This window comes from Rutilus rutilus, assembly GCF_951802725.1.
Source record: "Rutilus rutilus genome assembly, chromosome: 13".
In the NCBI taxonomy this organism is placed as follows: Eukaryota; Metazoa; Chordata; class Actinopteri; order Cypriniformes; family Leuciscidae; genus Rutilus; species Rutilus rutilus.
Window position 1 is genome coordinate 29,299,602 of NC_140218.1, and position 144,179 is coordinate 29,443,780.

Consider the following 144,179-nt stretch of genomic DNA (forward strand, 5'->3'; position numbering starts at 1 on the left):
AGCACTGATCCATAATAAAGCAGCATATGTGATTTTCCAGGATCTATACAGTCTTATGCCTGCTACAGACTGTGTGATATCAGCAATCCTATAATAAGATCATTACAAATCACACTGTACGACATGGATCTAATAAACTTGGGTGCAACATGTATGTAGACTGTACGATGATGACAGCTATTGAATCGTAGGCTACGACGCAAGTTAGTATAGAAGAATAAAACGTCATCGTGCGCTAGTGGTAAACAAATAGAGCAACATGAATCACACTTTAGCAATTGTGGTTTTTATGTGCGCTGAAAAAAAGAGGAGGAATCGAAAGAGGAGAATATGGACTTGGACATTGCTAGGGAAAAGAGGCCAACTTGGCATGGCAATTTTGCAAATGGAGCTTGAGGAAAGTAGTTTTAAGATTTAGTGCCATGCCATGTTGACTAATATGCCATTTATTGGCCTTATTGATTTAAACAGTGTCTTTTAAGCATTATATTGCACTAGGGATTGGAACAAACCTCTAACCAAATGTTAAACCTGTCTTGTTGTGCTACCAACATTGTTGGGGTGTGGTATTACTTTTCTAACCAATCAGGTTGAAAAAAACAACAACATATATTTACATTGAAGGAACCCAGCAAACAACCCAGCAAGCAATTTTGTGTTTAAAAGAGGTCTAATAGCCGTCCGAACACAGCCCAGACGTCTAAAACAAGGCAAAAAGTCTATTCTTGGGCTATGGTTTAGACGTCTAATACATTTTTCACTGACAGCCCAAACTTTGCCTTGTTTTAGACGGCAAAATTGCTTGCTGGGAAGGACCACAATGTACTGTTAGAGACTTAGAAGGCTCCTTTATCCTAGACCATGTAAGCAACAGCCTAGCAACTCCCTGGCAACACCCTAGCAACCACCCAGATGGGACATTTTTATAGGATTGCTAATAGAAATACAGTTCGATAATTATCCAGTAAGAATTTTTTCGTTGCAGTTTCATTCTTAAAGTATTATTATTTGAGGTTCTGGTCCCAAATTCTGACAGAAATGCCATCACTCCTGTACACATTCCTTTAATATTTCTGACGTGTGAACGTACCTGACGGCGAATTGTCTTATCATATCAAAGTCAGAGACAAACATATCCACCCACAACAGCTGCGCAAATATACAAACAGTAAACCTATTCTATGCTGATGCACTGAAAGTGAAGTCTTTTCATTTAAGATCTTTTAAACGGATCACTGCAACAACAAAAAAAGCAGGCAAATCTTTTTTCTTTTTTTTTACTTTCTCTTCCCCTGATGTCAGCGTAGATGCTGTGTGAACTGCGATGACACAGTAAGAGGGTATTAAGACCAACAACAGGCCAACGGAACGAGAATTAAAACCCAAACGTACGTACAGCAGCATAAAAACATAATGCACCCTCATAGATGTGCAAACACACACACACACAGATCAAACATTCCATACAGACACACACACAAAATCCATTTTAGCAAAATCCTTTGTCTGCTTGAAAGATATGATACAAAAGAATAGGGGGGATAAAGGGACGGATGGACGGATGGTTTAAGGTGGAGATAATGCCTTCGAGGACACAAGGATGCTGGCCTAAACACACAAACACATACATTCCACACCATTTGAGCCAGGATCACATTTCAAAAGCTCTCCAAAGGCAACTTTTGGGCAGGACACCAAATAGCTGTTAAGAGCCCCTCCTTAACCAACATGTGAGAGAAGGCTAATAAAGACCATGTTTATGTGGCTAAAGAAAACAGTAGCTTCCTTTCATTTCACCTCCTTTTCTTCTTTTATTCATGCGCTCATGTGAGAATCGGTTCACAGGGACGTAACTTCGGTCATGTGGTTTGGGTGCGATTCGTTTAATCTGACCCACAATGCACTGTGAGTACAAACAAGATCAAGAGGCTTTAGCACAAAAGCTCTTAAAGAACAGATTTGGGACCATTGTTGAAGGAATGTTCTGGGGTTCAGCACTAATTAAGCTCTATCAACAGCATCTGTGACATACTGTCGATTACCACAGACAATAATTGTGACCCTTTTTTTAAGTTAAAAGGGTGTATTTCACTTCTAAGCAAAGTCTATGGAGCGAGGCGATAAAGTGGTGCAGGGATGACGTCAAATCCTGGAAGTCTAATTCGGCCGCTGGTTCCTTGGAGATTTTCCTATTGGGTTTTCTAATGGGGTTTTTCAATTTATGAGTAAAATAAGGTCTGTGGTGAACATAACCTGATACTTTGACGTTTTGTTCTACAACATACACTGCACACACTCACACCCCAAGCTTTCTTATCTAGTTACTTATTAGAAATACACGTTTTCAAAGATGAACATAACTGCTTAAATTCACGTTTTACGTTGTAGAACAAAACGTCAAAGTATCACTCTCAGAAAAAAAGGTACAAAAGCTGTCACTGGGACAGTACCCTTCAAAAGGGTTCTAATATGTACACGTCTGGTACCTTTGAGGGACTTAAATGCACTCTTTAGGTACAAAGGTGTACCTTTTGAAAAGGTACCGCCACAGTGACAGCTTTTGTACCTTTTTTTCTGAGAGTGTATAGTCAAGTTATCTTTACCACAGGCTTTATTTTACGCATAAATTAAACCCCATTATAAAATCCCATAGGAAAATCTCAAAGAAACCAGTGGAAAATTCTGACATCATCCCTGCACCACTCTATAATGCTTTGGATAAAATGTAAATCAGCCATAAAATTTGAACTTTACACATTTTAAAATGAGTCTAGCGAGATAAAATGCGATCTAACCTTTTGTATTCAATAATGATGCATTGAAATGTTAAAATATTGGGGGAGGGGGGGACTAAATGGTTTTTTGAGGGCCGAAATATTGACTGTGTCAGCATCTATTTTTTGCCCACAACATGGATAAGCTACAGTGTTACATTGCTGACAATGTGCAAATTCAGTGTCATGTCAAAATATCAAGTGCAAAATCGGTTAAGACATTAATGGTGTGTAAAATAATGGCGTGTAAATACCAGTAAACCGACAATCGCAAACCTTAGTAAGGGTGTGTTCACACTTGTAGTTCGCTTGGTTCGTTTGGTCCGGACCAAAAAAAACAAAAAACATTTAGTCCTGGTCCGCTTAGCATTCACATTGGCATTTTAGCACCGAACATAAAGACCCTATGGTCCCTAAAGGCATAGGGATACATTCACAACCTGATTGCTCAGCTTTTATGACATATATTTCGCAACAGAACTTACCGAACATCCAAACCGATGCTGTGCTCTGGGATAAATATGCTTGTTATGTGTGCGTATCCTACATATGACCAGCTGAGAACTCCTGAAAAGCTTAAAGATGTGTAAAGGAGTGAAAACAGTGTAAGGAATCCCTCCGTCACACACACAAACACAGATCTGCTGCGAGGAGACGCGGTTCTGATGCCCGTACCGAACTGTGATGAGCAGCATCACGACTATAACGAGAAAAAACAGGAGCATTATGTCCTTTTTAGGGTCGCTCAATTTTGTGTTGTGGGCCAAATTGCCATAATTATAACTTAAATAACACACACTGTATGTCAGAATTAAAGTAAGGATTATAGCTTCACATTTCTACTTTTAAACCCTCCAGACTGCATTTCCCCACAGACTCCCATTATAAGTGCACTGAGTTTTTACATGCTTTATAAAACTGGTGGACCAAGTGAAACCTATGATGAAATGCGATGGAAAAGCCGCTCATTTCTCAGCAATTAGAGGTAAAAGAATAGAAAGAAAGAATAAAAGTCAATGGTGTTGACAGGCTGGTCAAGCATGGAAACACACGTTGAGACAAAATACACACTCCCTTCAACCACTGCATGTCAATCCGAGCGAAACAGAACCAGATATGACTCTCTTTTTATCGCTTCTGCCCTTTCACGCTCTCCCTTTCTATTTTTTCAGACATGTGCGTGTGGTGTGGTTAGAAACCGCGAGTGAGGCTTGTGGGTCTAGCATTTCTAATCCATCTGTATGCATGAATGAGTGACACGCATTTGTCCATGCACTTAATGCATTGGTGCTCCCTTAGGTAGCAGGAAAACAGCCCAGTCCTCCTGCTGCATGCTGGGATTGGTTGAGAGCTGTAGGGTGTGCGAAACAGGGTGAGAGGGGGTTAACCCAACATCTGTGCCTCTCCAGATCTAATGAAGCTTTATATGAGCAGTGACACAAACATGCTTTATGTGAATCAGAGACCAAACGTTTTTATTACAGCCAGCATGAAATGAAACCTTGCCAAGTAATAACTGTACTGTAACAGGAGAATGATACGGCAATATCTGTGCAATAGAAGATATTAAAGCAAACAATCAGTTCTCTCAAGAGTAATTCAGTTGTCTAATCAAACGCCTCGGATGCAAATATAAGCTGCCTCTGTATAAACCGCTTGTGTACTCACTCACGTATCAGACTTTCTCTTAGGGTGGCTGAGAAAAACGGTCTTAAATAATATTCTGAATACAGAATACAACACGGATTAAAACAAGCCATTTTAATTGGATAAAAAAACAACACGTTTGAATAAACAATGATCTAACTTTCCTTGAGGGGGGCTTTATGATTATGCAATTTGTTTCTACGTACAGAACATCCTATTTTGGGCACAAATTGCACTTTTAAGTTACTGAATCACACGTGTGGCAGGAGAGAGAATTAGGAAAAGGACGTTTAATACGAAGAAGCGCAGGTTAAAGTGAGGCATGCTGTCCGTTTCAGCACCACGCTGAGCGCTGCAGATATAGCTGCTATATGATTATGTAAAATTGTCTGGGGCCAAGGGAAAACATATATATGCGATTGCATAAATGCCTTCGAGATCACTGAGAGCATGTGTGTGAATGCTTTCATTTGTCATGCAAGTTGTCAGGTAGACTTTATGTTTATGTCCAGCTGTGAACCCATGAACTCTGTCTGACATTCCCTTCAGCGATTTGAGCGCAATGTCATTGTCAACATGATGGGCACAAATACATCTGGAAAAAATTAATTAAAAAACATCAGTGCACCAATTAGCAACTTTCTGACCTTGCACATGGCATTCAGAAAAAAATATAAACAGCATCACAGGATACAGCAAAAAAAAAAAAAAAATCTTTGTAGTACAGTGTAGTGTAGGATATTATAATACCCTGTAGCAGAATAAAAGCATGTACTATAGTAAATACGGCTTTTTACACGTTACTGTAGTAATAACTATAAATTAAATCAAACCCTAATCCTAACCCTATAGTAAGTATAGGCTACATGTATTATTTGTTATTACTCAGTACTTAAATGTATTATTACACTGTAACATGGACACCTTAAAATAAAGTGTAATCATAAATAGCTACTACAGTAAGAAAATATAGTCTAAAGTTGAAAAAGTTTTAACAACTCTTTGCAAATTGCAGAAAAAAAAAATCTTAAATAAAAGACAATGTTAAAATATTATTTTATTATATACTTTAAAGTTTTAGTCCTATACTTTAGTACACGACATTAGTAAATAGCACTGTAAATGTTGTGTAAACAGTGTAATGTAAAGAGTTAATTTATAGTATAGTAGGAATTAGGCTATGGTACACAAAAATATTAGTCTCCGGTCCTGTATAGTCTAGAATAATACAGTAAACATCAAAAGTCATAAATATTGTTTGTATAACGACACCCTGTAAATAAACGGATCATAGTGCATGTGGCTGCAGTGTGAATCAAATAATAATTGAACTGGTTTACATAGTAAATAACAAGCAGCGAGCTTACCGTCCACAGCCATAGTCGGTATATACGCGTATCTCTCCGTGATGGCTTTAGTGGGTGTCTGCCATACTCATGCTCACGGGTGTCCTGTCCGGTAGAAGAGAGAGCCGGGGCTCCTGAACGACACCTCCAGTCCGAGCGCAAAGATCTGCTGTGGAGCAGGAGAAATCCACATATAAACCCGAGAGAGAGAGAGAGAGAGAGAGAGAGAGAGAGAGAGAGAGAGAGAGAGAGAGAGAGAGAGAGAGATGACAGTCAATCAGCTCCCAGCGCATCGGGCAAGTTTAAACCCCTCCCTCTGCTTCTCACCTTAGTGCTGAACGCACTCACACACAGCGCGGGATTCACTGAAACACAAGTGGCTGTGGAGATGAATGGCAGAACGCAGCCAGTGCAATAAAACACGCGTGTCATTTAAACTACATTAGACCCGCGCGTGCACGAGGGAGTGGGGAACATATGGGCAAACGCGTGAGAGGGCGCTTGACAAAATAAACTTATGCAAAGCACACCATTATGTATGAGACAGCGTTTGCTCCGCGCGCCAGCAGGGGGTAATTAATTATCACTTTCATTAGTAATGTGGTATAGCCTAACAAATCGGCCTATTGCTTAATGATACATGTGATACATATATATATATAAAATATATATGAAAGACTGCAAAGAATCCAAGCCGTTACCAAAAAACAATTTGTAGCCTATACCTATAATGGCATTTTAAAGCTGTCGGGACGGATTTCGCGGGAAATTGCACACGTGTCATTCACTCGTGAATCACTTCCTTATGCAGAGTAGCTCCAGGTAGTGTAAAGCTTAACGTTTTTTTGTCACAACGAACAAGAAAAATGATGTGAAATCGCAGTTTGTAAAAACAAACCAGTCCTTATTTATTTGTCAATCTGCTCTGATAAGATACATGTACAGTAGCCTAACTACATTCATCCGCGCAGAGGAGCAGAGCCGAAGCACATCCAAAAAAAAATGTGGTCGTCCGCTAAAGGGTCAAAAGTTAGTGTAACTTTAACGTCTTACCGATTAGTTAATGTATATTTAAAATGTAAACCTTAACAGACCCAGGAACCCCAAACCATTCTCAAGAAATCAGTCAGCAATTTAAAAAGGTTACATTTTTATCAATAACACTTTATAAAAACATAATGTAGGCCTAATTATGTTAATATTTTAATTCACGTTTATAATATAATCATTCATTTAGTAGGCTATAGAAGTACTTAATCCATTTCCATCCTTGGATAAAACTAAACATCTGCTATATCTATCTATCTATCTATCTATCTATCTATCTATCTATCTATCTATCTATCTATCTATCTGTCTGTCTGTCTGTCTGTCTATCCATCCATCCATCGAGATTATACATTAATAAATCATATTTAAATATTATATCATGACTGATAGGCCTATTGTTCACTCAAAAATTCTGTCATCATTTTCTAATCTTCATGCCATTCAAAATCTGAATGACTTTCTTTCTTTTTTTGGAACACAAAAGAAATGTAATAATAGCATTCATCTAATACTTAAGTTAGTCATTTCATTAACAACCAAATACATATTATTTTTATTCAAACTCTGTGCACAGTGCATTTAAATTATTAAATAAATTATCATCATATAATTTATTTCAAATAATTATGTTAATACATCCACTGTATTTATGGATCATGAAACAACACAGAAAAACAAGTTACTTAAACAGTTAAAACGTAGAGAAGTGCTGACTCCACTTAAAGCTTTACAACTTGTCCACAGCGTGACTGTCGTCTGGGTCACTACACACTCTTGTGCACTCTGACTCCCCCATTCTTGCAGTTTCACTAGGATAAGTGCCATATCTGTTCTTTAGAAAAGGAAGAAAAGCCTGTTAAGTGCTACCGTCACGCCTCAGGGCAACACTTGCTTGTCGTGAAGCTGTGGAGGAGGGAGGATCTGAGGAGAGCGTGTAGTCAAGAACATCAGCGCGTCGGAGAGGTCTGCAGTCGCCCGTTCTACAAAGAAATCTTCCCGACGATCAACAGAACAAGAGATGCCACTGCACCAAACGCCAGAGAAAATGTCTGCTTAAATGAGCTGTATTCATTTACTGTCATAATTAACACTGATTGCCTTCACAGTATGAGCAGATGAGAAGGTGTTTGGTGAGGTGGGTTTCTGAAGTTTAAAGAGGTGTGGGAGAGAGTCTCTCTCTGTAGGGCAAACATGCAACGCTACAAAGCAGCAGCTACAGCTCTTCTTTACTTCACAAGACTGGTGTTACTGATGTTGCACAGATTAAATTGAAAGTTTTAAGCTTTTTGACAGATTTTAGATTTCAGATCTTTGTTGAGTTTTAGCAAAAGCACGTTTTTGAAATGTGTTTAATTGTGGAGTGACGCTGTTTGCAAAGACAACGTCACAATTAAAATTGCTTGTATATTAAGATTAGCCTATAGTGTTTTGAAGAAACCACTAACTCTGAATATGAAACTGTCTGGTTTGTTCTACAGGTGTGAATCATACCAAAGTCCTTTTAGGCAAGTCGTGCCACTCGGCCGCCATCTTGGCAACGCCTCCGGGCAGCAATTTCGGACTAACAAGACCAGGCTCCTATCTAAATGAATGGGCAGAGAGTCAGAACTGCACTTTCACTGGTCAACGGGACATAAAAACTGCATGTATAGTAACAGTAGTAAAATATGATAAAAAGTTTGATGACTTTGCCCAAAAATAAGGTTTAAAACGCCTTTTTCCCCACAGGTTATACTTTTACTACGCATGCGCAAGGGTTCCTGAAACCAACTTCATTTACGTCTCTATTCAAAATGCCGGTGTTGTGCAATATTCAATGTCAATATTGTTCTCCATTATTTAAATATAAGCAGGTTTGCACTTTATCAGTAATAACAATGTATTGTATAGATCAGTTGTTTTAACTATTCATTAAAATGAATCGGTTCAAAGGAGTCAATAGTTTGCGAATTGGACGTGTCATACGGTTGTGTGATTATCCCAGCAGTTAGGACATGGACATCCCACAAGGTTAGTGTCAACACAGAAAACATTACATCACTGGATAGTGTCACGAAACTGCTCCAAGACACGAGAATAGAGGATCCAAATGCAGCTTTTAATAAGGAAGGTCGTACAGGTGGGGTCAAACAGGGCAGACAGAGCAATGTAGATCAAACAGCAAGGGTAATCCAGATAACAGGCAGAATTCAGGGCAGGCAGCAATAATCAAAAGTCCAAGAACAGTCCAAGTCAGGCCAGGCAGATAACAATCATACAAATGAGGAAACAGTCCAAGATCAAAAACCAGATAAACAAAACATAGGATAAACGCTCAGAAATGCAGTGTGACACAAACAAGACTTCGCAGGGAATGATGAGGTGAACCAGGCTTATATGGGGTGAACTAAACAATATAATGAGACACAGGTGAATGTGATAATCAGGGATGATGAGTCCGGGCAGTGAATTATGGGAAATGTAGTTGTGAGTGATTAATGATAGTCTGATGTGGAGTGCCCTCTGGTGGCACTCAAGGGCACTCCAGCTGGTGACCGTTACAGATAGGTTTTTTCGTTTATTTAGAGAGTAATTTTATGTCAGCTGAATGTGCGGAACGCATTTCAGAGAAGATAAAGCAACGTATTTTAGCACAATTCACACCCAGCGGTAATTCAGGAAAAAAAAAATCTCCGAATGCTCCACATGAAACTTTGGTCTTCCGACCTTTTACCATCATGTCGTTTTATTTTGATTAATATGTGTGCGGGAGAGAGAGCAAGACAGCGCTTAATTTGGAGACGGTGAAGTCTTGTTTACACTTTCGCCAGGCTCCGAAGAGAGAGAGAGAAACATATTTGTGGTTGATATAAAATGCTTTAACTAACGTTACCTTGGTAGTCTGGTGCCTTCGCGTTGTTATCACTCTCTTCCATGTGGATTCCATCCAGGGGGGCAGGGTTTCATATTATTTTGAAGCTTCCCCGGGCGCCGCCATTGGCTAGCGGACCATCACCTGCTGTTAGCGTTCCATTGACTCCCATTCATTTTGGCGTCACTTTGACAGAGAATAACTTTACATCTGAGGCGTTTAAAGACTCCATTTGTCCATTATTTATTTCTAAAGAAACACGAAAATGTATAAAAGGCTCCATTACCTTGTATCTTACGTTATGGCCCCGTAGATGCAGTTTTTGTAAAAATAGGCTAACAATTGCGTCATAACCACGCGACTCTCTGTCGCACAGTAGAGAGATTACCGTATGGACAGGAGGAGAAGCTTGCGCGCAATCGGGGGACGTGGAGGCAAAATGACAAAATAATTAATCAGAATACTTAGCAAAAGTTGCTCCTGCTCCTAGCTCATGGACAGCTCCTACTCACACTCTCTGTCTCTGCAAGATTCGGAAGGGTCAGATTTCTCTTGGCACAGCTACTAGAAGACAGACGGGTTGCTCACGTCACATCTACGTCGTCAAGCTCAGTTTGAGTCTGCGCAGTACGCTCAGCCATCAGGAAGTTAGTGCTTCTAATTGACTTCACTTGTCTCCGTTGAATCCAATGGGGTCGCTGTGTCCAGTTTATATACTGTCTCTGATTCCATCTGATCTTGCACACACCACAACTCGCTGTCGCAAAACCTCAACTGTGCGCATTTCAGTGGAGCCAGACGATAGGCTTAAATGTTTCCCGGCTTGACTGTTAAAAGCAGATGATTGGCTTTCCAGCAGGAGGGGCGGGACAATGTGCATACAACCGCCATCTTTGCCGTTACGGGTTTTCCTTATATAGTTGTTGTATTGAGGATTGAGGAAGTGGCATGTCTCTTATATAAATTGTCTCTGATCATACCTAAAATCATGTGAATTGTCTGTCTGTCTATAGCTATCTAGCTATATTAAATTATACATTAACAAATTATCTGTTAACCCTCTGGGCTTCTTCGTAAAATAGTCACACTTAGCTTCCTCCCGCCCGAAAACGGGCGAAGCCTTAAAATTTTACTTTACTTTTTCCCAGGATAACCAATCAAATACATTTTTGTTCTATAATGTTTTCTGATTATTATTTAGAATTTTTAGAATTTTTTATGATACTTTGCATTAATTATATAATTTTTATGAGCTATTTTTTCCATTAGAATTAATATATATATATTTTTATTTTATTTTATTTTATTTTATTTTTCAATAAATGCAACATTTCACATCAAAATAGAGTGCAGGCCTAAAAAAAAAAAAAAAATTCAAGTGAGAAGAGCGCCATCTAGTGGCTTCAAAATGTATAAATATGTGTCATGTCCTATAACCGCCTATAGGCGGCCTATAGCTTTTTTATTTATTTATTTGATTTATTCCCATTCGGAAAGAAAAAAATTGATTACTAAGCAACCACTGAATGGAACAACACAAATTATATATCATTTTAAAGCTTAGGATCTCAGCTTTTTAATGCATCTAATTACATTTATTAACTCCTAAAGAGTGCTGAGTAATCCCTCTAAAACCGAGTGTACCGCCAGCAGGCGCCACCTAGCTGCGAAAATATTCTTTACCATATTTTTTTAAAATCTTGCCTTGATTAACACAAAGTTGATGTCATTTGAAAGCTTAGAGTCTGAACTTTACAGTGAATGTATCCACTTTGAAAAACTCTTAAGTATTGCTGAGTTATTTGCTGATAAATAGAATTTCTTTTTTTTCATAATCTATAAAATAATGTACTGCAACGTGTCAAAAACATCATACAGCTCATGAAACATTCTCAGATAATTCAAAATGGCACTTCATTTTTTACAGCATATTATTACAACATACATGAATTTTCCTCCTACCTTATTTCCTTCCTGAGTTATTCCATGACAAATAAGAAAGATATGCAAAATCATAATAAAAATTATATATATATATATATATATATATATATATATATATATATATATATATATATATATTGTATTTTATCCGCTGTTTCTTGGCAGGACAATGTCCAAATGTCAATGTCTATAGTTTTGGAGTTATGATTATATAATTTTTATATAGTTTGGGGCAAAATTTGCTGTTTCAGTCTTACCAATTCATTTCTCTCTGTGTGTGTGTGTGTGTGTGTTTGTGTGTGTGGGTGTGTGTGTGGGGGGCGGAGGGTGTCTTATTTGCACTCCTGATGTTTTAGAGTGTCACCCCTTCATTGCTGAACACTTTTTTTCAGCACAGTGGCTGATCTGTAGCTTGTACCACCAAAAGTTTCTCTGAGTTTTCCTATTTTTTCGTATTTCCCATTCATTTCCTATGTCGCCCGTTTTCGGGCGGGAGGAAGCTAAGTGTGACTTTTTTTTTTACGACCCTTTAACATATCAGAATCATCTCCTGATTTTTTTGTGTGTTCATATAGGTAATAAAACAAAAGTCACCAAGTTTCACCCCCATCCGATGAAGCAAAAAAATTAAACAATTCGAAACGTTCAAGTTTTCGGGCGAAGAAGCCCAGAGGGTTAAGCATTAATGTCTGTGACTTTAAAGTTATTAATGGGATAGTTTGTTCAAAAATTCATAATTTACTCACCTTCTGGTCATCAAATACAGGTCACATGTTAATACCAAGTGTAAATGAGCCCTGAAGGCTGATTTATACTTCTGCGTCGAACCTACAGCATAGCTGCGTCGTACGTGTAGCACACGTAGCCTGACGTTCACCTCTCCAAAAATGTAACAACGGTGCAACAAAAGTTGCTGTCTATTTGCTGCCATCACTGCTGCTGCTTCTCCTACAACATACACAACAAGCTGCTTCTTTGGCTTCTTTGGCTTTTGCCTTGATACTGTGGGTAACAACATCACTATGCCCGTGGACACTGCCTCCTAGCGGTCTGCATGTGTAATTGCACGTCGATACGACAACTACGCAGAAGTATAAATAAAACCCGACGCAGAAGTACAAATCAGCCTTTAAGGCTTTTTACGTGAGGGTCTGCGCATAGTGCGCGTGATGCAAATTTTGTCCCCAGAATAATGCGCACCACCCAATTTTTGTAAGTGTGCGTACTTTGTACATTGACATGCACATTGAATTTTTTTTTTACTAATCAGTTGATCCACAATGTGGCAACTCTGGTCTGGGCCGTTGTTTTAAAGTAGAAAACGAAACTAGAGACAGAAAAACAACAACAACAACAAAATACCAAAATATGGTAGGCAGCTGGGGGGGCAAGGCGCTAGAGTGCCCCCCTGTAGATCCGCCCATGATTCCTAATAAATTTCTACTTCAACTTCCTGTGGTGTGTGATCAATTCGATTCAATTTCATCCTCACGAACTGAAAGGGAGCCAGTTCTTGATTTCTGAATTTTGCACAGCCCTGACCCTAACTACCACTCAAAACACCCTAGCAATGTTTTAGCAACCACCAGAAGACCTTAGCATTGTCATGATAAGCTTTGCACAAGATCTTTCAGAATTTTTTTTATATGTGTAGCATTATTATGATAGCCATCCATCAAATGCCATCAAAGCTTGTAAATCTGAAGAGATGGTTTTGGCCTTCTTTCTTTTTCCAGATATTGAGCATCAAGACTGATGGTCTCAAGATCCAAACAGCAATCGCAGTGTTCACTGACCCCTGGCAGAGAGGTTGCGTTTCCAGTGTGCCGTTAGTACTTTCATTACTGTGTTTCAGACAGGCGGCAAGCTGAGAGAGAGAAGTTTTCAGCCCCTGCCGATAAGATTGACAGTCTGCGTTTAAACACATACTGAACAATCCTCAGATGGTGGTTTTGTGTCTAAACATTGATGGACAGTGCGGGTGTAATTGTGGACCAATGCCCCCCTTGTACGGCCACCGGTTTTTCAGAACCAAGCTGTCAGCTGGCACGGTTTCCAACAATGCCCAGCCTCAGACAGGAAAACAGGATCGGTCATGGTTCTGGTGGTCAGACAGATGCACCACAGAGTTCCTTGTCTATTTAATGGGAAGAACAGAGTGAGTTCAGACTAGATTCCAGTCGAAGTCCAATAACAGGCTGTGGACTGCATCCCATATCAGACGACTAACATTCTGTATTCTGTCACGCTCTCTCATATGGTCTTGGTTAGTGTCAGGGCCAGGCATTGCCTGGGAAACAGGGTGCCACAAAAGAGTAAAGTTTGGGGGTTGAACATACTGGGGCACTTGATTTTCATACTATAATGGTGTCATGGTGTTGGCATTTTGAATGGCTGGCATGAAAACTCAATGACACTCCAGGGACTCTCCCAATCCTAAGCTTGTGGCCAAAGTCCAAAAGTGCAGAACCTGAAAACATCTTTGCAAACAGAGCTTTAAACACATACTGTTGTATGGCTGCTACACTGGGATTCAGTTGGATTTCTAGCGCAAAATAAAGCAATAATCCATGAGAGGTTGTGCATTATCAACCTGATCTCATGAAAGGCGTCTCTATAGCACGCATTGTATTTATCGTGCAATTGTAAAAAATCATTTTCGTGTATAAATTGCACAATAAATACAATGCGTGCTATAGAGACGCCTTTCATGAGATCAGGCTGGCATTATAGTGGTTCTTAGGCACAACCTACTGAGGACCAACCTTTACCATGGTTAAAATCTATGTAATGTACGGCAATCAAGTATCCTAAACAATTAAGTGCAAACTGTTGCCAACAACATAGTAACTTCAATTTAATAACAGACAATTGGATGGATGGATGGATGGATGGATAGATGGATGGATAGATAGATGGATGGATGGATAGATAGATGGATGGATGCTGAGCACAGATCAACAGCGCTCTTGCTCTTTGTGATATTGCTGAAATACTTGTGTTTCTGTGCAAAGATTAGGCATTTCGCCATCAATGGTGAAGTCATGTGAGTGTGTGTTCAAAGCTTCAAAAGTCTTTGCCATTCCACTCACACCAAAAAGCCGGCCTGTCTTATGCAAATCAGATGCTGTTGAAGCAGACTAGTGCATTCAGACTAGATTCTCTGTTTATCTGACACGACCATTTTAGACAACACAGCATGGGTCAGTGTGTCGCTGCCTCCTTTTCCCACTCATCTCTCCCTCTCTGGTAACATATGTACAGTTTCTCTTTATCTTCCTCTTTGGGGCACAGATCGCATGATAGAGGATTCATTCATTTTTCCCATTAGGCCACCTTGCCTCTGTTCCCCCCAGTCAAGCTGAAAATATGCCCTACATACTCTCATGACGAATACAGCTCCGGAAGATCGCCTGTTGATGGATATTCCCTCGCTACTAGCCTGAGAGAGTGTTGACTCACTTGGAATTATTCTTCGCGAAAGGGTCGGATCCTCAAGTTTAGCTCCTTAAAGTCACCATGAAATCAAAATGGACTATTCTTATTTTTTTATGGAATATTGAAGTGTTTATTAAAAATGATTTATCCGTGCACATCATTACTGTTTTAAATTCATGTTCCCTCGTAATCTTTAATCAAAATAACTTCCCCTCCCTCTTGCAGCGACATCTCTTCTCTTCTCTGATGATGTGTTTACTGGCGTGAGGGCGGGGCTATCCACCAATAGCAAACCATAACCATCCAATCAATTCCCTATGGACAAAATCAAGCCCCGCCCTTTTTTCTTTTTCTTTCTTGTTTGAGAAGCCGTTTCACTAGGATATATCCTAGACAGCAACATAGTGTCAGCCCAGATCCGGGCCACATCTGATACATGTGGATTCCACGTGTACCAGATGTGGGCCGGATCTGGTTGTAATTAAAGCTACACTGTGTCATTTTTTAAGTTGATTCTTAGCAAAAAACACTTTGTTCTTTCAAAATGATATGTGCTCATTAATGTGTAAATACTTCTACCAACTAATCAAGTATTCTCGTAAGCGTAGAATCTGCCATTTAGAATACATACGAGCGAGTCGCTCGAATGGCGGAAGCCATGTTGCGCCTCCATCTTGAAAATACATTAGCCAAAGAGGGACATACCTGGAAATTCAAGCTTCGCCTTTTGCGTTTTGACACTCAGTGGAACCGTGACGAATGCGAGGGGGAGATTACTCGCGACTGCCGGCAGATTTGAAATAATACGGCCACCGTATGAGTTAAAAAGCCCCTGGAATGGGAGGGGCTAGAAAGTAATATTCAGATAATATTTAATGAATGCTTTGGAATACAGACCTAAAGCCATATGTCTAACCAAGTTGTGTTCCAAATTTTAAGTTGATATCACAAAAAAGGACACCACTATAAAGTTCTCACAGGATGAATCATCCGTCACCCACCAAGCGAAGCCTTATTGATCTTTGCTGCTGTTATATTTCCACACACACACACAAAAAAAAAATGGTCTCTGACTATTATTTCCTGTCAGGCTTTACAGGGTTAAAAGTGATGCTTGCCTCAGTAATCAGCACTAATTACAAATATTCCATAGAATGAAAACCAGAATGAAACACATTCCCAGTAGCTCACATGATCCATTATTTGATCTCTTCACGATCATTCTCTTTGTCTTTCTCTCTTCTTTCTTCTCTGGTCCAATTCCCTCTAATCTGTCAGTGTCATTTCCAAGGCCTGGTTACAGGCACTGTTTTTACGCATCTGTCAAACACTATCTGATGAAAGCACAGAACCTTCACACCAAGATAGGACCAGGAAATAAGATCCAGGGCTCCATGCATCATTGCAAATACCTATCAGTTCGGAAATTATGTTCAGAGGCTCCTCAAGGCATTACTCGCTGAAAATGCATTTGTCAATAGACTCATTTGATAGCCTCTGTGGTTCTCACCCACCAAAATCAGACTAGAACTTGATAGAAAACACGAAAGGGATCAGAATATAACTCAGTTTCAAACTTAAAATCAATACTATTCTGAAGTCTGTTTACTAGAAATGAAAGAAGCCATTAATCTTTGAATTGATGCATAATGTAATCTAGCATTCATTCATGCACTGAATGCTCAGAGGACGCCAAGACTTGTGTGTCATGCCTCATTCAGACACCGAACTATAATCTCACCCACACACAAACCTGCAGGCGATGGACTTTTTTACCTGTCTTACTCTTACTCTTACTCTTACTCTCACTGTCACTTCAAATATTGAATGGCTCATTCACCGTCTGAATGCTGAACTGTGTTTTCATACTGTTCTGACATCAGTCGTGTCAGTTTTTCTCTGCGTGCACAAGCTGTTTCAGGATCAGTGCTTGCTATTGCCCTCTTAAATGTCTCCAGACTATTTCATTTTCCCAGGAGTTTGTGCCAGTGATAAAGACAGCTTGTCATTCGGCTGGCACGGTTGTTGGTTTGCCCAAGGCCTAGCCATTATTAGAACGATGTCACCAGTATTTACAGTTGCCTTCGGAGCTCTCGGTTTTACAAGACTGACCTCAATGCTTTCTTCATAAAATAAAATGTTATTCAAAAGCCTTCAGACACGTTATGACCTTTTCCCTATTTTATTGTAAGTGATTTGTCTAACTACTTGTCAGAAGTAGTTAACATAAACCTGTTTTTTTTTTTTTAAAGCAGTTGACCAATCAGAACAGAGTAGACCAATCACAACAGACTGGACCATCTGACCAATCAGAGCAGAGTAGACCAATCACAACAGACTGGGCCATCTGACCAATCAGAACAGAGTAGACCAATCACAACAGACTGGCCATCTGACCAATCAGAACAGAGTAGACCAATCACAACAGACTGGCCATCTGACCAATCAGAGCAGAGTAGACCAATCACAACAGACTGGACCATCTGACCAATCAGAGCAGAGTAGACCAATCACAACAGACTGGGCCATCTGACCAATCAGAGCAAAGTAGACCAATCACAACAGACTGCCATCTGACCAATCAGAGCAGAGTAGACCAATCACAACAGACTAGGCCATCTGACCAATCAGAGCAAAGTAGACCAATCACAACAGACGGGGTCATCTGACCAATCAGAGTAGAGTAGGCTCACGGAAAGGAGGGGTTTAGAGAGACCAAATCCTTTATCGGACAATTTCAAACAAACAAAAATCGACATTAAAAATGACGGTGTAAAAGTGCCAAAAAGACTAGGCCTGTATAAATGTTTTCCTTCCTGTATAGAGAACAACAGTATGGTTCCAGAGATAACATTAATTTCCTCTATAGAGAAAATGATTTTAATTAAGATTAGTAATGTATATTACATACAGAACAATGTGACTTTAACTTAATAAATTTTTTTGTATATGTTTAACACACAACTTCTCGTTGCAGAACTACATTACCCATGATTCTCATAAATAGATCCACCAATCAGAGAAGTTGCTTCTACCATGGAACAGGAAACATGGCAAAAGAGCTCTGCAGTCACTGCCCTATGAAGCACTGCAAATAACAATCATAGTCTAAATAAAATTGTATATGTTTGAATATTGTGCAATAAACTTCAAATACATGTTCATTTACACTGGCTATAAATAAATTGTACAAATAAAATAGTTATATAGTTTGTATAGTTATACTTTTATTTCTTGAAGCTGGTTGGTTCAAGAAAATGAACAGGAAAAAATTCAGGGATCAAAGCTTCTGAAAAAAAAAACGGCCAGTTACTGTTGCACTCTATTGCAATATATCCGGTCTTGGGGAGAAAAAAAATCACAACCTCTCTACCCGAAGATTTACTCTACGCTACACTTGCACCCGGCACAAAAGCACGGGCCACTCACAGCAAGGGTGACTTCCATAAGTGAAGAAGAGCTGGGAAGATGGGAAGAAATGTCCTCCAGCTACAGATGAAGAGTGAAGGAGGGAAACTCATTATCCAGGCAGAGGACAAAAGTCCTGCCGTAAGGAGTGCTGCCGCACTGGTGACAACACAGGAACAGGAACTGGCACACACTGTCACACACTTACATCAGTCTGATTATTCATGGCTGACATCATTTCCTAGAGTGCCCAAGGAAATTCGGTTTCTGTGTATAATCGCTTAACCACAATATTTTATCGCAATGAGAATAACTGAACTCAAAATGAACGTGTCTGGATACAGTAAAGATATCATGAATATGCAAATGATAATAATTTAAACTTTATATTTTATTTATAATTCTGTCCCAGTCACATTCATGAAAAGACTAAATATATTCCAGCAAACAGGAAACAATTTCCATGTACTCACTGATGAGGTTATTGATCGAGTCTTTTCATATTTAATCAGCTTGTCCTTCTTCTTTGTTCTTATCTGCCACAAACAAAGGATTCTCTATCGATCGCCCTTTCTTCACCTCTCTGATGCTTTTCTCGGGTCGTCTAGGTCAACTAATTGCTATTTTGTCCTTATTTGAACCTCTGGATATATGCCATCATTTTGTAAATCAATGAAACTTCAATTGGCAGTTTGTTACCTGGGAAGGATCTCTGCGGCTGCTTAAATGGAGAAGCTGTAATGGCATTTGCCGCCGTCCCCTGCGAGGACAAAGCACATTTTCTGAGAGTACAAACTCAAATCATTTTGAAAAGTACTTTTATGTAGTAATGTTCTGCATATTTTTTTATTAATCTAAACTATAATGGATGGTTACATTTCAATGTCAGTTTGAAGTACAATGTCCTGGCATGCTCTCTCTCTCTCTCTCTCTCTCTCTCTCTGCCTTAGGTTAGAACATGAGCTGTTTTCATTGTGAGGATGAGCTGGTGGGGTGGAGGAGAGCTGTGCATCTGCAACCTATCATTCACATGTATGAATATCTATATCTGCAATAGACATTAGCAGATGATTTATAAAGCATCAAAGACTTTATATACAAAAAGACTGTTCATTCCTATTATTTATGAATGGGAGAAAGTGCAAAGTGCAATATGGCGGAATAAGTCCCGCCTTCTAAAGAAAAGAGCCAATCGCCGATTGGTAAAGTCATCGCAACACTGCAGCAGCCTGAAAAATTATGTTTTTTTTTTCATTATTCGAGGATTTAGATACAAAATTTATGAGACAGCTGTTGTCAGATTTTATTGGTGATTTCAAATATGAAATTTAATCATAAGCTTGATGAACAGTTTTGGAGAATTTGATGTTTCCCCATTCAGTGGCATCAGTTCACCAAAAGCCAAGGTATGGAGACGTCATCCAATCTTACTCCCTCAACGTGACCGGAAATTTTTTTATTTTAAAATTAAACAAATAACCAGTAGATGGCGTCAGAGGAGCACTTATTGGCAAATTTATTTTTAGATATTATCAAATCACTTTTATAACATTTAAAAATCTTTTCTTTTTTTTTAAGCCACAGTCTCATGAAAAACAAAACCTTTTCTTTTCTAAACGTCACAATTCATTTTTTATTTGCATTGTGTCTCCGCTTTGTTGATTATAATGAGGATTTGTACATGTGTAAGTAACCTTTTGCTAAACTAACTCATTCAGCATTTTGAGCGATACTCGGTAGGTTCTCACTACCGGTAACTTAAAGCTACACTGTGTAGGATTTTCTCCCATCTAGTGGTGAAATTGTATATGACTACCAACTGAATATTACTTTCTAACCCCTCCCATTCCGAGGGCGTTTTAACTCCTACGGTGGCCGTATTATTTCAAATCTGCCGGCAGTCGCGAGTAATCTCCCCCTCGCATTCGTCACGGTGCCACTGAGTGTCAAAACGCGAAAGGCGAAGCTTGAATTTCCAAGTATGTCCCTCTTTGGCTAATGTATTTTCAAGATGGAGGCGCAACATGGCTTCCGCCATTCGAGCGACTCGCTCGTATGTATTCTAAATGGCAGATTCTACGCTTACGAGAATACTTGATTAGTTGAAGTAATTACACATTAAGTAATTATCATTTTGAAAGAACAAAGTGTTTTTTGCTAAGAATCAACTTTAAAAAAAATACACAGTGTAGCTTTAAACACTTGATTGGTCATTATTTTCAACAGAAATGCCTGTGATTGGCTACAATACTCAGTGCTGCAAAAATCACATTGTAAATAGACACATTTGCAATACCGTTGAACTCACGACACAAATATAACAACCGGATCGCTTTAATTTACTGGCTTTTCTCTTTTATTAAACAATTACAAATTATAATGTTAATATAACTCCATTAAACCTGCAATAAAAATATATAACTTCGCATTGACCTGACCAGGCAGCCATGGCAGCCGCCATTCCCTGCCATTCCCAATTGAATGTCCCCATCCAAAGAGACTGGCACTTTCACTCCTGAGAGACGTTTCAAAGTAAAATGACTTGTCTTAACGTGTCTTTGGTTATACATAAAAACACAAACCAGCACATTTTCACTTCTGAAAGGTTATCCCAGCTCTGTGGTTTTTACAGCCATGGGCTCCTTTGAACAAACCACAACATATTCATGAACTTTCACTTCAGGTTTTCGCCATACCATGGAAATTTGGATTTCACACACTAAACCTCTCTCAGGTATAATCTGCTTCTGACCCTCATTCACCCATTTCTTTCCCCCCACCGCTACATGTCCTCTCCCTCTTCCTCCCAGGAGTTCTTTCCATTCTCTTCCTGCTTCATTGTTCAAGGTTATGTGTGGAGGAAAACCAAAGCCAACTGCTCCATGGGAACAGATCAAAGAGAATAATTCCTTTCCTGTTCCTCTCCCCTGTACCTCCTCCAGTGGTTCAATCCTTGGGCTCCACACACGTGATGTGTTCTCAGTCCTGTTCACAATACTACAAAAGCGATGATAACGGGATTATGTTTTAGCCCTGATTATCACAGCGGGGCATACAAAGGACACAAGTCTGAAAGAATCCCAGGCAGAAATCTTCATGTCTCAATATTGAAAGACACAAACTCAACTATAGTTTTTCTAGATGTAAAACATGGCATTTGACTCCAGTGGATTCATGTATCAACATAACACTACTATATCATGTGTATGGTGGTCAGTCTAGAAAATGAAGAGAATTAGAGTACTCCGAACCTTAAACTCAGCATGAAATCCCAGTTGCATCCCAGATTGTACGTTAAAAAGTAAATAGGGTCAGTTTTTATTTCAAGTTCTGGACAGAGCTTATGCAAAACCGATTATACGTTTTCTCAAACATGGAAACATCCAAGGATATCATGGGCTGAGAAAGTAAACAGGGTCATGTAAAGAAGTTCAGAAAGTTTGTACCAGTAACACTTTATTTTACAGTGCCCTTGTTACATATGTTACATGTACTTATAGCAATAACAGTAAATTATGCATAATTACATGCAACTAACCCTCAACCAAATCCTAATCCTACCCTAACCCTACATGTAGTTAATTAATGTTACTCAGTACTTAAATGTAGCTATAATTAAACTGTAACAATGACACCTTAAAATAAAGTGTAGCTGTACCGGTAACACTTACAGTCAGCGCTAGTGGTATAAAAATATCCTGACGTTTCTGTAGTTTTACGTAAATTGAGTCTGGCAGCTGAGCTTTATGTTGGCCAATACTTCTGACATTAACATCACATCAGTGAGGGCAATATAAAAGATCGGAGAGAACTTCAATTCATTTTCCAGTCGATTAGCCAATATCAGGCCACTGAAAGTAAGGGATTTTATTGTATTTGAATAAGTTGTGTTAAACACAGTCTGGTTCAGCAAGCATTTTTACTTGAATCTATAAGCTTTCAAGAACTGTCTTCTCAGCCCAGCTTAATTTTCTGAAGGTGCATTTATTAAATTGACCTGCCGAAAGCCCTTGAGTCTGATGTGACAGTGTCTGTTTTCATTAGTGTCTGTTCAGAGAAATCCATAGCAGGAGCATTGAGGTAAAGCGAAGATGGTTGATGGATCCCAACTGATAAAATATGAACTTAAAATGAGCTATTTACTTCCACTGGCATGCACAGATTGATTTTATTTAACATTATAAGCACAGACTGAACTTTACAAATATGAACTATAGCGTGCAACGTAGCCTATATGGCACTCACCAAGAATGGATTCTTGAAGCTCCATTAAAAAATCCAATAAAACTGCTTACTCATTCAAAGTTTTAACATCAAAGTGTCAGTGTCTTACTTTAGTATTTCAAATTAAAGTCACATGAAACGGAAGTTGCGGTAGTCATTTCTTCCCTATTGAGACGTGAAAGTAGGGCGGGGCTTGATTTTGTCATGGGGAATTAATTGGATGGTTGTGGTTTGCTATTGGTGGATCTCCTGTGAGTGACAGGTTGCCCCGCCCTCACGCCAGTAAACACATCATCAGAGAAGAGAAGAGATGTCGCTGCAAGAGGGAGGGGAAGTTATTTTGATTAAACATGAATTTAAAACAGTATTATGTACACTGATTAATCATTAATATTGCAATATTCCATAAAAAATTTAAATTGTCAATTTTGATTTTATGGTGACTTGAAAATGACTTTTTTTAACATATGAAACAGAATTGCAGGTTTCCAAACTCTCCCATTGTCTTCTATTGGTCAGACTCAGAACAACAGAAAGTCCCGCCCCAAACTCACTCCATTGGTTGAGCCGGTGTTGCTGCAATGGGCAGGGACAGAGTCACAGTGTTTACACTTTTCAGGGGTTTCGGGCTACAAACGATTTACTTTTAATTGTCTCTGCATATTAAGCTGGAATAAAAGTAAGTATTAAAGTACTAAAATACAAACTCTTCACCTTTAAGTGCTGTTCTGAAATATAAATCAAGCCTCTGCTGCCCTCTGTAGATGACACTCACACTGATGATCTCATAAGTAGCCTAAGCTAGGCTATCTCTGACAATAAACATTAAGTGACACAAAGCTTTATTAATATAGTTGTATAATTTTAGTCCAAAAGGTCTATTTTTCTGTTGAAAGAACTAACTCAATCAAATAAATGTGTAAAGATCAGGATAGCTAATTTAGTCTTAATCATAATTTGAAATCAAAAGGATAGATGCATAAAATAAAACTTCAAATCAAATTCAACAAACAATATGATTTTCAATTTATCTTTTCAAAGATGATTATTTGATCATATGATATAAATTATAAATCAGACACATGCTTTAAGATGTAAGGGAAGGTTGAGGTCATAGCCTACATAATATGTTTAGGTTTTTATTTTTATTTTTCGTCTCATATCAACTTATTTAATTTATTTTGGAAACATTTACTGTCCTCCAAAAACAGGTGAATTTAGGTCAAGCTACTTCACACCGCCCGTCTTATGGTGGCGATAGTGACACTAAAATCTGATCACACGTTAAAAACACGCTTTAACGTCACCGGAAACGCGACTGTTGTTGTTCCGGAAGTGAAGCGTGTTGTCGGTAGCGCAACGATGGCGAGCGCCACAGCGAAGCAACCTGCGAAAACTGGGAGCAAAACCCCGGCCGGAGGAGCCGGAGGCGCCGCGAATGGAGCTCCTGCGATGCCGCTCGCGTCTCCGCTCATGGGGGGCTTGAACAAGAAGAAGAAGCCGTTCCTCGGCATGCCTGCGCCGCTGGGTTACGTGCCCGGTCTGGGCAGAGGGTGAGACACCCGTGCAAATAATCACCTCAGTCTGATCCTAATGTAGTTAACGTTACTCATTTGACTGAATAACACTGCCTGTTGTTTTTTTTTTACATTTATTTTAGACACCTAAGTTATATAAAGTTATGAACGTTAGGCTGTGCTATTTTGTGTATTATAACGTTTCGTTGATGTGTTACTGTTAAAGTCGTTTTGATGTTATCTTAATGTTATGTTGTAATGTTTTGTTACTTTGTGATTACTTAGGGATACATTATATATATATGAAGAGTTCAGATGCAAAAGCCTCTAAGTGCCATTTGAAATTTTCTTCTAGAATGATCATTTTTATCAAGCTCGGTTATTCAGTAATTTCACTTAAATGGCAATTAATAGTAATTTTCATTGCTATTTAAGTGAAATTACTGAACTTAAATATACGAGCTTGATAAAAAATGATCATTCCAGAAGAAAATTTCAGATGGCACTTAGAGGCTTTTGCATCTGAACTCTTCATATATATATATAAAATGTAATATATTTTATACATATATTTTATACATATATACATATATATAATTTGGTTTGAATCATTTTTCTGAACTTTTTTTCTGTGAAAACGGCTGTTGTAATGCATTGTGCTCTGCAGTGCCACGGGTTTCACAACGCGGTCTGACATTGGTCCCGCTCGTGATGCCAATGACCCGGTGGACGATCGGCACGCACCCCCTGGGAAGAGGACGGTGGGCGATCAGATGAAGAAGAACCAGGAGGATGATGAAGAGGATCTGAACGACACTAACTATGATGAGGTACATCGTTCTGAAGGGAGTCATGTTGACTTGATGTGGGATTGCATGCAAAAATGCAACTTAATAAGTATACAAAATTATGTTTATTTATTAGTGGCTTTGTAAGATGTGTTGTTCTGTATCCTCTAGTTCAACGGCTATGCAGGCAGTCTGTTCTCCAGTGGGCCGTATGAGAAAGACGACGAGGAGGCCGACGCCATCTACGCCGCGCTGGATAAACGGATGGATGAGAGGCGCAAGGAAAGACGGTGAGTGTGGACTTTCTTCTCTCATCAACGCTTGTTGGTTGTTGAGTAGCATCTCTTGCCTCATTTTATTGCTGTATCTGCAGGGAGCTGCGAGAGAAAGACGAGATTGAGAAATACCGTATGGAGCGGCCCAAGATTCAGCAGCAGTTCTCAGATCTGAAGGTGTGTGTGTGGAACGTGGTTGTTATTGAGCTGCTGAATTATGATTATGTAAATTTGAATATTTCACACTTTTTACTGTATTTTTTAATCACTAAAAAAGCAGCCTTGTTTCAAAAACATTTTTAAAAAATCTATGGAATTTTGAACCATAGCGTAGCTGTCAACGATAACCCTGTTGCATTATCTGTGCCTTCCAGAGGAAGCTCTCTGAGGTCACAGAGGATGAATGGTTGAGTATTCCTGAGGTGGGCGATGCCAGGAACAAACGTCAGAGGAATCCCCGCTATGAGAAGCTCACGCCTGTGCCGGACAGCTTCTTTGCCAAGCACCTCCAGACCGGAGAGAACCACACCTCTGTTGACCCACTGCAAGCAGTGAGTAACGTTATGACACCGGTCACATTGTCTTTAAAGTCCCCCTGTAGTCAATAATTATTAGGGGTGTAACGATTCGTTTTAACAACGATTCGATTCGTATCGCGATTCGTGGTTGTCGATGCGATTCAAGGACGATATTGGTTCATTTAGAACGATAAGATCCGAAACGATTCAGTGACTTTTTAGCCAAAAATTCTTGTAAGGGAATCAGGTATCAATTAATTATGGATATAAACAAACAAGTAAACAACAATTAATGTCAAATGCATTCACATTTTATTTGAATAAAGTAGGACTGCACGATTATGACAAAAATCATAATTGTCAATTATTCCCTTGAAATTGTAATTGCGATTATTAATTACGATTATCACAACATTGAATGATGTTTTGAATAGTTTGGCCATGGGACCCACATTTCCCCATGGTCATCAAGCTGCCGCCCACCTTTTTAGGAATTATATAGGCCTATTATAATACATTTGTTTACACAAAAATTGTTGACACACAAGTTCTGTCCCCCTTTACTTAACATACAAAAAAAATTGAAAGAATATGACAAATACTGATAAACAGTAGGCACTGCGAGGTTAAGCTATTAAATTTCAGTCCCAAACTAGTTTTTGTTAATACAATCTTCAGTGTTTCCCCTACCATTATATAAGGGGGGCGCCCCGCCCTCCTAACGGCTCCCCCCGCCCCCCTTGGAGGTCAAGTAAATTTGATTTGATTTTCTTTATAGCGACAGATTACAATTTGTTATTTTATAAAAAAAATAAAATAAATGGCCCTTAAGTAATATGTTATTTATCTCATTTCCACGATGGCATGTCTTTTCTGTCTGTTTACAATTATCCCAATGAGTGCGCACACTCACACACAAACAAACACTTGCGTCACATACAGTTGAGCACTAGCGGACAGAGAGCGCGCGGCTGGAAATGTGTCGCTGAACTGAAGATGGAAACACTCGCTCTACTGCGAGTAGCAGCCGAAGTAGCTCTCCTGCTCCAAGTCTAACGCCCGTTTCACATATATTTCGTTTGCGGTGAGTATTTTTTTTCCGTACCCATGTTAACAGCTTTCACACTGCACGAGGATGCAGTCCGTCGATGATCGATCTGTTCCAGTTGCGGTGCGTATACAGCAGTGCAGAGCTCGTTTCTGCACCGAGTCTATTTCTGCTGTGCTGCAAACGCTGAATTAAAGTGACAGCGCATGTTTCGTGGTCAAAATGAACACCGATTGACCTGAAAATGTAGTAATTTCACCATAAGTGCGATTAATTAAATAAAATGTAGTAATCTCACCATAAATTTATTTAATTAATTACTACTTTTTTCACTTTAAGACTGAGTTAAAGCAAAGAAAACTACAATTTACCTCAACAAGGCGACATAATGAACAACACTCGTCTTATTCGTGGAGGTGGAAAAACAAGTTCTTTGTGACATGCAAGATTTATTGTATTAAAATTTAAATACAAAAGATTTTAATATAAGTACATGGTTAAATATTTTACCACTTGCTTGAGCAACTTAATATATAATTATATAGAAGTAATGTATTGAAATGAATAATACATTGTTTAAATTGTGTTTACGTGAACGCGCGTTCACAGCAGTGGTGCGTCTGACAGGATTATTCTCTCCAATAAATGCATCAGAAATAAAAACTTCTCATAAAAAAAGCCCATTTAAAATTTATATATATATTGGTTAGTATTTATAAATCTTTTTTTAGTTGTTAGTTAAAAAATAAAACTATTTAAGCTCTGGTCCATTAATATTAACAAATACTTCTATAAATTTAACAAAGGTTATTTGCAAAAGTCAATTTTAAAAAGATTTAAATATGTTTATTTATTTTTTTAAAGAGATATTTTATGTTACATTTTTTTTAACTTTTACAAACCATTACCCTCCCAGACAACCAATTTATGTGACAGATAGATAGATAGAGATAGATAGATAGATAGATAGATAGATAGATATAGATAGATAGATAGATAGATAGATATAGATAGATAGATAGCGTCTGTGTCAATTTTCCCCAAACCAACCAACCCCCCCCCCCCCCCCAAACCTGTAAACCTAGGGGAAACACTGATCTTGGTATGAGCAAGTCATATGTCTTATGAGTCTCATAAGATGTCTCATAAGTCACAGTCATATAAAAATATACAAAATAACCAGTAAGTGGCATTTTGTTATGGAAACAAACAACAATTAGGCTACCATGGTGATACACAATACTTAGAAGAACTGGTAAAAAAACATGGAAACTGCTCCTGATAAATAGCAACACACATGATGTACCAATAACATAATTTATTGGTGTTTTACTTTTATTTCGTAACTTACTAATTTACGACGTTGCATTCTCGTATTTCTTTTGCGCTTTAGTGAAGTGATACAGCGCGCTCCGGCGCATTTGCGCGTGCAATTGAAGAGTGCGCGCTACTGCAGTAGCCTATAGCGGCTGAGAGACAGGAAAGTCAGTTTTTCTGATGTGAGAGACTTTGCGCTGCTTGTTGTCTTTGCGATGCTGCTGGCGCGTCACGCATGGCGATGACGTCACAGATAGGCAGACTGAATCGAGTAAGAAAAAACATCCATATAAAGTTTAACGTGCTTAAATCCAATGCATTATTTCCTAGTATCGATACAATCGATTCATTACCTTTTAAAAAGATGTTAGATCGATATATGTCGTCCGGAAGGCCAACTTGCCGAGCACAGATCGATGTAGTTGGATCATAGGAATATAAATCGATACATAGATGTAGTTGATGAATCGTTACACCCCTAATAATTATATGCCTTAAAACCCATATTTAAACGTTTTTTTCCTCGCGAAAAAAAAAAATTCTCCATACCTTAAAATAGTTTGAATGTAACCTTGCCTCATTTGGAATGCGTGGTACTATGAATATGCAAATTAGAGATCCTCTCGTTGATGATCACACGTTAACCTGATCGGTTACAAGGCAGTTTGTGACATCAGAAACACCAGTGATTTCTAACCTTTGATTCACTGCAGTTTTAAGGAGAAAATACTCAGCATTGGTGTTGAGTTACGAATTTGCACACGGTTTGTCTTAAAGCATATTAAAAACACCACATAGACATATTAACAACATTAAAAACTTGATTTTCATCACAGAGGGGCCTTTAAGGAAAATTTGAGGAGTAAACCAGAGACAGACTTAGTGCATTGTGCACTGTATGCAAATTTGTGTTTGTATGAGAAAATAAAATGACCTCTCACTGTGTAAGGCATATGAATATAACCAGAGCACAATGCATTGCAGTGTGGGAGACAGGATTCAATGCACTTGACCGTTTCATTGCAAAATACAAAACAAAAATTCAATTTCTAATTGAGATGCTTCCTTTTTTTTAGCAATTTGGTGGGCTGAACACACCCTTCCCAGGGGGCTTGAACACGCCCTACCCAGGAGGCATGACACCCGGTGCTGGAGAGCTGGACATGAGGAAGATCGGACAGGCCAGGAACACACTGATGGACATGAGGCTCAGTCAGGTGACGCACCACAGCATTTTAATATACTTTCCATACTTAATTAGTTTGACTTGAAGAAAGCCAAAAGTTTCTTAAGTGACTACATTTACATGCACCCTCATAATGCGATTATAATTAAATTTAGGGGAGTATTGTGATTAAACATTACCTTATGTAAACAATACTTCAATCAAATTGATGTGATTTAGCTCATAGTCGTAGCAACCATAATCGTTGTAAACTTGCTTGTGACGTACACAAATGGCATGTCACGCTCCTGCAGTTATGCGCAGATTCGTAAAAACGGCGGTAAAGAAGGCATCGCATTTTTGGGCTGCTGAATGTTGAATGTTGAACATGTTATCTAATGCAGTGCATTAATGGTTGAAAGCACATTTTTAGGTGCATCCCTAAAACAAATGACTGAGGCCACAGACCAAAGAACCGGCAACGTTATCTGTGTGACCAGAGTTCATCATTTATGCTGTTCATTGGGATATTACGTGAATAATTGTGGTAAAATTAACCACAGTTCTTAGCGAAGCCAGAAATAAGTTGTCTGTGTTATAGTGTAACTGTTCATTTATAATGAACTACATGTACTTACTGTAGGTTTAGGGTTAGTTGCATGTAATTATGCATAATTTACTTTAGTAACATGTAACAAAGACAATGTAAAATAAAGTGTCACCATCCTTACTCTGGTTATTGTAAATAATCACTTTATGGGTGAACATGTAAACACAGTCGATGTCTTTGTGTCTCCAGGTGTCTGACTCCGTGAGCGGTCAGACGGTTGTCGATCCTAAAGGATATCTCACCGATCTCAACTCCATGATCCCCACACACGGAGGAGACATCAGGTACTTAGCGTTTTACAATTGACCCTCATATCTCGGCTGTTTGTATTGCATTTGGTAAATGTCATTCTGTGTGTGCGCAGTGATATTAAGAAGGCCCGTCTCCTCTTGAAGTCAGTGAGAGAAACAAACCCCCACCACCCCCCCGCCTGGATCGCTTCTGCCCGTCTGGAAGAGGTGACCGGGAAGCTGCAGGTGGCCAGAAACCTGATCATGAAAGGCACTGAGATGTGTCCGAAGGTGAGAGACAAGAGGAGGAAAGAAATAGTCATGTGCGGCTAAATTAAGGCCTTGATATACTCAAGGTGAAGTTCTTTTTCATTCTTTGCTTGTGGGTAAAAAGAACTTGGACAAACCTTTTGCAGCGATAAACTGTTAGCGAACATCCTGATGCTGAAAGCCACGTTTAGATATGTAAATATGTGACCCTGGATCACAAAACCAGTCTCGAGTCGCACGGGTTTATTTGTGGCAATAGCCAACAATACATTGTATGGGTCAATTTTTTCTTTTATGCCAAAAATCATTAGGATATTAAGTAAAGATCATGTTCCATGAAGATATTTTGTAAATTTCTTACCTTAAATATATCAAAAATGTATTTTTGTGAGTGAATGCAGCACAATCGTGAACTTAAATGCACAACTTTAAAGGAGATTTTCTCAGTGTTTACATTTTTTTGCACCCTCAGAATCCAGATTTTCAATAGTTGTATCTCGGCCAAATATTGTCATATCCTAACAAACCATACATCAATGGAAAGCTTATTTATTCAGCTTTCGGGTGATGTATAAATCTCAATTTCAAAAAATGTACCCATATGACTGGTTTTGTGGTCGAGGGTCACATATATGCTACACACTTTCAAGTGAATCTTTTGAATGAATGATTCAGTGACTAGTACATTTAATTCACTCACTTGTCGCCACCTACTGGTGTAACGATGTAATCGATACAATCGTTATTTTGAAGCGTCAAGTTACTTTCGGCTTTGATCGCTACCGCACACAAGTCTTTATTTCCGAACTATAAACTCCGTACTTCTGTGATAATTAGAATTTTTGCAACGCATAAATAATGATACTGTGTGGTTGAAAAGACTGTTTCATACATGACAACTGTTCTGAACGTCTGAACTGCAGATCTGAATGTTCGCTGTTGTGATCGTTTGTCAAAGGTTTAATAGGCATTGAATCGAGATTGTGATCTTTTAACGATTAATCATGCTGCTCTACAATAAAGCGGCTCTCCAGTGTATTCAAGTTTTTATTCATGGACGTCTGACCTCAATAAACTGAACAGAAGCAATGAACCAGAGTAGATATCAAAGTCAAAGAAGGTGGCGCCTCAGAGCCGCACCTTACTGTTAAATAATGGTGGTTTGAAGGCGTTTACCAGGCAGAGCAAATTTTTCAGAAAGTTTGCATTGGCGAGCTGTTTCAAACTCTTAAAGGCCCCCTGAAATAAAAATGTATGTGGTTTAGCTTTTAGTATGAATATGTTAGCCTTTCGGTTATGAATAAGCTGGTGTGTTCCAAAACAATGACAAAATTTGCATTTAGGAGATATAAGCATTCAAAACTTAGTCTCTCACTTACGCTAAAACGGATCACAGATTTGTATGACATCACCGCGGACTTCAGCTTCTAATCACATCTTCTGTCCAATCAAATGCTCTCTAGAATCTAAAGCTCCACCCCCGGTGCCATAAATACCACCTGGCGAAAGCGACCGTTGACACGTCACGAAGCATGGGTGAGAGATGTGAGTTCGGTTGCTCAAACGCTCAAGATTTATTCAGTTTTCCTACTTTACGTTGGTTAAGAATGCAGTTTGTGAGGTAAACTAAACGCTATTGGCTATTTGAAAAGGGGGAGGAGCCATTCAATATGTCCCGCCTTAGCTCCTTCCTGTTTCAGTGGAATTGACGTCAACGCATCATACAAAGCTGCGCGTTCCAAGGCACTTCAGTGGGCCTTTGAAATTAATTTCTTCTAAGTATTTAGAGGCCTTTATAATAATTTAGGTGCTAGAAAACTTGATTAAATTTACAAACGGGTCTATGGTAATAAAATATAAAAGGGATAATTCACCTAAAAGATGATTGAATTACTTCTGTGGAAGATTGTCAGAATTTTTCAATCTTAATTTTCGATGGAGGATCATCGAAACGACATCAGGTTGAGTAATTGATGACCGAATTGTTATATTTGGTTAAACTATCCTTTTAAAGTAAAACAGGATAGCCTGACTCTGTGTGTCCTGTAGGGGGCGGTGTGTGTGTGTGTGTGTGTGTGTGTGTGTGTGTGCAAACCATTGAAGGTTTACAGCTTTAGGAATGTTGACAGTGTTGACAGGTTGTTATAGCGATGGATTTAGCTTGCAAAATCCACTTCCTAAAATGTTAAATATGGTTCAAGAACAACATAAAAATGTCATGGTAAATGAATTAGGCCTTGTTTATGTAAGCTGTGCCTTCAATTTGTCTACTGGTGCTGACTTTGGACTCGGAGAGAATGGCCTGGAAATGAAACCGTGTCAGGCCCTTTTGCTCTCAGTGTGTGCACAGCTTCATTTATGTGTTGGGAAATTCCTGCAGGCTCATTAATCAAAGTTAATAGTTCAGCTTCACATTTCAGCAGAAGAACAGTGACACCCTGGCTGTCCCACTTTGACGAGATCTCTGGGCACGATCAGTACGTTCAGTCGTCAAACACGCCCGTGATGAACAAACATGCTGATTTGGCAGCTGATTCATTTTGAGTGCTCATCTCCAGCTTCCTCCAGCATTCTCCAGCTCCTTCTCATTTACTCCTTACGTGCGTGTGAACTTTTTACAAGTTTGTTCTTTGATTTCTCTTAAAGGCCATGTACGCACTGTAGAGTTTCAGGAGTGACAACCGCGTTTAAATGCAAGATTGAGTCCCATAAATGATCCGTCCATGTGTGTGTACGTGACTCACTCCCGAAACTGTGATGATTGACGCCGTGGTAACTATAGCAACGTGTTTTGGTATCTGCAATTCCGAACAAAGTAATATTGCAGTGACAAAAGACCTGTTGTGTTTAGCAATTTGGCAAAATTCACCCAAATATGAAAATGATCCCATGATTTACTCGCCCTCAAGCCATCCTAGGTGTATTTGACTATCTTCTTTCAGGCAAACACAATCAGAGTTGTATTATAAAATATTCTGGGATTGAATGGCGCTCTTGATTTTGAAGCCCAAAAAAACGCATCCATCATAAAAAGTCATCCATACGGCTCCAGGGGGTTAATAAAGGCCTGTTCTCACACTGTGTAGATTGTTTTTGTTATAGCGGTTGTCACTATCTGCATTTTTCGGGAGTTAATGCGGTTGTCATTTCCGTAAATTACTGATGACGTGTGTGTGTGTACAGACCTGGATAAAGCAGTAAAAGGGGAATTGACAACCGAGTTAAACTTCAGTGTGTATTTGGCCAAAGTGTGTTGGGGCCTTTACGATGTTTTAGGTGCAAGAAACCTTGATTAGCTCTATAAATGGGTTGCTGATAATAAAAATAAAAAATAAAGTAGAATATGGCCCCTCAAATAGGGATATTTCACCCAAAATATGAAACGATATTTTGAAGAAAGTTGGTAAACAAACCATTTCGGTGATTTCCAATTATGTGGACAGAAACTATTTATATTTGAGCTATTTTATACTTCGTACAGAGCAGGGCTCCAGTCTGCTACTAAATGCATGAGGAAACTAAATGAACTTTTCTGCAACTGTAACCCTGGTTTCACACTGCAAGCGTCAGCGGCGCGTGAGCAGCGCGTATTTTTTTCGGCGTCCATGTTAATCAATGAGTGCATTCACACCGGGAGCAGGAGCAGCGCGTGAGCATCAAGCAGGAGCGTCGCGTGAACAGCAGTGCAGCGGGGGTTTCGGCGTCCGGTCTATTTTTTGCTGTGCTGCTCACGCTCAATTAAAGTGAAAGAACGCTTTTGATGGACAAAATAAATGTGATTTAACACAAAACGTGCTCAAAATGCACAGAATAAGCATGTCAAGAGTTTTAACAACAATGCCAATGTCTAGTGTTTTAACAATTATGCCAGAAAAGAAAATTAAGTATAACAAATATGTATTTACCCATTTAAACTTTTTAATTATTCGTTTTGGGTGAAAGTAAGGTGTATTATTATAAAAACAAAAATGTTGAAAGAACTGACCCATTGTTTGAAATGGTTATATTGTCTGCCAAACACGGTTTGCAGCCGCTGCTGTGACGCTGTACTACGCTTCCAGTGTGAATACTAGCGGGAGTCTGCTGCTGCAGTGATGATGTAGTTGCGCAGATGCGCCGCTCACACTTGCGGTGTGAAAGAGGGGTAAGGCACAGCATGGGATGCAATTTTTGAAAAGTCAAACTGTTTGTTTGCCAACATTCTTCAACATATCTTCTTTTGTGTTCAACAGGAGAAAGAAAGTCATACAGGTTTAGAATGGCGTGAGGGTGAGAAAATGACCATTGGGGGGAAATATCCCTGTGAATTGGAACTGATGTATACTAAATACAAAAACAACGTGGTTTAATTCAACAAAATATTATTGAAACTTTCTTTTATTTTTATGAATCTCTAGGGAGCATTTTGGAAACTAAAGTCATTTTTTGGCTCCCTCATCATTTTTTTATTACTTTTTTTTGTCCGGAAACCTGCTGAGGATGTTATTTGTTCTGAGATTTTGTCTGTTTTTAATTCTTTCCCCGCCAGCTTTTTATTTTTATTTTTTAATTTTTTTTATACAGCATTTGATAATTTTCACAAAACCTTCTTGTTGTAGGTTTTATGTTGTATGAATATCTGAACATGCAATATATCATTATTTGTCTTTTTTTTTTACCATTTTATTCTTCATGCGTTGTATTTATCAACACTTGCATGTGGGTATGTTTCATACAAAACATCATTTGGAACAAAAAGCTGAGAAAAATCTAAATTTTTCAAAGACTACTGTATGTCTGGATTCAGATTCAGAACGATGATCGAAACGTAGATGGAGTCCCTCAACATCCCCAAAGCTTCACAGTCGTTTCCTCTTCATGGGTCGACATTTCAGCCAGTTTTGATTTATAAGCTGTTTAATGTCGGATGATCATAAGCAATGCTTCTATCTCTTGTTTCTGCTCCTTTTTCGCCTGGAGATTCAAGTACTCTCTCAGAAGATGTGTTATAGAGCCCCCTACCATATAACAGTGAAAACACGGAAAGCCGGAAATGACCTTCAGTGGCTGGAAAGGGTTAATATAGAGTGCATTTGTTGTATGTGTTATCTTCATAGAGTGTGGATGTATGTGTATAATCTGTGTGTTGTCTGTTCAGAGTGAGGATGTTTGGCTGGAAGCCGCCCGGCTGCAGCCTGGAGACACGGCGAAGGCAGTGGTTGCCCAGGCGGTGCGTCACCTCCCTCAGTCTGTGCGCATCTATATCAGAGCGGCTGAGCTAGAGACGGACATCAGGGCCAAGAAACGAGTGCTCAGGAAAGGTCAGTGTCTCTCTCTTCTATTCCTCTTCAGTTTTCTGTTTACACAGTCGCCTCCTTTTTTTTTTTTTTGCCTGCATACCTGTGTGACAGAGATGGATGAATTGTTAGTTATGTTTGAAAGCTCTATCAGTCTCAGCTTGTTAAAACATCCTGAATCTCCCCCTTATAATAAAAGGTATCTCTAAACAGGCTGGCGGTTCTACTTCATCAATGTCTCTAGCGTGATTATCATGTTAACTCTGTAAAGTAATGTGCTTTAAGTGAAGTAATTAGTGTCATTAAAAATCCGATGCGCTGTCATTTTAGTTCCAGTTTGATGATTATTCATGATGTGGTTTACATAGTGTTTGCAAAGTAATGGATTTTGTGCTTTCTGGAGAAAATTTCTGAGGTTTTGTTTGCTCATGCAGGTGCCAGGGGGTTATGGGATACTTTCATTACAGGGGTAACCGGTGTATTTCTGCTTTTCCATAAACACCACCTACTGTCAGAGGGTGGATTTGCATTTCCATTCACCCCGTTTTCTTTTTTCTTGTTCAGACCAATAATATAACATATACACTCACCTAAAGGATTATTAGGAACACCTGTTCAATTTCTCATTAATGCAATTATCTAATCAACCAATCACATGGCAGTTGCTTCAATGCATTTAGGGGTGTGGTCCTGGTCAAGACAATCTCCTGAACTCCAAACTGAATGTCAGAATGGGAAAGAAAGGTGATTTAAGCAATTTTGAGCGTGGCATGGTTGTTGGTGCCAGACGGGCCGGTCTGAGTATTTCAAAATCTGCTCAGTTACTGGGATTTTCACGCACAACCATTTCTAGGGTTTACAAAGAATGGTGTGAAAAGGGAAAAACATCCAGTATGCGGCAGTCCTGTGGGCGAAAATGCCTTGTTGATGCTAGAGGTCAGAGGAGAATGGGCCGACTGATTCAAGCTGATAGAAGAGCAACTTTGACTGAAATAACCACTCGTTACAACCGAGGTATGCAGCAAAGCATTTGTGAAGCCACAACACGCACAACCTTGAGGCGGATGGGCTACAACAGCAGAAGACCCCACCGGGTACCACTCATCTCCACTACAAATAGGAAAAAGAGGCTACAATTTGCACAAGCTCACCAAAATTGGACAGTTGAAGACTGGAAAAATGTTGCCTGGTCTGATGAGTCTCGATTTCTGTTGAGACATTCAGATGGTAGAGTCAGAATTTGGCGTAAACAGAATGAGAACATGGATCCATCATGCCTTGTTACCACTGTGCAGGCTGGTGGTGGTGGTGTAATGGTGTGGGGGATGTTTTCTTTGGCACACTTTAGGCCCCTTAGTGCCAATTGGGCATCGTTTAAATGCCACGGCCTACCTGAGCATTGTTTCTGACCATGTCCATCCCTTTATGACCACCATGTACCCATCCTCTGATGGCTACTTCCAGCAGGATAATGCACCATGTCACAAAGCTCGAATCATTTCAAATTGGTTTCTTGAACATGACAATGAGTTCACTGTACTAAAATGGCCCCCACAGTCACCAGATCTCAACCCAATAGAGCATCTTTGGGATGTGGTGGAACGGGAGCTTCGTGCCCTGGATGTGCATCCCACAAATCTTCATCAACTGCAAGATGCTATCCTCTCAATATGGGCCAACATTTCTAAAGAATGCTTTCAGCACCTTGTTGAATCAATGCCACGTAGAATTAAGGCAGTTCTGAAGGCGAAAGGGGGTCAAACACAGTATTAGTATGGTGTTCCTAATAATCCTTTAGGTGAGTGTATAATTTATAACATTTATGTTATAACATTTTATAAGTAATTTTGTCAACTTATTATTTGAACTCTAACGTTGTTTAAATAATAGTTTTTAAGGACATTTTACAGGTTGGGATGTTACCGTAGAGGTCAGTGCTGTTTCAAAACATTGCTTTTCTGTTGTTTTTCTCTGTATGCACCAGACAGATGTTCTTGACAGTTGTGCTCGCAATTTGTGTTTGCAGCATCTTGTGCATCATCGCTGCATTTTAATTACACTGCAAGCTCTCAAGGCAAATATTTTAAAAGCTGGACTTATTTTAGCTTGACACTTTTTTTTTTTTTTTTTCACTGCCTTATTTCTTGTGTTTCTGATCCTTATCTATATAAAAGCCAATGGTATTATGCTCATTTTGTTGGTCAGCTCTTTTTACTCATTTATGCATTATTAAAAATGCATTAATTCAATTCATGCATATTACAGACAATGATCTGAATTATATCTCTTCTATGATGAAATTGTTTTTAATTTTTGTATTAATTTAAAAAAAAATTTAGGGCCATAAAATCAAACAAGTCAAAGTGAACAGTCCTGATATCACAATTAAGAAATAAATCCACATTTAAAGAATGAAAAAAGAAGAATTTAAGAGGAGTTGTTATTATTATTATTTTTAGTATTATTATTATTATTATTATTATTATTATTATTATATCTATTATTGGTCCTAGTTAAAATTCTATCTGCAGAATTTTGAACGTACTGTAGCTTATTTAAAGTACTCATAGAAACCCCAGTGTGTAGCGTATTACAATCTTCAATGCAGGATTTAAAAAAACTAAGAAATGTACTTTTCTGCAGCTGTAAGGCATAGCATGGGATGCAATTTTCTAAAGAAAAAGTCTTTACAACATTGTGTACAAATGTCAATGAAGAATCAAAGATCACTTCTAGATTCCTAAATTTTTTCTGAAACTCAGGTACAGAACCATCAGTGATAAGCGATGTTTGGCCAGCTGATGAAGAGAACCAATAACCATAACCTCAGTTTTACCACCTTTCAAACTAAGAAAGTTACATTTAGTGAGCAATGACACCGCCTCACTTCTTCCATGTTTACAATGAATCTAGATCTGTGTGTCGTCAGCATAAAAATTATACTTAATACCTAGAGTTTGTAAAAGTTGGCCAAGCAGGAATAAAGACTAAAAAGTAAGGGTCCTAAAATTGAGCCCTGAGGGATGCCAGTAGAAACTGGTCCATTATCAGACCTGTATTCGCCTAAAGCAACAAACTGTCTGCGTCCGGTCTAATAAGATCTAAATCAGTTTAAAACGGTGCCAGAAATACCAAAAGTTTCAAGACGATTAAGTAAAAGATTGTGGTCTACAGTGTCAAATGCGGCACTAATGTCGAAGAAAATAAGAATAGTAGGAGATTTATTAGTTTATTTCGTAGAGGGAAAAGCAGTGAAACGGTTTTGGTGAATAAAACAGGAAATTATATCATACTTGGGAAAGGTCAGTTCAGATTTCCAAAAATTATGATGATGTTTATGAATTATTTCATCAGAAGAAAAAAGAAAATAAAGAAAAGATTAAGTGGAAGGAGACTTACATTGGTAAACCTTAGCACTACTAGCGGCACTTTTTGTTTAATAAAAAAAAAAAATCATATCTATGTACTGTTTTTATTTAATATCTGCATGTCTCCACAGCTCTGGAAAATGTGTCGAAGTCGGTGCGATTGTGGAAGACCGCTGTTGAGCTGGAGGAGCCAGAGGATGCAAGAATTATGTTGAGCAGAGCAGTCGAGTGCTGTCCTACCAGTGTCGAGGTACACACACACACACACACACACACACACTCTTGTACATCTTTCCTTGAGGACATTCATTGACACAATGCAATCTCTAGCTCCTTACCCCAACCCTACCCATCACCACTAGGTGCCTAACCTGAACCCTTACCCTAAACCGACCCTAATTATAACCTTATCCCTAAAACCAAGTCTTGACCCTCAAACTGGCCTTTAAAAGATTCTCAGAAAGTGAGGACCATCCAAAATGTGTCAATAATAGCTAATGTTAATGCAACCGGCCCCTGTTCCTCACAAACATGATTATACAAGTACACACACACCAACACACACTCGAACGGTCCTAATCAGCCAAAACCCATAAACCTGTTTATGGGCCATAAATCAGATTGCTCTAACAGCGTTGTCCTTGTCTCCCGTAGCTCTGGCTGGCTCTGGCCCGATTAGAAACGTATGAGAATGCCCGTCGCGTTCTGAACAAGGCCCGTGAAAACATTCCCACTGACCGGCACATCTGGATCACCGCTGCCAAGCTGGAGGAGGCCAACGGCAACACACAGATGGTGGAGAAGATCATCGACAGAGCCATCACATCTCTGAGAGCCAACGGCGTGGAGATAAACCGTGAACAATGGATTCAGGTCTGACGAGCTAGATTTCATGTTTAAGAGGTTCTCTGGCTTTACTATGTCATGTATATTTTTCAATTAAAGCTATTATCTGAGGATTTTAATCAAAATAAAAAAAATAAAAAAGTGCAAAATGCAACAGACGTTCCAGTCTGGATTGAGTTAAATTTCTCAGTTAAGCTGCTTTGCCAGATTCAGAGAAAAATATTCAAATGCTTCTGCGCGCAGGCAATATCAGGCTGTTGATTTGTAACTGATGTCTGTTTTGTGATCCCGTCTCAGGATGCAGAGGAGTGTGATAAGGCTGGCAGCGTGGCCACATGTCAGGCTGTGATCAGAGCTGTGATTGGAATTGGCATTGAAGAGGAGGACTGCAAACACACATGGATGGAGGACGCAGACAGTGTAAACATCCTCTCACCTTCACGCGCCCACGTTCTGTTTTCAATCAGCACCACATATTTGTTTATTACAACCGTTTCCAATCATTTATGATGCTATATTACAAGATTTAATGTATTTTTCAGCATTACTATGGCTAAATTCCACAGCTGGATCTGATTACTGTGATATATGATGCTGATTGGCTGTTGTTTTTGCTGTAGTGTGTGTCTCATGGGGCTCTAGAGTGTGCTCGTGCCATCTACGCTCATGCGCTCCAGGTCTTCCCCAGCAAGAAGAGCGTCTGGCTGAGGGCCGCTTACTTTGAGAAGAACAACGGTACACGGTGAGAAACACTCACTTCCTCTTCAAGCCTCACTGAATTAACTGAATTTCAATCAGCATTCATTGGTTCTGTCCGGGCGTTCGCACGCAGGCACTATGGAGACAGGAAGACAACAAGGCCTATATGTGTTTGCCCACTTGTATTTGTTCTAGACCATTAGACTTTGATTTAAACTGATTTGAATCTCTTTCTCTCAGAGAGTCGTTGGAGGCTCTGTTGCAGAGGGCCGTTGCTCACTGTCCCAAGGCTGAGGTGTTATGGCTCATGGGTGCTAAATCTAAATGGTTGGCCGGAGACGTTCCTGCAGCCAGAAGTATCCTTGCTTTGGCTTTCCAGGTAAGTGCCGCCCCCGCCATGACTACATAATTAGTGGCAAGCGTTACTATTTTTATTATATGTAATTAACACCATAGCATTGTAATCATGAAGCAACTGCACAACATGCACTTATTTGTACAAAAGTAATTCACTAAATACTTGTAAAGAATAGTGGTGACTCTTGTCTTCACACCTAACTGTCTTTATGTATTTTAATTCATTTTTAATTGACAACAAATAAATAGAAATATTACCGTTATTAGATTTAAAAAAAGTTCCCGGGATATATATATATATATATATATATATACAGTGAGGAAAATAAGTATTTGAACACCCTGCTATTTTGCAAGGTCTCCCACTTAGAAATCATGGAGGGGTCTGAAATTGTCATCGTAGGTGCATGTCCACTGTGAGAGACATAATCTAAAAAAAAAAAACCAGAAATCACAATGTATGATTTTTTTAACTATTTATTTGTATGATACAGCTGCAAATAAGTATTTGAACACCTGAGAAAATCAATGTTAATATTTGGTACAGTAGCCTTTGTTTGCAATTACAGAGGTCAAACGTTTCCTGTAGTTTTTCACCAGGTTTGCACACACTGCAGGAGGGATTTTGGCCCACTCCTCCACACAGATCTTCTCTAGATCAGTCAGGTTTCTGGGCTGTCGCTGAGAAACACGGAGTTTGAGCTCCCTCCAAAGATTCTCTATTGGGTTTAGGTCTGGAGACTGGCTAGGCCACGCCAGAACCTTGATATGCTTCTTACAGAGCCACTCCTTGGTTATCCTGGCTGTGTGCTTCGGGTCATTGTCATGTTGGAAGACCCAGCCTCGACCCATCTTCAATGTTCTAACTGAGGGAAGGAGGTTGTTCCCCAAAATCTCGCAATACATGGCCCCGGTCATCCTCTCCTTAATACAGTGCAGTCGCCCTGTCCCATGTGCAGAAAAACACCCCCAAAGCATGATGCTACCACCCCCATGCTTCACAGTAGGGATGGTGTTCTTGGGATGGTACTCATCATTCTTCTTCCTCCAAACACGTTTAGTGGAATTATGACCAAAAAGTTCTATTTTGGTCTCATCTGACCACATGACTTTCTCCCATGACTCCTCTGGATCATCCAAATGGTCATTGGCAAACTTAAGACGGACCTTGACATGTGCTGGTTTAAGCAGGGGAACCTTCCGTGCCATGCATGATTTCAAACCATGACGTCTTAGTGTATTACCAACAGTAACCTTGGAAACGGTGGTCCCAGCTCTTTTCAGGTCATTGACCAGCTCCTCCCGTGTAGTTCTGGGCTGATTTCTCACCTTTCTTAGGATCATTGAGACCCCACGAGGTGAGATCTTGCATGGAGCCCCAGTCCGAGGGAGATTGACAGTCATGTTTAGCTTCTTCCATTTTCTAATGATTGCTCCAACAGTGGACCTTTTTTCACCAAGCTGCTTGGCAATTTCCCCGTAGCCCTTTCCAGCCTTGTGGAGGTGTACAATTTTGTCTCTAGTGTCTTTGGACAGCTCTTTGGTCTTGGCCATGTTAGTAGTTGGTGGACAGGTGTCTTTATGCAGCTAACGACCTCAAACACGTGCATCTAATTTAGGATAATAAATGGAGTGGAGGTGGACATTTTAAAGGCAGACTAACAGGTCTTTGAGGGTCAGAATTCTAGCTGATAGACAGGTGTTCAAATACTTATTTGCAGCTGTATCATACAAATAAATAGTTAAAAAATCATATATTGTGATTTCTGGTTTTTTTTTTTTTAGATTATGTCTCTCACAGTGGACATGCACCTACGATGACAATTTCAGACCCCTCCATGATTTCCAAGTGGGAGAACTTGCAAAATAGCAGGGTGTTCAAATACTTATTTTCCTCACTGTATATATATATATATATATATATATATATATTATTATATATTATTATATATTATTATTATTTTATAATTATTATATATATTTTTTTTAAATAAAACAGCCTTGGTGAGCATTTGAGAATTCGATAGTAAAAACTGTAATTTTGTGAAATAATATTACAATTTAAAAGAGCTGTTTTCTATTTTAACATATTTTAAAATGTAATTTATTCCTGTGATCAAAGCTGAATTTTCAGCATCATTACTCCAGTCTTCAGTGTCACATGATCCTTCAGAAATCATTCTAATATGATGATCTGATGCTCAAGAAACATTTGTTATTATTATCAATGTTGAAAACAATTATGCAGCTTAATATTTTTGTGGAAACTGTGACTTATTTTCATTGTTCTTTAATGAATATAACGTGTAAAAGAACAGCATTTATTTGACATTTAAGTAATTTCTAACATTATAAATGTCTGCACTGTCACTTTTGATCAATTTAATGTGTCCTTGCTGAATTAAAGTATTATTTTCTTTTTAAAAAGATACTATTTCAATTGTTTGACAATCAGTGTGGAAAGCGTGGGAGGAAAACATTGCAGATTCAGTGTCATAACTGGTCTAGTCATAACTGAAAGAACACTTCAACCAAACAAAACTTCAAATTAAAGAAGCAGAACAACAACAAAAAAAGCTAAAGCTAAACTGCGTATCAGTGCTCTGAGTGCACACTCATTTCCTGAAACTAATCGTTCCACTTTTGTCAGTATTGAAGTGTTCACTGGGATGAAGGCCAGTAAAAACTCATCCCTCCTCTTTCTGTCACTCTCTTTGTGTTAGGCTAACCCCAACAGTGAAGAGATCTGGCTGGCTGCCGTGAAGCTGGAATCGGAGAATAACGAGTACGAGAGAGCGCGCAGGCTGCTGGCCAAGGCCCGAAGCAGCGCCCCCACTGCCAGGGTGAGCGGCCCAGTGTTCAGACCAGCCCACTGAGTGTCAGATAGATGTAACTGCTGCTGTGTCATGCTGGGGACACCCATCTGCCGGGAACACACAGTTTCGGTTCTGCAAGTTGTTGTGATTTCTCTTTTATTTTGATTTAAAGAGATAAGCGATGAGATGTAGATGAAGGGTGAGTCACCCTGTAAACGTGCTTGTGCAACAGGGTTTTGAATGTGACACTAGCAGGAAGACGATTTACAAAGGCATGGCTAATGAAAAGAGATTTTTCTGTTTTGCTTGTTTTGTAAGCGTACCGTGGCATGACGGGTTGGTGCGCGGAAAGTAGGCTACATTTTTGTGAATCTGTGAGGCAGCACATGCACATGCACATACACATGTCAGCCGAGATGAGGTTAAACTTAATAAACCTAGATATTAATCTAGCAACTTAATATACCTAAAAAGAACCAGTGATACCTTGCCTCATGTTAGGCATCATGTAAAGGGTTGATTTGAATCTTTGCCGAATGTGTGACTGATTTACATTTCAATTAAACTTAAAATAGAAGAAAACAATTTTATATATATATATATATATATATATATATATATATATATATATATAAAAATAATAATAATAATAAAAAATAAAAAATTTGGTATATATCATCACATGCAGTTTGCTAGATTAAGGGGCTGACACAGCTTACCCACTGACTCATTTTACCCCACTCTCATAAAAAAATATATACCAAAATATACCAAAAAAAACATTATATACCAAAAATAAATAAATAAATTACAAAAAATTTACCAAATAAAATAAATAAATAAGATTTATTTAAAATAAATAAATTTACCAAAAAAAAGTTGTTTTTTAAATGCAAAAAAAAAATTACCAAATAAAATATACCAAATATACCCAAAATTTTTTTTTATATTTATATATAAAAAAAAAAATAAAAAAAATTGGTATATATCATCACATGCAGTTTGCTAGATTAAGGGGGCTGACACAGCTTACCCACTGACTCATTTTACCCCACTCTCATAAAAAATATATACCAAATATACCCCCCAAAAAATGTATATACCAAAAATAAATAAATAAATTACAAAAAATGTACCAAATAAAATAAATAAATTTACCAAAAAAAAGTTGTTGTTTTTAAAATGCAAAAAAAAATTACCAAATAAAATATACCAAATATACCCAAAACATTTTTTTATATTATATTTATATATAAATAAATAAAAAATAAAAAATTTGGTTTATATCATCACATGCAGTTTGCTAGATTAAGGGGGCTGACACAGCTTACCCAATGACTCATTTTACCCCACTCTCATAAAAAAAAAAAGCTGTTTTAGACTTGACTTGAACTTGCCATAAAAGATTAAGTGTTCAGACATGACTTCAACTTGGACTTGAAAAATATGGACTCCGCGTCGGAGAGTTATGAACATGTCTGAGTGTCACTGTGTTCGACACGAGACAGATGCGCAACAACAAGCATGAAGCCAGTAATATCTACAGATGTTTACTGATTCAGTGTTGGTGACTTTGCACAGTATTGTTTTTACACGGTAACTACACAAATGTTGCCAGGGATTATGTCAAATGAGTTCTTTAAGTGGATTGGTAAGCAGCTCACAGCAGATGTGACAGAAGTACTGTGGGATTTTTGGGAGGAAATAGAGAATAGAAGGTGCTAGAATAGCCTCCTGCCTGGGCTTGTTTAACTTTTGGCTCCAGTAAAGAGTGTCAGCATCTATACAAATATCAAAGGATCAAATGTACCTCGAGCACTTGGCAGGATTCCTCATAAGTGCTAATGTTATCAAAAAAAACAAACAACCTGCAATTTATGATTTCCTGCACCTATGGAAACTATAGCCATGTGAGCTTCATACGGGAAAGGCATCATGAAAATCTCCCTGGCTATTTTTTCACACTTACAGACACTATGCGTTTCACACACCCTCAAAAGTCATGTTCAAAATGACATCTACATCAGAGAGACTTTAAAGACTGTTAAAAAGCATTATATGAGTTGTCATAACTGCTCTCTGTGTTATTTGTAGGTGTTTATGAAGTCTGTGAAGCTGGAGTGGGTGCTGGGTAATATTGAAGCAGCACAGGAGCTGTGTACGGAGGCCCTAAAGCACTACGAGGATTTCCCCAAACTTTGGATGATGAGAGGACAGATCGAGGAACAGTCAGAGAGCATCGACAAAGCAAGGGAGGCCTACAACCAGGGAGTACGTTTTGGGGATGCTTTACCATAATTTAACCTTGTAGAGTGAAGGTTTTCAAGTAATGCAAAACCAAAGTCCAAATAATATTAAGAATAAACTTGTTTTTCAGTGAAAATGTGTAAAAAAAAGAAAAAAAGGTGTCATTGTCATAATGTTCTTCTAATGTATCCGTTCAGCTGAAGAAGTGCCCTCATTCCATGTCATTATGGGTCCTCCTGTCTCGGCTGGAGGAGAGAGTTGGGCAGCTCACGCGTGCTCGAGCCATCTTGGAGAAAGCACGCCTCAAGAATCCACAAAGCCCTGAACTTTGGTAAGAAAACATGCCAGAGAATCAGTACAAAGCCCATATCAGAATGTAAAAAAGGAGTCTACAGATTCGTTACGGACTAAATTCATAAGCAGGTAGCAAAATTATGTATTCTACTATGGCAAAGGCTCAGCTCATGAATATTAATTCAGTTGGTCTGATGTTGCCACATAAAGGCCAGAGTGACACCAAACCAATAGTCTGACAATTTCGGGCCATTGTTCAGCGTCTTGTCAGCTCAGTTTTTTTGGCAATAGTTGGACCCCTGTCTTGCTTTTGTGTATGAGTAAGCATGTCAGCAGCGAAGCCCGTTGGTGAGAGAGGTCACTGACTGGCTGTTCAGGTAGCGAATCAGTGCTCAAGAAAAACACAAGTGACAAAGGCAAGCAAATGACTTCATCTCATCTGAGCATTAACCAATATGCAAATATTTTCACAATGACATGGTTGTCTGGAATGAAAAAAGTGATGACCAACTGATCAATATGATTAATTGCTGCTTTGTTTGTATATCCCCAGTCTTAGCTCTTCCGTTTTCCCCTTTTCGAATTCCAGATATGGACTACTGCCACCTGCTGGCAAGGAGAGTTATTTATCTCTCGCAGGCTCAAAACGTATAGCCTGGTTCTACCAGACTCTCGTACATTTCATTTGTACAGAGAGTCTGGCCTCTCTCCATTGACAAGCGTTAACTTCCTTGTAGGCGGGTACTCTGTTGAAGTTTAAAACTATTGGATCTGACCAGAGTCATTCTGGATCTGCCATAACCAATTGCTAACGTTTGGTCGTGACGTATGTCAACTCAAACTAGCGCACGATCTCAACGTCATCGTTCTCAGCCACTCCCTCTGTTCGCTGATTGGACCGGTTAAAAATTTATCGGAGAAAACCAAAGAATACACCACAATCCCAGACGGAGTTACAGAAGGAAAATGAAATTGAGCGGAAGTACGTAGGAGGGCGGAGCCAGGCTACAAAACGTAAGCGCTGAATAACGAATATAGACTACTGCCACCTGCTGGCAAGGAGAGTTATTTATCTCTCGCAGGCTCAAAACGTAAGCGCTGAATAACAAATATAGACTACTGCCACCTGCTGGTATGGAGAGTTATTTCCTCTCATGCTGGTGTAAAACATGGCTAGTTGGACGTTGACTTTGCAGTGTGTTCAAACGCAACTTTTGATTCAGATACAATTTGACACCAGTCTTTAATTGGTGTGTCTGGGCCTTAAAATTCTATGAGCATCTTGTCACAGAACCTATTTAATATTTACAAGAAATGCCTTTGCTGTAGCGGGATTCATCAGTTTAACAGCTGCCCAGCAACTAATTACTAATCCCGGCCTTTCAGTTTTCAAACTTAATTGGTGAATATCATGTTACCTAATTGATGTTCATAAGCTGCTGAGTTCTCATCACAGTACCATGTGAGGCATGAACTTGGATCCAATGAGGACTCATCGAACTACTTTTTGTTCAAGGCTACATTCATTTTAATTTCTTAATAGTTTTATGACTCACCAAAATAATAGTAGTTGATTTTAATCTCAATTTCTCTAGGCTGGAGTCTGTCCGACTTGAATACAGAGCGGGATTGAAAAACATCGCCAACACACTCATGGCCAAAGCCCTTCAGGAGTGTCCTAACTCTGGTAAGCCAAGCCTTTTTCACCCATGAACAGATTCTTCAAGAGCCACTGCACAATATCACACCTCAACACTCACTTCTTCCTGTTAGGTATCCTCTGGGCCGAAGCAGTGTTTTTGGAGGCCAGACCTCAGCGCAAGACCAAGAGTGTTGACGCTCTGAAAAAGTGTGAACATGATCCTCACGTACTTCTGGCTGTGGCCAAGTAAGGCTTCTAACCAAACTCTTGCCAAAATCCTCCCAACCCTAAATTCCAGTTTGCCCACCCACATTCCTCTTGGTTTTTTTTCTTTTATCTGCAAGAACAGGCTGACCTTTTCAGTTGCATTTATGCTATATCTGTGTTTGTGTACTGTGTGCAGATTGTTCTGGAGTGAGAGAAAGATAACGAAGGCGAGAGAGTGGTTCCTACGGACGGTAAAGATTGAACCAGACTTGGGTGACACCTGGGGATTCTTCTACAAGTTTGAGCTTCAGCATGGGACAGAAGTAAGCATTCAGTTAACATTAATGTGTTCTTCAGGACCTGTTTTATTCTCAGATCTTTTTGTGTGTGTGTGATGCAGTGATTGTAAATTACAATTTTTAAAGAAATAGTTCATGCAAAAATAAAAATTCTATTGTCATGTACTCACCCGTTCCACACCTGTACCTGTACCTGTAACTTTCTTTCTTCTGTGGAACATAACGGAAGAAATTTTGAAGGGTGTGCTGCTTGTTGTTCCCTTTTGAGGTAAGGACACTTTGGGCAGCGTAACGCGTCTGAAGTACGTCTGGAACTAATGTCATGACATAGCGTGTGACGGCATACGGAAGCTACAAAGGGATGCCGCCACACAACAGAGTTAGCTTTCGCTCTTCAGCAAGTGCTCTGTGTTATTTGTTTCAAAAGAAAAATAATGGCGAGTGGCACAGTTACAGTGGTGTGCATCCCTGCTCGAGATACATTACAGGTGGGAACACACACAAGCTTTGTGTGCACTGTTTGGGAGCACAGCATGCCCAGGCAGCCCTCGAGGGGGTGTCAGGATCCTGACCTGGGAAGGGCTGTCAATGGCCCCTTTCGAACCTTTGGAGGCAGCTTCCGATAAGAACCTAAAGCTCAAGGTTGCTTTTCTCCTGGCTATTACATCTCTCAAAAGAGTGGGGGACCTCCGGGCCCTTTCTATCTCTCCAACGTGCCTGGAGTTTGCCCCTGGAGGAGTTAAAGCTATCTTGCATCCCAGACCTGGCTATGTGCATATGGTCCCTTCTAGCATGGCACAGTTCTGCAGGCTTTTTATCCCCCACCTCATGAGCCGGTGGAAGAAGAGAGACTGCATCTGCTCTGCCCTGTCAGTGCATTGAGTATCTACATTCGGAAGTCATCTCAATAAAGTCAGATCAGTTGTTGGTGTGTTTCGGGTCACCCAGGAAAGAGTTTCCCGCCTCTAAGCAGACCATTAGTAACTTGATAGTTCAGGCAATTGATGCCTTGATAGTTCATGCATGGTTTACCTTCACCTTTGGCCTTGAGGGCTCATTCTACGAGAAGCATGGCATCTTCTAGAGCCCTCCTCTCAGGGGCCCCCATTCAGGAGATCTGATATGTGGCTGTCTGGGCTACCCCACATACCTTCACTAGGTTCAACAGTCTGCACCTTCCTTCTAGGCCGGGCACACGAGTCCTCTCATCCTAAGTTGAGCTTGATACAGCTTCACACTAACACAGGCAGGGTTCGTTGTGGCATAGAGGGTATTCGTTCCCCAAATTGTTGTTACCGACGCAGTGCAAGTACCCTCGAAAGGGACGCTGCGTCCCTTTGCCATGCCTCCCCTGCCTGGGAGCGGCTTGCTTCAATCGCAGAAGCTAACTCTGTTGTGTGGCGGCATTCCTTCGTAGCTTCCGTGTATGCAGTCACACGCTGCGTCTTGACACAACACCAATCAGGACTGGATTAGTTCCATACGTACTTGAGACGCGTTACACTGAGAGGTGCTCCCCAAAGTGTCGTTACCGACACAGTGTCTCGTTCCCTTCTCAGGGAACAAGGGTTACAGTCGTAACCCGAGACGTGTCCAAGCAGTTGGACCGGTGAATCCAGGTCTTGTGTGAGATCTCATCTCCTTACTCTGGTGTTCTCTCCCTCAGGAGCAACAGCAGGAGGTAAAGAAACGCTGTGAGAATGCAGAACCGCGGCACGGCGAGCTGTGGTGTGCCGAATCCAAGCACATTCTCAACTGGCAGAAGAACATCGGCGAGATCCTGGTCCTCGTGGCTGCAAAGATCAAAAACACCTTCTAAACTGTGGGACTAATATCAGATACACAAATCTGAGTATGTTTGGTTTAGCAAATAATGTTGTTTTTAAGTCTGTGGATGTTTTTTTTTTTTTTTTTTTTTTTTAATGCCTATTTTTCCACTTTTAGTGTGTTTGTCTTTCTGGAACAGTGATGATTCAGGGCTGTTTTCATTACACATGCTGTTATGTTCAGGGTGTTGTAAAGTCTAGTCACACCCAGAGATTGATAGAGAGTACATTTTGAACATTAATTGCCAGAACAATGTCATACCCTCTTATTCTGCTTCTCATTATGCATATGTGTAAATGTGCTGCTTGATTATCAGAAAATAAATGAAGTCTGATTTGTTTCAGATATCAGTTCTGTTGATTTAGGTTACTTGTGTTAAGGTTTTTTTGTTTTGAAATATCTAAACTCTTTCTAATTGTAACTTCTAGAGTTTTTCAATTTACAGCTACCAAACTCGGCACAGTCCTTCAGTATTGTTGATATCACAAAATTTGAGGTTGCGACGATTTTGTTTAGGCTCTATATCAAAAATAGCCACTGCGTGACACTGTTGATGCATTCTCCTGTCACAAATTAATACATTTGTCACAATATAACTTCTAATATATTTCACCAAATATGAATCCCCGTTGAAGTCTAGGACCTTTCCAACGATGTGTTTTGTCAAGATTAGAAAAATATTTGATTATAAAATAGTACAGATTATAAGGGGGGGAGGCAAAAAAAAAAAAAAGAAAGAAAGTGTGCCCTTCCTGCTAGCAGGGCAGTTAACAGGTCAAAGATACATTTTTTTTATGTTTTAGAAGTGACTGTTATGATGCTATAGCAATTTTTCGATACTGAATAATGATTAGTTTTGTTTCTTGCATTTATTTTGCATAGCCTACTGAATTGTGATTGGTCTATTCTTCCATCTGTATTCACATCTGAGTGTAGGCCTACTGTACATTGAAAACAATATTCACGTTGAGCATTATGGCTACAGCAATGCAACTCTGATGTGAAATTTTTATGAATTTACTATTGAGCTGAGCTGATGATATACTACGAGTAAGGTTCAGAAACACTTCCATAGAGCTGGACCTGAGTTGTCGACCCCTTCTTTACAACATTCCCCTCAAGATGACCCTGCCCTGCCATTATCACTATTATTTCTCTGCCTTTTAATTACTGGAATTTCCTTCAGGGAAAAAAATCGAATCAATGTAAAAAACATGTGGGGATTTTATCAGCCTGACACAAACCACACTACTCTCTGCATATTTGAAACCTCACACAAATGTTTGGACTATAAAAAAGATGAAGGTTTTCGTCTGTCCATGAATCAGTGTAGAAATAAAGAGTCATTTCCTGATCGCAGCCAGGTCCAGTGAAGATTCAAACCCTTCAGTGCACCAGGTTTATAAAGTAATCTCCCGCCGAAACCGAAACAAAGCGCAAAGTTGATTGATCGCGGAATTTTTCTCGACTTGATCAGACTAGAGACCTGGTGAAATCAGAAGCGCGATGGCAGCAGCAGCCCGTGACGGCGGAGACACATGAGAGCCTCGACACTTTTCTTTCACCAATGCTGGAATGGACGCGGTTAAGCCTCATCAACGCGCCCTCTCGCCAGACCACCGACTCTAACTAGACCAAAAACGCGTTTTTAAGGTTGATTTTCTTTTCCGGTCGGACCGTTGTTGAAGTGCTCGGTGAGAAACATGTAACAGGCGTTGGACGCCGCTGGACCATGTCCACATTTCCAAGCCCTGACTGGTGCGCGCAAGAGTCCCTCTTCATCCCATGGTCAATGGTAAGATCCCTCATCACTGCGCACTACGACTGTATTCTGTCTTGTGTTTCTTGAAAAATCAGTAACTTGCAAAACTATTACTAATACTAATAGATAGGCTAAGTATCGTTATCAGATTCTAAATTAACCCATTTAATCCCAGAATGAATAAGTTAACAGTTACACTGCATGCTTTTCTAAAAAGTTATATAAAACGTGTCTAAGAGTAGGCTACACTCTAAAAAATGCAGGGTTGTTTCAAGCCATGTGTGGGTCAAATATGAACAGACCCATGCGGGTTTAAAAAATAATAATAAACCATATTTGACCCAAAGATGTGTCGAAACAACCCAGCATTTTTTACTTTTCTATTATAGGTGGAAAACGTAAAAACAAAATCTAATTCTTTAGTGAGACCAAATAGAAAGTCGGAAACAACTGATAAAGTAGTATATTGGCAGTACTGAGGGGGGAAGGAATGATAATCTTTGCGTTTACTTTTAGGCCTACTTTGATTTAATGTAACAATGCTTTGAAATGGATAATTATAATGTGAATCAGTCTGTTTATTCAAAATGTGACTCAATGTGATATGTTTATGCTTTGATCAGAGCAGAAGTCTCTAAATATGATATAGTATAGTTGCAGGCCTATTGCCTATATGCATTATGACATGTTTTATGGATCTTTGACAGACATTCTGGTCATTTGACTTTATAGCAGCCATGTAAAAATCAAGAGATCAAGAGTCTGCACTATATATGGTTTGTTCTGTGTAAAACACTTAAAGGGATAGTTCACTCAAAATTGAAAATTCTGTCATCATTTACTCACCCTCGGGTTATTCCAAACTTATTCCAATATTTTGAAGAAAGTTTGTAACCAGGCCACTTTGGGGCACCATTGACTTCCATAGTAGTGATGCATAGTTCAATGGTGCCCCAGAACTGTTCAGGGTGAGTAAATGATGACAGAATTAAAATGTTTGTGTGAACTATCCCTTTAAGACTTAAAGTTACCACAGTTATCAGTGAGATTAAATGAATTGGGAACTATATTTTGAATATATTTTCAAATCTAAGGAAATGATAGGCTACTGGTGCATCAGGTTCTGCACAAAGTAAAATGAGAAATGATGAGATGCTTTAGGATAATGTGATTGTTTTGCTCAGTGTGTGAACAGGCCTGCTGTCTGTGTGGCTGTAATGCTGCTGCTCGCAGTGGCCCACGGTAAACGCGCATGTGATTATTCTGTGATCATCAGCACCTACAGGGCCGTCACCCTGGTCGAGCTCCAAAACCTGGTGAGTGTCATATCAGATAACCCAGAATCCACGTCAAACAGACTTTTTATGTAACAAATCTGACTCGCTGTTCTCGTTTGATCTTTTAACAAATTGCATAAGCATTCTCTCATACTACTGGAAGATTAGTCATGAATATGTGTTCACTTGTTGCCCTCTTCTGGTTATCTGTAGAAGGTGAACTGATTGTGTTTGCTCTTTTCACTCTTGGCCCAGAATCTGACTGGTTCATTTGACATATCAAAAGAAAAGGACCACTGTCCTTCTGAGAAGGTACAGCCACCTGTACATAGACACATGTATGTTTCCTTAATACACTGTATTTTGTCTTTGATGTTTTTTAGAGACTGTTGATATACCGAGCGCTTCTCTTTTTGGTGGCGTCTTAATAATCGCTCGTCTGTTTTGCGATAGGTTCACCGTATCCTGCGAGACATCTATAATATGACCCAAATCTTCAGATGCTTGAGTGAAAGCAAGAGGCAGCAGCGGGGCAGAGTGGACAGAGGCGGGGACATGGCGAAGGTGGTGGGACAGATGGCACAGCTCATCCGAAAAAACTGCTGCAGACCCCAAAGCTTGGTATAGTGCTTGTTTGTTTGTTTGTTTGCTGATTGAATGATCAAAAAGTGAATCTTAATAATAATAATGTGAAATAAACAGGGGATTACATCATCTAGAAATGTATTTATTTGTTTGTTTGTTTATCAAACTAAAGTTCATCCGAATAAATGTAATGTGAAATAAACAGAAGATTACATGATCAAGAAATTAATTAATTTATTTATTTATCAAAATAAAGTTAATCTGAATAATTAAAATGTGAGATAAACAGAGGATTACGTCATCTAGAAATGTATTTGTTTGTTTGTTTGTTTATTTATCAAACTAAAGTTCATCTGAATAACTATAATGTAAAAATAAACGGAAGATCTAAAACAAACAAAAGGTAACAATCTAGAAATTAAATAATTTGTTGATTTGTTTGTTGATTGAATAATTAAAAACAATAATATGATCAATGATCATTCGAAATAAATATATTTATTTGTTTGTTTGTTTATCAAAAAGTTAATATGAATAATTATAATCTTAAATAAACAGAGGATTACATCATCTACAAATTGATTGATTTATTTATCAAAATAAAGTTAACCTGAATAATTAATTATAATCTAAAACAAACAGAAGGTAAGAATCTAGTAATTAATTAGTTTGTTTGTTTGTTTATTTGTTGATTAAATCATTAAAAACATTAATCTGAATATTTATATTCTGAAATAAATTTATTTACTCATTTATTTATCAAAAATTAATTGAATCATTATTTTTTACTGAATAATCGTAATCTGAAATAAACAGAGGATAACATCATCTAGAAATGTTTGTATTTAGAAATGTATTTTATTTATTTACTAGATATTGATTGATTGATTGATTGATTGATTGATTGATTGTGCCTCGAATAATCCAAATAAAATTAATCTGAATAGTAATAATCTGAAATAAAAAGATGATGATTTAGGAAAAAATGTATCACTTTGCAGGCAAACCGATGCAAGAAAGCCTCTTGCGAGCCGGGGAAGAAGCGTAAAGGAAGACAGCAGTGGAGAATGAAAATGATGGGAAGACTCATAAACTGCTGGCAGAGGCTGCTGAGTGTGACGGCGTATTAAATCACACTTCAGCTCCGTCCACACCACATTATTTAAAACAGTATGCACATTCATTTTCCCTTTATCATTATTTATTCACTTTCACTTAAAGAAAAAAGAACACCAAGTGTTTTGTATAATACTCCTTCAGTGAAATGATACACTGAGATTGTGTCAAGCTCATAAGAAATCGTATGATTATCTTTCTTCTGGTTGTATATGTTTCATTTGATAGCTCTATATATGGTTTATGCATAGCAAGTTCAAAAGATATTCATGTTAAACAGTTACAGTTAGATGCACATATATATGGACACTCACATCTGGTGCTGCAAATTGAGCCAAAATTACAGCTGTAATAATTTAACGCTGACTACGTTATTCATGTTCTCATTGGTTCAACTAACGCTATACACAATACACTCAGTAACTTATCTCATGTTATTTCAGTGGATTCATCTGTTAAAATGTGTTGGGTAGAAGAAGGTGTTTATTTCTCTGAATTACAGTGTTTGAAGTTTTATTGGATGGTGTAATGTTTGGAAACCGTCAGGCATTTCATCATATAAACACTTCCAATGTTCAGAAACTCATTATGGACATCAGTTTATCCATAATTTTGCTGCAATGGTGCTGCTGATTTATGTATTGTTTTGTTGATTCTTTCCATTAGTCCACTTTTACTGTAAGTAGGTTTAAAAATGAATAAATAAAAGCTTTTTTAAAAGACATTTTATTCACAATCGTTTTTTGTTTTGTTTTTTTACCAATGACTTTTATATTTTCTCTGTATCATTCGCAGGGCTTTTATTTTAAAATACAGCGCGTGCTACCTGCACGTCAGCATTCACCCATGCGCATGCGCACTATGTGCACTTCCTATTGTCACTGTTTGTAGTATTAGTGCATATCCATGTCGCTTGAAATTATAGTATTGTTTATGTCTGCTCACATCTCGTTACTTGATGCTTACTTTCCTTTTCTCCGCCGTTTTTTGCGCCACGTACCTGTCTCCCATCATCAGTCATGTTAAAGGCAGAGATTTTACTGAGCAGGAAATGTCTCATTACAGGTGAGATTCATTTATGATGCGCTACATTCATCTTTAATTATTGATGTGTAATAAGAGGGCCAGATGATCGGGGTGCCGTATAGAGTCAATAAGTAGTTACAAGTATGAATCTCTGTCCTTTATGGTCAGGAAGGGGTATTTGCTGTCAGTCAATCGGCTTTGCCAGATGGTCATGTGTAAATACAGCAGTCAGCTGAAACTAGGCACCTGTCATAATGCCTTATACTGCTTTGAGGAATATTGACAATCATTCCTGGTTAAAGCGGTTTGATATTTGCTGTCTGTTTTATTTGTCTTAACAGGGACAGAATAAAGTCGATGTTTTATCATGCTTACAACAGCTACTTAGAAAACGCATATCCTTATGATGAGTTGAGACCTCTGACGTGTGATGGACAGGACACATGGGGAAGGTATGAGTTTACAGCAGAAACATTTCTGTTCTTCAATAACAAGGAAAACAAAAGGACAGCACACACTGCCACAATGCTGTATTTAATGAGAAGTAAACTACATTTCGACAATTTCGCTCTTCAGAAGTTAGTCACAAATATTAAAATGTATACATGCGCCTGAATAGATGTGGCCAGCAAACAAGACAGCAATTAACCAATGAAAACACATTATATAGATTAGGGATGTACGATATATCGGCCACCATATCGGTATCGGCCGATATACCGTATGTTCATTTTTAATGTTATCGTTATCGGCCCAATAAGAAAAATTGGCCGATATATTAAAGCCGATAAATAATGGATTATTTCCTTCAGCTGAGACACTTCAGACTGCGCACTGTTCGACATGATGGTTTTGAATTTCTTGAAATATGATTGGAATCTCTTAAAAAATATGGTTCAGTGCAACATGTGTCATATTGGCTATATAAAATTATAATGAGAACATTATAATTGTGTGCTTGGGACATTGCTTTTAATGGTGAGACTTTTGTTTTTGTAATCAGGTTAAAATTATATAAACATTTGGATTTAGATTTATCGGCCAATATATCGGTTATCGGCTTTAAAATGTAGAGAATTATCGGCTGTCGGTATCGGCCAAAATTGTAATATTGGTTCATCCCTAAAATAAATAAACTAACAGATCTGCCAAATTTAGGTTATATAGAAATCACCAAAAGGTGTTTTTTTCTGTCAAAATGAATTCCTTTTGGAAACAGTATTTATAAATATTAAGACACACACACGCACATCATATATATATATATATATATATTCGATAACAAGAAAGCAGATGTCGCCGCAAAGGAGGCTTTCGGCTTGTCAAATTCCACCTTAGACTAGTAATTATCTCCTATATTACCATCAAGTGACAGACCCAATGGGATGAAAGCTGTGACAATAAGTTAAATTAACTAAATCCTTGAATAATGAGAAGGTTTTATAGTCATTTTAAATCTAGGCATGATCAAGTTTTTAACTTGGGGACGTTTAGGTCATAAAAGATTTGCACATGGTTATTTCTTGAAAGGTGAAGAACTATGCCTTCTTTGTCAAACATATTTTACTGGACTGCACAGTTTTTAATCCAAAAAGACATTTGACCTATTTTTAAATGATGTACTTTAAAATGAGAATATTTGTCTTGTATTAATCTTAAATGTTTAATGGGGTTCCCAGTAATGGGGTTCTTTTCGTTGGACTTTGTCAGAGTAAAATTCTCACTTGCATTCAGTGACAAAATACTTATTGAAAAGTTGCTGCAGTTTTTTTTTCAGTGGAATTGAGTCTGTAATATATTATCTTTCATAGTGGAACACATAATTCAGAAGATTCAGAAATCATATTCTATCATTATGACCTCTCTATTTGTCCCTTTTTCCTTCAAGTTTTTCCCTCACACTCATTGATGCTCTGGACACATTGCTGGTATGAAATTACATTCAACATCTTCTATGCCATTCAGTGGTTTTCTGTATGTGTTTGAATGTTTTTCCTTCTTGATCACAGGTATTGGGAAACCACACAGAGTTCCAGCGCGTGGCCACTCTGCTCCAGGACACGGTTGATTTTGACACGGATGTAAATGCATCTGTGTTTGAGACGAATATACGAGGTAAGGCATGTATTTATGTATGTATATATATGTATGTGTATGAAAACTTGAAAACTACTTTCTTCATGCAGAACAGATCTGATATTTTTCTTTTGATTTTGGGGGGACATATGACCCGGACATGTTTTTGGCAAACTCATTTATCTCTATTTATCCTGTAATACAGGGCTGTGATCATTGGCATTCAGTGAGTTTCACCAGTGCATCTGTTTATAATCTGGTGACTTGATGTGTTTCTCTGCAGTGGTTGGTGGGCTTCTCTCGGCCCATCTGCTCTCCAAGCGTGCTGGGATGGAGGTGGAGGAGGGTTGGCCCTGCTCTGGACCCCTCCTGCGCATGGCAGAGGACGCCGCACGCAAACTGCTGCCTGGTGAGGGAGCTCGTGGATACTTCAAAACCATATTCAAATTACATCGGAAATGATATTTAGCATGAATCATTTGTTGCATTTGTCATTGAACCACAGAAAATGAGCCAAGCATTTTGTTAAAGATGGCATGGAAAGGAAGTTGCAATAGGGTTTGCTTCACTATTGTGATGTATATCTGAGTGAAACATCTTCTAGAACAAGAAGAAATGTTGGGCGGGGCTTGATTTTGTCCATGGGGAATTGATTGGATGGTTGTGGTTTGCTATTGGTGGATCTCATGTGAGTGAAAGGTTGCCCCGCCCTCACTCCACTAAACACATCATCAGAGAAGAGATGTCGCTTCAAGAGGGAGGGGATGTTATTTTGATAAAAGATTACAAGGACACATATATTTAAAGTAAAAAATAATGATGTGCACGGATAAATGATTTATAATAATTACTGCAATGCTAAAAAAAAAAAAAAAAAAAAAGAATTGTCAAATTTGATTTCATGGGGACTTAAAAAAAAAAAAAACGCAAATAAAATAAGTTCTAAATGATTAGTACTAAATTACCAAAAAAAAGAAAAAAAAGAAAGAAATATATATATACAAAAAACAGCAAAATGACTCAAAAATGAAAACTAAAATACAAAATAAAAGGTCACTCAAAATATTAATAAATACTATAACAGTATATGATTAATATAAAAATAACACAGATTAATGAGTGCATATAGTGTTTTTTATGTAATGATTGTCTTAACTCTCCATTTATCATTTTGTTCATTTTAGTTTTTTTGTATATATATATATATATATATATATATATATATATATAGTATTTCCTGCCATTAAATCAAAAAGTCATAATTTGAAAATCCTACATCATACATTCATCACTAGTTTACCGTGCTAATATTTTTCATACAAATCAAGACTGAATTTGCATACTCCTAATAATTTAGAAAAAACATGTAGTTGTAAGCATTAGCTAAGCTAGTATCCCAGTATTGGGACATAAAATTGCATCTTTCATAATTGTGTAAGGATATGTGAGCAATCTTTGCCCAAAAGGCATGCATGGATTTATCCAAAACTTGAAATTCTATTGTCACCTTCAATGTAATGCACTAATCCTAATCTGGCATTTAAACATATTAGAATCATGATAATATTTGATCATGATAATTGAATAATGCTGTCAGTTTTTCTCCATTCTGTCCCTTCTCAGCTTTCCAGACTCCCACAGGGATGCCGTATGGCACGGTGAACCTGCTGCGGGGGGTGGACCCCGCTGAGACCCCCGTCACCTGCACCGCTGGAGTGGGCACCTTCATCCTGGAGTTCTCCACCCTCAGCCGACTGACTGGAGACCCTGTGTTTGAGAACGTGGCTCGCAAAGCTCTCAGGGCCTTATGGAGAAAACGCTCAGAAATTGGCCTGGTAAAATCTTTTTTTTTTGAGATCTAGCTGTTTGTAGTACAGCCATGATGTTCTACAGGGATAGTTCACCCAGACATGAAAATTATCTAGAGCTTTCACACCCGGTGGTTACAGGAACTCGGTTATCGGAGCTAGCCGCCTGTGCTAAGAAAATAACACAACGCCTCAGACGAAGGCTTTCCGTTAACATTAGCTTTCTGCATGTTTGTCGTATCGCTGTTTTCCATGTTCGTGGAGTAAGCGTATGTAAACTGTGTGTTTACATGGCTTTTTAAAGTCCCCATGAAATCAAAATGAATGTGAATATGTTAGCCTTACTGTTATCTATAAGCTAGTGTGCTCCAAAACAATGACAAAATTCACATTTAGAAGATATAAGCATTCAAAACTTACAGTCTCACTTCCTCCAGTATGGGTTAATGATTTTGGTGACATCACTCTGCACTTCAGCTTCTCATCAGATTTACTGTCCAATCAAATGCTCTCTAGAATCTGAAGCTCCGCCCCCAACATTATAAATAGACACTGAAATCTGTCACTTATTCACAAGTCAGGTGACTGTAAATGCGCAAAAACTGTTTCCATTGCAGTTTTGCAAAATATTCCTTTTTCGAATTGCCCGAAAAACCTCCTCATGCGAGCGTAAAAACTTTTTTGCGATAAATGGGAGTTTTTGCGAAATTGACGTGTTTCCATTGGGCGTATTTTCAATTCGCAATTTAAATTTGCGCAATTTGAAGGGTAACGGAAACGCGGCTATTGTTTGTATTTATCTGAAGAAAGAAAGTCATGCATTGGGGATGGTGTGAGGATGAGTAAATGAAGAGAGAATTCTAATTTTGGGGTGAACTATCCCTTTAACTCCACATACAATATTAACAGTACATTTTACTTCATACTACAACACATGAGTGAATGACCTGCCCGTGCAGCCCTACTGACCGCACTCACTTAAACCACCCAGAAATGTCTCGTCTGAAAAGCTTTGACCAAATGCCTCTAATAACATTAATATTTATGTTTTAGCCCCTGCTTTCTTACCAGAATGTTAATCGCTTTAACAGCAACTACTAGCACAGGGTGGCTGGCTGATTAAAAAGGCTAAATCTATGTTTATGTTGTTTCTCCTTGTGATTCAAGGATAATTGGTTGTATACAACAGAATTTGAGATCACAGAATACAGATTATTTCCCCAATCCCTGTTTTCTTTATTGGGATTAAGTGCAATAGAACCATAAAGCTTTCAGAGATCCATATCTGATTTAAATGACCAGTTTAGCATTTTGCATAGCTCGACATGGTTTAAAAGGGTCATACGTGTTTTATTATTATTTGATTGAACTTTTAATCATTTAGTTTATAATGTTAGCACCAAAACTACATTTTTTTGTGATCAGTTTCCACCCTCTCTCTGACCCTTGAGAATTAAGTGGGGCTTTAGGGCCGCAATGTAAACCCTCTTTGCATGTGAAATGAGTATCAATGTCTTTTGCTGAGCTCACACACGTGCACTCAGTTCCACTACATAGTGGAATTTAAATTGAATGAATGAATGAGCGATTGAACTCGTCTGGGTTTGGTGTTAATTGAAGAGTATGAGCTACTGTACCTAACCACAATATTCCAGCAATTAATTAGCATTAATAGCATACATGGTCAGAATGTTGGCTTTTAAAATCATTTATCAGTTGTTAAATATGGTCTGTAAAATTGATAGAGAAGTCTGGAAAAATATAGATTTTTGTGACTCCGTTATTGGCTCCAGCATTCACTGTTCTTGTTAACATCATCACGTAACCATCTCATCTTTTCAGGTGGGCAATCATATAGATGTCATAACTTCTAAGTGGGTGGCTCAGGACGCAGGGATCGGGGCGGGAGTGGACTCGTACTTCGAGTATCTCGTAAAGGGGGCCATCCTGCTGCAAGATGAGGAGATGCTGGCAATGTTTCAAGGTAAACATTAAATAATTAATAAAGCAGCTGTATTACACGAGCATTGTACAATAGTTTTACTATTTCAGTCTTTCTACTTCAAAATTCCATGTTTAATTCAATGTGTCACTTGCCAATTATTCGTGAAGTTTACTTGCAATTTCCAAGTGAAAATGGTTTCAAAGTAAATCCTGCACCGGATTTGTTTGTGTATGTGCAATTAAATTGCTATTCATTTAGATAGCATTAGATAATCATCATAACACCAACTCATTTCCACTAATTGCTGTATATCTTTCCTTATCTTGCTTGCGTGAAAGCATTATCAACTTTCAAATGTGTGTTGCAGAATTTGATAAGTCCATAAAGAACTACACTAAGTTTGATGATTGGTATCTGTGGGTGCAGATGCATAAAGGGACCGTATCAATGCCAGTGTTTCAGTCTCTGGAGGCGTTCTGGCCTGGACTGCAGGTGAGAAAGCAGATCTTTCTCCATTCACCGGTCCAGTACGTCACAAGACAATGGAAAAAACACCATTGCGTCTGAGAGCAGATTCCTGTGACTCCTAGTAATGCACGTGTGTTTATTTAATCTCAGAGTTTGATAGGTGATATTTCCAGTGCCACAAAGACCTTTCATAACTACTACAGTGTTTGGCGTCAGTTCGGCGGCCTCCCAGAGTTCTACAGCATTCCTCAAGGCTACACAGTGGACAAACGCGAGGGCTACCCTCTGCGGCCAGGTATCTATAAAACACACGGCACAGGAGAGCAATACATGCATGAAAAGTCCTCAAACCATAGATTAGTTGTCTTTTAAACCATTATATCACATTCCTGAGCTTTTCTTAAAAACATAAAATACATATTTATTTATTTATTTTTAGATATTTTTAAAACGAGTTATGTATATATACTATGTATATGTGTGTATATACACTACCGTTCAAAAGTTTGGGATCAGTAAGATTTTTTTATGTTTTTAAAAGAAGTCTCTTCTGCTCACCAAGGCTGCATTTATTTGATAAAAAAACAATAAAAAAAGCAGTAATATTGTGAAATATTATGACAATTTAAAAAGACTGTTTTCTATTTTAATATATTTTAAACTGTAATTTATTCCTGTGATCAAAGCTGAATTTTGAGCATCATTACTCCAGTCTTCAGTGTCACATGATCCTTCAGAAATCATTCTGATATGATGATTTGATGCTCAAGAAACATTTCATTATTATTATCAATGTTGAAAACAGTTGTGTACAATTTTTTTTCTAAATTCTTTGATGAATAGAAAGTTCAAAAGAACAGCATTTATTTAAAGCAGAATATTTTCTAACATTATAAATGTCTTTACTGTAACTTTTGATCAGTTTAACTCATCCTTGATGAATAAATGTATTGATTTATTTTTTTTCTTTCCCCCAAAAATAAAATAGAAATTCTTACTGACCCCAAACTTCTGAACGGTAGTGTTTAATGTTACAAAAGCTTTAGATTTCAGATAAATGCTGTTCTTTTGAACTTTCTATTCATCATAGCATCATGAAATAAAAATGTAAATAACTGTTTTCAACATTGATAATAATCAGAAATGTTTCTTGAGCATCAAATCATCATATTAGAATGATTTCTGAAGGATCATGTGACACTGAAGACTGTATATATATATATAGTCCTTTTTGCATTCTGGTTCAATATCAACTGTGGCTTTAGAAGTGATTTGATGCCTTTTTTTCCATCTCTGAATTTTATTTTACAAAAGTATTTTTGAGACAAAAGTTGATAAACTTGAAAATGCATGCTTAGACACTATACACCAAACGTAAGTGATATAAATAAAGAATATCATAATGAGCTACAGTCTGGAAGGTGCACAGAGCAAAAGTTCAAAAACCAAATAGTCTACATTTTAAAGAAGCCGATATTTCACTCTGCTGACACCAATTGATAAATCATTGCATGAACATTTGATCATCTTTTTCATCATAAAAGTTAGTTTAATGGAGTAAAATAAATGTATTTCGTTAGAAAACATTCTAAAGTAATATTTACACTACCGTTTGAATGTTTAGGGTTGGTAAGATTTTTAATGTTCTTGAAAGAAGGCTGCATTTATTTGATCAAAAATACAGTAAAAATAGTAATGTTATAAAATATTACAATTCAAAATATCTGTTTTCTATTGTAATATATTGTAAAATGTTATTTATTCCAGTGATCAAAGCTGAATTTGCAGCATCATTACTCCAGTCTTCAGTGTCACATGATCCTTCAGAAATCATTCTGATATGATGATTTGATGCTCAAGAAACATTTCTGATTATTATCAGTGTTGAAAACAGTTGTGCTGCTGAATATTTTTGTGGAAACCCTAACACATTTTTTTAGGATCCTATGAAAAACAAAAGTTAACAGAAAGAACATACATTTTTGTAAAATTATAAATGTCTTTACTGTCACTATTGATCAATTTAATGCATCCTTGCTGAATAAAAAAAAAATCTTAGTGACCCCAAACTTTTGTTTGTATGTTGTTTTGATCTTGTTTTGTTCGAGAAGGATTTTGTAGGTTTCATAAATGTGGATTGTTTTGTGCCGAGTTAAAAGTTCAAGGAATAAACAAATTCTGGTTATTCTCATATAACAATATATTCAAATAAAATGTCTCTATATTGATAAAAATACTCTTTCTTGCATCACACTTAAGTTCATATACAGTATAATATGAAATTTCAGAGATTTTCACAACAGCCCTGGAATGTGAGTCTTTTTTGTAATGCTTTATAAGGGTTAAGATTACTTTAGGGCCGGAATACATTTCGCACAGATTTTTGCCTGATTTAAAATTTGGACTGGTTCTAGTTGTCGGAAGTCAAAGCCAGTTTTCAGATTTGAGTTGACAGATTTCACAGAAAATCTCACAGTTTATGATGGGCACAAATTGCTAATTATTATTTAGTTTTTTAAACTTCTAACTATTGATTCCATCCAGTCGTCGCGATCAAACATTGATTTAAGAACACGCGTTGTTTTCATTTGTCATGCGTCAACTCAACTAGTTTCTGCGTGAGTTTGTTGTGTTCGTATTTGTAACAACTTGAAAATCTAGTAGTGTATGATCCTCAATCTTTTAGTGTATGATGCCGTGTTTTACAATCTGTTGTTAAAAGTCATGAATTTAGCAACCGCTGAGAACACTTTAGCAATCAATGGCTTTGCAAATAACAGGCATGTTGGCAGCAAGTTTTGCATTCACATTTAGCTGTAAAATCTGTATTGATTAATTTACATTGAAGTAACTAATTGTGTTGTGCAGAGTTGATCGAGAGCGCCATGTATCTGTACAAGGCCACCGGCGACCCGACATTCATGCAGCTTGGCCGGGACGCAATCGAGTCGATCGACAAAATCAGCCGGGTGAACTGTGGTTTCGCCACTGTGAGTGTCTCAAAATGAGTCTCAAACATTGAGTCCGAATCCAGCAGTCTCTAAACGTACTCGTCTTTTTTTATTTCCGCCAAAGGTGAAGGACGTAAGGGACCACAAGTTGGACAACCGCATGGAGTCCTTCTTCCTGGCCGAGACCATTAAATACCTCTACCTCCTCTTCGATCCTGAAAACTTCCTTCATAACACGGGCACTGAGTTTGAGCTCGGCGGCCTGCACGGGGACTGCGTTCTCAGCGCGGGGGGGTACATATTTAACACGGAGGCTCACCCGCTCGACCCCGCCGCGCTCCACTGCTGCAGCCGATACCAGGACGAGCGCAGGGAACTACAGGACATACTCCTCAGCTTCTCAAAACCACTCAGGCCTCCCACGGACCAATCAGAGGAGACGTCAGGGGACCGGAGCGCCCCGGAGAGCATCGCACTGAAGCCAGGAGAGAAACGGAAACCTCCTGCGCTCTCCTGCCCCGTGCAGCCGTTCAGCGCCAAGCTGGCCGTCATGGGTCAAGTCTTCTCGGACAACTCTTGAACAGACTGCTAACAATCTGTAAAGATGTAGATTATCTTTGTAATTTAACTTTGGAGAGATTAAATGTTTTCTAAAAATGTGTGGATTTTTTCCCCCACCCTTTTTATTAAAAAGTTTTAGATAACAAAAAGTGTTGGTGTCCAGTACAGTTCTTGAAATCAAATCCACAAAAAATGTACCTACAGTCATACAATATGATGAATAAAGGAGAAAAATGATCCACTTAAAGGAATAGGTCATTTACAAATGAAAATGTTGTCATCATTTACTCACTCTCAAGTTGTTTCAAACCTGTATGAATTTCTTTCTTCTGCTGAACACAAAGGAATATATTTTGAAGAAAGTCGGTAACCAAACAGTTTTTGGACCCCATTGACTTCCATAGTATTTTTTTTTCCTACTATGGAAGTCAATGGGGTCCAAAAACTGTTTGGTTACCAACATTCTTCAAAATATCTTCTATTGAGTTCAACAAAAACAAAAGAAATTCATACAGGTTTGAAACAACAACAGAGTGAGTAAATGATGACAGAATTTTCATTTGTAAGTGAACTATTCCTTTAATAGGCCACACAAGACTAAACACTGCTGCTTAACTGAGATTTGAATACTAATGCTACTGTGTCATGCTAATCAGTCTGGCGTCGAGTCTAAAAAGCGTGTTTTCTCTTCACGTGAGAAAGCCAACTAGAGCCAGAGAGCATAAAGTTTATAATGAACATGCCCTCAAACTCTTGCCAGTTTTGTATGCCAGCACAAACTGAGAATGGCACGACTGCAGTTCTGGACAAAGCCCTCTGTTCTTTTGGGCTGGGATTAGTGGATTCATGGCCGCTTTAACTTCCTTTGAGGCAGATCAACTAATTAGCAATTACACAGTACACATAGGCTATCTTAGCAATGCCTCAGGTATTCCCGAGTTATTCTGCTAAAAGTTCAAAAGAACAGCATTCATTTGAAATAGAAATGTTTTTTTACTGTCAGTTTAATTCCTCCTTGCTGAATAAACATATTCATTTTCTTTAAAAAAAGAACAAACTTTACCCCAAACTTTTGAATGTTGATATACTGTATACACTCACCTAAAGGATTATTAGGAACACCTGTTCAATTTCTCATTAATGCAATTATCTAATCAACCAATCACATGGCAGTTGCTTCAATGCATTTAGGGGTGTGGTCCTGGTCAAGACAATCTCCTGAACTCCAAACTGAATGTCAGAATGGGAAAGAAAGGTGATTTAAGCAATTTTGAGCGTGGCATGGTTGTTGGTACCAGACGGGCCGGTCTGAGTATTTCACAATCTGCTCAGTTACTGGGATTTTCACGCACAACCATTTCTAGGGTTTACAAAGAATGGTGTGAAAAGGGAAAAACATCCAGTATGCGGCAGTCCTGTGGGCGAAAATGCCTTGTTGATGCTAGAGGTCAGAGGAGAATGGGCCGACTGATTCAAGCTGATAGAAGAGCAACTTTGACTGAAATAACCACTCGTTACAACCGAGGTATGCAGCAAAGCATTTGTGAAGCCACAACACGCACAACCTTGAGGCGGATGGGCTACAACAGCAGAAGACCCCACCGGGTACCACTCATCTCCACTACAAATAGGAAAAAGAGGCTACAATTTGCACGAGCTCACCAAAATTGGACAGTTGAAGACTGGAAAAATGTTGCCTGGTCTGATGAGTCTCGATTTCTGTTGAGACATTCAGATGGTAGAGTCAGAATTTGGCGTAAACAGAATGAGAACATGGATCCATCATGCCTTGTTACCACTGTGCAGGCTGGTGGTGGTGGTGTAATGGTGTGGGGGATGTTTTCTTGGCACACTTTAGGCCCCTTAGTGCCAATTGGGCATCGTTTAAATGCCACGGCCTACCTGAGCATTGTTTTTGACCATGTCCATCCCTTTATGACCACCATGTACCCATCCTCTGATGACTACTTCCAGCAGGATAATGCACCATGTCACAAAGCTCGAATCATTTCAAATTGGTTTCTTGAACATGACAATGAGTTCACTGTACTAAAATGGCCCCCACAGTCACCAGATCTCAACCCAATAGAGCATCTTTGGGATGTGGTGGAACGGGAGCTTCGTGCCCTGGATGTGCATCCCACAAATCTCCATCAACTGCAAGATGCTATCCTATCAATATGGGCCAACATTTCTAAAGAATGCTTTCAGCACCTTGTTGAATCAATGCCACGTAGAATTAAGGCAGTTCTGAAGGCGAAAGGGGGTGTTAGTATGGTGTTCCTAATAATCCTTTAGGTGAGTGTATATGGCAAGACTTTACAGTAAGTTTTTATTCATTAACAATAGATAAATGTTAGTAACAAAGATGAATTACAATTAGCAATAGTATGTTTATTAATGAACATTAACTCAGATTAATATTTATACATTTAGCATTAACTCAGATTAATAATTAGACTGTTCACTGTTAGTTCATGATACTTAAAGGAATAGTTCACTTCAAAATGAAAACTCCGTCATCATTTACTCTCCCTCAAGTTGTTTCAAACCTTTGTGAATTTCTTTCTTCTGCTGAACACAGAAGAAGATATTTTATAGTTTTGTTTAGTATTTTATTGCATAGTATTTTTTTTTCCTACTATGGAAGTCAATGGGGTCCAAAAACTGTTTGGTTACTGACATTCTTCAAAATATCTTCTTTTGTGCTGAATATGTTCAAGAAATATGTTGAATTAATACATTTATAGTCAGTGTGAATGATCAAAATAGCTATTCTGGGGAAACTGTAGTCCTGTAGACTCGTGTGTTTTCCACAGGGAGATCTTGATCTCAAACTGCATCTCCTGCCGTCCACCTCCATCACACTCTCGGCTGGTTTTGCTGAAACTGTGTGACCATGTAGGAGCCGATGTGATTGGAGAAACACCGGAGAACTTTCCGTTACACTTAAGAATGCCCTTCCTGTTTCTCCCGGTATCTGTCCCATTTCTTTCCACATCTTGGCTAGTGTCTGCCTTACTGTTCCCAGCAGTCCCAGACCCGTCCGAGTGCTCAGAGAGAGATGTGTATTCAACCTGATGGTAGAGCTTCTTCAGGATGCCCTTCTTTGGCAGTTTCATGTGCTGGTTGTGGGAAGAAGCTTCAAGAGGTGACAGCAGAAAAGAGCTGCTGAATGTTCTTTCCTTATGTTTCCTTCTCGGTAGGGTAGAAGCACGTGGTTTACTCTCTGTAACTCCTGAGAATGGAGCATCTGGGAAGCTGGGACAGTTTCGGTTTAGCCACCAATGGTTGGTTATGTCCTCCACAGTGGCTCTGTCCTCGACTTTCACTGTGAGCATCCATCCGATCAATGAACAGGCCTCTGTAAGAAGAATGGAAAGAGTCACGGTAAATTCTCACTCATGATGGAGAGCAGATATATGGAAGTGTATGAGTCTCACCCGATGGGATATCAGGGGTCTTGTATCGTCCCTGGCTGATCTGCTCTTTAAGGATGCTGTAACTTGTGCCATCAAAAGGCATGGAGCCGTAAACCAGAGCATATAACAGCACACCAAGAGACCAACAGTCCACCTGGGACAGAAGAAGAGCACATGCAGAATCGTTTATGACGTGTTTGCTGTACAAACAGTGGGATTTCAAGTATTAAATGCCCTTGTGAATAAGAAGCACGTTGGAGATTATTATTTTCTAAGTAAATTATGTTTTTTTAAGCAAACAAACTTCACTTCAACACTTCATAAAATTAAGGTTAAAACACTGAAGTCATACTTTCATGATGTCTTTACTACCTTTCTGGGGCTTGAAATGGTAGTTGCGTAGTATCTCTCATACTTTCATATCTAAAATATCGACTTCATTTGTCTTCTGAAGATGAACGAAAGTCTTACGGGTTTGGAACGACATGAGGGTGAGTAAATGATGACAGAATTTTCACTTATATTTTTATAAGTATATTTTAAATCATTATGTTTTAATAATCTTTTGTTGTGTTTTACTTATTTTGATGGGTCGACTAACAAACTAAAGCACGTGTAAAGTACTTGATTATAATTTAACTGTAGTGTGTTATTTGATATTACGTTTAAAGTAAATATATTAAAATGCAACTTTGTCATTACAAATCTGCAATTACAAATATATTTAAATACATAACATAATACATTTCAATAGAAATTACATTAAAATAAATGTACCATAAATGCTTGTCAGAACACTTTAAACCATATTTTAAAGACAACAGAAGTAATTATGAAATTACATATAAATATGTACTTAAGTAGGTCAAAAAAAGCATTCTTAATTTTAAATAATTGCGTTTAATATAAATTTCTATAATACATTTTCATTTCACTGCAATTAACAGTATTCTCTTAAAGTATATTATTTCCGTAATAAGTACTCTTTTTATAAGTATACTAGAATACGTCTTTTCACAAGGGTGAGCAAACTGTGGAGACTGATCAACACCTCAGGGCCGTGGTATGGAAGTCCGTTGACAATCTCTGGTGAAGCATACAGAGGACTCCCGCAGAAAGTGTCCAGACGTCGGGCTCTCGTGAAGCGGTTGGACAAGCCAAAGTCAGCCAGCTACAAACAAACAGAGCAATTAGAGATAAATCAACTCTGTATTAAAATGGGTCTGAATCACACAGGGTGGATACAAATAGCAGACGTCCATATGAAAGGTGGTTGATTTTGAAGCAGAATTAAAATGATAAATGCAGCTGCAGAGATGAATAATATTACACTGGCCATCAAAAACTGTTCATGGCAGACTCTATATAACGAATAATGAATAAAAGTCATCTTTCATCATATTTCCTACATCCAGTTAACATGCGGAGACAAAGGATACCTTCAAACCTGTCTGTTACCAACTATGAATCATGGTGAGGTTTAAGCATTTTGCAAGAGTCATCTGATTCAATGACTACTCTGTATGGTTTGTAATGACCAAGGAATGAAGCTGTTCTATTGTTCAAAATAATGCAAACATTGTTCCCTTATAATGTTCCCATATTCCAGGATGATGATGCTCCAGTAAACAGTGCTAAAGTAATTGAAGCGTGATTTCGTAAACACCAGGATGAAGTCAAATGCATTCCATGGCATCTGCACATCCTTAAACCTTCATGGGGATGTTTGGGGTTCAAGTCGATTAATACTTCATCATCCCTCAGAAATAAAATTCCAAAAAATAGGCGAAAGAACCAATGTCCAATAAAAGAGTTCAAGGCATGTTTGACAGATTCCAGGAAGAAAATGAAGATGATTACGCATAATTCTACCTGATCCTATAGGGTCTTTATTTTATATAGTGTTTCTGTTATTTTGTCCACCGTACTTATGATTTAAACATTTCTAAGTCCATTAAGTTTGAATTGCTTTTCTCAAAGGATCCATCAGTTTCTGTAATGTGATGATAACATGAATGAAAAATGAAAATGCATGAAACATAATGTCAGTTCTTCATTAATCAGTTTGGGCTTGAATGGTTTACCTTCACATTTAAGTCCTTGTCCAGAAGCACATTCTCGAGTTTGAGGTCACGATGAACCACACCATTCTGAGGGATAACAAGAGATTTTTTTTCTTTTTTTTATAAATGTAAAAAAAATCATATTTACAATTTTTTTTGTCAAATGTAACATGTTTACAGTGTAGTCCTAATATTGAAAAATCTTTGATTTCAAGGCTGATTTTAATGTACAGACTGCGTTGAGATAGAAATTCTTACTAATTATAAATACAAAATATACTATAGATATAAATATATAATTTGTATACATTACTAATTTTTTTAAACTGCTGAGGCAAAGTCTGTTACTGTATTTTGAGTGTTATTCAGTTTCATAATATTACTAAGATTGCCAAACGTTTCTCATTGGCAGCACTGTTATCTAGGTGATGAATACAATAATAATCAGGACGTTGTATTGTTTAGGGTGTATTTAGGAGAAATAAAAGTTACTAATAACAAATTTGTCAACTTAACTGAACTAAACTTCCATATATAATTTGACTGTTGTTTATTAAAAGATATTACATTCAGGTGCATTCGGCTAGTAAAGTGTTGATCATGCACATTTGATACATTTAGTAGCATTTGTAGGTGAAATACATATTTAACTCTTCTGAGCAGCTGATTGGTTCTCCTAAAGCCAACTGCATGGCCAATCGTCTTTTTGTTCAGTCTACGTAACCTGTTTATTTCCTGACCTGGGTCAACTCTGTGCAGTGCTGCATGGGAATTTCCCTCGCCCCTCTCCATCCCCAGCACCACCTGTCTAAATCTGCTAGGGGGTTCTCCCTACTTTCCTTGAAGCAGCTCATATCCTAGTGCCTGTATTTGTGTGCATGTTTTAGCATTAGCCTTCACTCAATCCAGCAGCAGCCGCAATGTAGCAGATCTAGTCCGCCAAGACAAAGCCTATCTACATCCCATTCATATCAATAAAATGCTGTTTAAATCTGTTCTGAGAATTGTCATGATTGAAATGCCTATTCAAGAAAACCTGCTCATATGTAGAATGAATGCCATGAGAATGTGTTTACTTTATGGCAGTAGTGCACAGCAGAGGTGATCTGTCCAAAGAAGTGTCTGGCCTCGTCCTCTGACAGTCTCTGTTTCTCCTGAATGTACTCATAAAGCTCTCCTCCACTCGCATACTCCATCACCATCACAATCCTCTCCCTGCTCTCAAACACTGAAAACATATTCACACACATTTCATGAATCATTTGTTGGCTTAATGGAAAGAGAAAGTATCTTAATTTCTATGATACAGCATTTTGCATTAGGAAATGTGTCAAACAAATTCGTAGTGTGAGACTGTTGTGTTTATACCTTCGTATAGACGGATGATATTTGGGTGCGTAAGAGAGGCGGTGATTTCAATCTCTCTCTGGATGTGAGCCCTATCCAGATCATCCCTTAATCTCTCCTTTCTAATGGATTTAATAGCCACCTGAAGCACACAAACAGACACATTGTAATCAAACACATCATTGAAGAAAACGCGAATGTCTGTAAGAATATGGGTCAATGATGTGATGCTCATTTATTAAGTTATTAAAAAATACATGGAAAATGCAATTAATATTGACTTGAATACATTTCTTCTTAGCGCTCCTCTTGAGACCAGGGGAGTGAGGTTTACACACACAGCTCTTACTGGCTTACGTCCGTTACACTCTCCCCCCTAAACCTCACTCCCATCCGGGTCACGGCACCAAATATAACAGTCCTACTCGACCCGTTCTGGGGAGCATTTCCCAAAAGCATCGTAAGCCAACTATGGTTGCAAGTTCTGTCGCTATCAGCATAGTTTAACGAGTCTGTGTTTCCTAAAAACCATCGTTCTAACGAACATTCGCAAACAGCACTGCAAAGTTGTGTGGTCTGAACGACAGCTCTCGACCTGTGGTTAGAAGCAGAGTTTCTTGTTTGCATGACATGTGGACTTAATAAATCCTTATCTTGAGCCAAATAAGCAAGCTGACATTCAGTACAATCTATATCTTTTATTTTGAATACATGTCATGTCTGTAATTTAAAGCAAAACATCTAGCATCTAGCACAGATTAATTAAAAGAAGTTATTACTCCAATACCTGTGTGAGGTCATTAACCAACGTGGTTGAACGACCAATTAGTGAAAATATGGTGTCGGGAAACAGTTGTGACTAGCTAGTTGATTTCTTCAATGATGCATCGTACTATGGTAGTTAAACAGCGAGTTACGCCGTTGTTTGGCTATGTCTCCAGCGTGGAATACCGCAATTAATATCAGCTTGAATACATTTCTTCTTAGCGCGCCTCTTAAGGTTAGGGGAGTGAGGTTTACATACATAGCTACACTCACCCCCCTAAACCTCACTCCCATCCGGGTCACGGCACCAAAAGTAATCGGTCCTACATGACCCGCTCTGAGCTGGTCTCTTGCGTGGAATATCAAAACTTTATCGCTAAAAAAACTCTAACGGAGGTGGCCGAAACCTGCTGTCTGTATTACGGCACTGGCAGTGGCATCTGGGAATCTGCCAAGCACCTCTGACCCCAATCTGGAGATGTGGAGAGACGCCTCGCTCCCCTGTCACACATGCACACAGCACCCGGCTCCCTCTGAATGCTGTTAGTGTTTGTCTGCAGGAATCCCAGCTATGCGAAGGCTCCTGGATTCCGGAATACTTCACCTCTGAGTCCAGATGAGTGACAGAGTGAGAGAGAGGCTCAGCTGCTGCTCTAATCTGATTGGACAGTTTTTTCCATTAACGCTCTCATATGTTTTCAGGCTGTGAAAGAGTGCAGACAGCAGGCTAGGGGAAATATCTCCTTTGTTTTTGTTAAATGACAGACTGAGTGATAAGTATTTAATTAAGTGTGCTAACATGAGGTCTAACTACAGTAGACACACGCGCACACGCACACATCCACACACACAAAGCACCTATTGGATGACCCCAAAAGTAAGACCCCAAGAGTAATTAACTGAGGTGAATTGCTAAGTAAAGTTGTGTTGAATGACAGACAGGCTGTCAGAATTGACGTCAGAGGACATCCTGGTATTACTCTTTTAAAATATAAAAATTAAGTCATTATACAATTTTTATTAAATAAATCAATAAAATGTAGCCATTATTAGGAACTATAATAAGAAAAAAATATTTTTTGGGAATACTCAAGCGTTTCAAGTTAAATAATTTATTGATTTTATTTATTTATGCATACTTGTGAATTTACTTCAGTTAAATTTAAAATGTAATACTTTAGTGTTTTTGTCGGAACTTTTGTCAATACATTTCCATAACTCTTCATTTTCACTGCATAATACTTTTTTTGTCAAATCATTAGAATTTTATAGAAAGGCATAATTTATACTTTATATATTATCTCAGCAACAGGCTCAAGTATGCCTTCATCAACAACGCTTTATTATTATGATTCACTTTTAAATTAAAAACAATCAGTACTGTGGATGAAAATCAATTATGAAGTCTCCTCTCCCTTTATTGAGACACCTGAGACACTTGTTTTAACACGTCATATTGAAATTATCTCAAATAAATACCTTCTTGTAACAGTGAACTTATTTACAAATTCACAAAAACAGATCAGATGCTTAACAAAAGTGCTCACCGTTTTTCCACACTGTCTCGCCACCGCGCGCTTGACTTTGCCGTACGTGCCCGTGCCCAGCGTCTCCAGCACTTCATACCGGCGCTTGAGCCTGTGTGTGTGATGGTGTTTCTTCACTCCGCATGAAGTCTGGCGCTCCGCTCGCTCCTCCGGTGTGTGTGTGGAGGCCGCGTCAGTGACCCGCTGCCGCTCCATGGCAACCGCGCACGGAGGCTCCGTTCACCTGGGAAGTGAGTCGTGTGTTGAACGGACTTAAAAATAGTTTTTCTGACATTTATTTACGGGGATAAAATAATAGGAAAGACACTAGCATGTTGTGTTATGTTGAACGTCTCAAACATCTTCTGCCAATATTTGCGGTGGGATGGTGAGACTCGGAGTGGGAGGGGTGGAGTCCTGCTGTCAATCATCAGCGGTGACGCGCATCAGTGCCAGCCAGACTCTGATGGATGTGGGACTACTGACCTCAATCCTACCTTACAGAAAACACTACAAAATCCAGTGTGACTGCAACTCAATGGCTTTTACATCCATGGTTTGCTGTTCAGAGAGAACGTTATTTTTATTCTCGCTTAAGAATTTTTCTATACTGTGGCCAAATAAAATTAATTGGACACTTAAGCCACACCGAAGATTAATGTTTTTGCATTGGATTATAAAATATCAAACAAATTGTATTTATTTTGAAGACAAAATTCCATCAAAACATTGCACAGAAAAGTAGCAAAAATGTCTCAGAAAAGTGTGAGAAAATGTCTAGCATAATGATGCTAGAAACAGATAGCAATTTCTTAGAGATATTGTACTCAATATAATGTAAATCTGACATAGGCTATTTATACTATATGTGTCTAAAGTCTCCACTTTCAGTGCATTTCTGTTACGAACAGTTTGGAGCTGAAGCTATTAGGGAAAAAATGTGTAAATGTCAAAGATCATTTAGTGACTGACATTATGATTATTTACAAATACAACTGAACATAATATTTACATATTAGTTGCTGAGCTTGTATTAGTATTGTTGTGATTAGAAATGAGACCAAACTGAGATACTCACGGCTGAGTTAAACTTTTGAATGTAACTTATAGGGTTACGTAAGTAATCTGGTTCCCAAGGGAACGAGACGCATTGTCAGTAGCTGACCCAATCCTGTGGAACCTGGTGTCTAAAGCATGTGTGAATTCACACCAATCTTATTGGCTGACGGCAGGCCGATGACGTCACATGGAGTGCCCAGGCGTATAAAAGGTGCTTGCCTTACACGTCATCAGATTTTAATTGTCTGAAGGAAAACGCGCAGGCATACCCTAAGCATGGGACCTCAACCCAGCATCAATATGCTTCTCAGGGAACCAGGTTACATTCATAACCCTAAGACATTCCCTTTCAAGGGAACTCAACGCTGTGTCAGGAGCTGACTCTATGGGGACGTAATACCCACTGTGCCATGCTGACCAATGCCTGCCTGTGCACTGTGAAAGTCAACAGCAGCAACCACAACCTTGTCAGACTTAAGCACTGTGCCTCAATGGGACTCAATGGGCCTCGACCCGGAGAAACCTAAATGCATTAGCAACCAATTCGGACGCATCCTGTGACACCACAGCCTTGCTAGAAGCTCAGTGTTATAGGCGCTAGGAAGCCTCTCAGCCGTTTATGAAACAGACTCTTGCATTAGACCAGTCCGAGGCACAGCTACAGGACAGCCCAGAGTCCCTATGAGCAGAGCTAAGAGGAAGACTATATAGCCTCTGCCAAGTCCATAGCACTACATCTAGCAGCCAAACCAGGCCATAGATGAAATACGAAGTCTCTCGCACCAACTTAGCACCGGTACTGACAATTTCTGACACATTTGCTGAGGGAGGTTCTCCAGTTTTGTTTTTGTCCGAGTGTCTGTAGCGCTACGAGCTGTAAAGAGACTCATGCTCATTTGCATTTAAATTTTTTTTTGCTTCCACCCAAATAAAGGGCATTTAGGGCATGTTATAATAAATTATCTGTTGGGTATTTTGAGCTGAAACCTCACAGAAACATTCTGGGGACACCTGAGACTTATATTACATCTTGTAAAAAGGGTCATAATAGGTCCCCTGATAGATCTGATTGATTGGGGAGGGTGACAGATGAGAGAGTGGACCACTTCATGTGGCTTAGTCCACCTCATCTAGCATCTGTTCAGCTCTAAACCATGAGTGTACTAACCAAGCCTTGAGAGGTGAGCCTATGAAAGAATGAACAGAGACCACATTCAGTTTCACCTATCTGGACTCATAAGAATATCTGTCAGTGAGCACAATCATGCTTTAATCCCAGACACTGAACTGGGGAGGGTCAATCTCAACCCTACAGACGCTATTATCACCGCAAGTGATCACTGCACTATCACCTCCTATTCTGGAGAGGGATACAGATAGTAAGTGGGACTTTTACAAAAGTCCTCTACATTTTATTAATCTGCCCATTCCTTGATAACTTTTAGGAAGCATGCCAACATAGAGACAATGCTTACACTAACAGCTCTCTGCTGATTATGAGCTGATGGAAATGCTTTAAAATACCAGGTTTTAATCCATCAAACCTCCTCTTCCTCGAGGCCACATTCTGCCTTACACCCCCAGATATGCTGGAGGTAGGGCATCTTATAAAAGTGAAGAGGTCGCATCTTTTCACCGCGACTAACAGATGCCTTCAGCATCCCTCAGAAGCCTTACATCAGAGGAGCATGCTAAACAACAGCATTGCTCTGGACCAGATAAGAAAGCAGATCACCTCATCTCACCGCAACTTCACACTTTCAGTTAACATCAGTCTATCCTATGGACCTCAGCCCCAGAGGAAAATGCTGAACAACAGCATAAAATAAGATAGCGGATCGCATAATCTCACCGCAACTTCACACTCTTGACATTTGTCCATACTTTGTGCTTAAGCCCCTCCAAAAGCAGGATGTAAGCATTAAACAGTGTTCTCCTAGAGAAGCGAGCAGACATTAACTGTGTTCACACTCTCCAAGCCTAAAAGCTGGAGAACTCTTCCGTAGAAAAAGAGGAGAGGAGCTGAGAGGAGATTGGGCAGATTGGGCAGATCCCATGGTGTGCAGAGAGTGAGACCAAATGGCCTGACCTGCCGCCACATTTGCCTTATCACAAGCCGCAAGGAGGTAAAGCAGAGGAGGCGGACTCATTTGATAACACCTGCCTCGACTCTACCAACCTGCAACACCATGATCGAAGGGCCTGAACTGAGAGGTGCTAACACTTGACTCTCATCCCACAAGAAAAGAGTCAAGCGAGAGGGGAGCTCCCTCACCGTGCTTGCTCTACTCCAATTAGCAAGGCAGGAGCCTCCAAAGAGGATGCAGCACCAGGGAGAGAGAGCAGCAGAGCTAGCAGGAGAAGCCCAAGAAGGGAAAAACTCCTGGCAGACTCCTTCCCACGCTCTGCCTACAATCCCTATGATCGATCCCGCTCTGCATCCAGTGTCTGGTGGCTCTGTTCCATACAGAACTTACAAAGTAGCTTTAAGGCAAGTCATTTCACTCTGCGTCCGTCTTTGAAACACCTCTCAGCCAATGCACATGTGCAGTCATAAGCGCATGTCTCAGAACACTGTTTCTATAGCAACCAGAGCTTCTAACGGCAGCTGAAGTGACTTTACCAATAGGCGATTAGCTCTTTTATTTAGAAGGCGGGACATATTCCGCCATCTTGTGTGTTGCATTTTCTCTAATTCTATATAATTCAATTTCTCTATATTTCTAATACGAGTGCACCATCTTTGCATATCTTAAGTCGTTGCTACATATAAATTGTCTGATTACTTTGTCTTCTTGCTCACTTGGGGAAGTCATCTTGGCAAATAAAACAACTAAAAGTAAACTGACAGATGATGCCAAAAAATATAACAATTGGACAGTGAGCAAAACCTGGAGTGCGTTTCCCGTACAACTATATAGCTCGCTGCTTAACTACCATAGTATGATGCATCGTTGGAGAAATCAAGTAGCTAGTCACGACTGTTTCCCGAAACCGTATGTCGCAAAGTATCGTTCAACCACGTTGGTTTATGACGTCTCGCACGTGGTGGACTAATAACTTATTTTAATTAATCTGTTTGAGATCGAATTAACGCTAGATTTTGTCATATAAGTTACAGACATGGCATCTGAAGACCATTTCTAATTTTTCTCAGTTATTTTGCTTTATTACCAGACTCAATATTTGGCTCGTTCTTACATAGTAGAGCACGGTCGCACATGCGCAGTCTTCAAAAACGGTGCTTTAAATCTCTTGACAAAAGACGTAAATTACATTTGTATGTATTCTAAATAAATAACACGGGTTGTACTGAATGTCAGCTTGCTTATTTTGCTAAAGATAAGGATTTATTCAGTCTACATCTCATGTAAACTAGAAACTATGCTTCTAACCACAGCTCGAGAGCTGTCGTTCCAACCACACAAGTTTGCGATGCTGTTTGCGAACGTTCGTTGGAACGATGGTTTCGGGAAACACCAAATCGTTGAACTATGCTGATAACGACGGAACTTGCGACCATAGTTGGCTAACGATGCTTTCTGGAAACGCACCCCTGGTCAGGCTTTTGTTATAGCTAAAGGGACAGCTTTTTGCTCACTGACAAATAAGGTGTTGCCTTTTTATATATTCTTTTATACAAGGACTGAAACTGTCATTATTTTGAACCTCATTCAAGCACATTGTCCAGATAACTCTTTTAAAAACACTCCTTTTGTCCGTGTGGTTGTGAGTCAGTGAAGTGTCACAAGTTCATTAACAGATGTGTAAAATTTGGCACACTCATGTTTATTGTTGTGGGTGTGGCGTGGGATGGATCTTTGAAGACTCTGATAATGACCCAAGAACTTTTCCCATATGGACATTTCTGGTTTGAGCATACTGCAGGTACCTGCACACTGAAATCCCCCCCTATAGGAATCCTTTGGCTGCTCCTGTAGATGATTCCTTTATCTGTCTGTCATCTCTCCATGGAAACCTATTCTCAGTGAAAAGAAGAATCGTCACAGATATATTCTCAGGGAGAAAAAAAACATCTCAACTTATACTTTACCCCGTGGGAGGGGTTTGAGGGTTTGAGTTGCTGAAACCCCCAAACCTAGGCAAAAAGGAACATACAATGAACATGAATAGGACAGGTATGGGTTTCTCTGAACATGCTGGAGCAAAATTCTGCGTGGAGAGGATCATCCTGGATGAACTTAAACTAGAGGAAGTAGCTCAACGGCAGACTGAAATCCACGGGCCCTCTATGAAGCAGAAGATCTGTGACTCAATAAGGTAAGATTCAAAGACACAAAGTATGTTGTTATGCAAGGAAAATGATGCAGCCCCCTTTATGACTAGGGTTGGGTATCATTTAAATTTTTTTTAGCAATTCCGATTCCGATTCTGCTTATCGACTGTGATTCTTATCTATGCCTAATTTTGATTCCAATAAGGTAAAAAAAGAAATAAAAAAAAACACTTGGATATCATTCACGTTTATTCTGAGTCTTATTGCAAAACATTTCATTGTAGCTGAATACCATGAACAAAAATCAACAGGCTAAAGAACACTTACACAAGGAACTTCTGCCTATGGTTTAAAAAACAACTAGCCTAACTAATAAAAAATTCAAGCATTATTAAAGACAAGTAAACACTCATTAATAAAAAACAACAAATAAACAAATTAGCAATTGCACAAATAGATGCAACTGAACAAAGAAATGAATGAAATAAACAGTGTTATAAGATTTGCAGGTATTCAGGTATACAGAAACTGTAATCTAATGTAAAATAACCCTGCACTTTTTAAATAAAATACAAATTACAAATATAGAAAGTTATTCAGTCAAAAACAGTGAGGGAATTTTCTCTTTGTATTTTGTTGTTTGATGTGATTGTAGAGAGGGCAGCAGGAAAATTAGACTGCTGTCACTTTAAAAGCGGCACGGATCCAATATACTGTTACACATGCATTTTCTTTGTCAACTATTTACGTATAAGATATACTAATCGATTGTGTTTTTACGAGGACATTTGACATCTATCTATCTATCTATCTATCTATCTATCTATCTATCTATCTATCTATCTATCTATCTATCTATCTAAACTATTTTCCATGAACTCATTCTATAAAACTCTTATTCTTTCACTGTCTGCAAGGTGCTCTACAGGACAGTGGAAGATTTGGATTGTAACATGGATACCAGTTTTGTCCTGGATCCCCCGGTATTCCGTTCAGGAGAATGGACTTGGTGACCTGGTTTCAGGTGTCAGTGTGGGAATCATGCATCTGCCTCAGGGTCAGTTTACCAGTTCAAGTTACAAAGCAAACATTGGATAAAAATTCACAAAATCTTCCTTGAAGAATAATTATTTTTTTTTAAATGACAAAACCCCATTGCTGGGATGTCCCCAAGAAAAAGGTTTAATAATCGTGATAAATAATGTTTGAATTAAAATATAACAGCAGAACTGAACGGGAAGTCTCTAAAGGGATACATTATAGAGGGGGTATATAAAGTATACACACCCCTGTTAAAACAGCTGTTTATTGTGTTGTAAAAAATGAAGCAAAGATAAATCATGTCAGAACCTTTGCACGTTTCATGAAAAAAATTGCAACCTTTATTGCCATTGAAAACCAGTGACACATTTTAAGAGCAAAAAAAAAAAAACATATATAGATTTCTGGAATAGTTAACTGCATACAGCACTCGGCCTGTTTGGACATCTTGACGTGGGAATTTTTTCCCACTTTTTTTTGCAAAAACACAAATTGCCTAAATTGCAATGACTCTCTATATCCACTATAAGCTTGTCTGTGTGTTGATTGATACTCAGGTATGGCATACGCTCTTTTGGCTTCTGTCCCACCTGTGTTTGGTCTCTACACCTCCTTCTATCCTGTACTGGTGTACTTCATCTTTGGCACCTCTAAACACGTCTCCATAGGTGAGGGGAAGAGAAAGAATGTAGCTATTGTGAAATGTGATTTTGTATTTGATACAAAATACATTTAAAACATCTAATACTTTTACCTGCATTATCACGCATAATTATCATATACTGGATATATACATAGCCTACAATAATAATTTCTGACAGTGGGATTCCGTAAAAACACCCAATTTGCGCGCTTTCAATGCCTTTTAGGAACCTTTGCGGTGATTAGCATAATGATCGGGAGCGTCTCAGAGCGATTGGCTCCTGAGGATCACTTTCTGACCAATGGGACAAATGGATCAGTCGTCATGGATACGGAGGCGCGAGACGTGCAACGGGTGAAAGTAGCCGCAGCAACGACGTTACTATGCGGCATCTTTCAAGTGAGTCTTGCAAATTAAACAAGAATATGAAAACAAACATGAAAATACAAAAAAAAAAAAAAAAAAAATGAGAGAGTGAGCAAAGAAACGCATGAAGGAATGTGAAAAACAATCAAATAAATAAATAAAAAAGAAAATAAAAGAATGAACAAACAAACAAACAAACCAAGGATTAATGTAGAAAAACAAAACAATGCATTTTGAAACCAATGCAGTTCCTCTATGTAATTTCAATTATTTTTCAAAAGTGTTTTTGTTAATTTCGTGTTGTGTCTTTTTCTGTAGGTTCTGTTGGGTCTGGTTCGGTTCGGGTTTGTAGTGACGTATCTCTCCGAGCCGTTAGTGCGGGGCTACACGACAGGCGCGGCCACTCACGTCATCATCTCTCAACTCAAATACATGTTAGGAGTTTCGCCCAGACGATTCACTGGACCCCTGCAGCTGATTTATGTGAGGATTTCAGTTGAAACTAACAACGTAAATTAAAAATAGCATGCGTTAATGCCAATTATTCAAAAAATAAATGTAATAGATTTACATTTACATTTAGTCATTTAGCAGACGCTTTTATCCAAAGCGACTTACAATTTAGGACTAAATTAAGCGAGTCATCGTGAAGAGACAAAAACAATGCAAGAAGTGCTCAAAATACAAAGTGCAGGCATTGCTCAGAGTAGCATAAGCCAGACAAGGGAGGATTTAGGGAAAAGGAAAGGATTTTTTTTTTTTTTTTTTAAGAGGTTAAGTGCTCACGGAAGAGATGAGTTTTAAGTTGTCTTTTGAATGTTGTCATGGATTCTGCATTCTGGATGAAGGTGGGGAGATCATTACCCTGGTAATCCAGAGTTCTCACGAGAGCACAAGTTGAAATTGCTCAGCGAGTTACTCTGGTGTCGAGTAATGCTGCTCATTAAATATGCCCCTCGATCTGAGCTGCACCAATCACATCGGGTTATCTGATATAGGCGGGCCAGAGGCGAGCTAAACAGATGATGACAGCGCTGTGACGTCAAAGTCATTAGTAAACATTGCAAGATGGCTATGGATGAACACCAGTTGTTTGAAACGGCTTTGGCCGCTACAATGAACGAGTTAGACTTGGCTTTTTATCTAAAACAGGAACAGAAGACGCCTCTCGAATCGTTCCTTTCCAAAAAGGACGTTTTTGCTGTTTTGCCGACCGGATACGGTAAGAGTATAATCTACCAGTTAGCTCCGCTGGTGGCTAAGCGTATGGGGTTTATTGTTGTGATTGGTTGTAGTGTTATCCAATTGCGTGCTGTGAGATTTTCAAATGCATGCTTGGTGCTGCCCCTCGAGCTGGCCGATTTTCATTAGTCGACGCCAGACCATTAATCTTTTAGATTTAGGTCTGGATTTCCAGGCTAGGAGATCATTCCACCAGCATGGAACTGTGAATGAGAATGTTCTGGAGAGTGATTTTTTGGCTCTCTGTGATGGTACCACGAGACGTCGCTCATTGACTGATCGTAGGCTTATGGTAGGGATGTAGACTTGTAGGAGCGAGTGAAAGTAGAAGGGAACTGACCCTGTGATAGATCTGTAAGCAAGCGTCAATGCCTTGGTAGCCAATGCAGAGAGATGAACAGAGGAGTGACGTGTTGCAGCATTCTGAATCATTTGTAGAGGTTTAGTTGCACATGATGGAAGTCCAGCCAGAAGAGCATTGGAGTAGTCAAGCCTAGAAATGACCAGGGCCTGGACGAGAAGTTGTGTTGCATGCTCCGTTAGGAAAGGCCTGATCTTCCTGATGTTGTGCAGTGCAAACAGGCATGATCGAGTTGTCTTTGTAATTTGGTCTGTGAAGGTCAGCTGGTCATCAAATATTACTCCAAGATTTCTGACCGACCTTGATGGGGTGATTGATGATGAATCTAGCTGGATGGTGAAGTCGTGTTGTAGAGATGGATTGGCAGGGAGGACGAGAAGCTCAGTCTTTGCCAGGTTGAGCTGCAGGTGATGTTCCTTCATCCATGACGAGATGTCCGCCAGACAGCTTGAGATCCATGCAGCTACTGTGGGATCATCTGGTTGAAATTAGAGGAAGAGCTGTGTGTCATCAGCATAGCAGTGGTAGGAGAAACCATGTGCCTGTATGATGTGTAAGAATTGAGAAATTAGGAAATGCCGGACAGTCTGGTTGAAGAGCACCCAGACCCTGAGAGAGGACAAAGGACCTCTCTGGAAATTACCATTTGAATTCACCATTTGAGAGGCAAAGTCTCACCTCAAAACACATCTCTCCCCCTCTTCCCCACCCCCTCTCTTTCAGGCTCAGATCACCTGAATTCGCTCAAGAAAAATGTATAGTTTAATGTGAATGATTATCACAGAGTATTTTTCATGTTTGGTATCATTTAAAATATCACAGTGCGACTGGTACAGATGTCTCATTTCCAAATAAGTAAAACACAAGGTAATAAGGTTTTTAAGAGTTTAAAGATAACTGACATACAATGGAAGGTGATCTCCTGACAAATGGTCACACCCCCCCAAAAGGTGTAACCTCTGAATGCAAATTTCTTTTGTTAGTACATGTTTCCAAGTGAAAAAGGTCCTGACTATATAATGAAATGTAGCAAAGGGTTCGGGGCCCTTTCTGTATTTCAGATTAGCCCGTGAGGCTGAGAGTGAGACCTCTCAGCCTCATGTATTTCTTAATGTTGGGTATGCATCTCTTTTCTTTAGTCCAGAGCATTTGATGTTTTGTATCGATTATCTTTGAATTGATTATGAAATTGGCATGATACATTTACCTGACATAATAAATTGTTACATTTGATTATTCTAACCGACTTTGGCATTATTTACATTTACATTTATTCATTTAGCTGACGCTTTTATCCAAAGCGACTTACAATTGCTATATATGTCAGAGGTCGCACGCCTCTGGAGCAACTAGGGGTTAAGTGTCTTGCTCAGGGACACATTGGTGTCTCACAGTGGATTCGAACCCGGGTCTCTCACACCAAAGGCATGTGTCTTATCCATTGCGCCACACCACCCCACGCATTATTTTCATTAAAGAGTTAAAAGGAATAGTCAGACATTCGCTCATATTTAATAATGCACAGATATCATTAAAACCTTTTCATTTATGGAGTCAGATGAAATAACGAGAGAATACATTTTCAAATGTATTACATTTAATCAAAAAATACTTTGCCTCGAGAAAAGGACAGTAACACGTAAAGACCTTCCGCGCTGGTCGGATGCTGGTTTTGGGCCGATCGAGCGTGAGCTTACAGATGTGTCCCAGTGATGTGGTGTAAATTGAGAAGAGAAGGGGTCCAAGAACTGAACCCTGAGGAACCCCTGTGGTCAGTTGATGTGCTTTGGATACCTCGCCTCTCCATGCAACCCTGAAGGAGAGCCAGGGTTGCATGGAGATTCAGATGGTTTGAGATTCAAACCAGTGGAGAGGAGTACCTGTGATGCCCAGTGATGAGAGGGTGGACAGAAGGATCTGATGATTCACAGTGTCGAAGGCAGCAGACAGATACAGGAGAATGAGAACTGAGGATTTGGAAGCAGCTTTTGCGATCCGTAGGGCTTCTGTGACCGACAGCAATGCAGTCTCGGTTGAATGCCCTTTCTTGAAGCCGGATTGGTTGACATCCAGCTGGTTGTTCAGGGACAGGAAGGATGTTACTTGGTTGAAAGCAACTCGTTTAATTGTTTTCACAATGAATGAGAGACAGGTCTGTAATTCTCTACAAGTGATGTGTTTAATGTTGGTTTTTTAAGCAGTGGAGTTGCCCGAGCCTGCTTGAATGCAGTAGGGAAAATGCCAGTATGGAGAGATGAGTTGAGGATGTGTGTGAGTGCTGGTAGAAGTGTGGGAGAGATGGCTTGTAGAAGGTGTGAGGGGATAGGGTCTAGAGGGCAGGTGGTAGGATGACTGGAGGTATTGAAATACGTTGACAAGCAGGTAGGACATCCTATCATTGGTTTCGGACCGAATGCAATGATTGGACGAACATCTTTTTGGCCCTGATACTTCCACAGAAGACATGTAAAAAATATATATATTTAGACCACTATCACTATCCACTATTGATTACTATCAGGATGTGAAGAGAGTTTCGTTTATGAAAAACATTGCCTACCCAACCTTTAAGATGATGTCAATACTTTCTGCAAGAAAATGCAATGAAGTTGTATCCCGTTCACTGATCTGTGTTAAAGATATTTAGATCAGAGTTGAGTGACACTTCCTCAGGGTTTAATACTGGGATTGGTTACCAATACTCAAAATGCAAAAAGTGCATTCACATAAATTGCCGTGAGGGTTTTGACATTAATAATTAATTAATCTTTTCCCAAACTCACCATTTCATTTCACAGCACCATCACTCGAGGCACTGCACTAATTTGTACTCAGATAAACCCTATTATAGACCTCAGTGTTTTACACAATGGTGCACAAGTAGAATAAAGAATGTCTTCCCCTATAAATTAAAATTTCAGACACATTTTAAAAATACACATTTATTTTAAGGTGACGTAGTTACATTGTACTTAAATAAGTAGTGAGTAATATTAATTAACTACATGCACTTAGGGTTTAGCTTAGGTTTAGTTACTTGTAATTATGCATAACTTACTGTTATTACTATAGTAAGTACATTAATTTCTCTCTCTCTCTTTAGACTCTGGTGGAGCTGGGCAGTTTATTACCGCAGACTCATATTCCCACTCTAGTGATCAGTCTGGTGGCTCTCACAGCTCTGGTCATTGTAAAAGAGATCAACTCCTGCTACCGTCACAAATTACTCCTCCCTGTTCCCATAGAGCTCATGCTGGTGAGTACATGGTGTGCCAGTAGTATTCAAAACATCAGATGCTCAGTAAACAACTTTGGGTGTATCTTTCCAGATTATTGCAGGGACTCTTGTTTCTCATTATACTGATCTGAAAGCTGTCAACAGTGTCGATGTGGTGGGAAAAATTCCCAGTGGGTAAGTGTGTGCTTCACATCACATACAGTACATAGGGATAGATTTTGAGTGGGTACTGACAATTAAACTGTTTCTTTTGAAACACCAATCCTCTTGCAGAAGGTTAGAAAGTTTTCTTGGTGACTCACTTCTTAGTCTTAATCTCTGTTGACTGACTTTGTTAACCCCATCAAAACAGTCTACAGCAAAGCACTAATCCCAAGCCTCATGAAATTCCATCACTTACACCCTCACGTGTGAGATTTACTGGACCTTTGACTTCCTTCAAATGTGAGTATCAAATATGATCCATCAGGGTTTTGAGGAACGTTTATTTGTTCATCTCTCGATAAGATTTTCTCTCTATATAATGCATTGCATTATATTTTTTGCCCCCACTATAAAAACTACAGAACTTTGGTCATAAAACTAAGCATTTAAATATCATCTTAAGACATTATGGGAAATATAGAGTGATAAATGATAGTTATATGCATTTTATGTAAGTATCTGCTATACTGTTATAAAGATCTAATTGATTTACATTACAAGCTATCAGAATTTCATCAAACTTTTTTGGCCATATCAGTAACTGCATCAAATTGCACATTTTTGCTCAGCCTCTAAAAAAAAAAAGAGCTTCATATTTTCCTGTATCATATGAGCCATAAAAGCCTGATTTATCAAATATGATACTCAACAAAAAACATGCAAATATTTTAATATATTGTCTCATTTTTTTTTTTTTTTTATAGATTTTTCGGACTATTATTATATTATTTCACACGTCAGGCTTTGTAGAGTTAAGCATATAAAAGACACACTCAAAGGTTGGTTGGGTGAATTTCTGTAACCTCTGACCTCTCCACAGGCTGGTGCCACCCAGAGTCCCAGAGGTGGGTTTCTTCTCCTCAGTGGTTGGAGACGCGTTTGCCGTGGCTGTGGTGGGATACGCCATTAGCATTTCTCTGGGCAAGACTTTTGCTCTTAAATATGGATATAAAGTAGACAGTAATCAGGTACAACATATTTCACCCAAAACCAACACGGGTCAACCAACCCATGTGTCACGTATGCCTTCAGTACACTTGTTCACATAGATAAATCATGCTCTGAAGATGTATGAGCATTGTGCAGAGGTGAGAGTCTCTCATTGTCCCTCTGCAGGAGTTGTTGGCGTTGGGGTTCAGTAATGTCATTGGTGGCTTCTTCCAGTGCTACTCCGTCACTTCCTCACTATCTCGCAGTCTTGTCCAGGAGAGCACAGGGGGGAAAACACAGGTGATATTCCACTTGAGAAAAACATACAGTACCGCTCAAAAGAAGAAATTAACATTTTACCCAAAAGTGACAGTAAAGACATTTAAAATGTTAGAAAAAAACTTCTATTTCAAATAAATGCAGTTCTTTTGAGCTGAAAAAAATGTATAATGGTTTCCACAAAAATATGAAGCAGCACTGTTTTCGAAATTGATAATAATAATAAAATTTTCTTGAGCATCAAATCATCATATTAGAGTGATTTCTGAAGGATCATGTGACACTGAAGACTAGAGTAATGATGCTGAAAAATTCAGCTTTGATCAATGGAATAAATTACAGTTTAAAATATATTACAATAGAAAACTGCTCTTTTAAATTGTAATAATATTTCTAAATATTACTGTTTTTTACTGTATTTTTGATCAAATAAATGCAGCCTCGGTGAGCATATCTTTCAAAAACATTTCAAAATCATACCGACCCCAAACTTTTGCACATGCAGTATAAATATATAAAACATATGCTGTCTGTTATGCTGAACTACTAATATACTTTTGTGTCATGTAGGTGGCTGGAGTGATAGCCGCTGTTATTGTGCTCATTACAGTTCTAAAGCTCGGGTCACTTTTTGAGGAGCTGCCCACAGTAAGTCATGCACTCAAATTAACACTACACAAAATATAAAGATACAATCAATATAGAAAAGAGCATTTGTGATATAGAATTACATTATGTAATTAAAATACTTGTAATTAATACAACTCTGTAATTCAGGACCTCTCTCCAAACATTGGCATTCATTGGTGGCTCTTGTGTCCAGTGTTGTTGTTGTTAACTAAAACTAAAATAAAAAAATTTTGTTTGGTAATTGAAAACTTAAACTTGAAAAACTGCCTTGGCAACTAACTAAAATTATTTGAAGTACTAAAATAACAAAAACTAAAATAATAATAAATTAAAGCTAAATAGAATTATAAAAAACAACAACATACAACTAATATGAATGCTAATACAGAATATTTATAAATACTATAATATTATATTATATGAATAATACTAAAGAGGGGGTATATTTTAAAATTGTTCATTGGTTGCATTCACTTGCATCAACTGACCAATTACATTATTTATTTTTTTATTAAAGTGAATAAATCAAAAAAGAAAAACTGCCAGGTTGCAGGAAACTGCATTTAAACATTTGTATGTATCTGAATATTTTCCAGTAAACTTCAAATGTATTATAGTCCATACTTATCATCATTATGTTTTAGTCAGCCTTTACAAATTTTGTTCCTTCTACTATTTACAGTATTTAACAAATTCCATAACAAATGGTTTGTCAAAATGAAAGTTTGTAAAGGTGTGATTGATCTATTATTATTAGATTATTAGAATAAATGGCAATTAAAAAATACTTCTGGAGCCAATGAAAGCTTTGTTTAGAAATTATTTATTTATTTATATATTTATTTATATATTTAACATAATTACATAATTTTAAATATGCTTATTTATTGATTGATTTCGGCTACTTTTTTCAGATTAGTACATTAAAAATGTATTCCTTAATCTTTGAAGAGGCACTCCTAATCCTCCATTTGGACATGAGAGACATTTTTAAGTTGTTGTTTGTGTGTCTGTCATCAGGCTGTGCTTTCCACCATCGTGTTTGTGAATCTGAAGGGAATGTTCATGCAGTGTCAGGATATTCCTGCTCTATGGAAGAGCAACAGAGTAGATCTGGTGAGATCTGATCATTAAAGACTAATAAATATGTCTGTCTCCTGTGTATGATACTGTGTCCCGACCCTCTCTAGGGCTTTTCACACTGCGCTTAACCCCGGGTTATCATCGTTCTAAACACTGCTTTTAACCGTGTATCAAATGTATACAGTGTGAAACGATGGATGAGGTGTTAGATTGTTACGACTAGATGCTTAGTGATGGACAACCAATTACATGCCTCATATTCAAATTGGACAGTCACCAAAACATAAATGGTCAAATGGTGTCAGAAAATGTGACAATTGGACTGAAGAAGAGACCGTTTCATTCTTACCTTTATAGTCGAAAGGTCCATTTAGTATAAACTTGATAGGCTATGGCAATATATACTGTAATACAAGGATGCGCAATGCTAGAGCCTTTATGTAAATAGGTTGCATGCCACATTCATCCAATCAGTGACACTGACTCCACAAATATGCAAATAAGGACATTAACCTAGGGTTTAATAATATACAGTGAAATGTCTGCTTATGAATACCCAGGATTAATTGTTAAAGGTGTGGTTGATTATGATTTCACTTTTCTAACTTTAGTTAGTGTGTAATGTTGCTGTTTGAGCATAAACAACATCTGCAAAGTTACGACTCTAAAAGAAAATATCTCCCTTTGCTCTGAACTTTGAAAGGACTACAACAAATGGCTGGTAGGGACTACAATGAGCTTCTTCACGGGTTTGTGACATCACTAACCCCAATATTTACATAAACCCCGCCCCCGGGAGCGCGATTTATAGATTATTATGACAGAATATGCTAATCAATGACTAGAAGATAACTACACATAAGCTACATAAATTCATCAACTAACCATTCAGAAATGTTGTCTACATGTTTTCACTTCTTCTTGAGTCTCTCCATCTTTCTGACTCCGGTTTGAACACAAAAGGCTAAAGGTTTTTGAAATGTTCAGTGCATGTCTGTGTGAGGTAATCGAAGAGCTCTTGAAGCTCCGCCCCCTGTGCCGGGAGCAGCAGCTCATTTGCATTTAAAGGAACAGACACAAAATGAGGCGTTTTTGCTCACCCTCAAAAAGAGACAACTTTAACATGCTATATAAAAATATCTGTGGGGTATTTTGAGCTAAAACTTCACATACACACTCTGGGGACATCAGAGACTTATTTTACATCTTGTGAAAAGGGCATTATACCACCCCTTTAACCACGGGTAAATTATGAGCAGTGTGAAATGTGAGGCAAGATAACCCAGGGTTATAGCCTAGAAATCTAGACGCACCCTAGCGGCAGCAAATTTTATTTGGCAGCCAGTGTCGTCTAGCAACTCTCTGTTGGCTTTCGAGCTGGAAAAACCAAACTCTAGTCAGGCCAATCACATCATGTGTAGAGTCGGTGGGCGGGCTTAACATAATGATGACAGAGTTGCAACAGTTCCCTGCTACTTGAAAACAAAGAAGATGGCTGCTGCTGCTGGCGAACAGCGGTCTTTCGAATCGGCTTTGGCCGCGAATCTGGAGGACTTGGAGTTCAGCTTTTATTTGAGAAAAGAACAAAGAACGGCACTGAAGTCATTCTTAAAAAAGGAAGATGTGTTCGTAGTTTTGCCGACCAGGTACGGCAAAAGTTTAATCAATCAACTAGCTCCACTGGTGGGAAAACTCTGGTTGGTTGTAGCACTATCCTATTGCATGCAGAGGGAATTTGAAAGACAACCGTTTATCCTGCCCCTCGGATTGAGCCCTGCCAATGGTGTGTTCCCAGACCCAACATCTTGATGTGGGTCTGGCTTGCCAGGCTACCAGGGTTAGCTAGTGTGAAAAGCCCTCCTCTGTCTGTTCCTCTAGCTGGTGTGGCTGGTGACGTTTCTTTGTACTGTCCTGCTGAATCTGGATCTGGGTCTGGCAGCGTCCATCATATTCACACTGCTCACAGTGATCTTCAGGACTCAGTGGTGAGCCCGTGTGGAAGTGTATTTGTGTGTCTATAAAGATAAAGGCTATGTATTTCATAACCCTCCTAATGTCTTTCTGTCTAGTCCAAGCTACTTTTTACTTGGCAGGGTGCCTGACACAGAACTGTACTTGGAAACAGAGTCATATAAGGAGGTGAGACTTCCTTGCAGGCAAACTGCTCATTTATGTGTACTCTTTATGGAACTTCTATAATCTATATTTGTGTTTCTGGTCAGGCTAAAGCAATCCCAGGTATCACTATCTTCCGTTCCTCTGCAATGCTCTACTATGCAAATGCTGAACTCTATCAAGAGGCCCTGTTGGAGAAGGTACCTCACACAACACACATGACTAAAGACATGAACCGTCAACAGCTTTCAGCTTGTCTTTCTTTCTAGAGTGGAATCAATGTTCCAGAGCTGAAAAAGAGGAAAGAGGAGGAGAAGGGAAAAAAGAGACAACAGAAGGAAAAAGATAAACAGGTGAGAGAGGAATGCTGTGATGAGGAATTCTGGAAACTCTTCTGAAAGGATGAGAACATGAGAGTTTCTGTCCAAATACCACAGCTTACAGACAATCATACACACACATTCATCATTATTACACTAACCCTATCCCTGAAAGAAACTTTGTGTATGTTTAAAAAAAAATATACACTAACCTAAAGGATTATTAGGAACACCTGTTCAATTTCTCATTAATGCAATTATCTAATCAACCAATCACATGGCAGTTGCTTCAATGCATTTAGGGGTGTGGTCCTGGTCAAGACAATCTCCTGAACTCCAAACTGAATGTCAGAATGGGAAAGAAAGGTGATTTAAGCAATTTTGAGCGTGGCATGGTTGTTGGTGCCAGACGGGCCGGTCTGAGTATTTCACAATCTGCTCAGTTACTGGGATTTTCACGCACAACCATTTCTAGGGTTTACAAAGAATGGTGTGAAAAGGGAAAAACATCCAGTATGCGGCAGTCCTGTGGGCGAAAATGCCTTGTTGATGCTAGAGGTCAGAGGAGAATGGGCCGACTGATTCAAGCTGATAGAAGAGCAACTTTGACTGAAATAACCACTCGTTACAACCGAGGTATGCAGCAATCATATCCTATCAATATAGGCCAACATTTCTAAAGAATGCTTTCAGCACCTTGTTGAATCAATGCCACGTAGAATTAAGGCAGTTCTGAAGGTGAAAGGGGGTCAAACACAGTATTAGTATGGTGTTCCTAATAATCCTTTAGGTGAGTGTATATATATATTTGTAAATAATTTTCCTACAACCCCTTACAAAAAATAGCTTACATCAAGGTAATTTTATTAAGTATACTTAAAGAAATAGTTCACCGAAAAATTCTAATTATGACCTTTGACCTGACGTATGACATAAGAAGTAGCTCCTTTCTCTTATATCGAAATCCTTCAACATTTTTCTTTCAAACATCTTGTTTTAGACTTCTAAATCGTCACCGGTGTTTTGTTTTGCTCTGTTGTCTGTGCTTCCGCATTCATCAATTCTTACCTACGCTTACACTACACCTACGTCATTCGTCCTACGCCATACGTCCCCACATACCTCTTTACAGAAACCTTTTTAAAGTTTTAGTTCTTTAAGATGTGAGCATGTGAAACAGTTTATTAAGCGGTTATGTTTCTTGTTTATAGACTGGAGTTCTGAGAGTGTTAGCGAACAGATTGCTGGTCTCCATGAAGAATGTGAGTGAATCTGTGCACCGCCAAAGACCGGACCATGAACACATCATCAATGACAACGGCATAGCAACAGTAAGCCACGGTAACATGAACCGCGGCTTCCAGCCAGAGCAGGACTCTGAGGAGGAGGAACGGGACAACACAGAGACACACTCCTCCAGCTGTGACAATGTGGAGGAACACACACACTCCATCATCCTGGACTTCACTCCTGTCAGCTTCATCGACACGGTCACCCTGAAAACACTGAAAAACGTAGGTCAATACAAGTCACATTTATTTATAGGCCTATATATACCTTCAATAAAGATTGTTTCAAAAGCAGCGTCACATTGATAAACACGACAAAAACAGTGTTAATGTTGTAAAATAAAATGTTCAGCAGTAAAGCAGCTCTACAGAAGATAATAGTTAGAGAGATAGAAAGAGAAATTAATGGATGGTTGTTTCCACTATGGAATAATAAAATAAAAAAAGTAAATTCGAGTTTATGTCTCGCAATTCTGACTTATTTTCTCAGAAAGAATTGAGAGAAAAAAAGTCTGAATTGTGTAATGCAACTTTATTTCTGAATGTACAACTCTGTAGCAAACACTCATGCTCCCTCCAGTCTACCAGAGTATGTTGATTTACCCTTATTACCTGATCATTCTGATTATGTTCAAAAATGGACTAATTTCTACCGTAGCTCTCCTCTCTGAGAAAACCTCAGACTGAAATCTTCATCGATCTATTGATGATTTCAGACTGTGGAAAAACTAGAGGTCAGGTGAGTTTTCAATCTCATCTGAAATGAGCAGTGTTGGGACTAACCCATTACAAGTAACATACATAATGTAATAATTACTTTTTTATGTAACGAGTAAAGTAACACATTACAAGTAACATACGTTACGTAACCATTACTTTTTGATGTAACTGCAGATTACATTCTAATAACTCAAATACATTTATTTACAGACAAAAAAGTTACTGCAGATGAAGTATTTTCAAGCACAACAGTTACACTAATAGTATGAATTGTAGCTGAAATAAAGTTAGTGATGCATGATGTCCAATTAAGTGGACAGATGATTAATCAGAATTTCCTCCCAATCTAAAATCAATACTTAACAATTTAACAATGTTTGTTATATACGATTTGATTTCTAAGATGTTACTTGATGTTACAACATTTTTACCTGCAAGAGTCTCCTAGGATTGAAGGAATGGATGGATATTCCGGTGCAACTTGGCATTTATGACTGGCCATCGGCCATCTTTGTTTGGAGAAATAAATCCAAATACAACGGCTTGCCACTTGTTAGCAGTGTATAGGATGAGGCACTAGTGTCCACTGTAGAAGTTGATGTCCAACTATGCCATCAAAACCCATGCATCTGCAAGAAAATGCTTTTTTGAACAGCTGTCCACTGTAGTGACCCCTATGCGTTAAAAGGGTTAAAGTAAAAGTAAAGATTGTGAGATATAATCTTGCAAAGGGAAAAAAAAGTCTGAATTAAGTCTGAAAAAAAAGTGTCACAATTACCTTTTTAATTCCATGGCAGAAACAAGTTTCCATAGTAATGATCACATTGAGAGAAAAAAAATCATGCTGGAAAAAAAGACATGGTAATCTTTCTTCTAGATATTTCATAACTTTGCTGAAGTAGATGTCACTGTTTACATCGCTGGATGTCAAGGTGGGTAAAATCTGATACACCTTTAATTAAAATACAAACATTCACATGCTAAATAAATAACATTATTAGAATATGCATAATATTCAACCGTCAACAACTGCACCTTTTTGTGGCTGCAGTGTGTGTAGTGCAGCAGCTGGAGCGAGGAGGATTCTTCTCAGAGTCCATCTCAAAAGGGCGACTTTTCCCATCTATCCATGATGCTGTGCTGCACTGCCTGTGTCTGAGAGATCTGTCAAGATCTGAGTTTGCACTGGTGAGACTGTGATCACACTGAGCGTTTCATTAATCTGTCTCCTGTCACATTCATGTGAACTGTTGCTCTGTCACAGGAAATGCCCTGCGTTACGAGGTTCTGACCAGCAGATGTCAGTATCTCCTCCTTCTTGGACTGATGTGCCTATGTGAAGACCTCGTGTTACCATGACGACCGGCATCAGGATGATATAAGTCAATGGATGTAGACATTCCACAATGAAAACATCTAGTGATTTTGAGATATATGTGTGCAGGGCTGCAAACTATCACGCATTCAGCGCATTCACACCTCACAAAACATCGCGGAGCAGAGAGGACACTGACAACACGCAGACAGACAAGACAAGACAGATCAGGCTACTTTTGATATGAAACAAAGTCTTAGCTTTCAAATTCTGTCAATTTTGTTACGAAGTTCAAACAGTAAATACCGTTTTGGTGCTCTTTAATGTGGCGTGACAGATCGCTGTAGTGCTTTGGTTCAAGCAGCAGTTGAACCGATCATCTCTTCCTCTTTACTACTACTAGTTACAGCACCAAATAAACATGAATGAACATCAGAAAGTATATTGAAAGATACAGAACAACTTACTGAAGGGTCTCATGTAATCGCTCAATCAGTGTTTCAACTGCGGAAAGCGGTCAGTAAAACAGCTTGTAAACAATATACACGTAACGTTACATTAACCTCTGGACATTCTAAGACTTGTTAGTTAGCAAGAAAAATTAACTCTAAAGAAGAGCATTTTGCTAAATATATGCACTATAGGCATATTACATATTATATGTTACTCTTATATCATTCAAAATATTTGAACGTTATTATTATAAAAAAAAACGTATAATTGTAAATTAAAGGTACAATATGCAAGAATTTTGCATTAAAATATCCCATAATCTCAAGGCCAGTGTTATATATTTTGTTAAGTTGATTACTTACAATATCCCAAATGTTTCCAACTATTTTTAAATCGTGAGAAAATTGCGATTTTAACCAAGGAAACGGGGCGTTAGAGCGGGGGGAGCTGGGAGTCGCCAGTCAATTGCGTCATATCCGTGTTACCCTCGGTTTCCGCTCGTACTGCGTGGAGTCCTGGACAAATGCGGAAGTTGTAGTTGTAGCGTCTATCAAGCAACAAACGTTAGCTTGTTTCGTGCAGTCGTTATGGAACACAATTATTCTTTACCGATTGCAGCTGCTTCTGTCGACAAAGCATGCTTAATTTTATATTTTCCAAATGTAGCATTCGGTAAGTTATGTTTATGTAAGGGAAGTATATATTGCTTTAGATTTGTGTTTAGTTTATTGACATTGTTTATCACGTCTGGTGTTTATGGCCATGTAAATAAATATAGCATGTGTTATACATAAAGATTAATCAGTATTTTGGCAAATGATGTGGGTATGTTCGAATGTACTTTTACAACAATTGTTTAGAACACTTAAAACTGCGGCGCGTTATCACAACAGTGAATTCGACATACAGTAACATCATATATGATAACCAATTTAGTATTAAACCTTACTTGCGGTTAATTCATTTTAATGAAATAAAAGTGTGATGAGGTTCAAGAGTCAGGAAGGAAGAAGACAGGGGTCGGCGTGACTGGGACTCGTACTTTATTAAAATAAAGCAAAACAAACAAAAGTCGTGCACAACGCGCATTCACTGTGGCAACCGCGACGGCTCAAAACAGTTCAAAAATGAGAGCTCGGATCCACCGCTTTTCTTTCTCTGCGTCCAATTTTCTCTTCAGTCTCTCTCTCGTTCCAGCGCGCGGCTTATAAGCGGTCTCTCCACGCGGATCACGGCAATAAGACACAGGTGTTCGTCATTTGCACTTGACCTACTTGTGTCCCACGCTCGTCTCTTCTCTCTCCCATTACAGACCGCGCTGAACCACGCCCCCCTCGCCACAAAAAGCATGTCATTATAAAAAAAGAACTTAGCCTCATCCATGAACATGATTTTTCGATTCCCATCTGACTGATTTACATCCACGGTGGAGTTTAAAACGACAGTTGCCATCATTCCACGCTCCTTCACATCGTCATCAAGCTACGCCGTTGTTGTTGTTTGGAATGTAGCGCCCTCTAGCGGCAAAAAATTCTTGCATATTGTAGCTTTAATTGTATACAAATCAGTTGTTAAATTTAAACTTTAATATTATAGTAATGTAACAGCTGACAGGGTTCCCTGTATAGTTTAACTTTACAGCATTAGTTGAGTTTTTTTCTTCCAAATAATAAACATTTCCATTACCCTTCAAATTGCGCAAATGGAAACACGTCAATTTCGCAAAAACTCACATATATTGCAAAAAAGAATTTTACGCTCGCATGAGGTTTTTTTTCAGGCAATTCGAAAAGGGAATATTTCTCAAACCTGCAATGGAAACTGCAACAGTTTTTTCGTATTTACTGTACAACAGGTCACCTGACGTATGTAAAAGTCACATGATCAGTCTTTAACGATGACGCGGTAAATAAACTCATAAAAGACAAAAGTATCACGGGAATACTGTATTCTAAACAACAAAGAAATGCCACATTTTATCAAGACCTTGAAGCAGATATGAGGGAGAAACACCAGAAACATCTGATACGTGCCGCTCACTAATATAAGGGACTTTCCTTGCCTACGTTTCCTTCCATTAAAAATAATGTCTAGTGCGGTGATTGTGATATACGTAAACCTACCAACATCCGTTGCCATGATTTTTGGAATGACTTCTCATGAGAGGAAAAAATTACATTTTAGTCGTATAACATCGGTTAATGGAAACGATGTCCAAAAGACAAAAAAAGAAGAGGAAGAAGATAAAAAAAAATTACATATTGACATTATATTTTATAATTTTAAAATATATTTTCTATAATATAGAAAAATATAAATAAAATTGCAACAAAAAATTTAATAATAATAAATGAATTAATTTGACAAATGGAAAATAACTATTAATATGCAAAATAAAACATTTTTAAATTAAAGTTGCTTCTGTGTTTTTCATGTTGTATATGTTATCTCATATACTAAATCTTCACCAGCAGTGACAACCTCAAACGTCTGCTTCACCCTTAACTGTTCAGAATATATTTCAGTTCTGTAAAAACAGTATTATTTTAGTATTGCTCTATATTAGATCACTAAATGCTCAGACGGTTGTGTTCTGTTACACTGACTGGGAGAAAAGAATTGAAAAAGTAAATAAGTTGCATGTCGAAGAGAACACTAATTATCATAATGCAAAGAAGTTACTGTAACATTTCGTTAAATCCTAGAAATATTTTACAGTGCACTTTTAGAAAATAAACTTTCTTAATCTTACAACACATTTCTCACTAGTTTATTTAACTTGTTTACTAACAATGACATACACGATTAGTATGAAAAGCTTGGATTTTAAAACTGATATCATGTAGGCTACATTATGTGTAGAAATTATGTGTGAATATCCCCAAACTGTATTAAAGTAAAAAATGATTGATAAAAATGTATTTCGAATGAAAATAAATATCAAATAGGCTACTTTGGGAATCTTGTTCACCATATTTATTGTCATATACAAGTAACAGACCTTAAATTACAAATACAAATTTAAATTTTCCATTGGCGGGTGTGGCAAAAGGTTAGTTTTAGGCCCTTTTAGGTTACTTTGATGTCATACACAGATCAGTCTACACATCACCACTTCAAGTCGAACAAAAATTTGTTTGAATATATTCTCCTTTTAGATTTAAAACTGTTACAAAACAGTGATTAGTAATGGTTATGATGTGTAGTGTGCGTCTCATTCACAGGCTGTAAATATAATATCAGAGTTTTAAAATCATAGCTTTTTAAAAGAGATCAATACATCATCACGGTTGTTTAAACCAATGAGCATCAAGCTGTGTCGTCTGCAAGTCGTTTCCATCATGCTTTTGATCAGCGCAGTCGGTGGAGAGCAACTGACTGCAGAATCCGACACGGCCGCCTCGCCGTCGCCAGAGTTTTTTGACACACCTCAGCATGACATCAGAGCAAGTCGGACTACAGTGGGACACATTAGGCTTGTTCGTCTTCATGCTGCACAGACCGATAGGTGATTGACTTGAAGCAGTGTATGCTGGTTAGAAATTTTGTCTGACTTGAAACAGCGCAGACGCCACATCACTGTGAAGTACGACATCAAAGTACTCTTGCGATTCGAGAGCAGACGGCTGACTCAGCCGTCAGATGTGAGTGTTCCCAGTGTACAATCTGTATGTTTATAACAGTAAAATCTCTTTTCATGTTGTCGCGATATATTGCAGAATGAACAAAAAGGGTGGCTGACCGCACACTGATCCACTCAAGACTGAAAAAGTCTACAAAAACATTTTTTTATTTTATAAATTGCATCGTGCAAAAAGTGCAAAGTGCATGCGAGTTAAAAACAAACAGACACCAGCAAGCAAACGTTTCATTCACCCTTTTTAAGCAGGTCAGCAATTAAGGACAATCAGCTGAATACAATTATCTCAGATAAACCTTAATTATCACAAGTAGAATTCCAAGCAAGTTCCATCTTGCACACATATAGCAGAATATTTCAGATATACAGCTATACAGATATCAGCTACAGGATGATACAACATTATATATTGTTATATATTGTAATTTGTAATATCGTGATATATTGTGTCATGTTTATCAAAATATAACTGATAAAAAATGTAGATCCCACTTCATTGTCAAATAGTATATCAGGCTTATATTTTTTTTCGCCACTAGGGATCGCTAACCTCTTACAATAACAAAGGCGTAGATTGATGATGCAGTAAACGAGCGTGGATGGAACTTGTCGTCATGCCGATGGATCTAACGTTAAGCATGTTTAAGGGGAAATAATGTTTATGGATGAGTGAAAACATTGATGTTTTTAACGTGGCTGTGGTATAAAGCAGGGCGCGATTGCTAATGAGAGACATCAGCGCCACACGCGAGTCCCGTGGATATAAAGGAATAAGGACATTTTCTACCGAATTATCAGCAAGTGCTGAATTACTACTCACACAGATCAGTTTATTAGACGAATGAAGCTTGTGAGGTAACGCACCGCTGTTTCACTTGGTCAATACATGGATTTCTCGGCGACGTCATCACTGCTTGCGCACACAACCAGGAGGCAAAAAAGACCCGCGGTCTTCGTACCAGAGTAAAGGGTATAGGCTAGTAGCATAGTGGTGGGGTTGTCGCTAAGTCAAAATGCCAAGGAGTTGTTGCGTATGTAACCAAGGCCCTTATGGACATACACCCAGGCCTTTGACTAGGGTGCACATCTGACCTCAACACGCAAAAATCCGGTGCAGCATCAAAGTATTTGACGAGCTGCACATGACCACATAGCACATAGTTGTATGCATCAAGGGATTTGTACGCTCTAATCATTTCTCTTGTATACACACTTGGTGTCTGAATAAGATAATGCTATTTTGCAAGTTCTCCCACTTGGAAATCATGGAGGGGTCTGAAATTGTCATCGTAGGTGCATGTCCACTGTGAGAGACATAATCTAAAAAAATCCAGAAATCACAATATATGATTTTTTAACTATTTATTTGTATGATACAGCTGCAAATAAGTATTTGAACACCTGTCTATCAGCTAGAATTCTGACCCTCAAAGACCTGTTAGTCTGCCTTTAAAATGTCCACCTCCACTCCATTTATTATCCTAAATTAGATGCACCTGTTTGAGGTCGTTAGCTGCATAAAGACACCTGTCCACCCCATACAATCAGTAAGAATCCAACTACTAACATGGCCAAGACCAAAGAGCTGTCCAAAGACACTAGAGACAAAATTGTACACCTCCACAAGGCTGGAAAGGGCTACGGGGAAATTGCCAAGCAGCTTGGTGAAAAAAGGTCCACTGTTGGAGCAATCATTAGAAAATGGAAGAAGCTAAACATGACTGTCAATCTCCCTCGGACTGGGGCTCCATGCAAGATCTCACCTCGTGGGGTCTCAATGATCCTAAGAAAGGTGAGAAATCAGCCCAGAACTACACGGGAGGAGCTGGTCAATGACCTGAAAAGAGCTGGGACCACCGTTTCCAAGGTTACTGTTGGTAATACACTAAGACGTCATGGTTTGAAATCATGCATGGCACGGAAGGTTCCCCTGCTTAAACCAGCACATGTCAAGGCCCGTCTTAAGTTTGCCAATGACCATTTGGATGATCCAGAGGAGTCATGGGAGAAAGTCACGTGGTCAGATGAGACCAAAATAGAACTTTTTGGTCATAATTCCACTAAACGTGTTTGGAGGAAGAAGAATGATGAGTACCATCCCAAGAACACCATCCCTACTGTGAAGCATGGGGGTGGTAGCATCATGCTTTGGGGGTGTTTTTCTGCACATGGGACAGGGCGACTGCACTGTATTAAGGAGAGGATGACCGGGGCCATGTATTGCGAGATTTTGGGGAACAACCTCCTTCCCTCAGTTAGAGCATTGAAGATGGGTCGAGGCTGGGTCTTCCAACATGACAGTGACCCGAAGCACACAGCCGGGATAATCAAGGAGTGGCTCTGTAAGAAGCATATCAAGGTTCTGGCGTGGCCTAGCCAGTCTCCAGACCTAAACCCAATAGAGAATCTTTGGAGGGAGCTCAAACTCCGTGTTTCTCAGCGACAGCCCAGAAACCTGACTGATCTAGAGAAGATCTGTGTGGAGGAGTGGGCCAAAATCCCTCCTGCAGTGTGTGCAAACCTGGTGAAAAACTACAGGAAACGTTTGACCTCTGTAATTGCAAACAAAGGCTACTGTACCAAATATTAACATTGATTTTCTCAGGTGTTCAAATACTTATTTGCAGCTGTATCATACAAATAAATAGTTAAAAAATCATACATTGTGATTTCTGGATTTTTTTTTTTAGATTATGTCTCTCACAGTGGACATGCACCTACGATGACAATTGCAGACCCCTCCATGATTTCTAAGTGGGAGAACTTGCAAAATAGCAGGGTGTTCAAATACTTATTTTCCTCACTGTATCAGGCCATACAATTGCATGGCCACTTCTTGTCATCCACAATCCAAAGATCGTCATGTATTGCGTAGGGATCCGGCAAGATCTCACCATTGCTGAGAGTAAGTTTTTTTAATATAATCGCCACGGTCGGAGGTACTAAGGCTTCCCACATAATCCATCGTCAAATCTTTGATTTACAGTAAAGTAAGTTATATGTGTGCAGTCATGAAATGTTGCAGGTCGTAAAGTAACGTAAACAAGGTTAACTTATATAAAAGCAAATTCGGGCTCTATAGATGCTGCACTGCTAACATTGGCTATTACATTACTAACTAGTCTAACATGATAATTCATACATGCATCACAGTATGTCCGGATTTTGATTCGTGAACAGTTGGACGTTTTACATAATGTTATATTAATATGAAACACAAACAAACAGATCCAACTCTGAAATAGCAGTTTATTATTGAGTCAACGTGAAATTACAAACAATGCGAAATCAACGTTAATTATAATGTTCTTTTACAGAACTCAGCATAACAGATAGAGTTTTTTTGCCTCCTGGATGCACGCGCATCCGGTATTGTTTGTATACAAGAAACCTGATACATATCATACTAAATTGCACATTTGAGTGTGTTGAAAGTTATGATGTTATTCTATGTGTTAGTTTGTTGGCTATGAGACTAGCAGTAAGCTAGATCAACATTAGAATAACATTCTGATCATATTCTAACATTTCATCATCTATATAACATTGATTTGTTTTATATAGCCTACATTTGCTCACCTGTCTAATAAAGCACATGCAAGAGCGGCATCCCTGTCAAGCTGAAGTTAGTCACGGACGTGCCACGCTGATATTGATCCTTGGTTTAGGTTTCCTTTTTTCCCAAAGTCTGCTTGCCATGATCGCAGTTGTCCACATCTGTTGCTAGGGTTACTATGGCAGTACAAGCAGAAACCAGGGATAACGCGGATATGCCATTGACAAGGGAAGGGCACTTTTTGAAAATTGTGAATTTCTCTGAATTTACAAATTCTTGGAAACATTTAAGATAATGTAAGTACACAATTGAAAGAAATATATAACACTGTGCAAGTGGTTTTTGGATATTTTGATACAAAATTCTTACATATTGTACCTTTAAGCAGTACATAAAGTACTGAATGAAAATGTCTCTGAAACATCTGTGTATTTGACAAATATTGCATCTATTTCACTTCAGCTGTGATAAAGTAGCCTACTGTATGCATCGCAAACAGCGCGAGCGTCTACGGGAAGCATAAAGTGTCCGACTTCACTTTCCTCCAGCTCCTCCTCGCATGCACGCGCAAATCTCTCCATCTCGCTCTTCAAGCCACGTCACAGGAAAGAAATTCTGATGGTGTCGTCGGACCTGTTTTAAATACCCAAAGGTGATTAAAAAACTTGCGAGACTTGACTGTCTCAGTGTTTTTACTTTCTGTGTCTCGACAAAAGCATAAAAAAACCTGCAATCAGTGGAGAAGAAGAGAGACACTTTCAAAGGGGATTTTTGAGAAGTTTATTTCCAAATAGCCAGCATAGTTTGTGTGATTTTCCTTCATGTTTACTTTTCTTCCGGGAAAGTGAAGTCTCGTTTGAAAAAAAAATCGTGAAAATGGATTCACTATCTGCAAAGGAAATGTCTTGTGCAATTTGCTGTGAAATCTTCAAGGCTCCTGTTCTTCTGTCGTGTAGTCACAGTTTCTGTAAAGAGTGTCTTCAACAGTTCTGGAGAAGCAAGAACACTAGGGAGTGTCCTCTCTGCAGGAGAAGGTCGTCACGAGATGATCCTCCGTGTAATCTTGTGTTAAGAAACTTGTGCGAGTCCTTCCTGAAGGGGAGAAATGAGAGTTCATCATCAGGGTCTGAGGAGGTCTGCAGTTTACACAGCGAGAAACTCAAACTCTTCTGTCTGGAGGACAAACAGCCTGTGTGTTTAGTGTGCAGAGATTCACAGAAACATGTCAAGCACACATTCAGACCCATCAGTGAAGTGGTTTCATCTTATAAGGTAGGACAAATGTCTCTTGTTTCATATCACTAAATAGTCACAGATATCATCACATTCATACACTCAGTATTTCTCTCTGCCACTTTGGTCATATCACTATACTCTTTTTATATTATTTTATATTTTGTTCAATTCTAGGAGGAGCTGAGGTTCTTACAAGAGAAACTTAAACACAGGGAGAAAATGAAAGGGGAGTGTGTGAAAACAATTCAACACATAAAGGTGAGGATACAGAATCACGCAGGTAGGGTCTAAAATTTAATGTAACCGATTCCAGTTTATTATGATTACATTTCTTTAAAGTCAACTTAACAGGTTAATCCTTGTGAAAAATGAGTACACATATTTTTTATTTAGTAGCATACAAAAAAGAAAATGCATAAGTGCAAACTAATATTTACTTAACATGACATTTATTGCAGATAATGAAATGCTATTATAAGACCCACTTAAGTCGGACTTAAAGGGATAGTTCACCCAAAAAGGATAATTCTGTCATTAAAGCTACACTGTGTAGGATTTTCTCCCGTCTAGCAGTGAAATTGTATATGACTACCAACTGAATATTACTTTCTAGCCCCTCCCATTCCGAGGGCGTTTTAACTCCTACAGTGGCCGTATTATTTCAAATCTGCCGGCAGTCGTGAGTAATGTCCCCCTCGCATTCGTCACGGTGCCACTGAGTGTCAAAACGCGAAAGGCGAAGCTTGAATTTCCAGGTATGTCCCTCTTTGGCTAATGTATTTTCAAGATGGAGGCGCAACATGGCTGCCGCCATTCGAGCGACTCGCTCGTATGTATTCTAAATGGCAGATTCTACACTTACGAGAATACTTAATTAGTTGGTTTTAGTGATTACACATTAATGAGAACGTATGAGTGGTTTTTGCTAAAAATCAACTTAAAATATTACACAGTGTAGCTTTAATAATAGAACAAATATAAACCAAAGAAATATTTTCAATATTTTATGACCATATTTGCAAAAAAAAAGTGAAAATATAAATTCTAAAAATATGAAATATGGCTCTTACATGTACTTTAAAGTAAACTTTTAATTTCACTATAACAAAGTGTACTTTTTAGAATTGTAACGTTACTTAAGTGTGTTAAGAAACAGTTATGACAGTGTACTCTGTTGAAGTGCACTTATTTAATTATTATTATATTATCTGCTAGTAAAGGTTTTTTTTTTATATTCTTTTGCGATGTGAAGTACACTACAATTGCACATTCAGTACAATTAAGCACACTCATTTTTCACAAGAAGTTTTTCACTAGTCATAAATGATGTGTGTTCATTCACATAATTGAACTCTGGAATGTTTTAAATAGTTGATTATGCTTATTTAATGCAATCTTTATTAACTTGGTTATTTAATTAAATTGTTGTGGCATAACAACATAAATATGTAAGAAAAGAGCATTACAAATCAAATGTATTATTATTAATAAAGTGAATGTTATTTAATTTCAGTCTCAAGCTGAGCACACAGAGCGTCAGATTAAACTGGAGTTTGAGAAGCTTCATCAGTTCCTCGGAGATGAAGAAGAAATCGCAATCACTGCACTGAGGGAGGAAAAGGAGCGGAAGAACCAGAAGATGAAGGAGAAGCTTGAGGAGATGAACAGACACATCTCAGCTCTTTCACACACAATCCAAGACATGGAGGAGATGATGAATGCCAGCGAAGTCTTGTTTCTAAAGGTCTCATTTCTGATAATTGATTAATTGATTGATCACAACCTATCATTTTAGGAGATAATAAATTGTCTGTTTATTCTGCAGAACTTTCCAGTCACAATGGAAAGGTGAGTGATCTACTGGTTTCTCTTGTTTCTGATCCAAAGTCACTGTAGTTCTGACTCCTAAATGTGGTTCCAGAGTCCAGAGCTCGCAGCCGGATCCACACATGGCTTCTGGAGCTTTGATTCATGTGGCGCGTTACTTGGGCAACCTGCCGTTCAGAGTCTGGAAGAAGGCGCAAGGCATTGTCCAAAACAGTGAGTCTTCTTTAGAAAAGTGATTCTCAAATAGTTTGACTGCAAGGGTGTCCAAGACAGTATTCAAAGGCGAAGAACGCTAGAGTTCTGAAAGCTTGGGTCTTTTTGCTCACCAAGGCTCTTTGAATTGAATCTTGAATAGAAAGTTCAAAATAACAGCCTTTATTTGCAATATAAATATTTTGTAACATGTAATTTTGAAGTTTTTGTAACTTTGTAAATGTCTTTACTGTCACTTTTGTTTAGTTTAAAGGGGTGGTTGAATATGATTTCACTTTTCTAACTTTAGTTAGTGTGTAATGTTGCTGTTTGAGCATAAACAACCTCTGCAAAGTTACAATGCTCAAAGTTCAAAGCAAAGGGAGATATTTGCTTTTAAAGAAATCGCTTTTTAAGGACTACAACAAACGGCTGGTAGGGACTACAGGACATTCCTCCTGGGTTAGTGACATCACAAACCCTAATATTTACATAAACCCCGCCCCCGGAACACGATTTATAGATGATCAAGACAGAATATGCTAATCAATGACTAGAAGATAACTACACATAAGCTACATAAATTCATCACCTAACCATTCAGAAATGTCCTGTTGCTTCTACGTGTTGTCACTTCTTCTTAAGTCTCTCCATCTTTCTGACTGTTTGAACATAAAAGGCTAAAAGAGTTTGAAATCTCCAGTGCATGTGTGTGTGAGGTAAAAGGACACAAACTCTTGAAGCTCCGCCCCCTGTGCCAGGAGCAGCAGCTCATTTGCATTTAAAGGGACAGACACAAAAACGGTGCGTTTTGGCTCATCCTCAAAAAGTGAAATTTTTAACATGCTATATAAAAATATCTGTGGGGTATTTTGAGCTAAACTTCACATACACACTCTGGGGACATCAGAGACTTATTTTACATCTTTTGAAAAGGGCATTACCACCCCTTTAATGTATCCTTGCTAAAGAAAGGTATTTCTTTAAAAAAATCGTACTGACTTTTGAACGATAGTGTTCTCAACTTTATACATAAACAAGGAAATAAGGAGTGGCAATATATATTAAAATAATTACATTTCATAATTGCCGATATTTAAGGAACTGTGATTACATGATAAGGTTTGTCTTGAATTAACAAATAGCTATTTCTGCCTAATAAAATAGTTTAGAGCGTGATATAACTATGAAATTAATATTCATTATAGAAATTTCCATGACTTTACGATGTCTGGAAATCACACTTTTAAAATCCCCTCATATACAGTATCCAGGCTTTCGAAGACCAAGGGAACAAATTGAAATAAGAAAAATGTATTGATTGTTAGCTGTCTTTTTAAAGTTTGTTTTATTTTTAATCATTTTTAGCTATTTTTCGGCCCCTTGGACATTTGCTGAGGGTACCGGCGCTGGTTGAGAACCACTGCGCTGTTGCACATACAGCTTAAATGACAGATGGGTGAATGTTAAATTCCCACTGTGGTGAAAATCAATTTTTTAATATGTCTATGTAGTGTTTTTTATATGCTTTGAGACAAACCATGTGTAAATTCATAAGTCAACACCATTGCTGAGTATTTTCTCCTTAAAACCTGCAATGAATCAAACACAGTCTCAAAAACGCGGTTTGAAATCGCTGGTGTTTCTGACGTCACAAACTACCTTGTAACCAATCACGTCAATGTGTGATCGTCAACGAGTGGATCTCTGAGCTGGTGTGAGTGAGTGGAGGCGGGGCTAATTTGCATATTCATAGAACCACATATATTAAATGAGGCAAGGGTGTAGAGTTACATTCAAGCTATTTTAAGGTATGAAGAATTTTTTTTTCAAGGAAAAAAATGTAATATGTAATTTTGGTGATCAAAGAGTTTTAAGGGATAAAAGTACTGACTACAGGGGGACTTTAAAGATTTAGTCATAATGTGTGGAATAACCAGATGACCTACAACACCAAAATGAGCTGTAAACAAGAGAACAACTTTGGCATACATTGAAATTTAGTTACATTTTTATAGCAGATCTCTACCGTTTTTATCATGGGATGCAAAAAATTAAATTTCTTAAGGCCCGGGTATACTTCATTTTTTGCATTCTACTTTGCGCGAGCATTTCAAAGTTTACTCCGTTGGCTGTGAGTGCGGAAAGACACGTTTGGCGCATTCACACTATCTAGTGGACATTGTTTTCAAGCGCTCAAGTCAAGCCCAAAGCATAGGGGTGAATTAAGGGTGATTGGGACAATTTTGAATTTCCGCCTTGTGTAAGGTTTCTTGACATGAATTAAAAACATCAGCCCAACACATACCCTTTTATGTAAACTGATCCAAAATACCGTTTTCGGTAACATTTGGGTGATTGGGACAGCACATCTTATCATTGATTTAGGCCAGTGTAAGCAATGCATATTTTACACTATTTAGTTCATACTTTGGTATAATTTCATATGCAAGATTTCCTTTTTCTGTTTGTGTTTATTTCTGTTCAACTTTGTTTCTAAATGTTTCTAAATTCATCCACAATCCATTTGGATGAAAGGTTGGATGGCCCCAGTAACGTGGCAGTGTTTCAGAGTGTTCATAATCCATCTTAATTTGTGTACAGTTCACTCTCGCTCATATGGAGATCAGAATAAAAGCAGCTGTTGATTGTGTCTCATCAGCTCCTGTGGTTCTGGATCCAAATACAGCTCATCCGGATCTCCTCTTGTCTGATGATCTGACCAGTCTGAGATGCAGTTTGGACAGTCAAACGCTTCCTGATAATCCAGAGAGATTTGACGAGCATTCCTGCGTTCTGGGTTCAGAGGGGTTTGACTCGGGGACGCACTGCTGGGACGTGGAGGTTAAAGAGAGCTCGTCCTGGGCTCTGGGAGTAACTGCGGCATCGAGCCAGAGGAAGGGATGTGATTTCTTTGACACTGGTGTGTGGAGTGTGCAGTACAGACTGTTTGAAGAGTCTGGTTTTCCTGTGGAACAGAAGCTCGAGCGGGTGAGAGTTCAGCTGGACTATGACAGAGGAACGGTGTCATTCTCTGATCTTGTAACTAACACACATCTATACACGTTCACAACCAGCTTCACTGAGACTGTCTTTCCATTCTTCTATAGCTTTTCCCATCTGAGGATCTTACAGGTGAATTGTTTGTAAAAGTTATTGCTGTACATCCACAGGTGGCAAAAATAAGACTGGTTTAGTAACGTTCCCATTAAGTTGCGAAAACGTTATTTCTGAGTGATCTTATCGTTCAAAAAGTCTTTTTATTGCATGTTTTAAAAACGTGTTTTTTCTTGGTTTCGGCGAACATTAAGGAAACATTACATTTAACATTTGGCAAACATTATGGGAATGTAACTTTCTCTGAACATTCTGAAACAAGTGCTGATATTAAAAAATGTTGGATGGAGTGTTGGAAATGTATGAACACACAGACAAGTGGAGTGAAACAAACATTAAAATGTTCCAGTTTAGAGGTGGAAAGAGACTGTAGGGTTTTCTCAGGATTCAGTTCAATAATGATCTTCATGATTTGATATATGCTTGATTCGATATAAAAACACTTAAATGACACAGTATGATAGAAAATTGTTTATATATATATATATATATACACTCACCTAAAGGATTATTAGGAACACCATACTAATTCTCTGTTTGACCCCCTTTCGCCTTCAGAACTGCCTTAATTCTACGTGGCATTGATTCAACAAGGTGCTGAAAGCATTCTTTAGAAATGTTGGCCCATATTTATAGGATAGCATCTTGCAGTTGATGGAGATTTGTGGGATGCACATCCAGGGCACGAAGCTCCCGTTCCACCACATCCCAAAGATGCTCTATTGGGTTGAGATCTGGTGACTGTGGGGGCCATTTTAGTACAGTGAACTCATTGTCATGTTCAAGAAACCAATTTGAAATGATTCGAGCTTTGTGACATGGTGCCTTATCCTGCTGGAAGTAGCCATCAGAGGATGGGTACATGGTGGTCATAAAGGGATGGACATGGTCAGAAACAAATGCTCAGGTAGGCCGTGGCATTTAAACGATGCCCAATTGGCACTAAGGGGCCTAAAGTGTGCCAAGAAAACATCCCCCACACCATTACACCACCACCACCAGCCTGCACAGTGGTAACAAGGCATGATGGATCCATGTTCTCATTCTGTTTACGCCAAATTCTGACTCTACCATCTGAATGTCTCAACAGAAATCGAGACTCATCAGACCAGGCAACATTTTTCCAGTCTTAAACTGTCCAATTTTGGTGAGCTCGTGCAAATTGTAGCCTCTTTTTCCTATTTGTAGTGGAGATGAGTGGTACCCGGTGGGGTCTTCTGCTGTTGTAGCCCATCCGCCTCAAGGTTGTGCGTGTTGTGGCTTCACAAATGCTTTGCTGCATACCTCGGTTGTAACGAGTGGTTATTTCAGTCAAAGTTGCTCTTCTATCAGCTTGAATCAGTCGGCCCATTCTCCTCTGATCTCTAGCATCAACAAGGCATTTTCGCCCACAGGACTGCCGCATACTGGATGTTTTTCCCTTTTCACACCATTCTTTGTAAACCCTAGAAATGGTTGTGCGTGAAAATCCCAGTAACTGAGCAGATTGTGAAATACTCAGACCGGCCCGTCTGGCACCAACAACCATGCCACGCTCAAAATTGCTTAAATCACCTTTCTTTCCCATTCTGACATTCAGTTTGGAGTTCAGGAGATTGTCTTGACCAGGACCACACCCCTAAATGCATTGAAGCAACTGCCATGTGATTGGTTGATTAGATAATTGCATTAATGAAAAATTGAACAGGTGTTCCTAATAATCCTTTAGGTGAGTGTATATATAAACAAAAAAAATAAGCTAAATGCAACTTATAAGAGGTGGACAAAGTACACAACTTCCTTAATTGAGTGAAAGTACAGATACTACTGGTCAAATATTACTCTGTTACAAGTAAAAGTTGTAAAGACATATTTTTTACTTAAGTAAAAGTACAGGAGTACTTGTTTTTAAAAGTACTTAAGTATCAAAAGTAAAAAGTAAATGTCAATGCATTGTTTTATTATTGTTGCATTGTTCTATGTAATACTTACAGTACCTTATGCCTCTGAATCTCTGCCTGCCTACCCTCATATCAATATCAAATTTATTTCTAGAACACAGTTCCAGTAGTGGGATTGAATGTGAGATTGAATAAGTGCACGCAATAATGTCCACAATGGTTTCGGACACCCAAATGGCTGTTCCCTCAAATCTACTGCCCTATTTAAAGTTTTTTGGCTTTTAGTATGAATATGTTAGCCTTACTGTTATCTATAAGCTAGTGTGCTCCAAAACAATGAAAAATATATGTAATATCCAATTCATTTAACTTGCATTGGAAAAATGTTTATTTATCTGGTGATTTCTGTGCACACGAGTTCATGAACATGATGAATCATGGGATACGCTCAACTTCAAATACCACTCCGAAGTGGATTTAGTGTGTGCATCAAGGTGTACAAAGCTGGGCTGCGTACATTGAATAGCGCATACTAAGCTGAGAGTGAGATTTACACCACGCGCAATGAACGTGCGCATACATGACGTATGTACTTGTGTTGTAAAACATCACCACTGTTGTTTATCTAAAACACGCATTACCGATATCTTTCTGACATTTATTGTTTTTTTTTTAAATCCTGTTTAAAGTACACAACATTTAAGCCCAATATAATGTTAACTAGACTGTTCACTGCCCGTTTAGCGATGTGTGTTTGTGCTTCTGTTGACAAATAATTTAAATAAGAAAATTCTGTCGCTCGTCATGATGTTTATTGATCAGGCTTGTGTGATTTAATCACACTATTTATACCAAAAAAGAGCTTAAGTATGCAGATTAGGACACACCAGACATGACATCACATTTTCTGAAGCCTCTCAGCTTTGCTATAGCATATAGATTAATGTCATGAAACGTATAAATCGCACAATGTTTCGTGAGATTAATCTATATGCTATAGCAAAGCTGACAAACGCGTGTAAATGGGGGAAAAATGGAGCATGATAGTTAATTGTCTCTAATTGCCCTGATTAGCTTCGTCCTCCCAAAGCAAAAACCACTGTGCTACAAAGTAATAAAACACAAATGATGAGTGTGGTTTTCCTCATATTTAAATCTGAGAGAGCAATGTGCAAAAATTGAGGGTGTAATGTCATCGTTCATGAACAACAAAATGGGCTTACCTCAAGGCTCAGTTTTAGGCCCTTTGCTTTTTAGTTTGTTTATAAATGATTTGCCATGTTGCTTATTCAGCCCGGCTTCCAGAAATGAAATAGGGACTTGTTTTGTGTTTGAGAAAGGTCTTCAACGTCTTAAAACATATAGGGGTCATTGAAGCCAATAGTTTGAGGGACCATTTCTTTGTTAAAGCCTTACTTTCCAGTTAACTAAAGTGTAGCTCTCCTTGAGAGAAAGAACTTGTTATCTTGATGTTTTGAGAGGACTCTCCTGTTTATAGTTAGAGCCTGGCCGAATCCAGCCTTGAAAAAGATGTGTGTCGGTGTGTGTGTTAGTCTTCTTGGGTACTGGTTAAGGAACCACTGGCATTATTGGAGATTGACTGAGTTGTTGTTCGGGACATGCTGGCGCCCAGCAACCCAAATCTGCGACCTGGAAGGTCATGACGTGCCTAACTTCAGGGTCCGAGTGTCAGATGCATAATCGGTGGAGATATGCTTCTGTCTATCTGTATATGTGTGGAAAATTACTGTTTATCTATTTCTTAGCCAATCAGAAACTGCAACCTGAAGCAAGGACGTAGCTTAGATCTTGGTGTAGGGTATAACTGCTGTGTGTGTGTGTGTGTGTGTGTGTGTGTAGGGTATAACTGCTGTGATCTTTGTAACTGTCAGCGGGATGGCCTACGAACTCCTGTGTGAGTCTTGAAGCTGAACTTCTGCTGATGAAACTGCAAACTATCTTCAGTAAAACTTTTCTTCAATTTATTATAATTCTGACTCCGGGTCTTCTTTCAAACATCTGGTCCTTGGGTCCTGAACTGTTTTACCCCCTAACACCTAACAATACAGTAATTTACATATCTGATAATCAAAGTTGCCACAATTTTAAATTAACAAATGGATAGGAAAATCCATGTGGCTGCAGGAAAATCATCTCACTTTAAATGTTAGGAAAACAGTTTTTATGTTTTATTTTTTCAACAACAACAAAGAAAAGAAATTAGGGTACATAATGGAAAAATATAGGAGGTAGACACGTTTAATTTTGTTGGTGTAGTTTCAGATTCACAACTTAAATTGTAAAAAACAAAACACTTTCAAAAAATGATTAATCTAAATTGTTTTAAAACTTATTAGACAGTACATCTGGAATCAGGCAGATCATCTTTTCATACATGCAATCATTTTGTCTTGCCTGTCTAACTGTATTACAGTCTGGACTCAAATAAATGTCTCCGTAATAAAAAAATAAAAAAAGTTGTATAATCAGGCTCTAAAAATACTAGATAAAAAGCCAAATCGATGGCATCACTGTCATATATATATATATATTAAAAAAAGCTTAGTTTTATGAATTTTATGCATTTGTCATATAAAACTAATTAAATGTTTGCATAATAAGGCACCACTGGTTCTGTGTAAACTGGTAAAGAGACAGGATGGTACTAGTTCAACCACTATAGGAGGAAATTGGAGGATTGACAATTGAAATCAAAGCAGTACATGATATATATATATATATATTACAATGATGGTTAAGCGCTGGTTTAAAACAAACCAGAGCTATACACATATTTTAATGTATTAAATGACTGTTTTAATAATTTATTCATGTTTCCAGTGTTGGAACTTGGAAGTATATATCCTTAAATGTTTTTTTTGTGATATTTTGGTATGTATTTGTATGTATGCACTGCATCAAATTTTAACCTTGGATGGGGTGTTTTTTTTTAATTAAAGTAAAACCTACCTGGACCTAAGATGCAAATTAGCAGCATATGCTATACTCTCTATATGCAAAGAATATTTTTCAGCTTTTAGCTGGAATCATGTTTTCTGTACTGTCCCTATTCAAATAAACCAATAAAAAATTACATGTAAAAGATTAAACTTTAATAATTCACTTGGTTTTTAAGAAACGCTTGGGCTGTGTTCGAGTTGCATTTACACGGGTTTGACCAGCAGAGGTCGCCAGCGCGTGCTGTTCAATATGTTCAGGTCACTACTAGATGAAAACGCGCGGGACAAATCGGTCGAGACACAGGCCACTGAGGCCAGGACACAGGGAGTTTTCCCCCAGTTCTCCGGATGACCAATCTCTTGACAATCCAAAGTGAATAGCAGGTAAAGGAACTGAAGTGTTTTAATCTTTAGCAATTCAGTATGTTGGAAACAGGAAAAAGGTAGCCTACTGGATCTTGCACAGTTTTTCAAAACACATTTGACACGATTGCTAAGTTATGTAAATTCTTTACATTTATAGATTATTGCAGGGACTAGTTTATACTGATGTGGGTGGAGAGACATTGACAGTGGGTAAGTGTGTTTGTGTTTCATATTAATCTTTCAGTGATACATTTGCCTATGTCTAAGGCTTAGGATACAACAGGAACACAGTGAACTCTGATAATACTGTATATTAGACCCAGAGGTGTAAAGTCCAGGGGTCAGGAAGTAAAAGCCCTGCCATATATTTATTCCACCCATGAACTCAGCCAGCTGATTTCACTAATTAGTTCTATCTCCTGGCTGAAGAACTGTGCTAATTAGCAAATCCAGGTGATTGGAACAAAATACAGAGGAGGACTTTTACTTTCTGAACCTGGACTGCGTTCAGCCCCGACAAAACGTTGCACAATGTTTTTTAAACAGAAACGGTGATGCGTTGAACACACTGTTCTGATGACGCAAGAGTTGCAACTATGGCAGCTGAGAAGGCCATTCTTTGTGTTCTTTGTGAAGAATTTTCTGAGCCTGATGAAGTCGGTATAAATATGTGTTTAATACTACAAAATATGCCCGATGTTACAGTTACTGCACTTGCCGCCCAGAACAAAAGAGAACATCCCAATCGAGTGAAGGGATTTGTGGAAACTGAAATGGAAGCACACATCTTACCTAATTCAGACTAAAACACATCTATTTAGCCTCACATACTGACTTTATTTGTAGTCATACTGTTTTAATACCCTGTATTTTCTTTCTCATTTTTAGGAAAAGCACTTAATTACCATTGTTTATTTCTATACCAATACACTTGCAATGAAGCTAAAAATATAAACAACACCATCATTATGTTGATATCCTATATTTTTTACAATAAAACTTTCGACAAACATGTCTTCTAATATCCTCAGTTGTTGCGTATACCGAGCTGCATCGAACACATTTGTAAATTACTTTCCTTGAACCCATTGTGCGAGTTCACTTTAATACCGTGTGCTTTATATACATGTTGCTGCTGATTGGACTGCAGTTCTGACACACCCACCAAACAAGAGAAAACGTATCTCAAACCCTGTTGCACACCGGTGCACGCCGTTTCCAGGAAACATGACGTTTAACCCGGAAACCGTAGCAAAACGTTGCGCACCGTTTTGAACTTGAACGTGCCCCTGGACTTTACACCAGACTTTTATTACAAAATGTGCAGCAGGTTTGAAATCATCTGACATGGTTTTGCATTCAGCAGAGTTAAACTGTGTAACTCTTAAACTGTTAAAGTTAAGTTTAACAATACAATCACTAAATGTAATAACATGACCTCAGGTAGAAGATCAGAAAGGTTTCTGGGCGACTCTGCGGACTGGCTTGTTAAACCCTTATTAAACAACATCTACAGCACTAATCCCATTCCAGACCTTATGAAATTCCAGCATTACATCCCACACGTTTCACGGATTTGTGCAGTCATGAATTCACTGAGTTTACCGCTTTCTTTCTTGTGCAAATAAAGAACACACACACACACACACACACACTGGGCTGGTGGAGCGAGATGGCCTGGCTGAAATCACTTTTGTTCCATTTCAGTTCAGTTCTTAAATGCTAAAGATCCCGTCTGTGTTATGACAACCCCTAGTTAGTGCGCTTGAACACCATTGGCCATCGCCAATGACGAGAACACAGAATGACGAGGGACTGTAGAGACGGGCAGATCCAGAGAGAGACGCATCTGTGCCGTACTGTGACCAGGGAGAAGTGGAGACAGAGCAACACTTCCTCATCAGCTGTCCCAACCATAGACAGTATAAGACATGGACGCCGCGACCCCATTGGATTCAACGGAGAACAGTGAAGTCAATTAGAAGCACTCACTTCCTGATGGCTGAGCGTACTGCGCAGACTCAAACTGAGCTTGACGGCGTAGATGTGACGTGAGCAACCCGTCTGTCTTCTAGTAGCTGTGCCAAGAGAAATCTGAATCATTCCCTTCCGAATCTTGCAGAGACGGAGAGTGTGAGTAGGAGGTGTCCACGAGCTAGGAGCAGGAGCAACTTTTGCAAAGTATTCTGATTAATTATTTTGTCATTTTGCCTCCACGTCCCCCCGATTGCCGCGAGCTTCTCCTCCTGTCCATATGGTAATCTCTCTACTGTGCGACAGAGAGTTGCGTGGTTATGACGCAATCGTTAGCCTATTTTTACAAAAACGGCTTCTACGGGGCCATAACGTAAGATACAAGGTAATGGAGCCTTTTATACATTTTCGTGTTTCTTTAGAAATAAATAATGGACAAATGGAGTCTTTAAACGCCTCAGATGTAAAGTTATTCGCTGTCAAAGTGACGCCAAAATGAATGGGAGTCAATGGGATGCTAACAGCAGGTGGCGCCCGGGGAAGCTTCAGTTTTTTCCGAAACATTGGCCCCCTGGTCCCAACTATGAGGACGTTAGAGGGACATAATATACACAATGTGAAATACTTTGCCCTAACTTCATTAAATGAAACAATAAAACACGACTTCAACATTTATTAGGTGAAAAAAGAGATAGTCTCCTTCTTATAAGCAAGATATATTTATGCCTGTCACAAAAAGAGGGAGGAGTCAACTAATCAGTGTTGCGCTCACACACGCAAACACACACGCAAACACTCACTGAATTCTAAATTGTTCATAGTCAAGATTAAATGTTGAAACAATTATCATGCCAATAAAGCACATTTTAATTGAATTGAATTGAATTGTTATTCCAGTCAAGCTTCAGTATTTCTTGGAGAAAGGTGTCGTCATCAATGACGCGACATCGAGAGACTGATTTTGAAAGTGAACCGTCGCATCCTAGGAAATTGTTGAAAAATATCATGTGAGAGTTCTGGGACTGCATTAAACCTTTTGATTAGAGACTTTGACTCAGTATGACCAAACCAACATTAGAGATGCTGTGAGGTTTTTCTGATCACATGATCTGTTGAGGCAAAGTTACATGACTTTTGTTGGGCATCCATTTATTTAATAAATGTGATTCCATTGTAGTTTATGTAGATTTCTTATCGGATAAAAAGTGATCCGCCTCAATTTAGTGCTTTTTTGTTTGCATTTTAGGAATTAATGCACATCTTGGTGTTTCCATCCAGCATTTTTTAATGCAATATCCCAAAATTTGAATATAAATGAGTGGATGGAAACATAACATTGACAGGGCAAATCAGAAAGGGGAAGAAAGAGTTGAATGAAGGACAAAAAAGAGTGAGAAAATGACCGTGCAGCTGCAGGAAGGAGTAGGCCTACAGATAACAGTGAAGGAGCTTCAATGACACTGACCTTGAGACAGTATCTGATTTGTTACGACACATGCTAAGACATTGACTCCAGCTCAGTAAACCATATCAAATGACAAAAATATATTGTGAACACATTCTGCTTTTAGCGGTTTCAACATTTCAACACAGTGAAACCAAAATAGATCAACTTTGGCCATCTATCCATGAGTGTGTCAGAGAGATCTGTCCTCTCTGAGTTTGCACTATATACATCAACATGTTTTCTCAATAATATCATTAATGTCCTCCTGTCACGGTCACGTGAGTTTTTGCTCCGTTCCAGGAAATGCCCTGCATGACGAGGTTCTGACCAGCAGCTGCCGCCCAATGAAGGACCCGGATTCCCTGAGAATCACATCACTGTGATTATGTAACAATATGGGTATTGATATAGCGCAAAGAAAGTGCATGGCCATTTTCAGAAAGGTGTGTGTGAACTGGCTTGGTAAGTGAAAACTCATGTCAACAATTATTAAAATTGATAAGTTGAGAACACAATATAACACATAAATAATTATACATTAAATGAGGAACATTCTTATTACAGCTGATTAAATCACATATTACACTGTGACACTTTTTTTTATTATTATGCACATTTACATAAGTAGACTTTACACCAAACTACCAGTTAAAGGGGTCATATAATGCCATTTTTGTACAAGCTAATATGATTCTTTAGGGTCTAAATTAAAAGTTTGTAATATACTTTAATTAAAAATTCTCATTAGTATTGTAAGAAAACACTCATTTTACCTGGTCAAAAACAGCTCTGTTTTCAGCACGCCGTTTAAGTGCATGTGTCTTTAAATGATAATGAGCTTTGCTCACCCCGCCCCTCTGTTCTGTGCGTACACCTTTTGTTAACACAATAACACAATAACCATAACGTGTTGTTCATTATAAACGTGGGATTATGAATTATATTGAGAACGTCGTACATAGAAAACATGCCGTAATGTACCCTGAGTGTAAACAGCCGCATTCATCGTGAAGCGTGCAGCAAGCGATTTGCAAAGATTAATATAAATATTAATATAAAGGTTAATAAAATGTTACACTCACTTCTTCTTCTGGAGGTGCAGCAGGAACACGAATAGTTGGTACCGATCCTTTTTTCAGGAGCAGCTTCTTAGCAAAACCAGCTTTATAACGTTACTGACCCTCGTTTATAAAGCAGTCTGGTGTGTGAAATGATTCGCGCAAACATGAAAGCATCGACGTTGATCGTGGGGAATATTCCCTTCGAAAACAAACTCAGCCACTGCGTCTTCAGCGGTTCGGATTTAGGAACATCAAAATGTCTGCTGTGTTCGTTATTACACCCAAGAACAGAACACCACAATCGCTTAGATTGTACAATCTAAGTACGCCATAGTAGACGCCATTCTACTCATAGACAGTGCTCCAGCGTATCAACAATGACCGCGCCGGTCCGCGCGGACTATGATTGACAGCTCGCTCACGAGCGAGGGCGGGTCTGTGTTGAAACGCTGCTGTCAATCAACAATCGTGGGAACGGCTTGATTTGAGACGGGGGAAAACATATAAGAAGATTTTTTTTAAAAAACACTGGATGGATTTTTATCATTTTATGATGGTTGTGTACAGGCACTGCCAACACACATTTCAGTACAATCAACTTGTAAAAGTGCATGTACCATTATATGACCCCTTTAAAAATTGAGGGTCATTGTATTAAAATAATAATAATAATAATTAATACTTTTAAAATTGACCAAAAGTGACATTTATGTTAAAAAAAATTTATGTTTCAAATAAATGCTGTTCTTCTGAACTTTCTATTAATTAAAGAATCCTGGAAAAATAAAATGTGTCACGGTTTCCTCCAAAAATATGAAGCAGCACAACTGTTTTCAGCATATCAGAATGATTTCTGAAGGATCATGTGACACTAAAGACTGGAGTAATGATGCTGAAAATTCAGCTTTGATCACTGTAATAAATTACATTTTAAAATATATTACAATAGAATGTAATATTCCACATTATTACTGTTCTTACTGCATTTGATCAAATAAATGCAGCCTTGGTGAGAGACTTCTTTCAAAAAAACCTTCAAAAATCTTACTGGCCCCAAACCTTTTAACTGTCATGTAAATATGAAACAAAATGTCTTCACATTTTCATACATTTTAAATATGAAAATTTTATACTTGGAAAAACATGCAGAGATATTACTTAAAAAATGATTTGCATAGTGATTTTATCAAACCAAAAAATGCACACAATATCAAACTGAAAATTGTTTTTATTAATTATCCCACTCTCTGCTCCACAACACTGCTGTAAGATCTCAGTGCAAAGTAACAAACACATAATACTGAACAACACCAGCACACTAGGCAGACAACAGACCGTCAAACACGAGCACGTGTGATTATCTTGTGTGCCTGAGGCCTTCTTTTGAAATATAATTACATCGAAAGAAGAGCGCTTGGACAAAATCAGCATGATTACTGCATGACAGTTGATATGCGCAGACTCTGGTGTGGATAACTGTGTTTATGGCATATGGGTGTCTAATATGGATCTGACATTGATTCGCTTTCTCATAACAGAGTGAACACTGCTATGTGTGTGTGTGTGTGTGTGTGTGTGTGGTTCTGTAGTGTAGGTGTAAGGCAGTGCTGTTCGTTTCTGATCAGTTGCTTGTGCTGGAGAGGATATTAAATGACACTTTCATATAACAGTGTGCTTTTATTCTCTTCCGCCTTTGGCAGAAGTCTGGCTTCATTCTCAGGTGGAAGGAACTCAAGATGGTGTCGCCCCCAGATAGGTGTGGTCAGATGCTGCCAACGCTGAACAGAGAGAAACAGAGAATCACACAATATCCAATCACAGGCCAGAGACTCACACAACTTTGGGTGAGTTTGTGCACGCATTTGTGGATTTCGAAACATTTCTAGCATCAAGAAGTGCACACAAATCCACAGATAGGTGGACTCCACCCACCATCGACTCAAGCCAATCAGATAACAGCCACACTGTGCAATCATAGCACGTCCTTGCTACAACCAATCACATTTTGCTTTACAATCAGGGCAGTCTCGTCCTGAAATAACTTTATATATGGTCAAAAAAAATTGGTAGAACAAAAACATAGAGCGGAAAGCGTCAATAAGTAGCTGACTAATAAATATCTGGATTAAACCTCGTGATAAACATGCGAGTTTGTGTAATAGATGAAATTACTGTCACACAACAGCCAACAGCATTTCCCAGTTCTTCAGTCAAGCAGTTTTAATGATGGATATGAGCAGCTCCGTGGATCTAACAATCCATTAAGCATAATAAATAATACCTAAAACATTCATTAAATGTATTACAAAATGATTCCCGTTGTTTGTAGAGAATATACGTGGGTTCTTTTTAAATTTGTGACAGGTTGTTGCATTCCCAAAAGATCATATCATGCATTTAAAAGTGAAATAAGACTACATTGCCAAAAGTATTGGGACAGGGACACACCTCCAAATTATTAAATTCAGGTGATTAATTAATTCCAATCACTGCCATGGCCAGTTGTATAACATCAAGCACTAGGCATGCAGACGCTTCTACAAACATCTGTGGAAGAATGGGTCGCTCTCAGGAGCTCAGGGAACTCAAGCGTGGAACTGTGATAGGTTGCCACCTGTGCAATAAGTCCACTCGTGAAATTTCCTCACTACTAAATATTCCACTGTCAACTGTTAGTGGTGTTATAACAAAGTGGAAGCAACAGCATCTCAGCCAAGGAGTGGTAGGCCATGTAAAATCACAGAGCGGGGTCAGCGCATGCTGAGGCTCACAGTGCACAGAAGTCACCAACTTTCTGCAGAGTCAACAGCTTCAGACCTCCAAACTTCGTGTGGTCTTCAGATTATCTCAAGAACAGTGCGTAGAGCTTCATGGAATGTGTTTCCACGGCCGAGCCGCTGCATCCAAGCCTCACATCACCAAGTGCAATGCAGAGAGTCGGATGCAGTGGTGTAACGCCACCGCCACTGGACTCTAGAGCAGAGGAGACGTGTTCTCTGGAGTGATTAATCACGCCTCTCTGTCTGGCAATCCGATGGACGAGTCTGGGTTTGGCGTTTGCCAGGAGAACGGTACTTGCCTGACTGCATTGTGCCAAGTGTAAAGTTTGGTGGAGGGGGGATAACGGTGTGGGGTTGTTTTTCAGGTGTTGGGCTTGGCCCCTTAGTTCCAGTGAAAGGAACTCTTAATGCTTCTGCATACCAAGACATTTTGGACAATTTCATGCTCCCAACTTTGTGGAATCAGTTTGGGAATGTTCCTGTTCCAGCATGACTGCGCACCAGTGCACAAAGCAAGGTCCATAAAGACATGGATGAGCGAGTTTGGTGTGGAGGAACTTGACTGTCCTGCACAGAGTCCTGACCTCAACCCCATAGAACACCTTTGGGATGAATTAGAGCGGAGAATGGGAGCCAGGCCTTCTCGTCCAACATCAGTGCCTGACCTCACAAATGCGCTTCTAGAAGAATGGTCAAAAATTCCCATAACCTTGTGGAAAGCCTTCCCAGAAGAGTTGAAGCTGTTATAGCCACAAAGGGTGGGCCAACTCCATATTAAACCCTACGGATTAAAGTTCATGTGCATGTAAAGGCAGACGTCCCAAAACTTTTGGCAATATAGTGTATTTTGCAAGCAATATATATTTATTGGTTTTTGATTGTAAAAATTACTTACAGGATCCAAAATAAATGCAAAGATGTATTTTTCAGCTTTGCTAAATTTTAATTTGCATTATCCACTCACAAAACCCCAACTGTAATGATGCTGAGGCTGGTACCGTTGCATCACTGATGGTCATTTGGGCTCATATTCATATTATATACATGGTATTATGTCCTATATTTGTGCAAGTAGCGTAAGCGTGGAGTACATCAGAAGTAGAACGGGTCCGTTTAATGCAGATGACTTGTCATGTCGCGTCCAGTGACATTATAACGCGCTCTTATTTGCTTTTGATATTCTTCAAAATATCTTCTTTTGTGTTCAGCAGAAGAAAGAAACTCATACAGGTTTGGAACAACTTGAGGGTGAGAAAATTATAACTGAAATTTCATTTTTGGGTGAACTATCCCTTTAAGCTCCAACAACCTTTTGGAAACGAGGTGTGTTAACCACAGCACTTCAGCTCAATTTGAACAAAGCGCCTATACAATAGTTGCAAAAGGGTTGCAAAATGAATATGTTTCCGCCCTGAGTGTAAAGCAAAACGTGATTGGTTGTAGCGAGAATGTGCTAAGATTGGTCAGCACAATGTGGCTGTTATCTGATTGGCTTGGGTAGTCGGTGGGTGGAGTCCACCTGTCTGTGGATTTGTGTGCATCTTGAAGCTAGAAATGTTTCAAAATCCACAAACGCGTACAGTGATCAACAAATGCAGAGGAAGCCATCCACAAATGCACAGGAAGTGATCCACAATTGAATGCCAGGCAAAGTTGTGTTTGTGACATAAAAGCATATTTCTGGATACTTTTTTGATTTGCAAATCTCATTTTATTTATTTGTGAATTTGATCCATTTTTGTGAAACTCCTGTATATATTTGTGGATCTCATTTTATTTGTTAGTGAATTTGTTAAATATTTGTGAATGTCTTTACATTCATTTGTGGCTCAGAATCTATTTATCTGGAAATATGCAACAAATATAACCCCCTACTGAGTAGCTTTTTTCCATGGCAAGCAAAGTAGCAAAACACACACACACACACACACACACATCACAGTCCTACCTCCATGAGAGAGCCTTTGCAGTGCAGCAGTTTGTAGAGGACGGTGAGAGGAATGCAAAGCATGGATGAGAGAGCGAGAAACCAGCCCAGCACCTCACCCCACCACGGGTACACATACACGGCGTTATACACTAATCGCTTGTAGTTGACCACATGAAAAAAGAAAACACCCTGCGAAACACAGACACAAACCCCTTTAATACCCTCGGAAGAATGTGAAACCCAGCGTTGATGCATATTGCACGTAAAACCCACCATACACACTACCGGCGTGATGTAAGACCAGCACCACTTCATATATGGCAGAGGACGATAGCCGATCATACAGGCCACGTCGTCCATGAAGCGATCGGCACCTGCAGGGAGAGTCAGAGAACGAGAGTGAGGGGTTTCTGGGTTCACACAAGGACTCTGTATGTGCATCTCTGCATGCTCACCATGATTTCCCAAGTACATGTTCCTGAATCAATATCCCTGTTGGCATGTGATAACCCTCCTATGAATCAGAGGTTCCCAACACTTTTTTTTGTCACCCGAAGCCCTTAGATGTGAAATATTCACTTGAAGTATCTGAGATTTAAATTTTTTATATTTCAATAATTTAACAACACATTTGCATGTTCACGGCAGGGTTATAACAAAACTAAAACCATTGGTTCACGGTTCTCTGATGTCGGTTAATGGTCACATGACATGCATGTAAACTACTAAAATATTTTAGTTTTGTAGTAAGTATTTTATTATGTTTGATTTTTATTTTTTATTTAAAAGTGTAAAAAAAATATATTTAGAGAGACAATAGCCGCTTTCCGACCGGAGGAACCTTTTCACAGTTCCTACAACTATTGGCTAAAGTACCCGGATGTCGGCGTGTTCGCACTGCAGGAACTAGGAACGATTTTAGTTCTAGGAACTCCATTTGGAGGAACTAATTTAGGTCCTACTTCAGAGTAGGGTCTAAACCAGCACTATAGGAACTACCCGTGACGTTAGTGACGCTGATGACCGAACGCACGCGGAACACCAGCACCTGCCATTTTTAAAACAGCTAGAATGTAAACACACAGATTATAGCCTATATATTTACTCCATAAACTAACTATACAAACATTGAAAACAGTGATAGATGGGTCTCTAAACCTTTATGCTGAAGAGAAAATCCAACGCAACTTTGAGGGGACCAAGTCAAACATGATTATGTTTATCTGCCCAGCTAGCAACACTGGACATCAACCACACGGCATAGGCTAATAACCTTTTTTTCATATACTGTCTACTTTCTATAACAGTTCTATCTAATAAGATATTAAACTACGGAAGCCCTGAACCGCAACGTAAAAAAAAAAAAAGTATGTAAAAAAAAAAAATGTATGTAAAAAAAAAAAAAGTATGTGTAAAAAAAAAAAAATTGTATGTAAAAAAAGAAAAAAGTATGTGTAAAAAAAAAAAAAAAATTATGTAAAAAAAAATAAATAAAAGCTATCATTTCGAGATTAAAGTCGAAATGTTTCGAGATTAAAGTCGAAATGTTTCGAGATTAAAGTCGAAATGTTTCGAGAATAAAGTCTTCTGTAGAAGTTGTGTGTGTGTGCTTGCCGTTATTTCACATTGCCGCACAGGCATTCATGCGTGTGCGTGCGTGTGTGTGTGTGTGTGTGTGTGTAAATACATGCGCTTGTGAAGTCGAACTGCCGTCTATAATAGACACTGTACGTTCTGGATACATTTTAAGTGCATCATTCTGTATCCAATCATTTGGCCGGATCCCGTGATTTCCTCAAATATGATAACCACTGGTGGTTGAGGAAAGATTCCCTGAAATGATTGTAAAGCGCTTTTAAGTGTAGGCCTACAGTATATGAAAGCGCTAAATGCCTCATTCATGCATTCATTCATTCATTCATAAAGCTGGATATCTTGATCCAGTCTGACAGTATATTTTATAAAGTCCTATAGCCTAATGTCATGTTGGTAGACCTGTAGAATATCCCTTTGTTGAAAGCCCAGATAAAAGTAAAAAGCTATTATTTTGTGTAGATCCAGTTTACACACACACACGCACGCACACGCATGAATGCCTGTGCGGCAATGTGAAATAACGGCAAGCACACACACAACTTCTACGGAAGACTTTATTCTCGAAACATTTCGACTTTAATCTCGAAACATTTCGACTTTAATCTCGAAACATTTCGACTTTAATCTCGAAACATTTCGACTTTAATCTCGAAACATTTCGACTTTAATCTCAAAACATTTCGACTTTAATCTCGAAAGATTTCGACTTTAATCTCGAAAGATTTCGACTTTAATCTCGAAATGATAGCTTTTTTTTTTTTTTTTACATATATTTTTTTTTTTTTACATACTTTTTTTTTTTTACAGATTATTATTATTTTTTTTTACGTTGCGGTTCAGGGCTTCCGTATTAAACAGTACTGTTAGACAGATCGCTGACTAATAAACACAGAGAATGCGAGCATTGTTTGCTCTGGCGTTCTCAGCGCCGCCAAAATAAAGGTACGTCGCGCCGTCAAAATAAAAGTCGCCATGCCTGCGTCACTCCCTTACCCCTCCTACCAGTTCCTATGGCCACTTGGCCAGTGCGAACGCAAACAGCAAAACTGAGTTTGGGGGAGAGTAGTTCTTAGAACTGTTTAGAAGTGGACAGTTCCTAGAACTAAGTTCCTGTAACTACTTGGTCGGAAAGCGGCTATAGAGAAAGAGCGGGAGAGAGACCCTTTTTGTTTATTTCAGTGTTACATTTGATTTAGTTAATTTTTTTAATTTCATCAACTCACGAACCCCTGTTTGGGAAACCCTGCTATAAACCAATCAGGTTTGAGGCGTCTCTGCTGTGCACCAATGAGGCTTCCTAACTAGTTAAACCAAGCAAGACTTCCTCAGTCAACTGAGGATTTAAATTTTTTAATAAAATTTTTAAATCCACCGGTTGGGTTTGTCCATATTTGACCCAAACATGGGATGAAACAACCCAGCATTTTATAGAGTGTAGTACAACCTTGATTGGCTGGTTCAGGTGTGTTTAATTGGGGTTGGTGCTAAACTTTGCAGGACAGTGTCCCTCCAAGAGCACGACTGGACACCCCTGAGCTAGACCATCATAAACCAGTCTGGACCAGCATGGAAATTCCAACTATGTCTTTTCAGTAGAGTTGAATTTTTGTAAGGATTATGTTTGTTAGCAATGTTGTTGCAGGACCAACAAAGTATGTTGATCCAGAAACACGTCTTGCTCTGCAAAAACTACAGATTTTTTTTTACCATACACCCAGGCCACCACCACACACTCCCAGAAGGCTTGCCAAAGCAGAGTAATCCCACTCGCTGAGTAATAGTCAAACAGCTGGAACACATACATCCCTCCCTGTACAGAGAGAAAATGTTACCAAAAATACATCCAGGACACACAATGTGGTGATATGAACTCTACTGAAGCATCACATACTTCACTATGGGCCTCAGACGTACCTCGGTCACCATGGAAAGATCGATAGTAAAGCAGGTAAAGCAGCATATTGCAACAACAACTTCCCGACGCAGAGAGCCTATGAATGTCTTCGGGGGCAGCATGTCCATTATTCCGGTTATAAAGCCTTCAACACCAACAAACTGATAGAGAAAACAGAAAAATGAGTCTATTTTAAAAGGAAGCTAATGATCTAACCAAGAAATATGTGGGCAACAAGGACAGCTGAATGTGTCTAACCTCATTAAACATTGTTGCTAGTCTAAGAGCTCTAAGGCTAATCTGAGGCTTTGTGTGAACAATAAGGGGCCGTTCACTCAGGATGTGTTCTTGCATTCCTGTGCTATTCTTTGATGGTTGCTTTATGTACACATGCGTCACAGTGACAGAGATTAAATGGCTGGAGGTTGGCGGGTTGCTGTACAGTAGTGTTGGTTGCTAGTATGCAACTGTAGTGTGCTTCAAATCTTAAAAATATTTCATGATTAACATGCAGTGTCTGAAAACACAGTTTGCACTTAAGTATGTTCTTTTAAATATATTATGTAATCAGAACTTATTTTAAAAGTGAGCAAAAGTGTACTTCTTTTTCACAAGGGTAAAGCTGCTTTGCTGAACTTCAAATTAAAAACAGATAAAAAAAATTATATTCTGTTTGATTCTACCGCCTTGTGGTTTTTGAGTACAAGAATGAGCCACTTTAAGGGATAGTTCATCCAAACATTTAAATTCTGTCATCAAGTTTCTCACCCTCAAGTTGTTCCAAAACTGTATGAGTTTCTTTGTTCTGTTGAACACAAAATAAGATATTTTGAAGAATGTTGGCTACCAAACAGTTGTTGGACCCCATTGACTGAAGTCAATGGGGACCATCAACTGTTTGGTTACCAACATATGTTCAGCAGGAGAAAGAAACTCATACAGGTTTGGAACAACTTGAGGGTGAGAAAACTGAATAAAAATGTTCAATTGAACTATCGTCGTAGAAGAAGTTCCAGATATGGTTCAGACAAAGACATTTTTGTGTAATTTGATGTCTTAGAGCTTTTCAGATAACTTTCTTGAGGTTTTTCAGAACATTCTTTATTAAATGGATTGTAATTTAATCAGCTTGAGCGTACTAAAATGTATAGCAGGATTTGTCATAAATAAGTGGGTGGGGCCTCACCTGACTGTCCAATCCCAACACCAGAAGCATGAGAAAGAACAGTACCGCCCACAGCGGCGCTAAAGGCATGAGCGACACTGCTTTTGGATAGGCAATAAACGCTAAACCAGGACCTGAGGGAAAAGAAGATCCATATGTTGATGTATCACGGGTATTTGCATGGTATTTGCATGTATCCAAAGTTTATTCAGGCACAATGGTACAACCATAGTACCAAGTCTAAAAGCCTATTGTAATAGTGTTTCATGTAATCTAGGAGAATGAAGGACCAGAGAGTGTGATGAGGACAAACGCATATCTCACCACTTTCTGCCACATTACTGATGTCAACGCCTTGTTCGGCCGCCATGAATCCCAGAACTGAGAAAACAACAAACCCTGCAAAGAAGCTTGTGCCGCTGTTTATAAGAGCCAGAATGAAAGCATCCCTAAATTGAGAGAAATCACCATGGGATTAGCATGTAGCAGGACACGCAACGCACAGGGTTAAACTGGCAGGATTCTGAACTCATGCAACCTCTGATCTCTGCTCTGATCACATGCATGCAAACATACACGCACTACTGTCCCACAGGGATACTGCGGGCTTATGAAGCCATAAAGAAAAAAACACTCAAACGTTTTTTTTTTGGCAGGGAGGCCTTTGTGTCATTACTGTGTTTATATACAGACAAAGGAACAATAAACTATTCTCTGTACAACACAATACATACAACATAAAATCAATTGAATTGCTTCACTGTGGAATTTTTTCTGTTTTCAATAATGTAATGTTATATAATATACTAGCAAAATTCAGATAAATTTCATAATCTTATATTTACAAAAACATATTAGACTCATTTATTTACACTCTTGATGTCCATCAATACAATATGCAGACCAATCGAAATCCACATAAATCTACTCTTATACAGTATAATGATCACAAAGTTAAGATATAGCATTATGGAAAAATCCTTGCATGTGTGTGTGTGTGTGTGTGTGTGATATTCTGCTTACTGGTAGCAGTTGTTGTTGAATCGGTTGTAGCTCCCAAGGGCTGTCAGGGCCCCCAGACCGATCGCATAAGAAAAGAAGATCTGTGTGGCGGCGTCAATCCATACCTGCCATCATAATTGTCACGACAACAAGAATTATATAACCATGTCACTAGGCTCTAGTTATTGCTTTAAACATTCAGTATATGGGTAAATCTTTGTTTACAGCTGAAAAATATTTCTAAAAATACCTTTGAGATTTGAGTTCATTTAACAGCATTTCGCATTTACATTTCAATCACCTTCAGAGCTTAATTCTGTTTCAAAAAAGTAACTATTTGCTACTCTTGAATGAACAAGCACATTTTATGTGACCAGTAAGACTTTTTTATATATATATTTTTAGCATTTTTAGCTAGGTTATTATCAGGGCTTGACATTGACATCAACTTTTTTGCTCATCAGCCACTGTGGCTAGTGTTTTATCAAAGTTACTAACTACTCAGCATTTTCACTGGCCACAATTTTGACATCGATACTATGGGGGAAACTGACACATATAGATATTTTTAATATTATTTCATAATTTGCAGCAGGTATATGAGGCTGCTGTCACTTTAAGACCTGATGCATGGATCTATTACACTGTTACTGTTCACTTAAAACAACTGACTGTATTTACATGAATACTCGCCAAGACTGGCATTTTGACTTTATTTTGTGTGTATTTGACAGTTTATAAGCACAATAAGCTGTAAAAATAACTCAATTTAGTACTGAGAGGCGGCAGTTTGGGTGTGAGCACAAAATCAGCGGGAATGAGTAAAATTATGCGCAATACTGGAATAAAATGAGTACTGGAAGCGTTTCAGATATTTCAGTATCAATATGTATCGAAAAATCTATATTTTTGACAACACTACATTGCACTTAGTTTATTTCAGATGCCTTTGAAACTACAATTGAAAAATGTATATATATTATATATAAAATTCAACCCGCCTAGTGGCTAGTACTGCTGAAATCCACCCGTGTATTCATGTAAAGCCCTGGTTATTATACTTAACTAAAACTAAAAACCAAAACCATAAAAAACATTGTTTGTTACTTGACATAAAACATTAACTGAAATAAAAATAAAATGGTCACATTTTAGATTAGGGTTCAATTCTCACTATTAACTATGACTTTTGCCTCTAAACTCCTATTACTTCTCATTAATAGTTAGTAAGGTAGTTGTTAAGTTTAGGTATTGGGTGGATTAAGGGATGTAATATATGGTCATACAGAATAATGCATTACTATGTGCTTTATAAGTACTAATACACGGCCAATATCCTAGTAATATGCATGCTAATAAGAAACGAATTAATAGTGAGAATTGGACCAATAAACTAAAGCGTTAACCAAAATATGAATAAAACTTATAACAGTATTTCAATGATACTAAAATAACACTGATTGACAGGCATTGATCTTGATTCACAATTTATATGGGCCAAAACAAGTCTTTAAAAACCCCATCTCTATACTGACTTGATAACATTTAATTGTATCTATGAAATGTGGAATTGCCTGGATATACTTGCCATAGAATCAGGCACACATAAAAACTAAACCCGTGCAGACAGCCTCTCACCTGTGCCTCGGAGAGTTTGCTCCAGTTTGGTTTCAGGTAGTAAATAATGCCATTAAGAGCTCCTGGCAGTGTGATTCCATTAACAAACAAGACCACCAGGACCAGATATGGGAACACAGCTGTGAAATATACAATCTGCACACACACATACAGACACATTACTACACCTCACTCTCATTTTCCCACCTAAAGGTAAAACCCCTGTATACCTCCTGAAAAATCATCACAGGCTCATGTTTATCATCACAGTACCTTTTCTCGGACAGTCGAGCACAGGAAGAAAAACACAGCACGCAAACATATCCGCTGGGAGAGCTAATAATCGGCTTACACGCGGACAGCGCTCTGGCCTCTGATCTAATTTCTCATGTTCGCAACAAACATTCATAATGGTTCGACTAATGTGTGTGTGTACAGTAAGTGTACGTAAGGGATAATGTACAGTCAGCCAATCATTACCACAAAATAAACCCTAGCAGGGTGAACAGGACCTCGACCCGAATCAGATAATGACCATCTGACTGTACATTATCCCACTTATAACACATCTAGTTACCAAATAGATGCATGAAATATTGATTAGAGTACTTGTAGATTAGCTAAAACTTCCAATAAGATTGGCCATTACAACATACAAAACAAGCAGCAAGACAAATGCTGCAACAATAGTAAAATACTTATTTGTATATTTGTATATTATATTTATATACATTACCATTCAAAACTTTACGTTTTTTTACATGTTTCTTATGCTCACCAAGGCTGTATTTATTTAATCAAAAATACAGTAAAAACAGTGATACTGTGAAATATTATTATAATTTAAAAATGTAATTTATTCCTGTGATTAAAGCTGAATTTTCAGCATCATTACTCCAGTCTTCTCAATGAAAATGTTTATTATTATTATCAATGTTTGATTGCATTTTTTTCCACTTTTTTAGAAATCTTTTATAACATTATAAATGTCACTTTTGATCAATTTAATGCATCCTTGCAGAATAAAAGTTTTTTTTTTCTTATAAATGTCACTTTTGATCAATTTAATGCATCCTTGCAGAATAAAAGTATTTTTTTTCTTTCAAAAAATATAAAATGAAGTCTTACTGACCCCAAACTTTTGAACTGTAGTGTATATATAGACTGTCTAATTTTTTGTAGACATGTTAACATTCAGTTCCTTGTTCTTGAGTTCCGTGTTTTTGTTTCCTTGACTTATCTGGTGACTCTTAAGCTTCTAGCCATCATCTTTCACAAACATATAAAGTATTTGTACCTTTCCGGCGGATTTAATCCCCTTCCAGATGCAGAAGTAGACGATGACCCACGTAGCAAGTAGGCACAAGACCAAGTAACCGCTGATGTTACCCACTTCATCCAAACCACCAGACAGACGCAGTACTTTACGCCTGATCAAGAAAGAAACACAACTACTTTAACCTGGCTTTTCCAAAAATTAAGCAAAAAAGGTTTGAGAGACCATGTTATATTGTAAATGTTATCACAGCTAAAGAGCGCACAGCCATTGATAATATAGCAAAGCCTTGTTGCATCTGCAAATGGTTAATACACAACATAAAAAAATATATTTATCTTGTTTTTATTGAAAATGCATTCAAATTCTGTCATATATTTAAAAATGAGTATCTCTATTATTATGCAAATTAAGTGCAGTGATATATACAGTAGGTGAACAGGTGTTTTGCATCATTACTTTTACAGTATCTGTTTAATCACTACAGCTGGAATGCTGTATTGACCAATCAGTATCCAGGATCAGTTTGTTTTTTATAATGCAGATTTAGTCGTCATCATTTACTCAACCTGTATGACTTTCTTCCTTCTGCTGAACGCAAAAGAAGATATTTTGAAGAATGTCGGTAATTAAACAGTTGATGGTCGCCATTGACTTCCATAGTACTTTTTTTTCCTCTCCATACTATGGAAGTCAGTGGCGACCATAACCTGTTTGGTTACCGACATTCTTCAAAATATCTTCTTTTATGTTCAGCAGAAGAAAGAAAGTCAAACAAATTGAGGGTGAGTAAATGGTGACAGAATTGTCATTTTTGTGTGAACTATAGCTTTAACAGCTCATCTGATGGCACAGCACTCTGACAAATGTCTCATCAAATCTGTGCCAGGGCAAAATCAGATTTGAAAGCATTTAAAAGACACTTACTCCCAGAACTCCATAACAGACGATCTCAAACCCGCGGGCTCCAGGCAGCTGGCACTGTGGTTGAGGGAGGAGACGTTAAGAGGGGAAGGGGACAGTGACTGATTGAAACACACCCGGCTGAAGTTGGTGGTACAGTTGACGGTGTTCCACTCATGTCCACACGTGGCCCACGGCAGAGGAGAAGTGAAGGAGTGAGCCAGAAAGTACAGGCCCCATACCAGAACCATGATGTAGTAGGTGTTGCAGAAGAACACAATCACCATTGATGCCAGACCAAGACCTAGAGGAAAAGAAAGACATTCCCCCTGCTCCAATACATGCTGTGTCTCATGCTGGACAATAATAAAACCCAGACAGATCAATATTCGGTTTTACCATAAAAAATTCAAGACAATTGCTGGCAGGACCAGAAATGGATCTCTTTGTGGCTGTTGTAAAAGTTGGGGTGCGCGTACAAATACATCTGGCTATTAATAATACTCCACCTTTAAAAAGAGGCGCGATGTTCCATGTGGCGACCCCACCCTGTTTCATGAACTGACCCAGAGCGATCTCCAGGAAGAACACTGGAATACCCCCAAAAAACACCATCAGAATGTAGGGGATCAGAAACACACCTGCAACACACATGAAATGAACAAAATATATGTGACCCTGGACCGCAAAACCAGTCACATGGGTCAATTTGATGAAATTGAGATTTATACATGAAAGCTGAATAAATAAGCTTTCCATTGATGTATGGTTTGTTAGAATAGGACAATATTTGGCCGAGATACAACTATTTGAAAATCTGGATTCTGAGGGCGCAAAAAAATCGAAACATTGAGAAAATCTCCTTTAAAGTTGTCCATTTGTGTTCGCGATTGTGCTGCATTCACTCACAAAAATAAATATTTTATATATTTACGGAAGGAAATTTACTAAATATCTTCATGGAACATGATCTTTACTTAATATCCTAATGATTTTTGGCATAAAAGAAAAAACGATAATTTTGACCCATACAATGTATTGTTGGCTATTGCCACAAATATACCCGTGCGACTTAAGACTGGTTTTGTGATCCAGGGTCACATATCAGGAAAAAAGTTTCATCTAAATGACACAGTAAGGGCACGACTACCCTCTATAATATATAAAAGAGTACTTATTGCAGAAAAATACACTTCAAAAGACTATACTTCAGTGTGAAATTAATGTAATGTTTTCAGACACTTCACGACACTCCACTCTGACGTCAGTCGAACCCAGGAGCGCACCAGAAGTGCTAGTGTGAAAGCACCCTAAGAATGTGTTCACACTTGGCAGGTTTTGTTCGATTAAAATGAACCCTGGTGCGACTGCTCTGTTAGTGCGGTTCATTTGAACAAGTGTGAACGCTGCCATCTGAACCCTGGTGTGCATCGAACGAGGGGATCGAGACCGCTGAAAAGATGAGTTTCCAATGATATATAAACGCAACACGGACCAAATACATATAAACAATCCAAAAACAGGACATGATGTCACAAGATGTGACCCTAAATGTTATTTTTTTGGTCCGGACCACAGTGTGAACACAGCCTTAAAGTTCGGTTCTCTTGGTTCTTTTGATCTGGACTAAAAAAGAAAGTTACACAGTTAGGTCTGGTTCACTTCGCATTCAATTTTTTTTAAAACTTAACCTAAAGATACAATACACAAAAATAAACGGCTTTTAGGACATACATTTTGCGACCCGAACATCCAATGGGCAACACCACGACTATGATGAGAAGGAACAGGTATGCTTGAGCATTATGTTCGTTTTTAGGGTCGCATCTTGTGACATCACGTTCTCTTTTTGGTTCATTAAGATGTCTTTGGTCCATGTTGCGTTCATATTTCTGTCCTACATATGAACCAATGTTCATTTAGAAGCAGACCGCATGTTTGATGCGCACCAGGGTTCAGATGGCAGCGTTCACACTTGAATGATCCGCACTAACAAAGCAATCACACTAGAGTCCGTTTTAATCAAACCAAACCTGCCGAGTGTGAACACACTGTTACACTTTATTTAAAGGCACAATATGTAACTTTTTTGCTTTAAAAATAGCAAAAATCACTATATCTATGTTTTTTTGTTGTTGTTGTGTACTTACATTATCCCGACTGTTTCCAACAACTTTCAAACCAGGAGAAATTTGTAATTTAATTCGAAGACACCGTTTCTTTATTTCCGTTTTGTCGCCGACAATGGCGTCATATCCGCGTTCTCCCTGGTTTCTGCTCGTACTGCCATAGCAACCAGAGCCCTCTGATAGTAACCAAGGCGACAGACGCGGACAACTGTGTAGTTTGCAATGTCTATCTGCACGCTGTTGTTGTTTCGTTCAAACATTATGGACCATGGCAAGCAGACTTTGGATAAAAAAGGAGAACTAAAACGAGGATCAATATCAGCGCTGTGTTTTCGAGATGCCGAGAGCTCCACATCCGAGACTTCGACCGCTTCTACATGTACTTTATTAAACAGGTGAGCACATTTACATAAAACTAATCAATGTTATATAGTTCAACAATGATAAAATGTTAGAATATGATCTGTATGTTATTCTAATGTTGATCTAGCTTACTGCTAGTCTCATACAGACAAACTAACACATACATTTCAACACATTCAAATCCAGTTTAGTGTGATAGTGTAATGTTAGACCAAGTGAAACAGCGCTGCGTTACCTCACAAGTTTAATTTGTCTAATAAACTGACCTGTGAGTAGTAATTCTGCACTTGCGTGTAGTTCGGTAGAATGAAATGTCCTTATTCCTTTTATATGCGCGGGACTCGCGTCGCGTGTGGAGCTGATAGCTGTCTCTTAGCAATCCCGACCTGCTTCATATCATGATAAAAGCATCGATGTATTCACTCATCCATAAACATTATTAGATCGGTCGGCTTGACGTTGACGACAAGATCCATAATTCTTAGCAAATGTTGCGTCATCAAACTACGCCTTTGTTATTGTAAGAGGTTAGCGACCCCTAGCGGCGAAAAATTCCATACTGTACGTTTAAGGTGACACTGTTACAGTGTAATTACACACATCAGTACTAATTAACATGACTTAACATTATGTACTTACTATAGGGTTCATGTTAGGGTTTGGTTTAGGGTTAGATGCTTGTAATAATTAGAGTTGTCAAAAAAGTACCGACTTCGGTACCAAGCGGGTACTGAATTTTTTTTAACTTTGAGTGTTGAGTGGAATCGTAAACACCTCTGATTGGCCATTGTGTTCACACGCTCATCGGATATGTCTGTGATATATAACGCACTGGAGTGTTTATAGGCACACGAAAGTGATTGAAAGTGATTTAAAAAGCGGGAGCGGGAGTGTTTGAAAGCACAAGCAGGACTGGTCCGCTGATAGACGCCTGCTCCCGTTTGTATCTGTGCAAGTGCTTTGTGAAGAGCATCACTGATGTGTATTTACAACATGTTTTTGAAGCGCTGATCATTGTAGCCAATCACAGACATATCCGATGAGCGCATGAACACAATAGCCAATCAGAGGTGTTTACGATTCCGCTCGGCAGCGCTCATAGAGTCACGTTTTTAAAAATGTCAGTATGAAGTATTAAGTTCAGTATTCAGTATTAATATTAAGGTGTAACTAGACCTGTAGTAATGTGCAACTACTACACCTTATAAAAATAAAGTGTGTAGAAACACTGCCATGACAGTGTACTCTCTTTAAAGGAATAGTTCACTTAAAAATGAAAATTCTGTCATCATTTACTCACCCTCAAGTTGTTTCAAACCTGTATGAATTTCTGTCTTCTGCTGAACACAAAAGAAGATATTTTGAAGAATGTCGGTAACCAAACAGTTGAGGGACCCCAGTAAATGATGACAGAATTTATCTATTCCTTTAAGTACACTTCCTTTTATTTCATTAACATTATATTATCTGAAAGGTTTTTTTTTTTTTTTTTAAGTACACTTTAAGTGCACATTAAATACAATTAAGCGGACTTCTTTTTTACAAGGGTTAACAATGTCTGTAGCTTAGTTCTTAAAAAGATAGTTCACCCAAAAATGAAAATTCTGTCATCATTTACTCAATGTCATTCTATTCCAAACCTGTATGACTTTCTTTCATCTGTGGAACACATAAGAAGATATTATTATTCCAAACAACACTAAGACCCCATTAACTTTCACTTTGTAGACAAAAAATAAACGTTGTCCCGGTTTTGTGTTCAGGTTTAGAATGACATGAAATGTTTAGTATATGATGACAAAATGTACATTTTTGGCTGTACTTTCCCTTTAAGTAAACTTTTAAAATGTGTATGTAATAGAGCGAGAGAGAGAGAGAGAGAGAGAGAGAGAGAGAAAGATATGTTATGTCTCCCTCGCAAATCATGTTGTTTACTAACAGATAAAGAATCTGTTTAGTATCAACTCCATATACACAACTGACACTGTTCTTGAGATGGCCTTATGACACTGGCTTGTTAACATGCTTCAGCTGGCACGAACAAACAGAAAGTGAAGGGGAAACAAAAAAGCTGATAACTCGAAGCAGCGTAGGCTACATCACCACCTTCATACGTCAGAAGATCTGCGCAGACGGTTAATGTTACAAGAGAGGGAGAGGAGAACAAAGAACAGAGTGCCACTTCTTCAACCTTAGATAAACTCAGGCCATTAGTACATTAGACAGCCATTGTCCTTCCTCTTTCTTCCTGTCTGTCAGGCCCACGTTTATTTTTCTCAGCGCTCTGACCTTCTGACTTATCTCTGCCGGCAGATACTTCATTACATTTCAGATATTTGTCTATTAGTCTTAGGAGTGTGTATGACAGAACAACAGAAGGTTTTATGATGTTTCCTTTTCTTTCTTTTTTTTTACTCCGGGTCTCTGACTGATCATTAATAATAAAGTGCAGCGATGAAAATCTAAAGTTTTCAATGTGGTCTCAAGACTTTTAGACCCAACTGTTAGATATGATTACATGTGTGAGTATCTCACCTCCTCCGTTCTTATAACAGAGGTAAGGAAACCTCCAGACGTTTCCAAGGCCAACGGCAAATCCAACACAGGACATGATGAAGTCCATTTGTCTGCTCCATGTTTGTCGTTCTGGATGCCCCAGTTCTGTGGAGGGGTCGCCTGTATCCGCCAAACCCACGCAGACACTGGGCTCAGTCACCTCTGTATTAGACCCCTCAGTCTCTGACACCAAAGGACGGGCGACTTCTGCCTCCTCCTGAGATTCATCCTCACACGTGCTTCCATCATCTGAGGGAGAGATGAACATGATTTTGTCAATGTTCGACCTTCTTTTGCTTTAATGACAGCAGAATTTGTGCTGATATGAAGTCTATATATATAGATATAATATACAGTATATATAAATTGAATGCAAGTGCACCCATACAGCATGAGGGTTTGATTGTTTGCTGTGCTCCTATGACATCAGTGGCAGTTTTATGCATGTCAGAGATGCAGTTGAATCCAGATTGGAGCGGATTGAAGTGTTGACTGTGTGTTTGAGAGAGAGCACGTGTAAGGAAGAAAGTGAAAGAGAGACACTTGATACAGGTAAAAACATGAAGAGACCACCATATCCGGATCCTTTTCAGACACATCAATAGTAACGTTACTGCTAATGGAAAGATGCATCACACCACACACCATTCTGATTCCTTTCGATATCAGTTTTTAGATAATATTTGATGTCAAAACCAAAGCCCTTAAAATGCATTATTATTATCAAACAAACATAAAGTCATTCTTACTGGAGAAATGCTCTTCTGGCGACATAGCCTACCGCGCGCTGGACAGCAGGAGCGTCGCGCGCCCGAGAATCGACTAATAATAACCGTTATTAACGTTTTTATTTATTAATTTATTTTCAATTCGCGTTGTTCAGTGCTTTTCCGTGGGGGTGCTGTCTGGTTGTTTAAATAAATTGATCTTCAGCAGAAGGTTGATGAGATTGAGCTCCAAATTACAGTAATTGACGTGCGTCGCAGGCAGACGAGGAATAAGAGGGTCTCAAAAGCAGTCGACAAAGCACTTGAAGGTCAGCCTGAAGAATCGCATGGATGTCGGTTAAACGAGAATGATAGTAAGTCTTAGGGAATCTCCCGGTTTGGTAAAGTAATATAACGGGAAAGCAGGTGTTATGCTGGCGCCCGTCTCGTTGGATTTTACACTGCTCTAGGCGTCAGCGCTCAGCTCGCAGCGTCCCGGCTGTAACGCTCGACGCGGCGCTGTGATTGGCTGACGGATGTGCGGTCGTCTGTGATTGGCTGATGTCCGATGAAGTCAGTCACACAAAACGCGTACCTGACTAGACACGCGTACTGATACAAACTAGTATGCATCTACACTCTTCTAGAAAAGTACGTAGGTATGCGTTGCTGACGAGGAATGTCAGAAGATGACTGTGTTGGACTTGTGAATTGCAGAGATAAACTGCTAGCCTGACTAAATACAGAAACGCATCGAGTGAGCAACTCATGAAGTCATCAATGCTGGTTTAATTTGAGTACACTGGGTTGATTATTAGCTTGAGCACCTGGTGAAAAAGGAAGAATAAATGTGGTTTGGTAAAAGGAACCTGCATTGAACCTGGACTTCTTGTTTAACTGTTGCCTTTGGACTTCCAGCATGCTATACAGGTTTTTTTTAAATAATAATACATATATTTGTCTGATGAAGCCTTCTAATTGGGTCAAAATGTCATTGTTTTTAAAGAAATATAGTTACATTTATGTTTGTAGAGTGAGTTAACTTTGGACCTTAAGAACCCCCTTTAGACCCACTTTACCCAAGTAGTTTGCATTGTACTGAAGTGGATATAAAAGGTATTTTGCCAATGCTATTCACTGGCAGAAAATGGCATAATATATAGGCCTACAGTGCATAATACATGCAAGCACAGCCAAACAGCTGCGAGAAACTATTCGTGAGTCACCAAAAGCCCCCAAATTCCATAAAGTCTGTATTAAGCCTCAAGATCCAGGGGTATTAAAGGATCTTTTGCAATAAGAGCTTACACGCAGGTCTCTCGAGTTCCCTCAGCTGCAACAGCACAGGAGAAATAAAACTAAAGAAAGACTATATATACACAGACACACACATATGCCATACTTGAAAACAAGAAAAATATTTTTCTTTTGAATATAGCAGGTGTCATAGCTTTCAGAGAATATACTAGGCTATAGCTCTCTTAAAGTACAAACAGGAACTATTCTAAAATGTGATGACTATCAAATTGCTGTTAGAATCCCCTGAGGATGCATACGTGCATTTCTATAATCGTGCCTCATGCCTCACGAGTTTCATGTAAAATATCACTGCCAGACCTGGACCATTAAAACTCAAAAGACAGGACACCTCATTTATTTTATATATATATATATTTATTGTCAACATATTACAACTAACCCTTATACTCTTGTGATTTATGCTTAAAATGGGCACAAAAAATTTAAGAATTTGGTCTGTATGGGCACCATATAATATTGTGAATTTTGGCCATGTTATAGTTAACCCAAAACAGAAAATTATGTCATCATTTACTCACCCTCAAGTTGTTCCAAACCCGTTTCTTTCTTCCATTGGACACAAAAGAAGATATTTTGAAGAATGCTGGTAACCAAACAGTTGATGGACCCCACCGACTTCCCAATCTATGGAAGTCAATGGGAACTATAAACTGTTTGGTTGCTGAAATTTTTCACAATATCTTCTTTCATGCTCAGAAAGTTTGTCATCAGACCAATCTGAAGGATTCATGAGATATTGTTAACTTGTATTATCTCAAGACACTTATCTTATTCTGTATTAACACAAGACACAAGTGTAATAAAATACGTTTTATTTAAAAAAAAATAAAGAAGAGTAAATCAACATAACTACTAAATTAATACCGTGAGTGATAAAGGAATAAAATGCACAGGATGCATAAAATACAAGTGATTAATTGGGGTGTGGCTATGGCAGAGATACATTATCCTATGGAAAGATAAATTGTTGTTCCTCTGAAACTAATAAGGTGAAGACCCTTATTATACATCAAACAAATGAATGAAATATTATTTGTTATTCACTAGAATCAGTTATATTACCTCTAATGTAAATTAGAAAATCATATACTGATAATATACAGCAATGCCAAGGTCTCTGGAAAGAGGTTTGGTAGAGTGATATTTAAGTTCCAGGTGGTCGAGTGAGCAGTCCGATGGCGGTGACGTCTTCCACCGGACGGGTTCTGGGTGACAGTGCAGTGGGGAAAGGAGCCGGAATCATTTCAACAGCCTTGAACACGAAGATCTGTCGGATGCTGATCTCCTGGAGCACCAAAAGGGTCCTACAATCTTGAACACACACAGATGAGGCCCTGAAGTATTGGTGCAGAAGGACCTTGACAATCTGGAACATGCAGACGAAGGTACCTCGAAGTGAATGTTTGCACTCCGGAGCTTAACCTTGTTCCAAATGTGTCTGTATGTCAAATCTGATTTTGTCTCTCTGGCATGGAGACTCGGGACATGCTGTTATTGTTACGGTCTCGCTGGATGAAGACTCTGCACGTAGTCTTTGATAATGTCTCTTTCCTCATTGGCTGTCGACTCAGCTTTGCAGGCTGGAGACTCAGGACGGCGTATCTGTTACAGTCTCTCTAGATCAGTGGTTTTCAACCTCTCCTGCAGGGACCCCCTGACAGGCCATGTTTCTGTTTTAACCCTGAAATGGCACACCTGATTCAATTAATGAGTAGTTTTTAGAGTAGGAATTAGTCAATTAATCAATTAGTCAACTACTCATTAAGCCTTTAATTAACTGAATCAGGTGTGCCATTTCAGGGTTAAAACAGAAACATGGCCTGTCAGGGGGTCCCTACAGGAGAGGTTGAAAACCACTGCTCTAGATGGGAGACTCAGAATCTGAAAGTATCTGTTGCTGCCTTCCCTGTTACGGGCCGGAAGCTCAGACCTTGTATGTATCTGTTAATGTCTCACTGGATGATCCGGAGAAGGTGTGTCTGTTGAAAGGGTACATTTATCCTTTTCCAATGAGGAGGAGATGGCAATTTGGCGCTTCTCAATTCCAGTGCTTTGATTGGCTGCTGGCCCTCCCTTCTTTCCCCTGTGGAACTCATTTGCATAATCTAAAGCACACATACAGTGTCTTTAAAGTTTTACCAATGCATTTCTCACTTTCCAAACCACCACTAGAATACCTTTGGCAATATTATAAACAAGATGGAAAAAGACTGCCATGCAAGCATTCATTTGTACATTAACAGCTGAATTTGTGTGAGATGTTGACCAACAAATAGCTGGATAGAATGGATAGGATGGATCATTGCGGCCTCCTTTGTTTCAGCCACTGCTCTTGCGTCCAAAAAGTCCTAAAGAATTTTTGTGGCGGTTGGCTTAAACCTTAGGGATTAGTCTCATGATGGGTGCAGGGCAGAAACTGCCTGTGGATCATGGAGAAGTCCCGTCCTTCCCATGCTTGAAGAGTCAGTCAGTTGCCCTAGCATCCTTATCTGATGGTGTTGGACATTTGTTTGTGCTAGTCTACCAATATCCAATCGAAATGTTGCAAACCTTTCTCCACTGTTGCACTAAGACAGGGGCCCTGCCATAAAACTGAGCCCAGGAATGTGCTGCTCCCTACACTTCTGACTTACAAGTGCTGCATGGGCATTATAACTGCTGTGCACATGCAAGAAGAGACCTTTGTAAGTGTAAGTGAAGATAATGCCCTCTTGTGGGGAAAATGTGCACTTGTGTCACTTGTGAGGTTTAAAAGGTTAGATCCCCCCAAAAATAAAATTCTTTCATTAATTACTCACCCTCATGTCATTCCAAACCCGTAAGACTTTTGTTCATCTTCAGAACACAAATGAATATATTTTTAATGCAATCTGAGAGATTTCTGTTCCTCCATTTTCAGCTACGCAAATACCACTTCGATGCTTTAAAAAACTCATAAAGAAGATCATAAAACTAATCCATGTGGATTGAGCGGTTTAGTCAAAGTTTTCTGCAATGAACCTCATTGGTTCTTGCAGAAGCTCAAACGTGCTGGGTAACACAAGAATGAACCTCACTGGTTCTTGCTGAAGCTCAAACGTGCTGCGTAACACGAGAATTAACCTCATTGGTTCTTGCTGAAGCTCAAATGAGCTGCGTAACACGAGAATGAACCTCATTGGTTC

At 38.7% G+C, this 144,179-nt stretch overlaps 8 protein-coding genes across 9 annotated transcripts in view; 5 read left to right on the plus strand and 3 right to left on the minus strand.

The window, feature by feature from the left end:
- The window catches only part of samd10b (sterile alpha motif domain containing 10b), a 68,824-nt gene extending 62,872 nt beyond the window's left edge, over positions 1-5,952 (minus strand). Inside the window, exon 1 of the mRNA XM_084428978.1 lies at positions 5,789-5,952. Coding sequence (XP_084285104.1) covers positions 5,789-5,801 — 13 coding nt within the window. The 5' untranslated portion in view covers positions 5,802-5,952. The remainder of the gene's footprint in view (positions 1-5,788) is intronic.
- Positions 5,953-23,893: 17,941 nt separating this feature from the next.
- Positions 23,894-50,662, plus strand: prpf6 (PRP6 pre-mRNA processing factor 6 homolog). Its single transcript, XM_084428781.1, has 21 exons — positions 23,894-24,235; positions 24,867-25,029; positions 25,159-25,277; positions 25,361-25,439; positions 25,637-25,813; positions 29,222-29,362; positions 30,110-30,204; positions 30,285-30,441; positions 35,558-35,720; positions 39,196-39,314; positions 39,719-39,937; positions 40,208-40,330; positions 40,531-40,652; positions 40,850-40,988; positions 43,690-43,809; positions 45,877-46,053; positions 46,227-46,360; positions 47,919-48,010; positions 48,097-48,211; positions 48,369-48,495; positions 50,138-50,662. Exons 1-21 carry the CDS (start codon positions 23,931-23,933, stop codon positions 50,288-50,290), a joined length of 3,039 nt encoding a protein of 1,012 aa, XP_084284907.1. The 5' UTR covers positions 23,894-23,930; the 3' UTR covers positions 50,291-50,662.
- LOC311302742 (uncharacterized protein) lies at positions 50,651-55,762 on the plus strand. The gene is made up of 5 exons (XM_084428783.1): positions 50,651-52,093; positions 53,245-53,376; positions 53,593-53,649; positions 53,791-53,958; positions 54,924-55,762. Exons 1-5 carry the CDS (start codon positions 52,031-52,033, stop codon positions 55,050-55,052), a joined length of 549 nt encoding a protein of 182 aa, XP_084284909.1. The 5' UTR covers positions 50,651-52,030; the 3' UTR covers positions 55,053-55,762.
- A 128-nt stretch (positions 55,763-55,890) lies between these two features.
- Positions 55,891-66,136, plus strand: edem2 (ER degradation enhancer, mannosidase alpha-like 2). Its single transcript, XM_084428782.1, has 11 exons — positions 55,891-56,103; positions 56,406-56,516; positions 57,953-57,992; positions 58,074-58,179; positions 58,424-58,549; positions 59,764-59,975; positions 61,791-61,932; positions 62,261-62,385; positions 62,512-62,656; positions 65,230-65,351; positions 65,437-66,136. The coding sequence occupies exons 1-11, from the start codon at positions 55,997-55,999 to the stop codon at positions 65,890-65,892; spliced, it is 1,692 nt and encodes a 563-aa protein (XP_084284908.1). The 5' UTR covers positions 55,891-55,996; the 3' UTR covers positions 65,893-66,136.
- A 2,360-nt stretch (positions 66,137-68,496) lies between these two features.
- On the minus strand, positions 68,497-75,212 carry LOC311302987 (NUAK family SNF1-like kinase 1; the record flags this gene model as incomplete). Its single annotated transcript, XM_084429190.1, has 7 exons — positions 68,497-69,237; positions 69,317-69,449; positions 70,347-70,466; positions 71,380-71,445; positions 72,435-72,586; positions 72,727-72,847; positions 75,018-75,212. The coding sequence occupies 7 exons, from the start codon at positions 75,210-75,212 to the stop codon at positions 68,624-68,626; spliced, it is 1,401 nt and encodes a 466-aa protein (XP_084285316.1). The 3' UTR covers positions 68,497-68,623.
- A 4,958-nt stretch (positions 75,213-80,170) lies between these two features.
- slc26a6l2 (solute carrier family 26 member 6, like 2) lies at positions 80,171-96,266 on the plus strand (the record flags this gene model as incomplete). Its single annotated transcript, XM_084429191.1, has 19 exons — positions 80,171-80,336; positions 81,210-81,349; positions 81,891-82,001; positions 82,203-82,375; positions 82,661-82,825; positions 87,049-87,201; positions 87,275-87,357; positions 88,208-88,355; positions 88,504-88,617; positions 89,167-89,244; positions 90,247-90,342; positions 92,188-92,294; positions 92,379-92,448; positions 92,532-92,624; positions 92,694-92,777; positions 93,956-94,258; positions 95,631-95,685; positions 95,805-95,941; positions 96,198-96,266. The coding sequence occupies exons 1-19, from the start codon at positions 80,176-80,178 to the stop codon at positions 96,264-96,266; spliced, it is 2,340 nt and encodes a 779-aa protein (XP_084285317.1). The 5' UTR covers positions 80,171-80,175.
- An 8,105-nt stretch (positions 96,267-104,371) lies between these two features.
- trim35-39 (tripartite motif containing 35-39) lies at positions 104,372-110,449 on the plus strand. The gene is made up of 6 exons (XM_084427754.1): positions 104,372-104,989; positions 105,128-105,211; positions 106,467-106,697; positions 106,779-106,801; positions 106,875-106,993; positions 109,635-110,449. Exons 1-6 carry the CDS (start codon positions 104,594-104,596, stop codon positions 110,120-110,122), a joined length of 1,341 nt encoding a protein of 446 aa, XP_084283880.1. The 5' UTR covers positions 104,372-104,593; the 3' UTR covers positions 110,123-110,449.
- A 10,538-nt stretch (positions 110,450-120,987) lies between these two features.
- LOC311301988 (sodium- and chloride-dependent creatine transporter 1) lies at positions 120,988-140,201 on the minus strand. Of its 2 annotated transcripts, XM_084427473.1 has the most exons (15): positions 139,738-140,198; positions 139,377-139,480; positions 138,968-139,237; positions 134,450-134,581; positions 133,965-134,244; positions 133,059-133,191; positions 131,783-131,917; positions 130,166-130,269; positions 129,467-129,591; positions 129,164-129,276; positions 127,998-128,138; positions 127,791-127,893; positions 124,761-124,861; positions 124,506-124,676; positions 120,988-121,555 (listed from the first exon to the last, which is right to left on the minus strand). In XM_084427473.1, exons 2-15 carry the CDS (start codon positions 139,432-139,434, stop codon positions 121,424-121,426), a joined length of 1,998 nt encoding a protein of 665 aa, XP_084283599.1. In that variant the 5' UTR covers positions 139,435-139,480; positions 139,738-140,198; the 3' UTR covers positions 120,988-121,423. The 2 variants fall into 2 exon arrangements, with proteins under 2 accessions (XP_084283599.1, XP_084283600.1); XM_084427474.1 differs by lacking the exon at positions 139,377-139,480 and having other exon boundaries at positions 139,738-140,201.
- Positions 140,202-144,179: the final 3,978 nt, after the last annotated feature.

Excerpts from the sequence above, each read along its gene's own strand:
- prpf6 (XM_084428781.1), top strand. The coding sequence starts at position 23,931 with ATGGTGGCGATAGTGACACTAAAATCTGATCACACGTTAAAAACACGC. Across the intron at positions 24,236-24,866 it reads GTGCCCGGTCTGGGCAGAGG|TGCCACGGGTTTCACAACGC; the intron begins GTGAGACACCCG and ends TGTGCTCTGCAG. Across the intron at positions 48,496-50,137 it reads AGCTTCAGCATGGGACAGAA|GAGCAACAGCAGGAGGTAAA; the intron begins GTAAGCATTCAG and ends TCTCTCCCTCAG.
- LOC311302742 (XM_084428783.1), top strand. The coding sequence starts at position 52,031 with ATGTCCACATTTCCAAGCCCTGACTGGTGCGCGCAAGAGTCCCTCTTC. Across the intron at positions 52,094-53,244 it reads TCTTCATCCCATGGTCAATG|TGTGTGAACAGGCCTGCTGT; the intron begins GTAAGATCCCTC and ends TGTTTTGCTCAG. Across the intron at positions 53,377-53,592 it reads TGGTCGAGCTCCAAAACCTG|AATCTGACTGGTTCATTTGA; the intron begins GTGAGTGTCATA and ends CTCTTGGCCCAG.
- edem2 (XM_084428782.1), top strand. The coding sequence starts at position 55,997 with ATGCTTACTTTCCTTTTCTCCGCCGTTTTTTGCGCCACGTACCTGTCT. Across the intron at positions 56,517-57,952 it reads GGACAGGACACATGGGGAAG|TTTTTCCCTCACACTCATTG; the intron begins GTATGAGTTTAC and ends TTTTCCTTCAAG. Across the intron at positions 59,976-61,790 it reads AACGCTCAGAAATTGGCCTG|GTGGGCAATCATATAGATGT; the intron begins GTAAAATCTTTT and ends TCATCTTTTCAG.
- trim35-39 (XM_084427754.1), top strand. The coding sequence starts at position 104,594 with ATGGATTCACTATCTGCAAAGGAAATGTCTTGTGCAATTTGCTGTGAA. Across the intron at positions 104,990-105,127 it reads AAGTGGTTTCATCTTATAAG|GAGGAGCTGAGGTTCTTACA; the intron begins GTAGGACAAATG and ends GTTCAATTCTAG. Across the intron at positions 106,994-109,634 it reads GCAAGGCATTGTCCAAAACA|CTCCTGTGGTTCTGGATCCA; the intron begins GTGAGTCTTCTT and ends GTGTCTCATCAG.
- LOC311301988 (XM_084427473.1), bottom strand. The coding sequence starts at position 139,434 with ATGCATAAAACTGCCACTGATGTCATAGGAGCACAGCAAACAATCAAA. Across the intron at positions 128,139-129,163 it reads TGTTGGGATTGGACAGTCAG|TTTGTTGGTGTTGAAGGCTT; the intron begins GTGAGGCCCCAC and ends TTTCTCTATCAG. Across the intron at positions 121,556-124,505 it reads GCAAAGGCTCTCTCATGGAG|CGTTGGCAGCATCTGACCAC; the intron begins GTAGGACTGTGA and ends CTCTCTGTTCAG.